This window comes from Setaria viridis, chromosome 5, assembly GCF_005286985.2.
Source record: "Setaria viridis chromosome 5, Setaria_viridis_v4.0, whole genome shotgun sequence".
Taxonomy (NCBI): Eukaryota; Viridiplantae; Streptophyta; class Magnoliopsida; order Poales; family Poaceae; genus Setaria; species Setaria viridis.
This window is the reverse complement of record NC_048267.2, coordinates 22,784,051-22,927,101: the sequence shown is the minus strand read 5'-3', so window position 1 is coordinate 22,927,101 and position 143,051 is coordinate 22,784,051. Positions and strand designations below refer to the sequence as shown.

Sequence of the window (143,051 nt, the reverse complement as noted above, 5' to 3'; positions counted from 1 at the left end):
TAGAATCCAATGAAAGCTCATCAACTCTAGAAATAAAGGGCTGCTAAAGCGCTAAGTAACACAGATCTGATATAAATGACATTTTGAGTAGGAAATAGTGTTGATTGTACACAAGAAACTGGAATGGTGTTTTACATCACCTTTTTTAGGTTAAAACTTAATGTCAGCTGAGAATTAGACATAGTAATATTCAGGGACAGACTTAGCATCAATTCATAAGATTTTCAGAATGACTAGTCATATTTTCAACATCCAAATCAATACGAGACTTTGGCACATAAGAAAATAACAACTAGAGGAAGGAACGCATGTTAAGCACTATTGCGAGAAATTAGCGAGCATTGCTAAGAACAGTTTATACCAAAATGCTGCAATTCTCATGCTAAGATACCCATATCAGCATATATTTTCACATTGGGGTATAATGAAATGGTACAAACTAGTACAACCAAATTAATCGACAAGAATCTATTATCTTTCGTCATAACGCCTGAACTAATCCAGGGGTAAACATAGCTATGAAAAAAAAACAGGAAACCAACTAATCTCGATTAGTTTCAAGAATTCAAAATACAGACACCTTCGAGAACTGATCCAGACCATTAGACAACCCCGTCCTCGATCTCTACTAAGAATTCAGAAACAGAAATGATGAATTAATCCTTCTATAGAACTGATTCTGACCTTCAGACAAGACGCACCAACCTACCAGTTCCAATGATGCAGAAACAAGAAAACCAAAGAATCCTTCAAAAACCTCTCCAAGAACTGATCCAGACCACCGCCTGACGAGACGCACCAACACCGTTTCATCCAAGCTCGATCAAGTATGCCTACTGCCACGGCTGCAGCAGTGGCTCCTCCGACACCGGCGACGACTGCGGCGGCGGTGGATCCTCCAAATCCGGCGGTGCTGTGTCCTCCATCCCCGACGACGACTCCGGCTGTTCCTGGTCCGCCGACGCCGGCAGCGCGGGCGCAGTTGCGGGCACTGGCAACGCCGGTGGCGGCGCCTTCCACGACAGCACGAGGTGAGGGGTCTTGTGGCAGACCAGGCAGGACATCGTCGGCTCATTACAAAGCCACTTGTCGATGTGGTCCTTGCACTTGTCGCTCTCGCCGCAGTGGAACACGTGGTTGCACGAGAGCGTGCGGACCACCTCGAGGGCGTCCATGCTGTCCATGCAGATGGTGCAGTTTTAGCTGAGCTTCCGCTCCAGGGTGGTGACGCTGCCGAGCGTCCTGACGCGCAGCCGCCGCCACGCTCTCTTCAGGCTGCTGTGGTAGGCGTACGCGCGCATGCTCCCGGCGATGACGCCGGGAACGGAGATCCCCACGGCCAGGCCGACGGCCATGGTGCCTGGCCTGCGCGCCCCCCTGGCTCTTCTCCTCTCGCTCTCTCTCGAGATGCTCTGCCTTTCTTGCTCGCGCTCTCGCGTCTCTCTTTGGGTTGTGCGTGTTGGGATGGCTAGGCATTGGTGCGGCGGCTGATTAGTTCGTTGGTCGGTTAGGTACCAAGTGGGCCCCGGGGCTCGAGTCCCCATGGCGACCGTACGGGGGCGGTTGGAATGGAGGGCAGGACGCTGGCGATCGGGTGCTTGGGTTTGGCTTGTGCGTGGTTACGCGTAACGATCATTTCGTCGAACAGCTCTCGGGCAGAAGCACCCAAACGCAATGTCGTCGTAGGCCGGCATGGCGAGTACGGGGCGGCGCCGACGGGCGCGGGCGGCGGCGGAGCCATGCGGATTGGACAGCAGATGATGGCGTTTAGTTTGCTGTATGGATCGGGAGTTGCCTCGTTTTCTCTTGTGTCAAAATCGAGCGCTTGTTTTTCTTAGTGTCTTTAAGCCTGACGAACTCTGAAGGTCTCAAAAGGTTTGGCTAGCAAAATCTATGGGAGTTCCACCCGTCATACATTGGTGAGGAAACCAGAAACAGGATTGCAGTGCGCATGAATTACTCTGGAAAAATATGGTAAGGTGAGACCTCTATCTACCACAAGATCTTAATCGCTTTGACAGTCTGACGAATCCTGAAAGTCTGAATCGAGTACTAGTAGCAACATTATTTAACATCAGCGAAGCAATTTAGCCTACAAACCCTGAAATTCTGAATCGCCTTGACATTCAGATCCTACAAACTCTGTCCGAGTCTCTGCACACACTACACAATGGAAGGGCTGACAGAAGCAAGAAACATCGCCATTTCATCAGTCGCTGTAAAACAGAGTGGCACTGAAAACTGAATTTCCGACGAAACGAACTGTTAATGAAGAGTTCAGCAAATGACGGGAATTTAGTTAAGAAACAAATGGGCAAGCAGAGAGAGCTGCTTAAGAAACATAGCCATAACAGAAGAGCTTTTCAGTAGCAAATCGTGCTGCTACTGGTACTAGTACTACTAGCTGAATGGGGAGAAACACAAAGTAAAGCTAAATCTTAGCACTGTTGCCAGATTAGGCGCTGCATACAGCAGAAGAATCGAGGATTAAGCAGCATTATAGCAATTCAGTTATCATATTTTCATAACAGTCACAGCTGCTGTACGCATCATTGAATCGAGATGCAAGAAAAACAATATGAAGCCAACAGAAATGCATTCAGACTTCAGAGTAAAAACAGGCAGACAAGGTCAAAAAATTTGCAGAACAACAGGTCATATGGTTAACAGCCCAATCTACGGAGCTTTGGCACTCGAGCAAATTACGAACAGGAGCAAGTGATGCCATGAACTACTGCAAGAAGTTACTAGCAAACATTTTGGTGAACAGTTTATACCAAAATCCTTCATTTTCATCCAACATGCCCACTCAGCAGTTTCAATTCCAGACTGGGGACAAAGAAATATTACAGACTAACAAATCAATCAACAAGAATCAGTATTAGCTGCTTTCGTCAGAACAATGGAACGAACATATCACCGTTTCTTGGCCAAATACAGGTGTTTAGTTCATCAGAGGCGAATACAGCTCTGAAAAATAGGAACCCAAGCTAAGCTCAATCAGCTACAAGAAAGCAAAAGACAGAAACAACGAAGGAATCCTTCAATTTCAAGAACTGACCCAGACCATCAGACTAGAGGCACTACCCTCGATCAATTCCAAGAATGCAGAAACAAAAATGACGAAAGAATCCTTCAAGCACCTCTCCAAGAACTGATCCAGACTTCTCGACAATACGCTAGACGCGCCAACACCGTTCCATCCAAGCCCGATCATCCGTGTCTACGACGGCGACGACTGTGGCCGCGACTACTCCTCCGACACCGGCGACGACAGCGGAGTCTCCTCCCCCGACGCCATCGTCGAGAGCGGCAGTGGCGGCTCCTGCGACCCCGAAGACGAAGCCGATGGTGACGGCGCCTGTCGCACCAGCGGATCCTCCAAATCCGACGACGTCGGCGCCGATGTCGGCGGCTCCTTCCACGGCAAGACGGGGAGAGCGACCTTGCGGCAGGCCGGGCACGCCATGCGGTTCTCAAGGAGCCAGTCGTCGATGGCGTTCTTGCACTTCTCGCTCCCGCAGCGGTGGAAGACGTGGTCGCAGGAGAGCGTGCGGACCTCCTCGCGGGCGTCCAAGCTCCCGCCGCACAGGGCGCAGGTGTAGCCCAGCGCCTCCTCCAGGGTCGTGGCGCCGCCGAGCGCCCAGACGCGCAGCCGCCGCCAACCCCTCGCCAGGCGGCCGGTGCGGTAGGCCTGGTAGCCCGCGAAGATGATCACGGGGGAGGAGACGCCGAGCAGGACGGCGAAGGCCTTCCCGAGGCTGAGGTCGTCGGTGGCCATGGCAGCTTCGCTCCCCTGCCCCCCTCTTCTTGCTTCTTGCCTCCTCTCCTCTCGCTCTCTCTTCACGCTCTGGCCTTCTTGCTCGCTCGCTAGCGTCGCTTTTGGATTGTGTCGTGCGGTGCGCGATTGAAAGCCTTGGGCATCGGCGCCGCGGATATTTGTAGGAGGTCGAAGGGGGTGGCCGGGTGGCGTCCGAGTTAGTTACTCGGCGGTTAGAATGTGGGCCCTGCATCTCGATTCCCGATGACGGCCGTGCATTGGACGCCGCCGGAAGCGCAGCAGAGGGGATGGAAGAAGGGAGTGCTGCAGGCGGCCATCAGATTTCACCGGACACGGTAGTGTGGCGGGCCTTCATTGCTGTTCTCGACTTGGGCCAAGCCCATTACATCCATTGGACCGGACAAAGGAAGGCTGCGCTTGAGCTGCCGCGCCTTCTTCCTTGGTGGAGCTGGGAAGACAAGAATTGGATGGGAGGAGGATTGGGGGAAGGAAACGTAGTGAGGATGATCCACAGCTGCGACTGTTTAACTCGTTTACGAATTTTCTAAGCCTGGTCATTAATTAACTGTTACGGATTTGCGATGCCTCTTCTTATGGTGATCCTTAACTCTAGGTTGTGCGAGCCTGGGCACAAACTGTTGTGCATGTAGCATCAAGGTGAACATACCTTGCATGTAGTATAAGTGGTACTTGGCTGCACAACCCAGAGTAAAAGTAATACAGTACCACGGGCACAAACTGTTGTGCAAAGGTATCAGAAAAATCCAGGAATTCCCTGCCTAAACTTTACTAAATGAAAAAGGGAACAAATTGTTCATGAACTGCTTGTTTACTCTTCCAACAACTATCTTAACCCTCTGATTGTTACACAATAAATATATCCTCAAGATGTTATACGCCCGCAACAAAGGAAGATGCCTAAGGACAGGGGTGGATCCAGGGGGGCTAGGGGGTTGCAGCCCCCCGAGAGCCTGATTTTACCTGTAAAATACTGTAGATAAAGTCTCAAATCACCGTTAACCTCTAGCTCTAGCCCTTAATCTCTATTATTTAGCCCCCCCCCCCCCCCAGGTGTTCATCCTGATTCCGCCCCTGCCTAAGGAGGGGGTTACTCGGTAAGTTTAACTCTAGCTGAAGTGCACAACAGACAGGAGATGCAACATGTTGTTTGATGGGCCCATAAGAAACCACATTAGAAGATGTTGCCAAGCTGATCTTCTCCGGGTTTCAAAATTTTCTAGAACAAACTCTTCAATTTGGATAGCTCAATCCACGAAACTCACCAAACATGTGACATCACGAATGCCTACATCAGATAATGTGTGTGCCGGTAATATCTGTTGATGTACTTTGACTGCAGAAAACAATAGATACAAAGTTAGATCCTGTCCAAAGCAGGTTCAGATGTTTTAACTACTGAAGACAGAACACCACTTCATACCTTTACACTGTCAACATCTGGTGTGTCCGGGGTTTTCATAGGATAAAATTTGTAAAATTCGATATTTTCAAATGCCTCTTTCTCTTTAGGATCCATATCATCAATAGCTTTATTCCTGGCTTCTTTAGCCTGCAGAAGTTTCATGAAACAGAGAATACTAATGTAAGTAGATCTCTTGTAAATATAGTAAATATATTTCGGGTGTTTGTGGACCTGCTTCAGTTCTCTCTTCCTTTCTCTATCCTTCTCCTTTAAAAATTCCTGTAAAATTGGGAAGGTTAAGGAACTATCATGAACAATGGTAAGTTTAGCTTATTAACCACAAAAATTAATGTTGTACCTTAATTTTTTGTTTCTCATCCTTCGGTAGGACCTCATCTTTAACTTTCTGATCAGAAAAGTCCTGCATTGCAACACAATGATTCAAGTCATTCAACACAGATGTACTTCTATGGTGACTAACACAGATGTACTTCTATGGGTGACTAGTGTATCGGAGCGGAGCAAAACAAACTCCAATACAAACCTCGTATTCATCCATTTTCCAGTCGAAGTCATCTACTATCTGCAGCAAGTAGAACAAGGTAAAGTAGTAAACACGGTGATACCTGGCGACAATCTACAACTAATGAAATTAAACTCATGCAAAAGTTAAAGGGCATTAAGTACACTGATGTTATTTGTAACATGAAGGATCAGCTAAAAGTGGAAAGTAGGGTGAGCAGATATAATTGTCACTCCCACATGAATAGAGAGAACAGCCCACCACTCCATTTATGCTGTCATTGATGCAACCACAAGGAGTGATGACACCCATATAAGATGGCATTATACATAAATACGAAAAACATAAATAGTACCAATAGTAACAAAACAATTGCCATCTAAAAAATGTACTTAGGAATAGCAGCAGTAGAAGTGCAACCACCGCTACAGCGGTACTCAGATCCATACGGAGCGGAAGCCTTATGGCATCTAGCATAGGACAAAAACCACCATGACTGAGCAGTGCTAATCCTCCCAACTATCACAGTACACAGAAAATTGGTAGCCTACAAGAGAAATAGATACACACTGTAATAAAATACTACGGCATACATCAATACTGAAACTACCCGGAAATAGAAACATTAAATTACCTCGACCTCCCAAGGACCTAAAGCTCGAAGTTCAGACACACTCCTCTGTGGCAATTGACCAGACCTATGGTGATCACCGCCTTGTTCAGCAATAATCCAATCTATTTTCGTGAAATTATCACCAAGCCTGACAAACACAAATAAAAATAAACACAACATCGATGGATAAGTGTAAAATTTAAAATATCTAAGGAAAAACAACGCAAGCAACACACACCTTTCAAAGAATTCATCTATTTCTGCTATATAGTACCATTTACAAGCGGACCCACCAGACAAAGTCTCCTCAGGCATGTGCTACCTTCGAGTTCTTGATCTCGGCGAGGCCCACTAACCAAAACGCTACCTCGGGCACCCCCTTGGTAGGTTGCCGGGTTTAAACCCTAATAGCTGGCGCGTCAGATAGAGGCTCTTGCCAAGAATCCACTAGCGAACTCGATGGCACAAGTCATCATCAAGCCAATCATCGCGTTCAAAGCAGGCGTGATGTTTGTCTTCGACTCCTAGGTTTGCATTGTAGACGGCGCTGGAAATTTCCAACACCACATTGCGTCGACCCTAGAGAAGCAGCAGCAAACTATGAAGCTCCAACACCAAGCTCTAGAGGATCTCGTCGAGAATTTCAACAAATTTTCAATTTTTGACCTAGTCAGAGGCTGGAGAGACAAGTCCAAGTTCAACTCAACTTTTTCTGCCAATCGGATTAACTTTCACGAGCCGGAACATATGCCATTGTGCGAGTCATACTACCACCTAAGTTGATTCCCGTTCAGATTTCGCAACACGACCACTAGTTATCACGCTACCCTATCCAGATCACAGTCTGATACGGATATGATTGAGGACATCGACTACTACTTGGACCCAGATGAGGAGACTCCTTTATCAGGTCTGCAGCAGTGCATTGTAATCACATCAACTTCCCAAGGCAAGTTCGTCTACTAGCCCAACATGAAGCCACCTGTTCTTGCCAAAAATGACAATTCACGCCTCATCGCCTACTTGCTCACCGGCGACGATGCGACCGCGGGGCCAGGAGGCCACAACGCGTCACGGTTCCCAGTCGATCACGACCTCATTTAAATGATTATTCATTAATGAGAGGCATCGATTGCCTAGCTTTCCAGGGAAGCCGGCGCAACTTCCCGTGGAAGGCGAGGAACTCCTTATTTAACCGCCATTTCCCCCACCATCAGCATCATCGCCAGTTCCCCTACCATCTCATCCCCAATGCGTGCGCCTCACCCCAGCAACATGACCGACGCCATGAAGCGTTCGCCTCCCTCTCGGCCCCTGCCTCCTCCGGCTCCCCATCGCTCCGCCTCTCCTCTACCAGCTCCCCCTCGCACATCGAGTGATCCTCTAACGCCGGCGACCTCAGGTGGCCATTGCACTCATCATCGGGATCGCGCTCCGATGCTGCCGACCTCAACCCACCGTCGCTCGCGAATGGTTGCCACGGAGCCGCTGGGGGCTCCCCGGAGCGTTTCCAGCCTCCTTCAGTGGTGGGGGCAGCTTCCTCCACCCCCGCACCCTCGTCGCCGCCTCAAAAGTTGACCTTGATGGTGACCCTTCCAGCTGATGCGTTCGACTCCAACTCCCAAACTGAGACGGACTCATCTGATGATCGTCGTCGCAGCTACCGCACGCCCTTCGCCCGAGGCAACACTCTGTGCGTCTTCTGCCGCGCTGACAACACCTTCGTGTGCCTCATATGCCCTGGCAAGAGGCATCGGTGGAGGATCCTTAATGAGGTCAAGGACCACATCCTTGGGATGGCAGAGTCCGCACCCTTGAGGGGCGAGAACAAGAAGTGGAGCCGCCACCGCGTCGTGGCCCGGAACGAGGGGTGGATAGAGTGAGCGAGCCACACTGGTAGAAGATCAATACTGTTATCTTTGTTATGCTATTAATTAGTAACTATAGATTTTGTTGGAACCCTAGCCATCTTTGCTATGCTGTTATCTTTTGTTTGTAAGATCAATGGAAAGATCGATCCCCAACTTGATGGAATCAAAAGTAGTTGCTCAGCGAACTTTACCCTATGATACTCCACATCCTGAGCCGTTGTCTTCGGTTGGTGCATCGACAAGAGCACAATTAGATGACAAGGAATTTCTTTCTCGGCACTCTTGGGAGAGGTCACCATCTTCAGAACCTCTTCCAAGAGGACATCCATCACGACGTCCAGCATTGGAAGTTTGTGTTCTCCGTAGAGCGCCACAGATTATTACAGAGTCACTACAAAATGCTCTTATTATCATTGCTATTGGAGACTGTTCATCATTTACAGTTGTGAAGTACATACACTTCTCTAGGAGAGGTATGCACTCAGACAGAATGACTAAACTCTGCATCTTTACTATGACCAAAATTTCTTGATTATATTTTCTGAGCGCCAGACATTAGAGCGTGAACTCCATGTACCACCTTTGGCAGTAGTAGACTTGGAATTAATCGAATAATAGGGTATGGAAGTTTATAAAATGGAATATATAATTAATAATATATATATTAATAATAATTAATAATAATATACTTGGAATTAATAATAATTCAGACTATCGTCTCCTTCAAAAGACGGCCGTCGTCCGAGGCTGCCACCGGAGCACACAGTTTTGCGAGAAGCCCCTCAGGTTCTTGGCTTATCGATTCTGGGTCCAAGGGGAGCTGCTCCGCCCGGAGGCGCTGGGATATGTGTCTTCGTCCCACTGGTTGGAAGCCTCAAGGATAAGGATGCACTTGATTGCTTTGTGTTTGTTTATGTTAGATACATAAAATTTATTGCAGGTGGCAGCGGTGGTGTATACGTGTGCATCAGTGCAGTGTTGACGAGTTCTTTGCTACGCTGACGTGTTCTTTTCTACGCACATGTGTCCGCCAACATGTTGATATGTAGTGCTTTTTTAGTTTCACGCAGTGGTTTCAAGCCAACTTCAGGCACATTATCAGAAGCTGACTTGACGATTTTTAGAGGTGTTACCTGGTGTGGTGATCCTGACAAATTGCCTAACGAGGTTGATATTTTTTATACCAGAGTCAAATGATCCGAATGCTGGTTCAGAGTTGTATTTGCAACCAGAGGACATTATACAACATGAACAGCGTGGGCTGCAAAATCAAATTGCTATTAAGGTTCTTGATGTTCATGATTGGCATGATTCATCATACTCGTCGAATGATGCCGATTACTTATCAGATCCAACTATGAGTGATTCTGATGACGAATACCCTGGATTTAAAGAAAGTGGTCACTCAACACCAAGGCCTAAAGTGACAATTTTTCTCACTTGGTGTACTTAATAGTGATGGTACTGTACTCCCTATGGATACTCCATTTCACGGTGGCACCACTAATGGTATGCAATGATTTAGCCTCCGATTTATCTTTTAGTTTGTTTATTGTACCATCAGTTTGGATCTAAATGCTTACATAGGTTCACATAGTTGTGTTTTGGGTTATGCACCTTTGAAGTATTATCATGAGTTGTTTGGTAGGTTATCATGAGTTGTGTGTGTTTTACTTACTCCAATTCACTTTACAGTGTTGCCATTACCGATCTACAATGATTCAGCTTTCGACTCTATTCTCTATTTTTTTACTGCACTAGCAGTTTCAGTTTAGATGCTTATATAGGTTTGCATAATTGTCCTCTAGCTTCTATGTCTTTTTAGTACAATCAAGAGTATTTCCTTTGAATTGTTTGACAAGTTACCATGAGCTACGTTTACTTTACTTGCTTGAATTTCATTTCTTTATTTAATTTTTACATTACTCGTATTAAGCAGTTTTTGGTGAAATTGAAGACGAGCAAAGTTTGGAATTGGATAATGAAAATCTGAAGAATAAGCGTTTTTATTTCAATCTATGGGAGACAGCATAGGAAAACTGCATCTTCGTATGCTTTTGCAAATGGCAGGGAGAAGGAATCATGTCCACATGAAGAAGAAAGTATTAGCCTGAGCGGAAAGGGAATGGAATCTATCCCTTCAGTGGATCTTAGTAATTATTTCATAGCTGATGTCTTTGTAAAATCCACGCTTTATCAGTGATGTATTTCTGAATTGATTCAGTTTTTCTTTGAAAATATAAGTTTCAACTTTAAGTTACTTGTACGAACAGTATGCCGTTCCCTGCCAATCCATATCCTATTTTCCTTATCTTTCGTTTGAGTACCTTATAAGGGTGTATTGACATATTATTTTGAATTAATAATTAACGTTCCAAGTTTGTGTTACCAAACTTTGACTTTCACACTCTGCGCATCCTTTGAACTTTTGTGTGCACACCTTTTTGTTACAGTTTTCTAATTTAATTATACTTACATCAACAATCTAAATTATAATCGTATTGCATTTAAATTGGTTGTGCTTATAATTCCAATCAATAAATAATAAAATCGCATAAAATCTGCACAGCTACAAGAATATGCAAACTAATTTATTGAAATTTTACAGTAGCATCTGATGTAGCAATACTAAGGTGTGCACACAACACACATTGTATAATATATAGACATAACAAATTAGCTACTCCACTGCGGAGTTTACGTTATTTAGAATACATAGACTCCTAAACTACAGAGTATTTGAGACAGGATGCAGTATACATGTAGATACAACGACAACGATTTAAATTGACTTCATGTTTATACGACAGAACTTCATAGAGTATGCATCTTCAGTGTATCCCTCCTCGTTTCCTTCCCATTACTGGATCCATATGCAATTATTTTAACGTATCATTACATTGAATTAATTAGTGTAGTATCGAAAGAAAATCTAAGTCATTCCTCTTTACAAACCCACTATTATTGTAGTCAGCTTCGAGATGACCATGTGCTTCAATTACAGGATTTGCACACTATTTAAGGGTGATTTTGATGTGATTTGGATCAATACCGCCATCCACAACATCATAGTGTAGTGGAGCATTCTCATCTGTTTCTTGATGCACAATGGAACCATTGGCACACAAATTAGCCACACCTTTCATCTCTTTGAGCGTAGTTTCCCATATGTTCCTTGCTGACCTTCCCTGCTCTATGAATTCAGTTGATGTTGCATCAAGCCTTGACATCTGAGTTTTGAAAACTTTCTGCCTTTCTTCAACAATTTCTTTTGCTTCATAGCTTAGGTCATCAAATGTTAAGCTCACACTTTATGTGCTTAATAGCTAGACCAGCTGCAGCTTCTAGCGCTTCTTCCTGGGTTTTTTCAGGCTACGAGGTCAATCTGCAAGATCGCATTCCATCCGGTCTTCCAGTCTTCCAAATGCAGATGACAACCGATCCAAAGTACATGCCACCAGAAGCTAATCCTAAATTGTATAAAGGTGAATAGATATTCAAACTGGTGAGTAAAATCCTTCAACTAATCCGCGTGACCTTCTTCGCTGGCCATGATCCTTCAAAAGCTTCTACCTATCACAATGAGCAATAGTACCATAGTACAATTCGAGATAAATGGCACACTTAGATTTCCGGAATTAGCATGTTCCTGATTTGATGTACGACTAGTACAATATAGACAATGTATATTAGAAAATCAAAGACACTGGAATGAACGAGCGCAATTTCAAGTGCTATTAGCTCTAAATTATTTGGGGTTTATGCTTAAATTCGGCTATAAGTCCAAGTTCTTGAGTATTTATATTAATGTGAATAGGTTAGATCTTAATGTGCGTACTTGCATGCTCAAGTCCCCGAATTATACTCAAATTCATGTTTAATTTTGCACTTAGGCCTTAGGCTTCATCACTGGAAAACAGAGCAATGTAGCAAACAATTGTATGACGATTCATTACTATGTAAAAAAAATGCTAGATAATGTTGCATATATACATATATATAATAGAAAAGGTATTAAAATTACAAACTGCTTCTTATTACTACTACTCTATTTTACACTGTTTCGCAAACGATCGAACCAAGATAGTGATTTGCATGTTTTACATATTGCAAGTACTTTTTACTAAGCAATTCACATTTGATTCACACACTACGTAATATAATACCGTTCTGACTCCACTACATAAAGTCAAGCACTGATCTTACAGGTTCTAGCTACTGCTAAAAGGAAAACATCAGGACGCCAAAGCACTCTATATAGACGCACTGCACGCGTGCATCTATGTTTCAAAAAAAATCCAAACGATGGATGCTTCTTCGCTGAGTTGCATTGCGTATGAAATATCTTTTCACCCACACCACCAAGTAGTAATGCTTGTATCTCCGTGACTCCTCCCACAGCAAGAGCAGGAAGCAAATCTCCACTTGATTGAGATAATTGATCCACTGGCATAGGCACGCTGGAGGACATGCAACTCACGAAGAGTCTCTGTCCACCCATGATGCCGCTTCTTTACATCTTCATTTATATTTACAATACCCTGAGTCGCAAACTCACCATCTTTCTGTAGGCACATCTGCATAAAAAGCAGAGACTGAAATCTTGGATAGTTAAAATCATCTACATCGATGCTCATTCTGCTCTTTAAACATTCAATTGCTTTTGCAGCGATAGCTTCCAGAGCAGCAAATGCATCCGGTTCTACCGAGCTAGTAACTTTGTAGTGCCATAATGCGGTTTCTTCATCAGACCTGCGATACGTAATCCAAACCCAACCAACAACACTAGTACCACTAGAGGATTCGGTTCCAAAACTCGAAGCATCCAGTTTCAGCTCCTTGCAAAGCTCACAAAGTAAAAGTTGATGACTAATCTTTACAACTCGAGTAGCCTACATGACGTGGAACATCTATTTAAACCTCATTTGTATAGATCCACGTATAAAAAAGCAGTAGATATGTGTTCCACCATTTGCATTCACCGACTCAAGCATAGATAACTCGATCAGCGTTGATAATGGAATTAAATAATCAACCACTCATCGATTCAATCATAGACAACTCAATCAGCATTGACTATTGAGTTAAATAGTCAACCAAAAAATAACGCTACTACCTGCACATGAATCTAAAGCAATAATGGATTCTAATTTTTCTCCTACTATTAACTAAAGAATTGGAAAATATTTTTGGCACGCATACACGTGATTGCTAATTAACAACGAGACACGACGAGCGTTGATACCTAGTGCGGTGGAGGCGCCATGCTGGATGCTACTCAGCAAAACCAACTTCGACTCTTCTTTCCTTGAACTCTCCGTTTTTCTGCCAAGTTTATCTTTTCCCTTGCACATGATTTGTTTCAGCGGTGCTAGATCAGGAACGCTATATATTTATTTGTTCGCAGTATAGGACGACACGCGTCTAGCCATGCACATCTAATTCAATTCTAAAAACAATGACACTTTTGTCACCACGCATTGCGTGTCACCTTAGAACGGCGTTTCACTCATATTACGACACGCGGTAAATAACAGGTGAGTCAGCCAAGTTCTGTTGTGGTAAATTAGATCTGGTGTTAAGAGTAATGTCGTGATATACAAAAAAAATTCATTTACTTGTATGATTGTGAAGCCATCTTGTACAATCCCATACGTAGGATATTTTAGTATTTTCATAAAACATAGTGCATTACATAGAAACAAAGAGATTAATAATGCTTAATAAAAATATGTACAAGAACAGATAGTTAGATTCTATGCGTATTTACTTCAGTGTAAATAATTAGGTAATTTTGAAATTTGTTACGAGTATATGTCTCTTGGATTGGATAGCTTCTTGGCTCGTTAAACTAAGTACCACCTCAATTGGGCCGAAGGAAAAGACGATTCTATTCACAGGTAGTTTTGCATCGTTAAGTAACATGGCATTGTATCTTATTGGGTACAGAATTGCGATTTTGTTGGATCCAGATCTAAACCACTTTAGTATTTAACTAGATAGCATCTAAAACAGGTTCAACAATTGTGTGGCCCGCCAGCTACCTAAGCTCAGAGAAAATTAGATCTTCTATGCTATAGCTAATCAGATTGCGACCTTGAATTTTACTATTGCATTCACATCTTATTTTATGATTTTGTAATATATGTAGCATCTTTGCAAAATAACCTACATTGTGGTACAACGCATATTAATAATTGACGAATCATAACTACTAATTAATTCATATACCACATGGAATTAATCAATATGAAACAATGTAAAATAAAATCGAACAACACACGATGCTCACATTTTTATTAATGATTGGGCTTAATTATACTCAGATTTATTACAATATACAAACTACGTATATAATTTGAAACCACGTATGATTGTAGAGAATGCTGCTTTCATCAGATACCGTCACTTGTCAAAATCGGATAGTTTCAATACGAGCATTTTCCATGACCATAGCAACCTTTGCTCTCGTGATTTCCTGATTTATCTCCAATACTGTTTTCGCCGTCTGAAACCACTGAGTACAGATACGACCAAATTCACTATGATTAACAAGCATGCTATTACTACATTCATTCATGCTAACTAGAGAACCTATCTAACAAAGATCCCCATCAACAACGTTGCAGGTACTAGCAATTAAGGTTAATATATTTTCCATATCCTTCACGCGACCAAACATCGTCAAATAATAGCTATAGTTCATGTCCTTTATGACCACATGGAACTCCGTTTCTAATAGAAGTAATGCATCGTAGATAGCATTGTATTAGGAATCTCTGCGTGAAGTACTTACCCCAATTCCTTTTAGCACTGCTTCATTTGCATCTTTTCTTTTTATGATCACGGTTGCCACGTAGTTATATGATTGATGGTTACCATCTACTATGATGATATGCTTATCAAATCCCATTACTTTCACAACTTCGTCCAAGATTGCTTTCAGAGCATGTTTAATCTCAGTTCTGTGAACCTGCACCGAAGAATACTTGCATTACACTAATAATCAAATGGTACATTGTAAAACAACTTCCTATTATATTACCACACCATTCATAATTATAAAAGGAATACCTAGTATAATGGATACCTGTTCGGCACCACTAATTGCACTGGATGATGAATTTTCTGCATCATGAGTTGGAAATGATAAATTTTCTGCATCGCAATTTAGGAACACGCACGTGTTGAGTCCATCCATATGCTTCATTTCAGTATCATGGATTCTTTGAAACTCTTCGAAACAAGATATGAGTGCATCTCCATATTTTTTATTTACTTCGGATTGATCCAAAATGCATGCTACAGTGTCGAACATATCGGACACTATTATACATTGTCCCATTACATTACATTCAAATAGTTATCCTTGATTTCCTGATATCTGGCCTTGCTTTTATCTACCTTATGAATGAAATCCTAGTACCTCAGCCTACATATGTTGCCTCGGATAGAACTGTAGTCCTCTACTATATATCCATATTCTTCGTACAATTTCATAAAAACATTTTGAACAGCGCTATCTTCAGCATTGTGTCTATTAAAGAATAGATTGCCACTAGCAGCAACTCTTACCAGTTCATTTGTTTCTGCAGAGGTTGGAAGATCAAATGAAATGGAATACTTGAATTTATCTGCGCATGTAGACGTGTAACGTGTTTGTAAATACAGGGTCAGATCCGTTGAATCCGTTGACTGCTTGGCATAAAATGACACGAGAATGAATGACTACCACTTTGCTTGTGTTGATCTGCAATGATCAGTATAAAGAATAAACTTCATCACTTCATTCGTAAATACTGTATGCACAATGAAACACTTGCACCATGCTAAAACTGCATAGAGAAAGTACAAAAACATATTTACTGCAAATTGTAATACTCATACTCGTTAGATGCTTACAGACATCTTGGAACTGATCATGGAAGATACAAGCATCGTTAAGTAACTTTTAGATGTGTCGTTCTGAGGCTCTGAGTAGTCAGGCTTGTTCGCGATGCCAAACTTGGGAAACAGTAGAGTCAGCCAAATTGGTGAACCAGGGCCATCTTATTCTGAAAGTAAAGAGCAGGGTCTTATTTATATCTGCATTTGCTCTTAAGAGTGCCTTGACACGATGTAGCTTCCCAGCTGATCAAATGAAGCCACGTATCACCAGGTGGCCTTGTTTTACGACTTTAGCTGTCCTCTATTTTCTTTCGGTTACTTCACATACCGACATACATCAAATTTGTGAAGGTTCCATCGCAAAGAGGCGATACATGCATAAATTCATAGATTGGTGTCGTTCCAAACATCACATCATGAGGCGAATAGTTGATTACCGTTAGTATATAATGCACTATAACTTATAAGTAAACATATATCTCGCAAATATAATTCAGTACAGCTAATTCTTTACCACAACAATATGAATGACGCTTAGATGAGCGTACAATTGCAAAACTTACACTTACACCAAGTACGCCTACAATGTTTTTATACATACAGATTCACTCTTACATTCTCCTCATATAGATGCTGCTTCAAATCTACGCATATTAGGTTCTAATCCATATGAGCTCCTTGTGAGTAGATCAGCAACATTGTTTACTATTTATGATGCCATTTCATGTTTACCTATGATGTTTCGATATTAGGCCACTTGATTATGAGCTTCACTCCAAACTATATGAATGTATTGTATTGCTACAACCATGGACTTCCACTTCGAAATCATCTTGGATCCAAATTCCACCATTTTGTTTTTCAATTTGTTTTCATTTATTTTGTCCTCCATAGCAATAGCTATTGATCGATAATTATGTCCAAAATAAACACCATTCCTCACATTTTCGACGGATGCAATGCCTTCTTTATACACATCTTCTTCTGCACTTGCAAAGTCGTATTTTGTTTTAGTTTCCAATGTTCTCTTGCATAGAACATCTTCTTTTCTATTGTCATATTCTACTACATGCAGTACCATCTCACTGACAAACGCATGATTTCCCATTTGTATTATCTCCACTTCTGCCTTTTCATTTCGAGATCCATCAATTATATTATTGAAGATGAATTTATTTGAAACTGAAACAATCCTTCTCCACTTCTGCATATATTAGCAACTGTAAGTACAATGACAAAATCTATCTTTAGATTGATCATGCTATGATCATTTTAAGAAGAACATGTAAGAAACGATTGTGGTTATAACTCATACCTTCATATATCTATGACCCCTTCAGTTCAAGTAATGGCGTTTCCTACTTAGTCAACTGCTTTTCCATTTCTTTACAGTGAATATTCGTGTCCATTTTTATAGAGTAAGCAAAACTATATAGATCTACTCCCATCTTTGTATGCATAGACTAAATACTGACGAACTAACCTGTGAATCACTTGGGTTCCAGCGATAATCCTACCACAGTACCAGCGAAAGTTTCACTTTACTGCGAGAATCGGAAGAGACCCACGTACCTTTCCTCCCCGTCCTCCTTACTCCGATATGTTCGAAATGAAACATGGATCAGTTAGTTGAATCAAATCCAACAAGCATCATTTGATAGCTTTTAACTATCCACTACATACCAACCAACTTCCTCTCTCTTATTGACCACCGCCGCGCACCTGCCCCTCGGGCGCTGTCCGGATCGACGCTCCCCTTCTAGACCTAGGTTTTGAGGATGTTGAGTGCCGTCAACGCTCGATTCCGCATGGAGTGAGTAGCTAAACACACGAAAGAAGACGCAGGAAGTCAGACGCCCGCAGTGGAAGCTACTGGTGACCTCATGTTTCTTTGCTACACCAACTGCTGGGCTTTTTGGAATGAATGGACCAATCCCGGCCCAATAAGTGGAAACCACGTTGTCGATTGAAGGATATCACACATATACAAGACATAGACACACAGATAAACAGAACTTTCATGCGCAGCACTTGCATGACACGACGAATACACGACAAGAAGATTAGCTGCCATGATATTTTCATACGTGTCCACCTTTGCCTACAGGTGTTTGTAACTAGGAATATCTTATATAAATAGCTATCCAAGATGCAACGTACTCTCATCTCTTCAAGCTATGAGCTTTCCACATGGTAACCACTTTAAGAATGAAGTAAACACGAAGGTGTTATCGCAACCAAAAGCGCAGGTATGAATTTTCCATTGTTCAAATCATTTCTTCCTTTGTACAACACATCAAATCCCTACTACTCCAACATGAAAGTTGAGGAACTACTTTAAATGTCGTAGAACTATGTTGTCTGTTCAGATACCAAAGAAGCTATTTTTCAATCAAATTGCGCAAGACCTAGGCCTTTATGTATCTAGAATAGATGTGAGAGAAATGAGTCATTCTATCTTTACTGCCTCCATTACTATTAAGTCAACGCAGCGAACACCTCCTCTGCATATAAGAAAGTAACTTACTACAGCAATTTCGTAGATACCGTAGGTGGAGCAATAGAATACAACCACGCCAACCTATTGAAGACTCAGAAAGAGAAGGAATCAGCTATGTCTTGGGTATGAATTTTTGAGGACACATGTGTCACTCAAATGAAACGCTTGAAAAAGATAGAAAATCAACATCGCAACTTCATCACTGAAATCGCAGAGCTATCCGCTGACTACAACAACGTACTTCCTCTTGCAATTTCTCCAAATACAGGCAATGTTACTGCTTCGAACGTCATCACACTTACATACACAGGAAATACTCCTCCACAATCTACTCTTGAGATGTTTACTGACCAATTTGTCCATTTAATCAACAAGCACTACTGTTAGAGGTGTTTGGTTATTTTAATACTCACCTTTTATCACTACTATGTAATTATGTACTATGTTACTATATCACTTATTTCAGTAACAGCTGATTTACTTTTCCATATGAGCAAAGGCAACGTGAATGTGATTATTATGCAGTTATCCTGCTCGACTCCCATTCCAATCTCTTACCTCCGCACTGATGAATATACGTAGAATTAATTACGCAACTCCTTACTTATACTATCGCATACAGACATTAATTGCATGCAGCTAAATATAAACGCATGCAACTGCCTGATTAGTACCACTAATTTTATTTTTTCCTAAGACATATCATACTTTGACGCTAATACATAAACATCAATCTTTTTAATAAAAATTTGGTCAAAAAATTGGCGTGCTGGAGGGGCACCCCAGGCTCTAGTCTTATTTTAGTCATCCATCTACTCTCAAACATCGAAAGCTATGTAATAAAAAATTTCTTATGAAAGTTATATAGTTTCCCGCGGTGGACCCGCCTGGGCGTCGGCGTCCCGGGCTCGCGGCCTCGGGGATGTGATAGTGTGTTGCAACTATTGGCCACCAGCTTAATAATGAAAGTAGCCCATGGGCTAGGTGAATTTCTAGATGGGCCTGAGTGTTAGACCCGCGCGCATCTTCCTGCAGGCCGGACCTGATGAAACGGATCGGGCCCTTCAACACACACGCGCGCCCAGACACCACCAAACCAACACCACAGCACGTTCGGTCTGCTGCGGTGCAGGCAGTTTTCTGATTAGCTCGCCTGATGTTGTTTGTTGTCTTAAAAAAAGCCCGCCTGATGTGTTACAGTAGGGTAGGCTGCTCGTCTTCTGTCTCATGTAGTAATAACCCGACCTACCGGGCGGCGGTGTGATCTATACAAGCTTTTTGGTAGAGCTGCGTGCATGACATCGACTAGATCCATATCCGGCCAGTAGGGGCTTGCCGGCTTGCACTGGACCATCTCCGTGGACGCATCCCTCGACTAGGAATAAAGCTAGGCCGCGCCGTGCCCCGCAACGTGCCTGCCCCCCAGCAACAAAGAAGCACAAAAGAGGGCTCCGATCCAAAGTTCCAGACCAATCAGTGACTGCCCGACCCTATCTACCAACAACTAAAAGAGCCATCAGACGGGTTTGTGGGCGCATGCATGGTGACACAGCACCTCGCCCTGTCCTCTACCTTCTTTTTTCCCCCCTTGTTCTTTTTATCTCGATACCAATAATACCAGGCCAGCTATAGGTAGTGCAAGCCTAGTTAGCTCGGCGCATTGGCCATGGCCGCCTCCTTGGTCGAATTGCAGCGCTGATCTGAGCATGGCGGATCGGAGGAGCCATTGAGTTGCCGGTCGAGCGATAGCTGCACGCCTGCATGCCGTGGCCTGCCAACCACGGCCGGGGCCGGCGCTGTGGTGCTTTTTGGTGGTCCTGTGTGCATGCGCGCGCGCACGTCGTCGTCTATCACGGCCCGCTCGGGCGGTCTGCTGCGCGCGTGGTCCGGGGGCGCCGCATATGACCGTAACCCAAGTACATACGACAGGTCCATCATCCCACACCATGAGGCCAATCCGCGCGACGCCGCCCGCGGCCTTGGTACTCGCGCGATGCCCGGGCGGCCTGCTGCCGCGGGCACGGGCTGACACGCGGTGGCCACACGGTGTCGACAGGCAACGCGCACAGCGGCACGCGCACACAGGGTACAGCTCCTATATATGCTTCCCAACAATCTCATATATAGTACTATAAATCTATTTTGAAAAACAGAATACCGCGCGACCACCGTTATCTGTCGCAGACATGCCCAGGCTAAGAATCCTCTTAACTAATTTACAGAGTGAATTAGGCTGTGTTTGATACGAGAGCTAAAGTTTAGCACCTTGAGATGTTTGGATAGAGTGCTAAACTTTAGCACTTTTAGTAACAAATGATAACAGTGCCCCTCCTTTCCCTCTTCCCTGGCTGGTGCACTACCCCCTCCTCCCGCGCTATTCCCTCTCCCGCTGCTTCTTTTTTTGGCGTCAACTTTCTGGCCGGTTGTAGCGCTACCCCTCCAACTTGTCTCTTTTTTTCTCATTTGGCCCGCATCATTTCCAAATATTGAATGAGAAATACATTCAAATAACACAACCATACACATTCAAATATTTCCATTGTCCAATAAACATGAAATAACACAAAAAATACAATGCATTGTCAATGTCCTTACAACACAACCATACACATTAGCTACGATCTATTGTACAAACCATTAGCTATTTCATCCGGTTGGAGGGGAGGACCAGTAGGAGGGGATGGCGCTGGGAGGGGAGGATCGGCAGGAGGGGTCGGTGGCGGGACGGGGAGGACTGGAGGGAGGGATTGGCGGCGGGACGGGGAGGACCGAAAGGGATGGCGCGTGCCGGCTTGAGGGGACGACCAGGGGACACGCCGGCGGGAGGGGACCGGTAGGAGGGATGGAGGTGGGAGGGGATCGGATGACCGGCAGGAGGAGATGGTGGCGGGAGGGGTGGATGCGGAAGGGGCGGCTGCGGGAGAAACACGCGCTGCGGCAAGGGGAAGAGGGCAACAGGGGAAATTTTGAACGGGGGACCACTTTTAGCAAGTTTAGTACCTTTTAGCACCCCTTGGAGGTGCTAAAGGAAATGGGGGCTAAACTTTAGCACCCTTCCTTTAGCATCCCTGTTTGGGACTAAAAATGGGATGCTAAGGTTTAGCACCCCTCTCCAAACATACCCTTAATTCAGTGGAAGCATGCACCTCCTTTAATATAGTTTATGCTACGCCAAATTCCAGCGTTGCATTGCATGGTGCAGCATCGTACCAGCACGTACCACAATAGAAATTGTCGTCGATCGGATTGGTTCGTCGCATGAGACGTAGTGGTCCACTGTCTGTCTGTCTCCCAGAGTCAGTGTACCTGTGGTCAAAATAAAATCTTTTCTTTGCGCAGGCCAGGACCAATGCCCATCATGCATGCGCCATGCAAGAGCAAAGGCTCTGCAAGTGCAACCATACGCATCGCGGCGTGGCGCTCCGCCGTTTTCCTTATCCAGGCGGAACCGCGCCAAGGCCAAGCCACGTACGCTGGTAGCGTTGTCACTGCAGTACCCGTCCGTACGCCGCATGCACTGCTAGTGCTAGCTCCAGCAGCAGCTAGCGTGTCATGTCGACACCGTGTCTACATGCATGTGCTCACGCACGGCGAGGACGTTCATGAGGGCACCGATACAGCGACGGCGTTTTCTCTCGATCATCGGTCGAGGTTGGCGCAACGCTAGAGCTGCGACGACGAGCGCGATATCGTCGTTGATCGATTTCGCTTTGATCTCTGCCTGGTTTGGAGACACGTACGCAGTGACGAGGCATATCCTCGGCAAAAATTACGACGCGGGTAGGGACGCGAAGTAGTGGATGTTGCCATCTTGCTCCGAAGCCTCTGGAACATGGGCACCTTGAAAAGCTGGGAATGAGCGAGACAGCGGCCCTACGGCTACAGGGTACAGGCATATGTGGTGTGTGGATGAAACAAACAAACCCCGTCCAATCCTCATATTGTGTGTTGTAAATTATCCTCCCTTAGATGAAAATATAAGCATATTTGTTTTACTAATGCATTGGAAACTTTAAATTAATTAGCTAGTGTAGTCAGAATGTAATTCTCTTTTAGTCTATAAAAAATTCTATAGTTAGTTTCACATTTCAAAATAGTTCCACGCTACGTTGATTCTATAGCTGGAGATGATATATTTTTAAAGCAAAAAAATAATCAAATTATGACTTTAGAAGGTTTGCAAACAACATTAAAGATCCTTGTATTTTGTGAAGAATGGAGTTTAAGAATAATCAATGTCTGTCTTTAAAAGATTTGCAATAAAATAAAATATCCTTGTATTTTTTGGATGGAGCAAATACAATTCTCTTGTCACCCAGCTATACTGTACTTGCTACATGCCAATAATCCTTTCGTTCTTTTTTTCTTAATTTGGGTTTTCTTTCAGCCTTCTCATAGTACAACTGTGATGAATCTAAGATGAACAAGCACAGCTTTGTATACGATCTTATGTTATAGTATAGTATATGTGTAACGTTCAGACAAAGATAAAGAATAAGATATAAGATATATATAGAGAGAGAATATGCTCAAAACAAAGTGACGAGACAAGAGATTGCATGTCGCGTCCTCGTGGATTAATTAGTTGGATCACGCGACGCGGCTACTGTGTTAGTAGCAAATTAAGTGAGGCTCGCATCACAAAAAGGATTGAGAGAACATGACAAGATTTGACAATATGCACAGGACGCAGGTGAAAAGGCCGGGCATTCACGTGCCCCGACGAGGCTGCTTCCGGTTGGAGCACGGATCTTGATGCCGGCGAGAGACAAAGCGAAGATCCCACCGTGTAGCATGGTCCAGGCTCTAGCTGATCGCCCCTTGACACTGCAATCGCACTGTACTGTACCGGCGCCTAGCCTCGAGCCTTGTGTGACGCTGCGCTGAGTGTGTACGGATATGAGAAGTAGGTACACGCCGAGCAACGTAAACAGTGCTTTGATATGAAAGACTATTTGGAAAAACTATGCCCAACCGAGACGTGACATGGCAGCGACAGGTACCTTTTGTGGTCGTGGCTGTTGGCATTGCCAACCGACTTTTTCCAAAGTTTGGGTACTCCCCTGGTCGTAAAGCCCTGAGAATGATTTTTAACCGGCTCTGGAACTGGAAATGTTTTCAAGCGTAATGTGCACAACATCCTTCTAACCTACGGATTGGAAATCTGTTTTAACCAACAAGTCACGACAAGTAATGAAGATGGGAAAAGTAATGAAACCATTTTCACGACCATTGCACTGTCTAGTAATGACCAACAAGTAATGAAATCAAGATGGGAAAAAGACAGCTCATATTTTATACAACATCCTTTTAAAACTAAGGACTAGATATCTCGAACCATTACGACTCACCTACACAACTTCAGGAGTTTCAGCTAAAAATTTCATGTAATCCAAAGTCAAGCAATTTCTTGAGCTTGAGTCTCCTTTTGCAGTAAGCAAGAGCTTATATATATCCCTTCCGCGTCATGGAGACGAATCAGGCGGTGCCTAAGAAAACAGATCCAAAAACCAAAATAGGCACTGAGCTTCTATGCCATAGTGTAAGGCATCTTCTTGCATTATTAACGGTCTCTCAGATAAAAATACCATTCAAGGATGATAAAAAGAGTGTTGGATCGATAAGTGGTTGTTCAAGAAGAAGTGATTTTTTTTTTCAGTTAGGCACTGCTCCTTGATTTTTTTGGCGTTGGCACCAATAGGCACGAATGATTACGAAATGATGGCACAACATTCTCTCCATATCTGATGTGGGCATTAATCGGAGCTCACACTTGAAAGCTTTACAATACCTATTGATTGGAAAGTATTCCCTCTATCCCAGATTGTAGGGAGTACCGTGTTTTCTAGTATTCCTTCTATCCCAAATTGTATGTTAGTTTTGTAAATTTATAATTTTTGCTATGTATCTAAACATAATGTATATCTAGATATATGATAAAAATTATGAATCTAGAAATAGCAAAACGACCTATAATTTAGGATAGAGGGAGTAATGACCAATAAGTATTGAAATCAAGATGAGAAAAGGAAGCTCATTTTTTCACTAGGTGAGGGGCCCATCGGTGCCACCGTGGTGGCTTGGGACGCAGCTGCAGAGGAGCAGCACCCCAGCACAGTCAAGTTCGAGCCCGTGCTGATGCTTGGGACGCAGCTGCAGAGGAGCAGCACCCCACCACAGCCGGGTTCGAGCCCGTGCTGGTGCGCTCCTCACCTGGGAGGCACACCAACCGAGCTAAGCCCGGTTTGCAAGACAGCTCATATTTTGTATAACATCCTTAAGGACTGGAATAGTAGATATCTCAAACCATTGCGGCACACCTAAACAACTTCAGGAGTTTCAGCTCAAAATCATGTAATCTGAAGTCAAGTAATTTCTTGAGCGGGAGTCCCCTTCTGCAGTGAGAGAGAGCTTATGCATTCCGTATCACGGAGGCAATGCCAAAGAAAACGGATCCTAAAAACCAAATAGGCACCTAGCTTCTATGACATAGTGTAAGGCATCTTGTAGCATTATTTGTGGCCTCTCAGATAAAAATATCATTCAAGGATGATAAAAATAGCACGTTGGATCGGTGGTTGTCCAAGAAAAAGTGATTTTTTTTTTCAGTTAGGCACGGCACTGCTCTTTTTTTGGCGCTGCCACCAGTAGGCACAAACGATTACGAAATATGGCACAACCTTCTCTCCGTATATCTGATGCATCGATCGGAGCTCACACTTGAAACAATACCTTGACATATAGGTGTATATGCATATAAAAAATAGAGTATTGAAAGTACTAGTGTGTTAAGAACCAAGTGATGAACCCATGGACAGGGAGTTGCGAACTCGACAAACCCCAGTATTTCAAACCTCATTTTCCACTTTCATTCCAACCAACAAAAAGTGGCTGCAATATCTTGTCAATGGCAAACCTAAGTACCAATAATCCTCTCAACACAAAAGGTTATGCAATTAGTATGCTGATTACAGTTTGAAGCTTGTAGAAGTTTCTAAGCTTCGGGAAGCTTGACGGCGCCGTGTACGAACCAAGCAAGTGAGCCGTCCTTGGATTTATGGGAAGATTTTAGATTATAATATAAGCATATTGGACCAGCGAACCAAAGCTTGTTACCTACACAGGGCCCACATATCAGTGCTGCAGTGGCTAATCCAGAACGAGGGGCTGAAGAGGACGACAAAACAGAGCAAGGAAGGAACGCACAGTCGCATTGTACCTATATAAAAGTGCTGCATCCTCAAAATCCAGCAAGGAATTCTGACAAAACGTTCATAGTAACCAGACATATGCTTGAAAATGCTCCATCACCCTCCACATGTAGCCGAGCAACAAACCCTTAGCAGTTGAACCCTATCGGCCTATCTTTAAGTGGAATCCACATGTAGACGATTATTGTGGTCTTCAAATTTCAAAAGCCACTATATGATCACATTTTATCCAGATCTTATCAGATTCTCTGTTTGTCCTCTTTTCTATTGCCGCCACTATCGGTGATGATCAAGAAAAACAGATAGTAACCATATACGTACTATGGATGCGGGGAGAAGATGATTTTGAAATTTTTAATTGTAATTTTCTCTTTTTGGCACAACATTTCATACTTGATCTTGTTTTTCTTAATACAAATTAGTTATAAGATGCCTAGGGCTTATTTCGAAGAAAACAAAAATGTATGTTGCTCACCAAAAGCATGTTACTCACACGGGCCTACTTATAAGTTCTGCGGTGGCGTGGCTAATCCAGAACAGGGAGCCGAAGAGAAGTACAGAACAGAGCAAGGAACCGTCGCATCATACACCTCTATAAAAAGTGCCGCGTCCTACTACCTCCACCGTCCCCCTCCTCGGCTCCTCTTCTCCACCGCCTCGCCTCCATCAAGCCCAGCCCGCAGCCCCGCATCACACGATCTCATCTTTCCTGAAACCCCCAGCAGCAAACCTCTCTTCTTCCTCGACGTTGCCCAATCCATCGCCGCGAGCCGATTCTGTTCGTGGTGAGCAAAACACATCTGTGCCCTGGATGTTGTTTTGTGAGTGTGAGAGCAGAGAGGTTTGTCATCGCAAGCTTAACCTCCATGCATGTTTTCATTTGAACAGATAAACAGGGTGATCGAAGTGAGGCTCGGCTACCTGCTGCCTCCTGGGTTACTTCTTCCTCCGAAGGATTGCAATACGAGCGTCGTTCACCAGCAGAAGAATGAGCTGAGAGCTGGCGACAGTGCGGTGAGTAAGATGAAACCGAGTTCGTTTGGTGTTCAGGCGTCCGCTTTGAATCTTTCGTGCGCCTGCTACTGGTGGCCATCCTCGTTTGTGGTTTAGTTTTTTTTTTCTTAGTTTTCACAGCATTTCTTGCTTCCTCTGTATTACGTTTCTTACTACACGCGCGCAAATATGTGATCCAGCATGCAGTTCTTTGTTAACCTATGTGCAAAGGCTAATATGATTGATGATGCAACAGTACATGTTGTAGTAGCAGTACATTTTAATTTGTCGAGTTAATGTAGTAGCAGTACATTTTTTATTTTTACCGTTAATATAGCTGGTAGATAAACCAATGGACAGTGAAGACGAGATTCACTTTAACTTGCAGCACGATTGCACCATGTGCAGCGTTTCAGGGAGTGAGCATGCATGTCTCATAAGTTGCAAAATACTGAAACATGGAGCTCAAAACCCTGCATCCCATCCACATTCCGTTTTGAGCTCTGTACGCACATGCGTTCCAGCTTCCAATCTCCAACCAAGGGCAGCAAGGACCGGGGGGCAGCAGAGTCTAGAGATAGGACACGAGAGGCGACACGTTACGTCCTTTGCTGGACAAACCAAGTCGTGTCCAATGACAACTTCACGAGACGTATGCGAGCTTAGATGTATCGCCTTCTTTTACCCAAACGACTGACGAGCGCACAGTGGTTATAATGGTACTGTGCAGCTACCTTTTATGAGAAATATGAAATTATAAAGCCAGGCCATCCCACTCATTTGAAACAACAAACGCAAATATTGGAGATGCAGCCCTAGGTAGACTAATTTAAACTTCAAAACGAGTGGCCAAAACATTTGAAATGTTGGAGGTATAGATAACTGTACTGAATCAACACAACTATGCTTTGAACTCATAATCCCTTGCCTTGTACCTCAGCCTCATCTATATCACACATCTTCGCATAACTTCAGCTAAAAAAAGAAGCGCAAGTGTTACTTGTCAGATCGTAATACTAAAAACTACACTGACAGCTGACGTGACCACCGGCCTAAATTTGGATGGCCCAATACTGACCCATGAGTGCAGATGTGCATGGTTAGGTATTGAGTAAGGGTGGAGCCAACTGATAAGCCTTTGTCCACCAACTATAGCACCTTCAGGTTAACTTTTTACACGAAGCGAGGGTGAAAGTGTAAGTAGGGTGCTACGTGTACGTGTGACCGTCCATCGGAAGAACTGGACGCTTTGGAGTATAGGGTGTTACGTGGTATCAGAGTCGACCCTCGCGGTTGCGTGTACGGATCAGTATGTGAGCATATGACGCATAGCGCGTATGGATCTCGAGAGAACACACGGAATGGCATATAGTACCGGCATTGGACGTACGGCTTTGGAGCACCAATAACCGATGGGGATGGAGGGCCATCTTTCAGTTTTCTAGTGATATCTGAATGTCTCGAGCTCACAAGATAAAAATTCAATCGTTGGGTAAATTTTCACCATGCAGTACCGACTACACAAAGGCCAACGGGCTCCTGTACCACATGCATGATATGCTATGCATAGATAGGGCTAGAGACGTTGCAAGTCGTGTGGCCAAGTCATTTCAAGAAAGGGGCAAAATATCATGTGGCCTCTTGCACGGCCACCGGGAGGTCGGTCAATCACTCCAGAGTTCTTGATCAGGTATAGCAACGACACTGGAGACAACGAGTACCTAAATCTGAGCTCTGTGCCCCTTGAAATGACATGAGTGTTGCTGAATCTTGATTTCCTCTAGTATGTTTACTTGTTCGGTCATGTTCATGCAAAAAAGAGGGAGCACATTATTAGGCATACATAAAGAAAAATCAGGCAAACAACAGGTTCAAACCGTTCAATGCCTCAGTACATTATGATATATTTCTACTCATATATGACGTGAATTCATTTAAATCATAAATGAAGTAGATCTGAATGTTGTATGCTTATCTGATACTTATGTCCTAGCCAGGTTCATCTGCACTGGTGCAGTTACATATCCTGGACATGGATAATAAAATGGTGGCAACTTGTTTTTATGCTAAAAGAGTGCCAGACAAATACTATCAAACAAACACAAACAAGATTCTTGGTTCAAACACTAACATTTTGCCCGCTCAACTCTTTGCTGTCGCAGATCTCATTTTAGGTGAGAAGTAACATGACGCATCACTTTTAGAAGACCAATGCACAGTATGTGTGTAAGCTGCAGGTCTGATTAAGAAAGTAGGTAGCCCCCAGCCCAGAGGTAGCATAGCGGTCATGCGCCCCCAGACTTGCATTTCGGTCTGCCCATACGATCTTCCCCTCTTGGCTTCTCTTTCACTAAATTTTTTTCTCTGTTTCTGATTCCATCTTGCTTCATTGTGACAGGGCAATTCTTTCCATACTGCTGTTCTGCTGCTCTTTGTCATATTCTGTTGATTTCCGCATTCGATGGAGATATCACTAGCACTGCTTTATGTGCGCATATCAGCATTTGCTATTTTGCTGGTTTGGATCCCTGCAAACTTTATCAAACTGAAGAAGAGACAACATGAGAGAAATAGTGCCATGGTTTCAGCAGAAAGGAAGGGGGTGGCCCTACTCCCATCCCATATAATTGCAGTCTGCAATGCTTCCATTACGTCAATAAATATCGGGTTTGCTGTTCTTGGAGTTTGGAAACACCGAACTGTCTCCTTGGGCTTGATCTTTGCATCACTGTCGTGGCTTTTGGTGACTCTCTTCTCACTCTACTGCAAACACAAAGGAGCAGGAGTTGTATTAAACTGGCCTGCAGTTCTTGGTTCTTGGTGGGTCTTCAGCTCCCTGTTAGAATCGCTCCTCACTTCATTGCATTTGCTACACCTAATCAACTCTGCAACTGTCGTTAATTTCACTTCACTACCCTTCTGTGCTATCATATGTCTGTGTCTGGTTGCAACAGCCATGAGAGCTAAAACAAGCCAAGAAGAACTGAACCAACCACTGCTCATCAGAGAAGATAGTGGTGACAGCAGCAGGGACAGGTTCTCCAGCTCTGGGTGGTGGAGTCATCTTACATTCCAGTGGTTGAACCCGGTCTTTGAGAAGGGACACAAGGTGCGGCTCGAGCTAGAACACCTCCCATCTCTTCCTCAGTCAGATACAGCAGAGCAGTCGTATGCATTGCTTCAAGAAACACTGCACAAGCAAAAACCTGAGCCGATGTCGCTAGAAAACGCTATCATTTGTTCTGTTTGGGCACCTTTGGTCATCAATGCAGTCTTTGCAGGTAATTGTCCCGACAAAATTTATCAGAAACAGAGCCACTCTTTTCTCCCCCACAGTTTACTAATACAGTGCATGGCTTTAATTACCAGGGCTTAACACTTTAGCTTCTTATATGGGGCCATTCTTGATCACTTACTTAGTGGCGCTGCTCTCCGACAAGAACCCTGACAGAGGCCATGGACATGGATACATACTTGTAAGCCTCTTCTTTATATCAAAGACAATAGAGTCACTGTCACAGCGTCTGTGGTACTTTGGCGCTCGTAGAATTGGATTTCGGGTGCGTGCAGCACTGATGGTGTCCATCTATAAGAAATCCCTGCTGTTAAAGAATTCAACCACAGGGACAGGAAAAATTGTGAACTTCCTCGATGTCGATATAGAGAAGATTGGTGAGTTCTTCTGGTACATCCATGGAATTTGGTTGCTTCCCTTGCAAGTCTCACTGGCACTTGTCATCCTGTACCATAGTCTTGGGATGGCGGCTTCGCTCTCTGCACTTTTTGCGACAGTTTTGGTGATGGTGAGCAACACACCACTGGCGAAGTCACAGAAAAACCTCAACGTGAAGATCATGGAGGCAAAGGACTCACGCATCAAGGCCACAGCTGAGGTGCTGAAAAGCATGAGAATTTTGAAGCTGCATGCATGGGAGACAGCCTACTTGGACAAGCTTCTGAAGCTCAGGGATATGGAGAGGGCGTGGCTCAGAAGGTATCTGTACACATGCTCAGCGATAGCCTTCCTCTTCTGGGCATCACCGACGCTAGTCTCAGTTGTCACCTTTGGCATCTGCATTCTTGTAGATGTTCCATTGTCGGCAGGAACTGTACTATCAGCCCTTGCTACTTTCAGAATCCTCCAAGATCCAATCCACAACCTTCCAGAGCTAGTGTCAATGGCCACACAAACCAAGGTGTCCCTAGATAGAATCGAAGAGTTCATCAAAGAAGACCACCATGGGAAGCCAAGTAGCTATGGAAATAGAAGTAGCATAGAGAAGCAGTCTGTGGCAGGCACTGTAGAGATTGAAGCAGGACAATACAGCTGGGAAGCCCCTGACAACATCTTGAAGAAGACAAAGTTCACACTGAAGATCGATAGAAAGGTGGACATCATTAAGGGTCAAAAGGTTGCAGTTTCTGGGTCAGTTGGCTCAGGAAAATCAAGTCTCCTTTGTGCCATCATGGGTGAGATTCCAAGGGTCAGCGGTGCAGAAACAACAGTTGTTGGATCAATGGCATATGTCCCGCAGAGTGCATGGATTCAAACCGGGACAATTCAGGACAATGTGCTTTTTGGGAAGGCCATGGACAAGGCCCTATATGATGAGGTGCTACAAGGGTGTGCTTTGGATAAAGATGTGGAACTATGGGCTAATGGAGACATGACTCTGGTAGGGGAAAGAGGCATGAACCTGAGTGGAGGCCAGAAGCAGAGGATTCAGCTCGCCAGAGCATTGTACAGTGATGCTGATGTTTACCTCTTGGATGATCCCTTTAGTGCTGTTGATGCACACACTGGAGCACACCTCTTCAAGGTATAGTGCAGATGAGTAATATGCAACAATGTATCTTTCTTCATGAGATTTATCTGTAATTTAAAGCAAATTTTGGTGCCGCAATCCAGGAAATTTTGTAGCACTAACATGCAAAGCAAGAATCATAACAAAACAAAAAATATGCATAATCTCTCTGTTGGGGAATCCCTGACTATATATATATAATAAATCAGGTCTTTGCAGCGATAAGCAATCAAGCACTTGCATCAATTATTGGAATCTCATCATTATTTGCAATTCCAGATTCTTTAGATGATTAGAATTAAACGTACTGGTTTTACGAACCAAACATAACCTTCAAAATATATTTTAATAACAATAAATTGAATAATAATATCATGTTATATATTCATGCAGGAATGCTTAATGCAGCAAATGTCCTCAAAGACAGTCATTTATGTAACTCACCAGCTAGAGTTTCTGCGAGATGCGGATCTTGTTTTGGTAAGACAGCTATCTTCTTAACCCTGAGAAAAAATATAGCAAAAACAAATTTCAGTGGAACTTTCATTTGCTAGTAATGAAATAGTATATTGCAAGTCTTTTGGTACTAAAAAGACAAAGAAACTGCCTATTGCTTAATTAAAACTGCTGTAAGTAATGATATCTACTATTACTAAGAGAATTGGTTATGTAATTTCACTTAACTTTTGTTTTGCTAAAGGTCTGTCTTTGGGCCTGAGGCCCTGTACTTGTACATATTCTTTTTTATATATATTTATAGAAAAATCTACCTACCTGCTGCTTCGGTCAAAAAAATTACTAAAAACGTGCATGTACAGAAAAAAACAATTCTATTGATGCTAATGACTCATTAGTTATAGGTCATGAAAGAAGGAAGAATTGTTCAATCCGGAAAATATGATGATTTAATAGCAGACAAAGATGGCGAGCTCTCAAAGCAAATGGACGCGCATAACAAGTCCCTTAGTCAAGTCACCCCTGCAAAAGTTCATGGCTTGACTAGGAACAAAAAACACAAGAAGAAGCAAATGGAGCTCACAGAGATAGAGCCAGACCACAATGTGCTAGGAAGGGAAAGTGAGGAAGAGCGTGAATCTGGACGGGTCAAATGGGGTATCTACCGCAAGTTTGTTACCTCAGCCTATAGGGGAGCTCTCGTTCCTGTTGTTCTTGCATGCCAAGTCCTTTTCCAGGCACTGCAGATATGTAGCAACTACTGGATCGCTTGGGCCTCAGAGAGTCAAGAACGAGTAAGCAGAGAGAAGATGATTGGTATTTTTGTGCTGTTATCTGCAGGAAGCTCCGCATTTATATTGGGAAGAGCTTTTGTCCTATCAGCAATTGCAATCGAAACTGCTCAGCAGCTGTTCTTAGGCATGATTAAAAATGTATTCAGAGCACCAATGAATTTCTTTGATTCTACTCCATCAAGTCGAATCCTAAACAGGGTGAGCACCAGCATACTACTTTCCTGGATGTAACATCATAGCAAATACTCTCCTTCCAATTAGTCCTTACAGTTCAGCTTTTCTGTTTTTCAGGTTTCAACAGATCAAAGCACAGTTGACATAGACATTCCTTACAGGGTAGCAGGGCTGATATTCGCACTAATTCAGCTCCTCAGTATCATTTTCATCATGTCCCAAATCGCTTGGCCCATATTCTTTTTATTCATAATAATAATTTCCTTATCCACTTGCTATCAGGTACATCTTCACATATTGTGAAAGACATTTTCTGATTTAACACATATAAAATGCATAATGAATTAATTGTTAAATTTATGTAGAGTTATTACATCAGTTCAGCGAGAGAGCTAGCAAGGTTGGTTGGCATTAAAAAGGCTCCAGTTCTCCACCATTTTTCTGAGACTGTATCAGGGGCTGCAACAATTAGATGCTTTAATCAGGGAGAAAATTTCTTGAGAAAGAGCCTTGCACTAGTAGATGACTACTCCTGCATCACTTTCCATAATGCAGCAGCAATCGAATGGTTGTGTCTCCGTATCAACTTCCTCTTCAACCTTGTATTCTTTGTGATGCTAGTCATCCTTGTCTCCCTGCCTCGTGATACTATTGACCCAAGTAAGTTTTCCCATAACTCATACATTGCTTCAAACTACTTCGATAGTTCCAATAGAAATGACAACTGTTTGGGTTTTCTCCTTCTTTAGGCCTTGCAGGGCTTGCAGCAACCTACGGTCTCAACCTTAATGTGTTACAAGCATGGGTTATATGGAACTTGTGCGATGTTGAGAACAAGATGATCTCAGTAGAGAGAATTCTGCAATTTTCAAACATACCAAGTGAGTCTCCTCTAGTTATTGAAGAGTACAGACCAATGGAAACATGGCCATGGTACGGAACCATTCAGATAGATGGTCTCCAAATCAAGTACAACCATGACATGCCGATGGTTCTCAAAGGTATAAGCTGCACATTTCCAGGAGAGAGAAAAATTGGGGTGGTAGGGCGAACCGGGAGTGGGAAGTCAACTCTCATCCAGGCTTTGTTTCGGATTGTTGAACCATCTGAGGGACGGATAATCATAGACGGAGTGGATATATCACTTTTGGGATTACATGATTTGCGGTCTAGACTAGGTATTATACCTCAAGAACCAACTCTCTTCCAAGGCACTGTCAGATCAAACCTAGATCCTCTACAACAACATACGGATGCTGAAATATGGGAGGTAAACAATGCGGTTGTGCTAATAGTAGGCATTTCTACACTAATATGACTTCAGTGTCTTTATGATGTTGTAGGCTATTTGGAAAGTAGTTCTAATTTCAGTTCTTTACCTTTGTTCGAAAATGCAGATTTAGGTTAGGTTTTTATTTGCCAGTTCTAACTTTTGAGTATTTACAGGTTGCGCGTAAATGCCGCTTGGAGGAGATTATTAAAGAAGATAGTAGACTGTTAGAAGCACCAGGTATCACAGCCTTCCTTGCCATTCATTTAACTACTCCATCTTCCCAAATTTATTATTAATATAACCTGATTTATAACTACAATGCATTTTTGTAGTTGTTGAAGATGGAGGGAACTGGAGTGGGGGTCAAAGGCAACTTGTCTGCTTGGCCAGAGTGCTGCTAATGAAAAGGAAAATACTCGTTTTAGATGAAGCTACAGCTTCAGTTGATACTGCAACTGACAATATAATCCAAAGGACTATAAGGCAAGAAACAAAAAGTTCCACAGTCATAACAATTGCACATAGGATTCCCACCGTGCTTGACAGTGACCTGGTTCTTGTACTAGGTGAAGGTAAAATAAATCGGAAAGAACTAACAACATTTGTTTACTAATTTTCTTCTGGGGTCTGAGATGAATCTAAACAAAACTATGTTTTCTACCACAGGTAGGATACTAGAGTATGATTCTCCGAACAACCTCCTGAGAGATGAATCATCCGCTTTTTCAAAGTTGGTGATGGAGTTTGTAGGAAGGACTGAAGACATTAACCAGAGATAACACGAAGACATCAAGCAATCATTAACCATTTGACGGCACATAGACCTGTGCAAGCACCATGACAGTGTAGAACACCAGGTAACAAGGAAATTTTGTTAAGTGCATGACGACTAGACCAGTGACCATAAAGATAGTTACTTGATAGCAGAAAGTGGCAGCCTCTGGTGGTGTTTGTTCATATCAAATTGGCAACCATGGCAATCTTAGAAATGGGGATTCTTCTGCTACCAACACTGCTGGTTGTAACCAAACAATTTGTGAATTTGTTAGCCATGATTGTTTCTACTCAAAGTCGTTGCAGATGGCACGATTGTACATAAATGCTCTACAATTTATGAAAAAGGACAGTAACATCATAACATTCTACAATTGGCTCGAACTAGCATGCAGTTGTAAAACATAAAATCTATAGAACTATTCGCACTCGTGAATAAACGCCAGAACCCATGCTTCACAATTGATGAGAGAGGGTTCTTACTCTGTGAAGCAAAAGAGCGAACAGTTGGTGGGCGCTACACAGACCCGGCGAGGCCTGCGCGCCCTGTCCTATGCTGGTCCTGAAGCCGTTGTTTCGCGCACCAGGACTCCAGGAGTAGCTCACCGGCTCGACGGCCACCACCTGAGGCCACCGCTTCGCCGTGCTTGCGAGCGGAACTGTCGGTGCTGGTGCGACGAGGGCTTCCACTCCACTCTTTTCCAGCGCTGACATGTGTACACAGTGTACGGAGGGAGGTGGCCGTTGTGGGTCAACGACGCCCCGAGGTGGGGAGAATGAGAGATTGTATTGGAACCATGGAAAAGCGGCGGAAGAAGGGCTTTCAGTACCTGCCACGACGGTCCCAACCCAATGATCAGGATGATGTCCATAGAATTAAACGAACCGTCAATTAGATAAAAGATGATGTGGTAAGGGAGTAAATAAATAAAGAGAAAGAAATCGAGTCTTGCATGAGATCTGGTTTCCATACACCATTCAAGATATAATGAGAAATGAATAGTACTAAATTTAAGTATGAAATAGCGGTGTTTGTATTGGAAGAGTAGTGTCTAGTATTAGTTTCTTGATGATGTAAAGCTTACGAAAACTATAACCAGTGTCTTAGGTTGGAACTGTCCTAAACCGTTTACACCGTAAAACTTTTTTAGTGGTCCATTTGTTATTTTAGTTCCGTCTATGAGAAATCCTTGCATGTGATATGCAAATTACACTAGAGTTACATAATTTTCCTTTCAGTATTTGATCATTTATCTTATTTAAAATTTATTGTAAATATAAAAAAAGATAAATCATGCTTCAAATACATTTGATGATGAAGTAAATTATAAACAAAATAAATGGTACTTACATAATTTTTAAATAAGGTAAATGGTCAAATGTCATGACCAACTGTGACAAATATTTTTTATCTGGATGTAGTATTACTGTACTAAAAAAACAATAAGGCTATTTGGTGCTTACCTGTGTATTTCTGTGCATGTTCACACTCATTTTTTCTGTGCATGTTCACACTCAATTTTTCCCACCGTCAGATTAAAATCTAACGACCGTTCATTATCTACTTTTTCCCGTACAACTTCTTTTCCTCTACCCACCGCTTGTAGCCCTGACGAGATGCTAGCGCGTGTGCCTATGTGCCAACCTCCATCATACTCTACCCTGCCCATTGTTGTCTCCGACCACCATCGTGAACTCGTGATGGCTGTTGTCGCTCTCCCTTCAGATCCCGTCAACCAAATATATCCTTCATCTTATCTTGCCATGCGACATCATCGCCAATTCGCCATCTTATCTTGCCACCCTCACACCCTCCCAACTCAGTTGAGCTGGCGTTATTCTTCTCGTTGGATAGTGGCGCTGGCTCCACTGGACCACTGCTTTCTCTCCTGAAAGCGCTAACACGGCCGCCCTGAAGGCTCAAGCCATGGTCTACTAGCCTACTACAGGCCCTCTCGCCACCGTAGCTAGACCAGAAGCCAGACGGCACCAGAATCCGAAACCCCGAAATCCTCCACATTAACCTCGTCGGCGCTGATATCGAACTGAAATTAGTAGTGTCTTCACCCTTCAGTCACCTGTGAAGTATATCAAGTGCGGATGAATTTGCTAGTGTGGCTTTAATTTTCCTTTGCATCTCTTATCCCGACATTTATATATAATTGGATGTCTACTCTTTTTTTTTAACGAGCCAGCAGGAGAGCTGCTGCTATATTGAAAAAGAGGAAGGTCCGACGGGCCAAGTACAAAAACTGTACACACTTTACATCCTCATGGAGGAAAAAAAACTCCACTAGGACTCTGTAAAAAAAAACTACAATTTCACGCCGCGTAAATGAAAGACTCTAAATGTTTTTCTCCTGCCGCGATCCACGTAGCCACCTTCTCTTTGATCTTATCGGATACGCGATGCACTGTTTGCTCCTTATGCTGAAAAATTCTGGCATTTCTCTCCATCCAAATTTCCCATTGGACCAGAATAATGAGGCTTCGCAAGCCTTTCTTATGGGTCACGTCAGTGGCCACCCGTTCTGTCCACCAACTATGCAGGGAGTCATGTCTGTCCCAGCTGCTCAGGGCTAAATTTCCACAGGTTAGCCATGCAGACATCTCCGCCCAAATTGTCCTCGCAAAGGTGCAATCCATAAAGAGGTGAAGGCCAGTCTCTTGTGTTGTGCTGCACAGCGCACAATGTGTATTGCTGGGCCATCCACGACGTTGCAGTCCATCCGCTATCTATACCCTATCCTGGATAGCAAGCCAGCAAAAGAACTTGCACTTCGGTGGTGCCCACGTCTTCCAGATGAGGTTCTTGAAATTAGTCGTCGTGGATCTTAGGAATTGCGCACGGTAGGCCGACTATGAACTATATTGTCCGTCTGTTGTGAGCTTCCATACGATGGTGTCCGGGAAACCCGAGCTTAACTGCACCCGGTTTACTTCTACCCATAAACGGTGGTACTCGATAAAATGTGATACTGAGAAACCACGATGCAGAAGGTTTAAATCCTGAATCCATCTGCCACTAGTCACCGCCTCATAGAGGGACTTGTTTTTTCTCCAGGAGATGCTATACAAATTGGGCGCCATATCCCTCGGTCTCTACCCATTGACCCAGCCGCTATGCCAGAATGATGTCTTTTTTCCATCTCTAATTGTAATCTTTGTGGCCGCAGCAAATAATTTGTGGTCAGTTTGGGAACAAGGGATATGACATCCCTCCCACTGCGGCCCTTCATTTGTCCATTCCTGCCATAGACATTGAAGACGTAAAGCTCGGGAGAATTTTCCGAAGTGGAGCACTCCGAGTCCACCCCCTTTCCGAGGTCTTGCCGATCGTGTCCAATTTACTTTGCACTTCCCTCCTATGATTTGGTATGATCCCGCCCATAGGAACTGTTTCCTTTTAGCATCGATGAGCTTCATGATTTCTTTAGGAGCTTGGAGGGCCATGAGCAGATAGACTGGTTGCGAAGTCAGTATTGATTTAACAAGCGTGAGTTGTCCAGCTATCGTCATGTTCCTGCCGCTCCAATTGCTAAGCTTGCCAATAGCCTTTTCCACTGGAGGTTGGAAGTCGACCATCTTTAGATGCGTAGTGGACAACGGTAGACCTAGATATTTGATAGGGAACATGCCTTGCTTTGCCGGAAGATTTTACAGTACCGCCCTCAGTTGAATGCCCTCACAGTAGATAGGTACGGCGGTAGACTTGTGGAAGTTTAATTTTAGTCCCGTCACTTCTCCAAACATGTCTAGCATGTGGACCAACACATCAATCTCGTCCTTTCTTGGTGTGATGAACATCGCCGCGTCGTCGGCATGCATCGATATGCGGCATGATGGTGCTCGTCCACGGATCTTGCTGAGAGCTCCCATTTCATTGCCAATTCGAGCAGCCTTTGCAGTGGGTCAATTGTTATGACAAAAAGCAGCGGAGATAGGGGATCGCCTTGTCGTAAGCCCCTGCCATGTTTAAGTGGCTGATTGGGTACCCTGTTTAGGAGTACTCGGGCAGAAGAAGTGGATAGTATCGCTAGCGATCCAGCCACGCCAACATGTCAGGAAGCCTAGGTGTTGTAGCAACGATATCAGGTAATCCCACCTGATGGAGTCGAAAGCTTTCGCAATATCCAACTTGAGGAAGATGGTCGGTATTTTATTTCTATGGTATCATCTAGCCGTATTGTGTACCGTCATGAAGTTGTCATGAATACTCCGCTTCTTGATGAATGCACTCTGACATTTAAAGACAATAGAGTTCATGTGCAGCTGCAGCCTAATTGCCAACGCCTTGGTGATGGTTTTGATGAATGAATGGATAAGGCTTATTGGCCTGAAGTCTTGCACGGTGTTAGCTCCTTCTTTCTTCGGCAGTAGGACAATAATGGCTGTGTTGATGAGTTGGAGATTATCGTAGGGAGTAGAACGCACTGCTTGCATGACGTCCTGCTTGATAATATCCCAGCACAATTTTAGCAACAGCCCCGTGTATCCATCCGATCCTGGTGCTCTATCACTTGGCATGTTATGTATGGCTTGCTTTATTTCTTCTTCGAAAAAGGTTGAGTCTAGCGAGGATAGATCGTGTTGGGTCATCCCTAGGAGGTCCCGGTTGAAATCTGCGCGGCAAGGTAGAGGTTCCTGCAGCATTGCTCTGAAGACATTTTGTATCTCATTTGATTTTTCTTCGTGTGTGCATGCCCATCCATTTCCTGTTTTTAGCTTTTGTATGAACTTTTTGCATTGCCTATGGTTGACTCGGCGGTGGAAAAAGCATGTGTTGGCATCTCCTAGCTTAAGGTTTGTTATTCTGATCGCCTGATTCTTTCTTGCACGTTCGATGACAGCTAGTCCCATGGCCCTTAATTTCAGCCGACGGCGCAGTAGCTGCTCTGCCTCTATAAGCTGTCGATGTTCTTGCACGATGTCGAGCCGTAATATTACTTCTAGCGCCATGTGCATGTGCAGCTTCGCATCTGGAATGAGACAACTATCCACTCCCTTAATGCTACGGCTATGGTATGAAGCTTGTGGTAGAGTCTCTGGAAAGGCTCTACATGTGATGATTGCTCGTTCCACGCTTGGGTTACTGTCTTCTTGAACTCCGGAAGCAAAGTCCAAAAGTTTTCAAATTTGAATCGGTCCACCTTGATTGGAGAGCAACAGTGGGCAATGATGGGATAACAAGGTTGAGAGGGTGTGCAGGACGTGATTACTAAAAGCAAGCTCCCATTCTTCATTAGCGAAAACTCTGTCAAGCCTAGCAAGGGTAGGATTTCATTGCTCCAAGTGAATCTTCTATTTTGGAGGTTGATTTCGCGTAGGTCACAGTCGTCTAGAGCTTGTTTGAACAAGTTCATTAGCCTCAAGTTTAATCTGTTGTTGTTTTTGTCATTTTCATTGTAGATGAGATTGAAGTCGCCTAGGACTGCCATTGAGCGCCTGCTTGCGGCTTTTGCGCTTGAACTTCTAATAGGAATTGTACCTTCCCGTTGGATTTGTTAGTGTAAAGTCATTTGGCATTTCTTTCATTTTAACCTTTGATGTTATGTGGTAGTTGCCTATCACAACATCATCGATTGCGACGTGGTTGCTGTTCCACAAGAGAAGCATACCGCCCCTCGTGCCGCTGAACCCCCTGCTGGTTTGTAGGCGTAGCTGTCGAGTCTATGTCCTCCTAAATATGCGGCTGTAAAATGATCTATCTCGCTTAATTTCGTTTATGTAGACAGGCAATGTGGCATAGCATGGCGGCTATTGTCTCTCTGACAGTGTCCCTCCTAGCTCTCTGGTTTAGCCCTCTCACATTCCAACACAGCAGTTCAAGATTCATATGCAATCTGGTTAAACTCCATGAACTTCTGATGCTGCTGTTTGACAGCAGCAGCGTATGCACGGCGTGGTAGTAGCTTTGGTTTGATGCCGCAACAAGATGAGCCACATGGACAGTTTGTCATAAGGAGTTTATGCAGCTCCAGGCGCACAAGCAGCGTGAGCATAGGTAGGAAGTGAACAAAAAACGTCGACGACGCAGTGTGTAGATGGCAGACAAATTTCCAAGCACACAAGCATAAACACAGGCAGCCGCACAACAAGCATAAGCACAGGCAGGCGTTGAGAAAATGTTGATGTAGCCGTATGGCACTGAACAATGCAGCAATAGGGAGATGGCAGTCAAAGCTCCAGGTGCACAACCAACATAAGCACAGGCAGGAGGTGAAAGAACAACGATGCAGAAGTAGAGTAATGAAATGTAGAGTGCTGAACGGTAGATGGCCATCAAAGTGTTCCGGCTTTAACATTACATTCCAAATGAAAGGTAGAGTGCTTGATAACAGAAGCTTGTAGCGCTTTCTTGTACTGCTAGATAACATGAAGAAAGAAACAACTCTGGGTAGATTGATAAACAGGCATCAGTTGGCCTCCTATAGAGGTTCCGCCTGGGGAGTTCCTGCTTGAAGATCTTTTGCATGGATGTCATCGATGGCTTCACCTACCACCGCAGCCATCACTTCATCAAGTGCCTCCGCCGCCGGGTCATCCAGGTTGAAAGCCGTTGTTAACGCCGCGATTATGTCTTGTGGAAGGGGTCCTGAAACATGGCCAAAAATTTCTGCAGTGCAGCCTCGATGGGCTGCATCTCCTCAGTCAAAATACCAAGTTTTCGGCACAAATTTTGCTGTGCCTTTTGAATTGCCGGCATTGGTCTTCTGTTGGATAGTCGCGCACTGCGGCATACTGTGGACATGTCGAAGACGCGTCGTGGATGGCAGCTTTTGGTCCTCTCCCAGTGCAGGTGCTGGTTCTACTCCGCCCCTTGGCCCTCTCTAGGAGGTTCCTGCAACACTTGTTGTGGCGTGATGAAGAGTGCCTTGACGATGGTGTTGCCGCTGAGGGTGCCTCCTTCCTGACTCCCATGGATATTGCTGTCGGTGGAAGCTCTATCACCTGTGCCGACAACGATGCTAGCCACGTCGTCAGTGCCGTTGGCCAGAACCTGAGCTGCTCCAAGAGGAACAGAGCAGCACTGATGGATCCGTGAGTTGTGGCCATTGGCCAAATCAGTGAGACTGGGAGGCTATCTAGTTCCTGGGGTTGCTGCACTGCCTGCACCTGAAAGTTCTGGCTGTTGTCGATAACATGAATCAGGTCCCCATCGTTGCCGTGTTCAGGCCCCGCCGTGCCCTGGACTTCATGGTTGGTGCTGGGCTGCATCTGTGCATGATGGATACAATCAGAGTAAGGTTGGTGAGGCGAGGAGTTACTAGCATAGCCAAGAGACTGATTCTGGACAGGAATACGATTCCTAGGCATGTGCATGCAGTTGAACCTGTAGTTGCTGCAGAGCCGCGTCCACCTCTTGGACAGTGACCTCCCTGTTGCCGGTGTCCTGAATGTCGTCCAGAATGCGCACGAACGCATTTGCAACCTTGACCATCGTCAGGTCGTTGTTGGCTTCGTTGATGTTGCGCTCCTCGGACAAGGCTTCATCTCCTCATGGGGTAAGCTAATCCTGTTTGCTAGCGCCACCGCCTTGCTGTCGTAGTCGAGGAAGATGTTGGTCAGGTCCACTCCCTCATTCCTGCACAAGTAATTTCTGGCTGCCTCCTTCAGAGTGGAGGCGCGGTTAGAAAATAGAAACTATAGCTCAATTGCTGTCTTGTCGCGGAGAGGGCGGAGGGACGGAGGCTACGGCGGCTTGTAATTTGTGGCCTTGGCGTTGCCATCGCTGTTGCCGTAGTTGGTGGAGTCGTGGTGTTGGCGCCGGTCGTTGTTGATGGTGTCATCATATTATCATCCCCCGCTCTGTCACGGAATTGACATGGATGGACTGGAATCAAGGATTGGAGAAGGGAAGAGATAGCGATTCGGCTGAATCCCAGAGAAGGATTGCAGCGAAGAATTCTTCAGAGAGGTAAAGGGTTTAGAGTTTAGCGATGTACATCATGTCTGCCCTCCCTCTCGCTCTCCTAGGTACATAAGCTCAGCTTACATGGGCCAAGCTCAGCATTACACACGTTTACAGATTCAGCTTCTTGGTGGGCTTCTTGGACCTCTTTCCGCAGCCCAGTTCCTCCTTGTCTTTCTCTGTTGATTCATAAGGTTCATCAGTCCTCTGGCTCGTGACATCCCCCCTCCATAAGCAATGACTTGTCCCCAAGTTAGGGTATCAGGAAACTTGTCATGCATGATAGAGAGATCTGCCCATGTGGCCAATGCTTTGGACAGTCCCTTCCATTTGACGAGCACCCGAACTGTGACCTTGTCACCTTGACGCACCAGCCGTCGCTCTAGAAATTCTTCAGGGAACATACTAGAATTGTTATCAGATGAGCAAGCATCAGGAATGTCAATACTTACTTGTGTATCTTGTGGAATAGCCTTCTTCAACATAGAGACATGTATCACAGGATGAATCCTGCTCCCAGCCGGTAACTGCAACTTGTAAGCTACTGCTCCAATCTTGTCAACAATTAAATAAGGTCCAAAATACTTGTAGGCCAGTTTCTGATTGGGTTTGTGAGCAACCGACATCTGAATGTATGGCTGTAGCTTGAGAAACACCCAATCACCCACCTGAAAACTCCTCTCTGACCTGCTTTTATCAGCTTGATGTTTCATGCGTTGTTGAGCACGCTGTAACTGTTGTTGGATCAGTTGTCATCAGAGCCCTTTGAGACAACCATTCCTCCAGATTGGATGTTATAGAAATGGTGACTGCCCTTATCCCCAATTGGCATGGCTCATGACCATACAACACAAAGAATGGTGTTTTACCTAATGCTGAATGGTAGGATGTGTTGTACCAAAGTTCTGCTAAGGGAAGCCATTGATGCCATTTTTGAGGACAAGAATGGATGAAACACCTTAAATAAGTTTCCAGGCATTGATTGAGTTGTTCAGTCTGACCGTCTGTTTGTGGATGGTAGGAAGAGCTCATGTTCAATGTTGTGTCACTTGAGGAGAACAATTCTTGCCAAAATGAGCTTGTGAATATTTTATCCCTGTTAGAAATAATGACATTGGGCATACCATGCAACTTGTAGACATGTGATAAGAACAACTGGGCCACTTGTGGGGCAGTGAAAGGGTGTGATAATGGAATAAAATGTCCATATTTGGAGAACTTGTCAATGACTACTAAAATGGTGTCATAACTCTGAGATTTGGGGAGCCCTTCAATGAAATCTAAATTAATGACAGACCATGCTTGATCAGGTACAGGAAGTGGTTGTAATAAACCAGGTAGCTTAGTGTGTTCTACTTTAGCTTGTTGACAGACTTGGCAATGATGAATAAATGTCTCAATTTGTTTCTTCATGTTTGGCCAAGCAAACAGGGATTTGATTCTATTGTAAGTAGCAGTGATGCCAGAATGCCCACCAATCCCACTACTATGCAAAGCTGAGAGTATGGAATTTTGTACCTGGGTGTTGTTGCCCACCCAAATTCATCCCTTGTATTTGATTAAACCATCCTGCAAAGTATAGTGAGGAACCCCAGTAGGTTGAACTGTTAGTTCAGTCAGCAACTTAGTGGCCTGAGCATCTGTGAAATATTCATCCACTACTGCAGACAACCATGTGGGTTTTGCCACTGAAACTGCCATTACTTGTTCTGGATCAGGGGTGTCAGTATATTGATATGGTAGTCGAGATAAAGCATCTGCCACCTTGTTTGCTGCTCCCTGTTTATATTGTATCCTGAATTGTAAACCTAGCAATTTGACAAAAGTCTTTTGCTGCATAGGTGCGTTAAGGTGTTGCTCTTCCAAGTGGATTAAAGCCTTCTGATCTGTTCTGATGACAAATTCAGCATGTTGAAGATATTGGCGCCATTTAGCCACTGCCATTAACACAGCCAAACACTCTTTCTCATATGTCGATAGTCCCTGGTTCTTAGGCCCCAATGCTTTACTGAGAAAAGCTAAAGGATGAGAGCCTTGCATGAGGACTGCTCCAATTCCTTGAGCCGAGGCATCAGTTTCAATAATGAATTCTTGTTGAAAATCTGGTAATTTGAGGACTGGAGCAGATGTAAGAGCAGCCTTAATAGCCTCAAAGGCCTCTTGGTTAGTTGCGGTCCATTGATATGGCATGTTTTTCTTTAACAGTTCAGTCAAGCTCTTGCTCATGACGCCATAGTTCTTGATGAACTTCCTATAGTAACCAGCCAATCCAAGAAATGCCCTCAAGTCTTTGCTATTCTTGGGAGTGGGCCAATTTTGGATCACTTGAACCTTGGAAGGTTCTGTGGTCACCCCCTCTGCACTGATAATATGACCCAAATACTCCAGCTGTTGTTGGGCAAATGAACACTTACTTGGTTTTAAGAAAAACTCATGCTTTGCTATAACATCAAATACTAACTGCAAATGTTGCAAGTGTTGTTCATATGATGTGCTGTAAATCAGAATGTCATCTACAAACACCAAGACAAACTTCCTGTTGAATTCAGCAAAGATCTTATTCATAGTATCTTGAAATGTTGCTGGGGCATTTGTTAGCCCAGAGGGCATCACCCTGAATTCATAATGGCCACTATGCGTCTTGAATGCAGTTTTGTGAATGTCAGAGGGTGCAAACCTGATTTGATGATAGCCCGACCTCAGATCGAATTTAGAAAACCAGTTAGAGCCGCTCAACTCATCTAACAATTCATCTACCACTGGCATGGGGTATTTGTTTTTCACAGTAATAGCATTCAGCCTTCTGTAATCCACACAAAACCTCCATGTCCCATCTTTTTTCTTTACCAGTAACACAGGAGAAGAGAATGGACTAGTGCTATGTTGTATGATACCTCGCCTGAGCATATCCTTGATTTGAGCTTCCATCTCATCTTTCAACCGCGGAGCATATCTGTATGGTTTGATGTTCACCGATTGGGATCCAGGTAGCAAAGGGATAGTATGATCAATGGGCCTTGCAGGTGGTAATGTTTGTGGTTCTTGAGAAATGGCAGCATTTTTCTGAAGCAACTGCTGAATCTCCACAGGTTGTTCTGATGAAGTTTTTGGCTCCACTACTCTGCATAACTGAACCACTTGTGCTAGTTGTTTCTTTTTGAGAAGGTGTTGAAGAATCTTTGCTGAAATCATATTGCAATGCTGAACTTTGTCCTTAATGCCCCTGATAGTAACCCTTTGCTTGTTGTGAGTGAACCTCATAAGTTTCTTCTTCCAATGGACCCACATGGGACTAAATTCAGATAACCAATCCATGCCCAGAATAATGTCATAGCAGTTGATATCTAACACTCTCATGTCAGTGGTGAAAGCCTGGCCTTGAATGTACCATTCCACCTGTGGCACCATCATATTTGTTTTCAGCCTTGTGCCATCTGCTATGACGACTTGAGTTGAAGCTACTGCTTGCATAGGACAATTCAGAGCTTGTACCATCTTCTTGCTAATGAAAGTATTGGAACTGCCAGAATCAACTAAGAGTAGCACTTGTTGATTTTGGATGGTACCAATTAATCTCATTGTCTTCTTATGAGTTGTCCCCTCTTGAGTAGCCTCAGATAATTGCATCAATATCTCATCAACATCAGAAGAAGTATCAGAGGTGACTGTCTCCTGTCCTTCCTGCTCAAGCTGGAAGGCTTCCCACATTTCCTCCACAATGTGTAGAGAGACATGTTCTGGACACTTATGGTTGGGTCCAAACTTCTCCCTGCACTTGAAACATAACCCTTTAGCTCGCAACATAGCCTTCATAGAGTCAAATTTGCCTTCAAACTTCTTGGGTAGTGGCTTGTTTGCAGAAAAACCAGGATCACCAGGAGCTTCACCCAATATCCCCTTGGCTGGATTGGGAAACTTGAAGTTTTTCTTATAAGATTCCTTGACTTCCTGCTTATAATAGGACTTCTTCTTGTACATATCTCGAGCTGTCATAATCTCCTTCTGTGTGATGGCCAAAGCTAAAGCAGTATCAACATTCTTAGGTTTATGCAGTCTAATGACAGAGCTAATGTCCTCTTTTAACCCTTGCATAAATCTAGTAACAAAGAAGGTGTCATCTAAATTCCCATTATGAACCAATACTCTATGTTGGAGTTCATCAAATTTTAGATGATAAGCTTCAACAGTACTCAGTTGCTTAATATTAAGTAGTTCATCCATCAATTTTTGATACTCATCTCTACCAAATTTGTCAAAAATAGCTATCACCAATTCAGGCCATGTCTCAACTCTATGCATAGCTTCATAGGTCTGAAACCAGTAAGCAGCCCCCTTCACAAAGTGCATAGTAGCAAATCCAACCCAAGCATGATAAGGAATATGGTACATGTCAAAATACTTCTCACACCTATCTTTCCACCACTTTGGGTTATCTCCATCAAAACTAGGAAAATCAGTTTTAGGCATTTGAAGGTGTGATTGGAATGAGTAGAATGGTATGATGCATATGGTCGGCCTATAGAGTCACCACATTCAAGTATATTGCGAGGATGGAATTGTGATTGCTCACCCTTGACCAGGGGATGCTTAGGGACAAGGGCCCTATCAGCAGACCCCTGGTAACTTTGTTCGACGCGGTGGCCGTTGGCCCGTCCCTCTTCCTCGCGCATCGGGACCTTGGGAGGTAAGAGCTGAGCACTGGGTTGCTCCAGTACCTCAACGCGCGATGTGAGCATGCCGACCACCTGGGACAGCTCGTCCACCGCGGTGTCGATGGTAGGACGCCACTTGTTGACGCCATCTATCATGTCAGGATGATGTCCAATTTCTTGCTGATGTCCTTGATCTCCGCTTCCGCCCCCGCCATCCTTGATGTTAGCGTCGGAGCTTTGTTTCCCTTCGCCAGATTGGAACAAATCACCGCCGCCGCACATTGCCAACACAGATCTGTTCACCGCCGCCACGCGCCACCGGAACACCCAAATCCGAACACAGGACCAAGGGATCGACCTAATCTGATACCAAATGTCACAGAATTGACATGGATGGACTGGAATCAAGGATTGGAGAAGGGAAGAGATAGCGATTCGGCTGAATCCCAGAGAAGGATTGCAGCGAAGGTTTCTTCAGAGAGGTAAAAGGTTTAGAGTTTAGCGATGTACATCATGTCTGCCCTCCCTCTCTCTCTCCCAGGTACATAAGCTCAGCTTACATGGACCAAGCCCAGCATTAGACACGTTTACAGATTCAGCTTCTTGGTGGGCTTCTTGGACCTCTTTCCGTGGTCCAGTTCTTCCTTGTCTTTCTCTGTTGATTCATCAGGTTCATCAGTCCTCTGGCTCGTGACACGCTCTTGCTCCCACCGCCCCCTATCCTACTCCTGGGCAAATGCTCCCGCTCGCGGTAGGAGTCTGCTCCTGTGTGCTTGTGCGCGTCGTGGCCGCGGCGAGAGTGGTCACCGCGCGCATGATGATCCTGGTCATCGTCGTCATCTTTGTGCTGGCCGCCAGACGTTCCACTTGGAGCTGTTGTGGTGTTGTTGTAGCTTCACCAGTGGCGATCGCGGTCCTCCCTGTCTTGGCACCGTTCGTCCTCCCCCGCCGTGCTGCTCGGGCCAAGTCACAGTTGGTCCGAGCGCAGGGGTGAGCGCTACCTTGCTTCGCCGGTCACCGCTCTACGTGGCGTTGTCTCCCCGTCGATGTAGCTGAGATGCTAGGGAGGTAGCCGGCACACCACGGGCGTGCACGACGTCCTGTCGTCAAGGTTGACCGAGGAGAGGGTGTAGTCTTGAATCTCCTCAAGGTGTATGATGATGCAGCGCTTGACGCCACGTTGCCAATGCCTGGGTGGCATCTTGGACACCATTATTGACTTGAGCCTAGCATCCCGCGCACGGCCAGTGAACATGAGCCACACACACTTGGGGATGGAGCTCGGATTTGCGGTCCAAGCCCACAAGTTGATGGTCTTTGTCTCCTCCGGCTGGTCGAGGTTGGTGTCGATGGCCTTAAGCGCGCATGAGTTGCTGATGATCCGCTCCGCGATGTCTGCCCTCCAGGCGTGCATAGGCACGCCATCTAGACATAGCTTGACCCTAAAGAGAAGAGCAGCGCCCTCTGCATCGTGCAGGCTCCGCAACTTGGTGAAGAAGACCTCGACGCTAGTGCCTGTAGCCTTGCCCTCTGCAACGCTTAAGTGCAATGGCTGCTGTGCTTGAACTTGATGAGAAAAGCTTCTGGAAAGTGTCGTGAAACAGTAACCTCACCGTGGTGCAGCTTGAAATCTTCTCTGATGGCCCTCTCGATGTCCCGCGGGTCCACTGGCTCTCGGCTACGCACCGCGCATGTGACGTTGCCGTGGAGTCCTAGTCTTTTAGATCGGCGTTGATGTCGCCGGTGGACTGGACGAGGCAGTCCGCTTGCTCCGGCCTGGTCGTGGGGTCACCCAGCCTGGACATGGCGCTCCTACGTGCTGGCGTCGGAGGTGGAGGAGGAAGTGGAGGTGTAGCTCGTGCTGCTTGGTGTCGAACAGGAGGACGGTTGCTGTCGCAGCGCACTGGTTGTTGGCGAACAGGAGGCAAGTTGAATTTGTTGTGGCGGTTGTAGTAGCAGGTTCTTGCGCAGTGGCTGGAGCGGTGGCTGGTGAAGCAGCGGATTGGATCCCGGCAAGTCGCAGCGCGGTGGTCGGAAGCCAGGCAGTTGAAGCAGCGTCCTTCTGTTCTGACCTGGAAGGCGCGCAGGCTTGCGGAGGTCTGGTGTTGCGGCCGGGTGTTGGTGTTGTGCTGTGAATGCGGGTCGCGTCCAGGCGTCGCTGGCCGGCGAACAGGCGATGAATGTGGCTCCCTCCTCCACCAGTACGGGCGCCTGACAGTCTCCCAACCATCCCGAGGTAGTGAATGCATCGTTCTTGCGCCGCGCACCAGTCAACTCAGGCTCGGCTTCACAGGCAGACGGACGACGGGTGGGTGAGGAGGAGGCGCTGTGGCGATTGGAGTTACTGCGCCGGGCGGCCTCAGTAAATATTCCTTGCGGGCCTTGAGCTTGCTGCGGATCTTGAACTTGGTGCGGCGGATCTTGGGCCTTGTTTAGTTCCCAAATTGGGAGTGACAAAGTTTGCATTTTGCCATAAATGCGCAAATGTAGCATTTCGTTTGTATTTGTGAATTATTGTCCAAACATTGACTAATTAGGCTCAAAAGATTCATCTCGCAAAGTACAACAAAACTGTGCAATTAGTTTTTGATTTCGTCTACATTTAGTACTCCATACATATACCGCAAGTTTGATATGATGGGAATCTTTTTTTGCATAGTACCAAAGTTTGCATTTTGGGAACTAAACAGGCCCTTGATCATCGTCTCCTCTGACAACTTGGGCGAAGGTGCGGCGGAGCGACGGAGAGGAGCCCTGCCGGGACTCCGGTGTTTCCTGCACAACGGAGCATACCTGGGAAGCATCACCGCTCCTGGATTTGGGGGGAAAGATCTGCGGGAGGTGGGGGGAGTGGATCTGCAGGTAGGGGCCCCCAGATCTCGCTGGGATTTGATTTTGGGGATTCTGACAAGCGTCAGCGTCGGCCAGGCGGCTGCAGAGGCCCTGGGCGCGGCATTGAAGCGGTGGAGCGTGGCTGGTGGATTGGGGTGGCGGAGGAGCGTCGGGTGGGGCGGGGTTGCCGTCGTCGGGAGCGAGACGCACAGAGGGGGCATGGCGTTTTTTCTTTTCAAGTTGTTGATCTGGTCCTGGAAAAAGTGAATGACATTTGGATGTCTACTCTAGGCTGCAATGTAGTAGTAGTAGATAGTAACTGAACAATGGGGATTGTACACATGAACAGAAAAGGGGCATCCTGCGTGTCAATACGCTGTCTTGTTGCCCCTGTATCTCCGGGAGCAGTGCACGAAGTGCAGCAGGTTCACCACGCTGAGGGCCGCCATCAACCAGAAGAAATAGTCCAGATGCCCCTCGTTCAGGTCGTCGGGGATCCACCCGGCCGCCCCGCCGCGCGCCGTCGCCCACGCGACGGCGCCCAGCACGGCCGAGTTCAGGTAGCTCCCGGCCGCGATCGCGATGTGCGCCAGGGAGGTGCCCAGGCTCTTCATGCCGCCGGGCGACTGGTCATAGAAGAACTCGAGCACGCCGGAGGTGGTGAACACCTCCGCGGCGCCGAGCACCGCGAAGGACGGCGCCTGCCACACGATGCTCATGGCCCCCTCGCTCGCGGCCGCCAGCCGCCTCGCCTCGACCAGCGCCGCGTACGCCATGGCGGCCACGGATAGCGCGAGGCCGACGCCGAGGCGCCGCAGCTGCGACAGGCCACGGTCGTTGCCGGTGACGCGCCGGGCCAGCGGCACCAGCGCGGCGTCGTAGATGGGGATGCCGACGATGATGCTGATGGTGTGGAAGGTGGCGAGGGAGGCCGCCGGCACGGTGAACGGGCCGACGCGGTTGTCCATGGCCATGCCCTGCTCGATGAACGTCGACGACGCCTGCGAGGTCACCGCGAAGAAGGGCACCATCGATGCCCACACGGGGAACATCCGGAGCAGCAACTTCAACTCCTCCACCTGGGGCACAGTGCAGAGCCTCCAGGGGCTGACCGTCGACGCCGCGCCTTTCTCGCCGGACGACGACGGCGCTACAATGGCAGCCTTGTCGAAGAATCTGGACAAGACATCATTCAATTTTTCAAAAGTTAAAACAAGTTCAACTTGCAAAATTTTTACGGTAATTTGGACGCACTCCAGTACCTGAACTGGCAGGTATGGGCAGTCTTGCGATTCGTCTCATTTGGCGAAGACATCTCATGCAGAGCTGAGCTGTCCTCAGGCAGCGTCAAACTGTAATTCCTCACCGCTGCAACAACCACCTGCAAGACTCTCGTGAGAGGACTCCCTTCCAGCTTCTTGTACCTGTACACCTTCCTGCCGGCAACAAACACAGCGAGTCCGAGCACGGTGAGCGCCATCGGGATCGCGAACCCGACCCCCCACCCAACGTTGTCCTGCACCCAGACAAGCACGGTCGACGACAGCAGGGAGCCCAGGTTGATGGAGAAGAAGAACCAGTTGAAGAACGAGCCCTTGTTCACCCGCTCCGCCGGGTCGGCGCCGTCGAACTGGTCGGCGCCAAGGGCCGAGGTGCAGGGCTTGATGCCACCGGACCCGACAGCGATGAGATAGAGCCCAACGTACACCGCAGCACGATGAATGCTGGTGCTGTTGAAGGATGAATCCATGAGCAGTGGAAGCCATGCTGAAACGGTGAGGGCGATCATCCCCTGACAGAACGAATTTATTCAGAGTTGCAGATGGAGCATCACAATAAAAATTGGCAAGTTACTACGACTTAGCTTGTTGCAACTTACAACGGCCTGGATCGAGATGAAAATCACCACTGTCCAGTATCTTCCCCAGTATGTGTCGGCCAGGAAAGCTCCGATAAGCGGCGTGAAGAAGCAGCTGCCGATCCAGGTGGACACATTCTTGGCAGCGTCGACATTGCTTTCGTGGAGCACGCTCGTGAGATAGGTCACCAAGTTCTTCTGTATCCCAGAGAAGGCCAGGCTTTCGTTGATTTCAGAACCTGATGCTCGATCAGGATTCAATAGCTAGCTAGATTATAAATTTGTATGTTGAAAGAGTAGAATATGCAAACTTTTCAGTAGTACCTAAAATCAAATAGCATGCTCTCCAATTCCCTGTACTCCGTTTCAGAGCCGGCTTTTTGTTAACATCAACTGTTCCGTCGCTAGTATATTGTGAACCCTCATCCTGGATGATAATACAAAGAGTAAAGCTGATTACGCTAATTCAAGTGTATACATTATTCTTGCCTATAGTTGCTAAAAGAATCAATTCTGTGTGTTTCCGATAGAAAGGTGTTTTTTTCTAATAGACCATAGTTCAACTATACTTTTGTTCAGAACCATAAAGTAGCAACATTTAGGCGACTACTTAACATGATTACCATATGGAAGCACGGTAATTAACAAGGCAAGAGAATTACCTGTGGAGGCAGGTAGTGAATCAATGGCGTCTCCTCATCAGCTGCTTCCATGGTAGGTCAGTACTCAGAAGGCTATAGCCTATGGGCAATGTCGATGAAGGAATCCAGAGGACGTTTAAACTTGCAACAAAAGAATCTACACATATATAATATGGTCAGTTGGTTACTCTGCTGCCGGCCTAACAGTGACATGAGAACAGGACAAGAAGATGAGTAAACACTCTATTCAAAATAATGTTTACATTGTAATTCGCTCTCTATTTTACTTCATGATTCTTGCAGCATATGCTTTTTTTTTTCATTTCGTCAAGACACCAGAATGCGATCGTCGCCTTGTAGATATAATAAGAATTGATCAAATGACACTTTTGCGAACATAAAATATTTTTCTTGCAAGCAACGCCATCTGGTCGGCTGAGCAATGGAGCGATGATTCCTCCCAAGTCCCAAAACAGAAATATAGCGAGAAAAGGCCGACTTTAATTATTCCTGCTTTAATTGTCTGGTAGGTAAGGCCGGCATTCACACAATCCCACCACATGAGATTGATGCGCAAATTATTCTAGCTGTCGGGTAAGAGCTCTCCCCAGTATATGCAAAGGTTCCTTTTATTTTGAATGATGCAATGGTTTCATTCCCTTTGCAATTGAGTATTCAAATCTACAGAAATTTCCAACAAAACCTGGAGTGTGTAAGGACTGTTTTGATCCACAGCCCAGCTGGAGGACACGGAGACCCTGCTGAACTAACAGCTTGAGAGAGAGAGAGAGAGAGAGAGAGAGAGAGAGAGAGAGAGAGTACCTGGGTTGGAACTTGAGCATGGTGGTGGGTGGAGCGGAGGAGAAGCAGAAACCTCTTCAGCAGCGCAAGAACTGAAGTGAGTGGCATTCAGTGGGAGTGGAGCCTCCAACGGAGCTACTAGTAATATACTTTTATGCCTAGATTTGTCGTCCACACCCACCAACAAACGGAGCCTATTAACAATGGCAGCGAATCTTTCTATCGCTTAATTGAGATGTACTCCCTCCGCATAGAAAAAGGAAGGCGTTCTGCTCGTTTGTAAAGGATGTCGCCAAGCACTTGCATGCGTGATTTGGGATGGCTTTGCCCCTACCGCTTCGCACACCGCGTCATCCGTTTATCGCTCATTTAATCACCGCTACTAATAATAGTGCAGCCTCGCTTCATGCCGCGTCGCCGGCTCGCCTCCCTTCGTCCTCAACCGCTCGTCTATCCTGGCCTAGTCGCTTCCTCGCCAACGCTTCCTTGCAGACGCTGCGCTCGTTGCTTCCTCGCCGACGCCGTGCTCACCGCTTCGTCACTCCATGGATGCAGCGGCGGATTCTGTGACGTCGGAGGAGTTAGCGCCGGCGGACTCCATGGAGATAATGACGGAGGATGACCTCGAGCAGGAACCCACGATCGTTGTTGGTGCCATGGAGATGACTTCGGAGTCCTTCGTGCCATACTCCTTGCTGCTGGAGTCCAAGCCTTCTCTCTATGTTCACTGCGGCACGATCCACGATGACAACGACGATGAAGGCTGCCACCTAGCTTGCCGCCCTCGCTAGCAGGTGTGCCCGTTGCAGTCTTGTTCACCGCGACTACGATCTCACAGCAAGGATAATGGATGACATGGAAAAATTTGATTGCGAGATCTATATTCCTAATATCAAGAAACTTCAAATGGATGGCTACACCATACTTGTGCCTGAGAACATTTTGAAGAAGTTGGAGGAGCATAGGAAGATGAAGAATCCAACCTAGAACCTCAAGTCTCAGGAGTTGCTGCACTAACCAATCAAGCTGCGTGAGGTTGTTATCTATGAAGGATCTACAACCGTATTTAATAGGGGTAGACAGGAAAAACTCTACCCCAATTAATCACTCCTTGGTATACTTAATGCTGTCCTAAATGATTTTCTTTAGTATGGAGGGAGTATGCATTTAAAAAACCAAAATGAACGGAGGAAGTAGAAAATAGTGAAAGTGGATTGATATGATGAGGGCGGAGTCAAGTCAATAATTATATGGAAAAGGCTTTTTTAGATGAAATATATCTTTATATCTGTATGATCATGTGGGATATTGACTTGCTGATGTACCACGTTGGATTTCCTTCCTGCGTGATCTATGATTTTGAACAATTATGATAAACAAGTTATTGGCAAGAAAAGTTATTTTCTATGTCCTCGTGTACTCTTGTCATCATGTGGTAAAACAAGAGAATACAAGTTCTCAGCACTACTAGCTGCAAGAGAGTGTAGCAAGTAAATAAGCATCCAGCAAACCAAGCTACATGGGCCATGGCTCAAAAGAGAAATTATCTTTCACTTAGACGGTCCCAAAATAAGTGCCTAGTGGTGCAATTGTGAAAATTATGCAAGCATCATGTGTTAGTTAACAACTAGCCAGGGACTTGAAAAGATGGAAGTCGAAAATTAACCATGAAAAATGTTGTAGTTTTAGATATGTACGCATGCACTTAATTATTCTCTATAAAAGAGCGTGCCTAATGCATCCTTAGTGCAGGAATTCCACGAGAACTTTGAAAGGTTTTCACAGGACCGTCGTTTCGTTTCCCGTATCATTAAGAAAACCGAATAATTCCTCGTTAAAGCATCTGCAGCAGATCCCTATTTCCCAATCCAAATATTATATTAGAAGAGTCGATCCCTTTATATTTCTCTTTTCCTAATAATTACTGGTTTGTAACTAATGATCTACCCAACTCACCCTAAATAGAGGGGGAGTTGTGACTCTACCAAGAGAACTGGAAAAACAACTCCCCTAATAACCTTTAAAGAGATATTAGGGTATTACTGTGAGCTAGTTGTTGAAAAATATTTATTAGAAAATCGTTGGATATACTCTTAGGTAACCTGAAGACCTACGAAGGGTACCCTTAAAACATTTTGCACATGGAACTCTGCATTTCATGTATGCAAAGGGGGAGTTGTGACTCTACCAAGGGAACCGGAAAAACAACTCCCCTAATAACTTTTAAAGAGATATTAGGGTATTACTGTGAGCTAGTTGTTGAAAAAGATTTATTAGAAAATCATTGGATATGCTCTTAGGTAACCTGAAGACCTACGAAGTGTACCCTTAAAACATTTTGCACATGGAACTCTGCATTTCATGTATGCAGTAGTAAACTCTGCTGTCTAAGTAACTCTTTTCAGGAGTTGTGTATGGAAGAAAATAAACTAATCTGTTCGGCACCTTTATTTTTTAACCATAAGTCCATAACCTCATACCAACCCCGGCCCCTTTCCAATTCTTTTCAAATTAACAAAGAAACGGCCGGGACACAGTTACACAGTGACGTCGAGGTGAAGACATCAAGAACAGCCAAAACCCCTTTCTCGTCCTGGGATGGGATGTGGTTGCTTGGCAGTTCGTTCCTAGGCCCCTAGCCACCACAGTTGTCTAGACCAGCTCCGGCTCCGCTGTTGGTTGCCTGTTCCATTCTGGACGAGAAAGCTCGATCTGGTGTGATTAGTTCATTGCAGTAGTTGGCATCTTTGGGAGCTCGGCATGAAGCACTGCGCAGTTTGCACACGCGGGGGATTCGATGGACGACCCAGTACTCCCAAGTGGTCGTAGTGTCGTACTTTTGAAAGGTCCATCTCTAATAGACGAATTTTGGTCAAGCCATCGAGCCTTTCTCGAACGCTCATCGTGCCACGTCGACTACTGAACCGCGTCGCCGGAACAGGCCCTTAGCAATAGCATTGTCCAGAGCCTTCCTCAGAGTTCCCAGTCCCTCGGGTCTAGAGCGGCGATGATTCTAAAAGAGCAAATCGCGACTAAAGCTTGTACATGACAGGGGAGAGTAAGTCGATAGATAAGGATTGAGGGTTTAGCAATAGCAAAATAAGGTGGGGTAAAGGATTAAGAGTCAAGGTTGATCAAAAATAAACAATCAAGATAGATAAAATGTACAAGGAGTGAGAATAGTCATCAAAGAGGTTAAGGATAAGGAAGAAATTATTTTTTATAGTAAAACAGACTTTAGAAAGAGACCAGTGCTATCTAGGCTTACGTCCTACAGTCGATACAACTCTAATACCACTTCTGTCACACCCGATTTTATAACAAAACCAGTGCTACTTATATGTATGTCAGGATCTAGTTTTAAACGTATAGTGATATCATTAGTGAATAACAGTAACAGTATCACGTAAGAAGATAAAAAAGACTTACAAGACTATCAGAGACACACAGCTTAAACCTTGGAAACGGAGGCTCCAAACTTCACAGGCAAACGACTGGAGGTTGCGTACGCCTAAAACTCAGCATCATCTTCATAGCAACTTTATAGCAGCTTCTTCTGAGCAACAGTAAGCAAGCGTGAGTACACTTATGGTTGGTACTCAGCAAGACCACAAGAACTAACCACAATAATGATTTAAGTCCATCTTCAAATTTAATTAATCATGTAAGGGTCCACGCCACTATTAACCATGAGCACGGCTGATATATCAGTTTACACTTTGCAGAGGTTGTACATCTCTACCCACAAGTCGCGTAAAAGTTCAAAGAACTTTGGACCCAACCATGCGGTGCTAGCTAGGCACCATACCACACTTCCGAGGGTGATTGTATAGGGACGCTACGAGGCCTTTACAAAGATTCCCTAGTAAGTGGTAACCCGCTAAGGTTTTCGGAGCAGTAGTAGAGCATAAGCCACCCTAGTGGGTGTAGTGTCTTAGCAAAGCACACTCCCCAAGAGGATGGAGTTATACCCCATCAATTGCCACCCCTTTTGCCCTTTCGGTAAGATTACCCCAGGCTAGAGTCTCTAATTAATTAGCCAAGACCAGAGCCATGATAGTTCTTGTGGTTGTACTATTTTCCTGGGTGGTTCTCCATATTTCAATTAACATTATCATGATATTGTGAATAAAGCATAGGTAGAAGGATGGTTAGGGACACTTACCTTTCTCCAATATAAAGTTACTCTTACTGCTCTTCAGATCTTATTTTCTTGAAACTCTTAACCTTCAAAGCTTCCGAGCAGCAATCCTTCTAATCGAAATAAACATCAGCAACAAACAAACAAACAAGTACAACTAAGAACAATACACCAAAATAAGAGAAAGGCTTTAAAAAAGTGTACTAAAGGAGGACAAAGCTTGATCTATGGTCACACAAACGCAGGAAATGCTGAGATCGGAACTATCGAGAAGTTTGATGTATCAAAGAAATAAAAAGACTATATGCTTGATCCATTTTAATTAAATAAAATATGGACATAGGTTATTTCAGAGAAATACCCTATTTGGAATTAAGCAAGTTATATTTAATCATTGAAAACGCGGTAAACTTAATCATATTTTATTTGTAAATATTAAAGTACGAGTTATGCCAATTTAACAATTAACTTTAGAAACTCAGAGTATGTATAAAACATGTAATCGAACTTTGTATTTTGGGTTCAACTAAACATGTTAATACTGAAAATGCATTTATAATATCATTAAGCATCTTAACTTTATTTAGGAAAATCAATGTATAACCTAGATATCTTTTATTTAGAAAAGCTAGTTATAATTAGGAATTAACCAATTAAATCTTAGTTTATGAAAATCGGGATAGAACCTATTCACTTTTATTTACAAAAATAATAATTACTCAAATTTAATTGATTATGAAGACCGGTGTAAATCCTACTTAAATTCTTACAATAAAAGGCATTCAAATAGGCATTAATCAAATTAACAGTAAATTTTTTTCAAAGATAGGAAATTATGTTCAACATCACTACTAACATGTACTTGTTGTGAAAAATCTAACGCAACTTAAAGATTAAAACGGAGCTAAAACATGGAATCTACAGACTAAACAAGGTTCTAATGACCTAAACAAGATTAACCATAGATCTCAGGGATTAGCGGAGAAAATTACCAAGACTCAGAGAACGGAACCCGTGAAAATCTGAAAACTTAGGGTTAGATCTGCAAAAAGTCAAGGCTTGGATTAGATTGAGAGACTGAAGAGTTTGAGGGTTTTTATGTGAATACTGCAAGACACAAAGAACAAGGTAAAGATTACTAAGGTCTTCAGGGGTTAAACTGCAAAACAGCCACCTTATCTTCTTCTTCCAGCTTCCTTCTTCCTGACTTCACCCGATTCATTCCGCCGGTGCCTGGGGGCTCTGGCCGGCGGTGGCGGCCGGGCCAACGGGCGGGGCTCGTGCTGCTGCGGCGGTGGCGGCGTGCCGACGCAGCAGGCGGCGTTGGGGGGTGGAGGCGGTGCTAGGGAAGCTGCGTGCGGCGATTGGAGCAAGGCGGAGCAACTTGGCACGCGGCGGCGCAACAGGGAGGCAAACGGCACGGCCGGGCAAGGCGAGCAGCAGCGACATCCGGGGCTTGGGCGCTCGATTTATAGGCGGAGGGAGGGAGCTGAGGCGGTGTTGGTGGGAGGGAAAGGAAGCGGCGGCGCCATTAATGACAATGATGGTGGAGCGGCCGTTTCTGGTGGGGAGAGGAAATGAGGGACCGGCGGCTCTCGTGCGCGAGGAGCTGAAGGGGCGCTGGGGAGTCGGAGCGGCGCAAGCAGCTGAGGGGCATCGGAAGGTGGAGGGACGTTAGGGAAGCTCGAGCGGCGCAGGTGAAGCGGCGTCCGTGGGGGAGTCTGGAGGTAGGAGACGACCTGCAGGTGGGGTCTGCCGGTCGGTGAAAGGAAGAGAGGGAGATGCAGATGGGCTAAGCTGGGCCGATGAGGAGACTTAGGCCGGCAGAGAAACTTGAGCTGGTGGGAAAAGAGGCCGAGTAGGCTGGTGGCTTGCTGAAAAGAAAAAGAAGAGGAAGGAGAGGTGGGCTGCGGAAGTTGGGCCGATGCAAAGGAGAGAAGATGGGCTGGCAAAAAAAAGAGAAGGAAGGGGAGATTGGGCCGATGCTGGAGATTTGTTTCGGACCAAAGTGAAGGAGGAGGAGAAAGGCCCGGGCTAAAGAGATAGACTGAGGGAGTGGTTTTTTTCTCTTTTTATTTTCAGAATTAATTTCTCATTTAAATAAAAATCCAGATAATCTAGATAATTTATTTAAGTCACGAAAAATACTCTGAAAATTTAGATAGTTTGACACACGAGGAATCCAAATAAAATATTTGGTACTCGTGAAAAGGATTCTAGAACCATCCAAAAATTGGATTTAGCTCTAGGAAAAGAAGAATAAATTTCAGAAAAAGTTGAAAATTTCTCAAAAGGATCTGGACAACGTCTAAACGCATTTTTGAAACTTTTTCACTCATAAAACACAAAGATGCATCGGTATGAATGCACAGACACAAAACCACATTATTTAATTTTGAAAAATAAACAATTATTTTTCCTATACTAAATTTCCTTGAAAGAAAAGTAAATGTTGGGAAAATTTTTGTAATATAAAAAATTATTGTTTAATTATTTCTTTTAATCATATCCTGAAATTTAAAAATTTCAAGGTATGACCCATATTAGGCATAGATGTCTTTTCAACAGTAAGTCACCTTTTGAGTGAGAATCACCGCATTAGCGAAAATGCAATATTGAACTGAAGAAAAAGGTCCATATATAATCTTAGAGGTCTTTTAAATCTCCACACGAAGCTACCAGGATTTTAGGTGGACACTCTAAAAACAGAGAGAAATCCTAAAAAATCTCTCAAAAAAGCAAAACATCTAGCCATCACTTCGTAGACACAAATCATCATAGCCATTGGATGTATAATTTCTAAAAAAGTACCCACTTTTGCCATTATGAAAATAAGTCTACAATAACTCCCTAAATCTATTTCTAAATTACTCACCTCTACCATTATAAAAAAATAAATTAAAGTAACCCCTAACCTTCATCTAAATTACTCACTTATGCCATTATAAAAAAATAATATAATGACTCTTAAAATTATTAGCCCGCACGGGTTGATAGACTAGCATACTAGAATTTCAATATGAGTCTGAATATGGAAATCTCAAAGCTCAATCTGCTACCAATTTTAGATACATGACAAAAGGAGGGATGCGGATTTGATTTTACATGTTGTGTAGTAGTGACTATGCAAAGATCCTGACTATAGAATTTAATTACGTACAAGTCAAACGAAGTATATAAACTTTTACATAGTTACGAACGAAATGATATCCTACAACTCATCGCTAACTGAATGTGTTTATTATTTTTATTCTCAAATGTATAATAAATTTGCATATTTTCCAACGTTTGGTGCTCTGTCTTAACTTAAGCACTTACACTTTACTCTTATATGCAATCAACGTGCCCCACAAATTTCAGTTTCCCATTTAAGAAATGTATATTACTCGGCTTGGCTTGTCATACAAACCCACCAGGTGAGCACAAATCACGAAAAAAGATATTACTCTCTCTCCGTTCTAAATTGTAGGTCATTTTGACATTTCTAAGTTTATGGTACACAATACCTAGAAAAACTATACACTTAGAAAAACTATGCACTTAGAAAAGCCAAAACGACCTACAATTTGGAATAAAATGAGTAATTACCGAGCTAGAGAATATTCTTCTGCCCCATCTAAGCAACAAGCTAACCGAATATAAGCTGGTGGCCTCAAAAGATGCGCGGTAAAACCGCGCCTATATTTCTAGTAACATCAGTAACGAACAATGACCGGTCTTAAAGAAATTAAATACCAGTACAGTACTAAAAGGAAATGCGAAGCCATCAATTGAGTGAGTGAAGCCTCAACGTGTCCTTTATGTATCCGAATGGAACCATATATGTTTTGACAACTGAAAGACCAACCACATATGGCCCCACCGTTTCTTGGCTGGAAGTGCTTCGCTGCAGAGGGCGGCGAGTTTGGCAACGATGACCAGAGAGCGACGAGTTTAGTTGTGGTCTGTCTTAGCTATGCTCAGCAACATCCAGATCCGGAGCAAGTTGTGGTTGGTTAGTGGTGATATGACGTTGAGTCGTGAATAGGTTTCCCGGTTTGTGTCCTTGCTAAACAATTGTAAAGCGAGTTGTTTCATTGAGTTGCTAGTTGAGGACAAAAGTTACAGAAAACCGAAAGCTGCTGCCGCAGCCACCCACCTCCACCACCGTTAGTCCCCCTCCCTTTCCACTTCCGACATCTCGTCGGAGGCCGGAGGAAGTGAGATCCATCCCTCTAATAGTTTTTAAGTAGATCGAGTCCAATTTAGAGTTTAGGTTAAGTTTCTCCATGCCGAGTTTCTTGGTATTGGAGATTTATTTCCCCTTCTCCTTTTCGGCAACGCCGAGGAGGTAGGATGGATTAGGTCTCTCTATGGCAACTCCGATGAAGATGATGGCAGCAACTACGGCGCCGGCAACTTCCTTGGCATGACAACATGGAGAATTAGGTTTCCGGATGGCGATATCGAGGCGGGGATGATGTTACCGTCATGGAATAATTTTCTCCAGCCTCTTCTCTGTTTGGTTGTGGTTAGACCTGGCCACGATGAAGGACTAGTGAGAATAAATCTGCCTCTTGAGCCGATTATATTTGGTTGCTTAATTTCACCTACAGGAATGTGGACCACCATTATTTAGCACCCGTTCTCAGCTTGTTTGCCGAGTGTTTGTCTGTGCGGTCATCCATATGAATCTTCATTTAGGTTTTGAATTGAGTTTTGGAGCTATACGTTGCATGAGTACCATGAAGATGAAGAACGATTTATAGGTACACTTGTAATTAACATGAGGTGTCCTCAGCTATACTTTAATATAATTTTTCTTTCACGTAAAAAAATTTAGGTTGCTAGTCGGATCGGGCTCAACCAAGTTGGCTTATTGTAACTTGGTGGGTAGCTGACAAGAGTTGTCGATTGGTCACTTTTGTACCATAGTTGTTGGGATGGTGTTCCACCCGCTAGTTGCGTGGTTTTCGAACCCGGTTGCGGAAAAGATTTATTAATGAACTATGCATAATATTACGTGTCAAGAAATCTTGAGTTCCATAATCGAATATATATGGTACAAACTCGTATCAGGTACGCGAAAGTGAACATACAAAAATGGAAAAAATCAAACTACTACATTGAAGTATCAAAGTCTGGATAACCTTTTAAAATACTTTTTTTCAATTTACCCCTAAACGGTGACATTCAGTCCAATTTACCCATAATATAATTTATCTTTTTTAATCTCGATACATAAGTTAAATTTTAATTTAAAATTTTACAGGCTGACCGTGGACATTGTCAAAAAATATATTTTAAATTTTTTATCATTATTATTCGTATAGTTTAGTATCCAAAAATTAATTTATTATTAAATGTCATGCTCTATCAAAATAATGATAAAAAATTATGATATATTTTTTAACATAATGTCCGCCATCATCTTTCAAAATTTGCAAAATTTTAATTTAAGATTCTGCTTGTGTGTGGAGAGAAAAAAGATAAATTTTAACTTCAATGAAGTTTATACAATAACATAACATCTAGACTTACCAATTATATGCACTATCAAAATATATTCTGTGGTGAATCCAATAAAACAAATTTGATACTGTACATGTTATATTTTATATAAACTTGATCAAATCTGCAGATTCAAACGTACAGGTTTACAGGCATGCCCCAGTGCTAAAATCCACGAACCTCCATTATGTCAACAAAATGCTCCTACTATCTTATAACACCCCTAAAATCTGGAAGCTATACCAAAGGATCCACACTATACCATTCGAAAAAGACCCGAAGACTGCTCTCCAGAGATTACAGCCGACATCCATTCACGACACAGTAACTACCAACCTACGGAGTACTAGGTTTCTTCACAAAACGGTTACCCTGCTGTGTACCCATCATATCAGGTTCCTTCACAAAGAGTTAGCCCTGCCACACAATGGTCAACCAAGATCACCTCAACAGAAGAACATGGAACTGCAGACATCAGCATGAAGCCGCGGCAATTCTGGGATTGCTGCTGATGACGACGAATTGACACCACTGCCTGATGAGGTATCAGCGAACTCTTCGAATTTCATGAACTGCCCCATCTGAGCTGCTGCTAGGTGGGCGTAACAGATAGGTGCCACTGAAGAAATTAAAACAGCAATAATCAAACAGCAAGTAATATCTTAAAAACAGAAAGAAGAAACAGTACAAAGGCAAACACACAACAAAGAGTTAATATCTTCAAATAGAGGAAGCAAACTGCAATAAAGTAGTTATCCATACCAACAGAAATTGCAGTGGTGCTCCTCTGATACCTGCACAAGCATAAATATGTTGGCATCCTCCCAGCTCTAGCACAAAAGAGTAAGAAATACGTAAACAGATGTGCTTACACATATGAAAGTGAAAGAACTAGCTTCTGGAGATTATCTGCTGAGAAGCCAATCTCATCGAGCAACACATGGTAGTGGGTGGGTCTTGAGGTACCCTGTAAGAGCAACACATGCAGTCAAGTTATTCAGGTTAATAAACTAACGACTGACAAGCATGGCCAACCAAAATCCAAAACTGTGCTAGGAGAACTTACAATTGGTCCAGCATGAGCACACATGTAAAAATCATACTGCCTTGGATGAACAATACCAGAGTCTACGACAGTCCCTGATGCAAAGCAAAAGTGCCAGTTGCTCAAGCTGTTTAAGTGGCAAGTATCTTTAGCAGTATTAAGTGGGACAGGGGAGCTTACCAGGTGGAACGTTGTCTGGCGAATCAGCTTGGAAGAGTTTTGAGTGGTGATTCTTTTGAGCAATGATCACTGTGAACTTCGGAAGATACCCCTGTCCCATACTCTGATAAGCCTGTATTGTCGAGCTCTTGTTAGAAAAGGATGCCAGAAAGTCAAGGAATTCCCAGGTAAACTGAATGTCACCTTTATGATTTGATTAAGCTCAATGTTCAGTACTTGGCTAAATTGAGACTCGCTCACACCATCCCTGCATACGTAGACCATAAGAATAAGAACTCATCAATACTGTGGACACAGAAAACTCATGGCAGAAACACTGGAAAATTCACAACACCACAGTGAGTGCCCAGTTCATCATCCAGGAAAAATAAAGTAAAGCAGTACAGGAAGGATGCTTTCTCTAGTACAGTTTCGCGGGGCTCTCCAACGTGTTCAAGACAGGAAAGGAAGGAACCGCAAAGGCACTCTTCCACAAAAAATAAAGACAAAGGAACATATATTATCTAATTAACCATCATTGTATGAAATTACTTAAAATGTAACATTGAGTTAAGCAAGCATAACAACTTCAATCCTCCCAAAAATCAAAGAACATCAACTGAGTATTCAGAAACCATTCTTACTGGCAAAAACAATATGGATACTTGTGATGCATTTCACGCAAAGTGAAGTCAATCCTGGACTATTCATCCTTTAACAAAGACAGAGGAGCTCACATTTAAATAAAAAATGCAGTCAATTTTAAGAAAATATGGTAAGAAACTACAGATTTTCTTATTAGAAAAAGGTACCAATGACAATATAGAAACATAATCAGCAGTATGAATATTTGAACTTTCCTAGTTTAAGACTGGTAAAGTTCTGTAGCACCAAACTTTCTCTTACAATACCAACATTCATTATTGTGAAGTAAAAAAATCAAATTAGCATGGAAAGACCATTTGCCAGTAAAAATAATGATAATTCTTAATTCAAGAAAGCAAATCACTAGAGTTGGATAAAACATTAGGCAGTACACATTCATTGCAGCTTTGCTTATTAAATGTATAAAAAATCATAGGCATAACTGAAAAGAACAATTAAATCAATACACACCTGAAGATAATTATCTGCTTAGGCTTTCTTTGTTGACTGGTCTGGTAGAAGTCCAGTAGAAGTTCCCTGCAATGCAATGCGGAAGTAGAAAAAGGTAATATAATAGGGCCCACCTATTGTTTTTTTTAACAGACCAAAGGCCACTTTGTGAGCACAATAACTTCATATAACATGCAGATACCATGAGGTACAACTAGAAGAACACATAGAAAACTGAGAAGATGTTAATTTAAATCACCTCATTATGCCGTCATCCTTCCCATCATACAGCGGCTTAAACAGAGAATCAATCATCTCTACCTTTGGAGATTGGGTCCGGACAGATGCTCTGTACCGTGATATCAGTGGCCAGCATCTAGATCCAACAACCTGCAGAGTAAACTTTATTATAAATATCACAGTGAAATAAATATCAAACCAGCATGCAACACTGCTTGTAGATTTCCAGAATAGAATGTGCAATAAATTCATTAATGTTCTCCTAAAAACGGTGCAACTTATTGAGCTTGCTATTCATTTGAACTATGGAACTGCATATAAGGTATATGAAAACATTGAAAAGTTAATGTGAAAATCAATCTTCACTCGCTGCAAGTAAAGCAAGAGAGAACAAGACACACCGCGGCAATTGATGGTATATCTGCTCGACCTGGAGAACCATGTGAAACATCCATCCAAGAATTAATGTGGGTATCTGAGTCACAACTGGTATCATCTGGCGATGTTCCAATGCCAATTTAGAATTCATTCCACCGAGCTAGTCAACAAGAAAAGTCATATTAGTCAAGAAAGTATGCACATCAATGAGAGGTGGTTTCTTCAAACAAGGCACAGCTGCAAAATCAGATAGAGCGATGAAATTTTACATTAGCATTAATTTTTAGAAGAACATTGGTGAAATATTGATCATTCATCTTATTACTGGAAGCAATGCATTGAGTGACAATACCCATTTCATGAAGATTTTTCTTCTTCCATGGCCCTTCAAAGCATATTAAGTTTAGCTACAAAAAGTTTACATGGTAGCATAGAAACAGTAACCGTGTATCATATATTACCATAAATATCACAATTCTTCCTCTCTGGTAAAACACACAACAGAAATTCAGGAGGACCAGGAAGGCTTGTTTTGACTTTTTCGAACATCCTTTCAACCCTTTCAACAGGTGAACATCTCCTGGATTGACTGTCCTCATCCACCAATGTGTGAGGACGTTCAATAAACTATGCAAAACAAGGGATAACTTTTATGGTCAAAGCACAGCATCACAAAATGTTAAATATTTTCAAACCTTTATGAGGTGTTTGGTTTGGGTGATCAGTAACTAGGAAGCTACAACCTTGTAATATGAGAAGAAATTCTCAAATCTGTACTTTGTTTTAACTGATATATAATATATGTGTTTCACCCAAAAAAAACCTATCTAGTATGGTGTGGTACGTCATGGGGTCATCCCATCGATTTTGGTTGGATCCCACCATTCCTCATGTTACACTAATCGTTGATTTGTGAGAGATGAGGTGGTCATGGAGCAACATATTCCATTCCTCAAAACAAAGGAAGGTGGTTAGGTTCAGATGATCCATGACCATCCCATCCCTCAAAACCAAACATGCCATAGTGGTAGAAAATAAACTACCACATAAGACTTACAATGCCTTTGCTTCGTCCACAGTTTATCAACTCTCTTGAGATTCTGCTCATGTCACAACAAGCAGAGAAATTAACGATAGCCCAACGCTCAATCTTGACAGGATCCAATAGCCTCTGCGATTGTTTAAAAAGAAAGAAAGTTCAGCACAAATGTTCCAGGTAAATGTGTTCTCTTGCAAGTAGCTCGGTAACAACCTTGTTATTGTAGTTCCACCTGCCCCTGTTCGGGATGCAGTCTTCACTGTTCCCCACAACCAGCTGAATAGCATATTCAAAAAATTATAAAACATTACTTATATATGAACATCATACAATGAAAAAAAAGGGAAAAAATAGGCTAACCGTTGGTGCAGAGAGAACACGACCATCAACACGAGTAAGATGTTTCTCAATTTCAGTACCACAAGAAGATAAGATTGGATCATCATCATACCTATTACTTTTTACAGCCTGTAAATTATAGCTGAGTTAAGTTCAAGGGGAAAAGGCTGGGAGAAGCAATAACATCGAACGAATTTAGTAACCCACATCTGTAACAACTCGCATTCTATCTTGAGGCTTCTGTCGTGACTTTTCAACCAAAGTTGCTCTTTGTTGAGAAGACAGTGCCTTCGTATAGCGTTGAAGTGATACCATGTGGCATAGCTGCATAAAGGAAATATAACATCACCGACTTGAATATCATGTGCAATCAGAACTATGATAACCAGACGACAGTAGAGACTTAAACAAAAACAGGGCTGCAACCTCAATTGGGAGATAATTAGGACGTTTTGGTTTTCCAACATCAAGGCATGGCAGATAAGGCAGCGTTAATTCAACCTGCTTGGACTTAAAATAATCCTGAACAGTAATATCCATAGTTTGAACTTCAATGCTTCCATTTCGAACTTTCATTGGGAATCTGTGCATAATATATTTCATAATCAGCAAATAAATGGAACAGTATAGAAAGCACATCACAAGAATAGAGACATACGTCTGTCTGGAGCATGGTTGATCGCTAAGGCCAATGATCTTGAACTCCATGTTATTGTGCTTAGCTTTAACTCTCAGGTTTTTAAGCATTTTCTTGGCCTGTGTCATTAATAGGTACAAGTTAATAAGACTACTTCAAGCTCTGTTCTTTAGAAAGGAAATAAGTTAGGATTCCAGGACAAGTTATTTTTATTCCAGGTACCCTGGGCCAGTCAATATCCCCGATGCCTCTGACATTTTGATTTGTGAGGAGAAAATCAATAACTGGTCCAGGAGTCACAATCATGGTGGTTGAAACATCTGTGTAACCAAAAAATAATGGTATCAACATTAACAATTTGAATAAAAAATCAAGTACATGTATCCAAATGCATACCCATGTTTAATGAAAGACCACCCATTCTAGTGCGGAAACTAGAGTGGAGTCCACGACAGCCACTAACTCCACCAGTTAAATCAACAAGGTTTCGACTGTCATCACTGAAAAATGACTGCCTAACAAGTAGACAACCTCTGTATACAAGAAACAACAGACACATGTGGTAACCAAACAGACAAATAAAAATAGCAAAATATGTTATTGTGATGACAAAAGAAATAGCATACCGCTTAGCCTGCTGTTGCCTTAAAACAATGTCAAGGACTCTCAGAGCATCCTGAGCATGTTCTGACTCACTTCCTTGAAGTGCCAAAGCAACTGACTTTAGAGGAATCTTTGCTGCATAACTTATGGTCACAATGAATTTTTTTTGCAAGATGTGATCGCTTTACTCGCTTTTTGTCAGCTTGACTAAGGCTTCCATGCCCTGGGCTTCCACCAACAGCCCTGAAGACAGATGAATTGAGTACATATTCATATAAGTTTGCCTATTGGGGTTTCTTCATCGCAGTACCTATAGACTACTTCAGCATATCAAAAGGTATTATATCTCTGTTGATGTTCAATTTCTTTTCCAGCATAATGACAGACCACACTATACTTTCTTCAACACAAGGAGTTCAATAGTCTCTTTATCTTTTGTACTACAAACAATTGAATTTACAAAACAGAGTTTTTTCTCGAACACGCAGGAGAACCGCGTACCATTGTATTAATAGTAGAAGAAGAGTCATACATAGACTCATAGACTCACCCCCACAGACGCGCTCACACACCCACCCACCCACCCCCACACACACACACTCACTCAAAAAGGTCACTGAAAACACCTAATTGCCTTAAAAAACTCAAGGACCTGACCACTAAACCAGGGAATTAACCTACTCCCCGGGCAGTGAGCAAGGTGATCCCTTTAGCTCCTGCCATACTCCACAAGTTGGCTTCATCCTTAGCCAACATCAGGGCTGTTGTGATGTTTGGGGTAGCGCTGTTGAAAACACAATCATTGCGGTGCTTCCAAATGGTCCAGGCCCCCAGAATGATCAGGGAGTTTAACCTTTTCTCATTTCACCACCCACCGCACTCTCCACCATTCTCCACCAATCATCGAAGGAGACCTCAGTGAGCTGTGGGGCAAGGATTTCTAGGCCAACATGCTGGACAAAACAGAGTTAGCAAGGAACCTAGTACTAAAATATCTCCTTTTTTTGCAATACCATTATTTCAGTGTACAAGACAGCGTGAATGAAAACCTAGTCCCACATGGTCACATAGATAAAAGTGTTAGGGAAGAATGACCAGAAGCTTATCCATTGCATTGACTAGGGTTACACATATACATTGTATGGACCAAATGGGCCATGAGGCCTACATGGGCCAAAAAGAGAAAAGGGAAAGAAAATGTATATCTCTCTCTATATATATTAACAAAAACAAGATGTCTATAGATGGTTCACTTTTACATAACTCTGAACTGAAATTCCAATTGAAAATATAAAAAATTGAAGTAAAATTTAGAATGATGGTAGCTAGTAGCAATGCAAGATATGCATATATGGAAAGTGTGTAAATAAACTAAGCAGGATAATCAAACAACACTCATACATTTTCACTTTATACCATATCAGTTTGCAAAGTTACTAGAACTAAAAGTGCAGGTACCTTGAAGATGTTTCTTCCAAGATAACAGTGAATTCAAAGTTATTCTGTGGAAGTAGCCCCACAGTAAATAAACATTTCTCTCCATCATATGCAAAATCCTTCCCATCAAGTTCAGAACTGTATGTTTGCAACAGTTTATCAATGACCTTTCGGCCAATACCCTTACCATCAACTACCTTATCATCCTCAGATGTGATGGAGACTTACAATGTAACCAAAAGCGATTTCAAAATAAAACATATGAGCAAGTAACACATGCAGAACAGCAGAAGAATTGTACCTACAATGTAACCAAAATTAATTTCAGAATAAAACAAATGAGCAAGAAACAGATTTTCAGAATTGTCCATTACACTATATTGGTAGAAAACAGCATCGACTCCTCTAAGCTTCACAGCGAAGTGGTTTGACAACAACCTAATCGGCTTTCCTTCATGACCAATGCTAGGTCGTGCCATCGGTGTGCGTTTAACAGTGTCATCCTTAAGCACTTGGACAGCTCCAGCCATTTTAGCAGCCATACTATCAGGCATCCAAAGAAAATCGTTATTCAAGTGTAAGAGATAAAAAAATGAAAAAAGGAAGAAGAAATAGCACATAGACACATAGATGAGTTTTCCTTGCGAGTATTGTGAAGAATGATATTAAACATGTAGGCAAACAAATCAGGCAAAATGATGCCATCAGAATTTAATTTTATGGAAAGATGAATTTAATTTTATGGAAAGATGAAGGAAATAGCATATGAAACATGAAGGTATGCAAATAATGCATGTGAATAAGGTAAGATGCTCGTGTTCCATATGACAAAGAAACAATAGATAACCATTGGAATAAATCTTTGCAAAAATAAACATTGTAATGTTCCATAAACACAATAAACTTTGTTAGGGGAGATCCTCGTCAAAACATGGAGCCTGGCTCTAAAAACAAAAGAAACACATGGTATTTACTAGAGAATACTTAAATGCTGCACAATTATCCATATAATTAAGACAATACAATCAACAATACAAATTAACATTTGAGTATTCTGCATCAATATGCATCCATTTCAACTAATTCCACCAAGACAATCTACAGTGACAACTAAATTAGCCATAGCTTGCATCACTTTGACTCTTGACCAATCCTCAATTGGTGCAAAAGACAACCAGAAAATGCGAGTTGTTACTAGAGACATCACACATACAAACCAATACACAGAATAAAACAAAGAGAGGAATGTAAATAAACATATGCTTATAACATCAATCAAGCATTTAGTGTATGTTTTTGTCTTTCTACAAAGAAGCTCAAGTGAAAGGAGCAGATATTACCAAAGTTTTCTTGCAAGAAGAATAAGTTGTTTGATGCATGAAACTGTAACCTTATGGCATTTTGTTTGAAAGCAAAAGGAAACAAAACAATAAATCAATAAACAAGAAGGGCGTACATATTTTAAAAAGGAAAACCGAAAAGGTAACCCAAATGCCTATTGATTCCTGCGGGATCATTAGCAAAGAAGCCCAAAGGCCAAGTGGCAATATACATTTGGGGACCATTTTGTGTAGAAATTTGGCTAAAACACTGTAAAAACTCAGAGGAATGTGCTTACACAGAGAACTAGATGGCACAAAAACTACAAATCTCCATCCAAATAAAATATGTCTACAACAGAGTCTAGCACACTGTTTTCAAACTCAGAAAAAGGGGAGCAAAGATGCATTTGGCTCTAGAGTATCAAAAGCAAATATACAAGTAAACAAAATATCCGTCCACCACAAAACCAGAAAGGCCAAGGCCCAAAGCAATAAAAGCACATCCCAAGATATCTCACAAAGTGCATAAGTAAATTTTGGGAAACACCACTAAATAAGAAAACTAAGTCTAACTCAATAGAAACAAGTTGTGTTTGGTAGAACACTGTTCTCAGTGGCCAAACAGATGTGGTATTACCTCCGCATCATCATAAATTGCAAAAACATTTGTAATTTCAGAAACAAAACATGACGAAGAGGAAAGGGAGATGAAAAAAAAAGAAATGAAACAACTGACGCCTCGACCTCAAAGCAGTGCTAGAGGGGAAATAGAGGAGGAATGAGCTTAATAAACACAGTGACTTCAAACCAATCAACGTATAAGCTGGAACAGAGGTAAAAAAAATTGTAAATCATAAACTAACACTACAAAACTATCACCAACTCCAACCCAAGAGTCCGAGACTCTGAGGTGCAAAACTGCAAGCTGATTTTCAGAAATCCAAAACACAACTTTGAAGTTTGGACCTAATAGATTACTGTTGCAATGTTGAGCTTCTATTTGGTTCAAAATTCTATTGGGGGATACCTGTGACGTGGGTAAATTGAGGTTGATAAAGAAAGTTTGCAGGCTTTAGTGAACATTGTTGGCCATCGATGGATGATGTGGTGGGTGTGAGAGTAAGCGTGGGCTATAGTTTAAGCATCAAAAACTTTGTGTAAGTTAATACTTCTTCTTCAATGTGTTAGGATCTGAACTGTAACTCTCATCGAGAGGATGGCACTAGGAAGAGTTGGGGCAATTTTCTAGGTTTTCTTTCCACAATGCCATGTCCAACCAAGGGTTGGGGATACATATTTATAGCTAGCCAAGTAGCCAACCAGCCAAGCATCAAGGCATATGCTAGTCTAAGATGCCTTTTTGATGCTGTCCTATCTAGTCTAAATGCCTAGGACTGTCCTACTCTAAAAGTAGTCAACAAAAGTGGTGCTGCAGCAAGCATATGCTGCAGCCCCAATGTCCTTAACTGCCAAGGACCAGCAGTACCCACTATCCTTAACTGCCAAGGACTAGCAGCAAGAGTACAGCAACCAGCAACCCTACAAGGACTGCAAGACTTATCCAGCATTCTCCCCCTAAGCCTTGTGCATCGTCTTGTGCGAACGTTGGACCATCCCGGTCCAGGAACAGAGCTCAAGGAACTTGATCCTCCCAAGGGGCTTGGTGAGTAGGTCCGCAAGCTGATCCTTGGTGCTGATGTAGCTCGCTTTGATACTTCCTTCCTCCAAGCAACCTCGAATGAAGTGGTACCTCACCCGGATGTGCTTGCTCCGCTCATGGAAAACGGGATTCTTTGCCAAGGCCAGAGCGGACTTGCTGTCCACCCTGAGCTCCACCGCTCTAGTGTCTCTACCAAGGAGATCACCGAGCAGTCGGGCAAGCCAAAGCGCCTGAGTTGAAGCAGCATCTGCAGATTGAGTGAGACTTTATGTGAGTAGGATTTGGGTTTTAGTGATCTTTAAGGTGGTTAATTCGTATTTTCGAAGAGACAGAATCCACCTCCTGTCGACAAACACACAGACTAACAAGCAACAAACACAAGCGATTTTATTTATTTTGCCAAGGGGGGGTACAACACTTCTGGGGGTAAGACCAGAACATGTACTACACGACCGGTTACAGCAACACAACTGAAGGGGGTACAACTCTAAACTGCGGACCATGACGGCTTCATTCCCTGGGCAACTTTGGGCTGGGCATACTACTCACGAGACGAGTCTTCTCCTTGGACTGAGTGGTCTTCTAACGGGATGAGGAGGGCCAGCACTTCATCCTTCAGAGTCCCGCCCGCTGGAGGGGTTTCTGGCACCTCTCCATCCGACACCTCGGAGTTCCTTTCCGAAGGCGGTGGCGCTGGGGTGGCATCCAGGCTCTTCCGTTTACTGGACCCTGGGGCGATGGGAATTTCTTCAAGGATAGGGGCCTCTTCGTCCTCGATGGCCACCATCCTCCTCCTGGCACGAATGGTGAGGTGGGCATCCTTCAGTTCCTTGGAGTGCCGATCCTCGGCCTCCTTGAGAGCCTCAACGGCAATGGCCTCATTGCTTCGGGCGGTTGCGGCTCGAGCTTTGGCGGCGGCTAACTTCACTTGAAGCCTCCTCACTATAACCTCTGCGTCCTCGACCCTACGAGTCTGCTACTTCAACTTAGCAGCCTGCTCGTCGTAGAGCTCGTCCAAGGTGAGAAGGTAGGCAGCCATGTGGAGTATAGTGGGGTCGTCCTCGCGCTGTCCACGTCCTTCCAAAGTTCTCACCCGAGCCAGCCATACCGGGCAGTTCTTCTTGACAGGCGGGTAGAACTTCATCGGAGTGCGGCCGATGTGCCTTTCGTAGATCTAGCACAGGAAACGGAGGGCCTTCCGAGCTGCCACTTGATAGGTATCCTTGTGCCGGAAGCCGGTGGCAGTCACATTCCAAGGCTGGATGTCGGGGTAGCGGCTACTCCGCCTGATGTAGATAATCATCTCACATCGAGGGGTTCCGCGGTCCTCGTACTCCCTGCTGGTGTACTCCGGACGCTCATAGATTCCAAGGCGGTCCATGCAAGCGAACAACAATCTGGGAAAACCGGGCTCCTCCAGGCAGTGGTTGTTAACCCATCCTTCTTTGGCCATCTGGAAAAGATTCGGGGAACAAATTAGTTTTGCAATAGAGCAGATGTAGGCAGAAATTTTATAAATCTTTTATTTTGGTCAAAAGGGCTAATCCGGTCCTAAGGTCGCGTCCTACAGCCAACGACGGCTCTGATACCACCTGAAGCATCCCCACATAAGTAGAGACTAAATGTGATATAATGATCAGTCCCAGGAGGCTGATAACACATTTATTCGATAGATAATTCAGTTACCGTACAACTCCCGGGGGAGTAGGCGTGAAAGCCACGCAGCGATAAGAAGTAAATAAACAACAGCGGCTAACCAAGCGACTGCCAAAAGACAGCACTCGGGACTACACGACAGCAGCAGCATCTTAGAAAGGCCAACACCACAGGCAGCGTTGGGTGTGGACACAACCTCTACTCAAGGTCTTCGGCAATGAAGTCCAGGTCTTCCTCTGTAGTTACAAAGCAAGGGTGAGTACGAATGTACTCAACAAGTCCAACCCCATCCACGGAGGGGGATACAAGCAATTATATGCACAGGATAGATCAAGGATAGGCTAGAGTTTATTTGCAATAAAGCTAGATTTTCAACACATGCATAGGCTCGTTTTCAAACAAATTTTTGTAAAGCTTTTCTTTGGTAACCGAACATGGAGTGGGGTTGATCCTACACAAAGGATCCAAGTTTTATTGCTATCGGACTCCCCGTCCGTCATAGCTCACGGCACAACTGCCGGACACTTCCAAAACCCAACACACACACACGCACCCGTGACCATCCATGCCCAAGTACTAGTTATGTGACCAAGCCGTAACTCGTCCAATGCCGTGGACACGGCTACCCGGATAGGTTTTAACTCTGCAGAGGCTGTACAGTTTTCCCACAAGTAGGGTACCGCAGCACGATCACCTTAGTGCCGGTGCGGATCCTAACAAAGCCATTACCCACCTTAGCTAAGACTGGCTAGCCCTCACGGAAGCACCCTAGGGGTTCACGGCTCATCCACGAGACCGAAACCGGGACCTAAGTCACCAAGATCTTACTCCTTTTCCATGGGCTCCCATTGCTCACCAGCACCCCTGAAGACTATCAGTTCAGCTAGTGGGATTTATGCTAAGCCGTTGCCCATACAATGGTCGAGTGGTTGCACGATGGTTGAATTAGGCAAGATGACACATCAACTCGGTCCTTAACCACGACAAGATGGATATCTCCCGACATTGCTCAACCACCAAGGTACGAGCACAACACCCTGGCATCCCACACCAGGAATACCCATCCATCCTGTCTACACATCCTTTTCCTTTGAACCCGGAAAGCCATTTTTCTCACTTGCACACACGCACACATTTATTTTCCGAATACACCATTGTAATAATGATTGTAATTAAGTAGCAATTTCCTAAGCATTCTAGCGGTGGTTATCGACCAAATAGAGCGAGTCATATTTAGAGACAACCGTAGGGTAACAAGGAATGTTCATAACAATCAAGGGGTGGCTATCCAACCATGTCTTGCAATGAAATAATATGCATTTTGTAAAACGGGCCCATAGGTTGTGTTTGAAAAACTAGGTATTAAATATGCATCAAAGGGTGAGATTGGACTTGCCGTCTTCAAAGCCTTCCGAAAGTTCCGGCTCGTGCTGTTGGTCCTCGGGCTCGGGCTCGCGGTCAAACTCCTCCTCGGGCAATCCGCGATCTACGGCACACACAAACGGGCACACAAATAAATAAAAAGGAAATCGGTTTTTATCCGTGAACTCCGAACAGAAAACGTGAACGGAAAATAGGTAGAAAGATTATTTTTAGGAAATTTGGATATGGATCGACGAAAGTATTCTGGAGGAGTACGTGGTAAAATTTGGGATCAATTGGAGGAAGTTTGGCGCATGAAATGATGGGTTAAACATGAATTAGGAGCTTAAAAGGAAGGTTTATGATTGATTTGCGCTAAACCAGGGACCTATTTGTGAATACTTTTGGACGTGGAGGGGCATATCTGCGAATAGGTTTATGAGAGTGGTGGAAGGGCCTGTTTGTAATTTGGGAAAATGTGGGGGTCAGATAAAAAATCCGGAGCATTCTTATTTTCCTTTCCAGGAACTTGGAGAGGGAGAGAGAGATGGGGTTGACCGGCGGCGGCCGGTCGGCCAGACCTCGCCGGCGGCGAGCCGTGGGCCGGGGGCGGCGGAGGGATGGAATGGGGTTCCATTTTGCATGTTACCGTGAGGGATTGGAGGCGGGGGAAGGGCGACCGACGGTGGTTAAGGTGGCGGCGGGCGCTCGGGTGGAGGCGGGAGGCGGCGGCGGACGGACGACGGCGCATGGGCGGCGGCGGGAGGCGGCAACGCACGGGCGGCGGTGGTGAGCTGGGGTGGTGGTGGTGTGGCAAGGGAGGCCGGGCGAGCGGCCCTTTTATAGGCCGGCGAGGGGCAGCCGGCGGTGTGCGGCATGGGGTGGGGGCCGGGCTGGCGGTAGGGGCTCGGGTGTCGGAGGAGGGCGTCGCGGGGGAAGGCGGCACGACAATGGTGGTGTGTGGCGGGCGGCACCGGAGGAGAGGTAGGGGCCGGCGGCGGCGCACCGGGTGCGCGGGGCCGGGCCGGTCGGGCGGCGCGGGCGTGCGCGCGGGGCCGGGCGGCTGAGGGGGGGTGTCGGGCGTCGGAGGGGCCAGCCGGAGTAATGGCGGGGGGGGGGGGCCGGTTCAGACGGAGTGGCGCCAGGAGCCGACGTACGGTGCGCCAGGAAGAAGAAGGAGGGAGGAGAGAGAAGAAGGAAGGAGGAAGGAGAAAGAAAAAGGAGGAAGAAAGGAAAAAGGAAAAAGAAAAAGAAAAGGGGAGGGGAAAAAGAGGAAGAAAAGGAGAGGGACCGACGGCGTTCGCGGCACGCGGTCGGAGCACCCGCACGGCGTCTGGCGACGGCACGCGGCGGAAATTACGGGCACGGATAAAATGATGGAGGGCGGCTTGGGTGCCGGGACGGCGAAATCGCCGGGAAGATTTCTGATTTCCGGGAGCTCAGCGGTAAAAAGATTTTAAAAGCGATTTTTAATGGGTGATTTTAGTTAGAGATGACATATCATACGGCAAAAGTAAGAATTATGGAGACGACACATCATTACCACGATGTTACTCAGTAGTACAGCAACGGTGATGACCTTGAAGCCGAAGGATGCGTGACATGATACCCTAAAGACAACAAGATCAGGATCATCAGTATCTCTGATTGATGGACTAGAAGCTATTATTGTCATCAATATTTTACACGATCTTAGAAGTAAACAACATAATGTTTTAGGATAGTTAGAAGTCCCATGAAATCTATGCTCCAATAAGCAAGACAATCGGAGATTCCTACATGCAGTTATGGTCAAATCATCAAATGTCGCACGTCCTAAAATAAGTTCTGGACATCACGTAATGCTAAAATAAATCGGGCATAACTCTCTCATTTGAACTCCATTTTTGATGATCCACCACTTATTGGAAAGGTAATTTTATAAACTTTTCAATAAGGCTATATTTCAGTATGTGTCCTGTTCAGGACGCAGGGGAAAACCTGTGAAGAAGAGGCTGCAACAAGACGATGACAACAAGATACATGAGATGAAGATGACGACAAAGAAAAGGAGCTTCGGCAATGCTTCCAATGAGCGTATATGATTAAATTTAGAAGATGACACTATGAAGCATTGGCACATGAAGACACAGTAGGCAACATTCAACACATGGAGATATTAGAAGCGAACCATGATAAACTAGAAAATATAGATCGAGCTGCATGGACACTTTGAATTCTCGCACAAAGGACCGTGGCTACTACATTAACATGAGAAAGGTGATGAGTCTAGCTACATGACTATAACTAAAACGCTTTTGGAGGCAACCCATTCTTTTTGTTAGTTTCTTTAGAGAGAAATATGAATCATATCACCACCTTTGATTCTAAACTTGTGGCTAATTTATTTAGGCTAACTTTTTTTTTATTATACCACCATCCTATCATATTATTTTCCACCTTACATTGCATTACATGTGTCATTTTATTTTATTCTTTTGTTAAAATTATTTTTTCACGTAAGCTTTCCTATCAAGCCGGAAAAAAGCGGACTAACATGTGTTGAATCGGCTTGCTGCACCAAGATCGGCCAAACGGGCCCAATTAACCCAGGCGAAGTTTGGCCCGGCCCATATCTTTTGCCCATTTCGCTCTCTGGCCTTCTCTCCTCCCAGCTCTCCCGTTCCCACCGGCCATCGCATCGGGCTTCGTCATCGCCGCCTGCGCCGCCGCCCGTAGCCGCCATGTGGAGGGGCGGCGCCACCGCGGCCTACGCCGCGAGGGCTCTACGCTCTCGCCTCCTCCCTGACCCCATCCACCACCCGGTCGCGTCGCTCGCTCTTATCGCCTCGACGCGTGCCTCCTCGTCCGCACCCTCCGCCGCAGCAGCGAACAACGTCGTTGAAGAAGCAGCGGCGGCGGCGGCTGTATCCGTTTCGCAGCAGGCCGGATCCGTCTCCGACGCGCTGCGGCACTACGGGAGGTGCTACTGGGAGCTCTCCAAAGCCCGCCTCAGGTGCGCGTTTTGCTCCCCCTCTTCACCATGGATCTATCGTATACTGTTTCTTAAATTGAAAAAAAAAACATGCCTTCGTTTCATGCAATTAGAGTTGTCGCTGGGCATAGGTGCCTTAAATAGGTTTTGTTTCCCTCGATGCAATTTTATTGTATAACCAGTCCTACAACTTCCATTTCTTGAGCCGACCTGGTCCAAGGCCATGATCCATTACCACCCCTCCACCACCCTATGCAACTGTAGGAGATCAAGAATCGCAAGTTCGGCTATGGGACTTTCGTTTTTGTTTCCTTGTGAACATTACCTTGGCGCTTCAAATTGAATCATACTAGTTCAAGGGTATATGCTTTGGTAATTATGTTGAATTCTTATAAAATGTAGAACTTTGAATTTTGTATGCACTTTTTTCGAAGAAACATTTATCTTTGGCACGTGTTGCACAGTTTGGTTTATTAGAATTGAGCAAAAACTTTTATATGTATTCGTGTATATGCCATGTAGAATCCATACTCAGTTTTACACAAACTGGTTGCTAAGTGAGAATTCTGCTTTGAGTGATGCTGGCTAGTGCCTATGTATGCAAACTTAACCATTGTGATGCCTTTTCCTGAGTATATCAGGCTTTAATTATTCTAAGTATGGTAGGAACTTTAGAGGAAAAAAAGACACTTCTTACTTTTGCTGTGAACATTGCTTTCATGTTTAATTCTACTCGAAATGTAATTTCTGCTGATTAGTGTGCATATTGCATTACCTAACTTCTGCTATGTCTGATTCTAGAAATGAAAAAAGAAACCTTTTGTAATGTTCTTTATCTGGATCTGCCCACTGCACCCTTAGAACACCAGAAGCTCCTCTCTGGTTAGAGTGTATAAATGGGATTGAGACAGGGGTTCAGAATTCAATCACAGAACACTTGTCATTGTCCTTGGTTTGAACCAGCTAGCTCAGCACATCAAACCAGAATAATATATCCTAGTTATCAGAAATAAGAAAATGGAATGTCATTTTACTAATTGAGATATTTGGCTGACAGGCAGGCAGGCAAGATGTTTGTGATTTCCCTGAAAAAGTTTTTTATAACCAAGGATTATTTGCTTCACCATTCTGGTTCCATGTGTTGAGTTTCTTTGTTTTGGCTATGTATCACACATGTGGTGTAGATCCTCCTTTTTTAATCAATATATGGCCTTGAATGGCAAATTGGCAATTGTAATCCGTGTACAGACCTTGCTAACATCAGCTATGTTCGTCCCTGTGCTCTATATTCCATGCACGTTGTTACTATCACCTTTTATGTTTGATATATAAGTTGGATTGAGACTGTAAATCAAAACTAAATGAAAGCACAACTGCGATTGTCCATGTTATGTCCAGACATTATGAGTAATTAGCCTCATCTTGCTAAGAAATATGGTTATTCATAATTTTTTCTTGGAAACTGAGGATTTTCCATTCATTGGGACATTTAGGTCCTTGGGAGCCATGGGATTTTCAGTTTTAACTTGCCATGAATGGGGGTGTCAAAATTTTTAGTTTACCACCTTTATACTTGTGCAAGAATTGTTGGTTCACCTAGGGCCGGTTTGGTAGGGCTCCAGCTCTGGCTTCTCCTGCGGCTCCAGCTGAAGCCCTACCAAACAGTTTGGTCAAAAACAGCTCCACCCTTGGAGCACTAGAGGAGCCGGAGCCATTTTATATGGAGAAGCCAGAGCCAAAAAAAGTGGCTCCTCCGGCTCCTTCTCATTTTAGGAGGAGCTGGAGCCCTACCAAACTGGCCCCTAATATCTGTAGATAGTGACCTAATATCTGTAGATAGTGTATCTTTATGTAGTAGTGTGTACCTCACTTAGAATAGGTTCAGATAATATTGTGATTCTGAATGCAATTTTGTCTCTTCATTTTGAGACCACTTATAGCTGATGACTGAAGTAGCAATTTCTCCTTTCCTTGCACTTCTTTATCTAATTATCCATCCAAACTTTTATGGTGTTTAGTGCTCTTGTTGTGGCAACTTCGGGGGCTGGCTATGTGCTTGGTAGTGGCAACATCGTGGACATCGCCGGACTTTGTTGCACATGTGCTGGTACAATGATGGTTGCAGCATCTGCAAATACCCTCAACCAGGTAAATCAATAATCATTGTATGTGCACGCATTCAAATCTTTATTTCTTCATGACTCTTCAGCAAATGTTTTCTTAATGTGCCCTCTTTCCCACACATTTATGCCATATCTGGATTTGTAGCTATATGGATAGCCCTGCTTAATATGGTTGTTGGTGTATGGATGTTAGAGTTAAGTCATGATGGTGATAGAATAATGTATTAGTAGTGCTTGTGTGCACTTAGTTCCTGTGAGCACTTGTACCCGTGGGTGGTTCGTGCCTACGTGCACCTTATCACCAATTACTGCTTTAGATGCTCTTATCTACTTAGATGCTCTTTGTGGGTGTGTGGAATGGAAAAGATCCTTTTGGGCCAACAATTGGTATTCAGAGCCTATCTTTCTCACCTACCCTCTCTTCCCTCTCCCGTACCCGGAGCCATCTCTCTCCTGTGCCCATCCATACCCCGGTGGGCCCACCTTCGGCGGCGGCAGTGGCGCACCTTCCCGGCCCAAATCCGGCGGCCAACGGGTCTCCTCCACCGCTTCCCGACTGGATCGAGCGTGGGCCGGTGCGGATTGAGCGGTGTGCGGACGGCGGTGCGGCGCGTGCGAGGACGCGGGCGGAGGCGCTATAGGGGCGGCAGTGTGCAGGCAGCGGGTGGCAGCGCGCGGCGGCTAGGATCAACGGCGCTCGCGGAGGAGGAGCATGCGGTAGGGCGGTGGCGCGTGCGGGTGAATGGGCGGCGACGTGCGGGCGCCGCCGCCGTTGGCTCCTCTTCTTCCTGACGGTTTCCTTCACCTCTCCTTCACCTTCCCCATGGTTGGCTCCAGGAGAGCATCGGTCGTGGGTGGTGCGGGCGGCACCGACGCGCAGGGTGTGGGCCCTGCGGACGCCGCGGCTCTGGTGGTCGGCGTGCCACCGCCAACCAGCGTGGTGCCGGCACTCCCGGCCAGCTCCAGGGGTTCCTCCTGTACCTCTTCCCACCACTCGGCCACAAGCAGTGTGTGGCGCCGTAGGGCGGCGGCCGAGGAGGAGGAGCGGCTGGAGGAGGCGGCGGCGGCGGGCGGAGGTCGGGAGGTAAGAGGACCGGTGGCGCGCGGCGATGTTGTGCGACGCCAAGTTGCGGGTGGCGGTTGATGCTCGGGCAGCGCGCACAGCGGCCATAGGGACCGCGGCGGCACGTGCAGCCGAGGTAGCCTGCCTCGCCGCAGAGGAGGCACAGGCGGCAGCATCGGCCGCTACCCAGCGGCGCCTGAAGGCAGACCGGCTGCACGAGGAGGCGGAGGCGACGTGCGAGATGGCGTGGCGTGACCGGGAGGAGCTGAGACGCGCGGTGCAGGGCGCCGGTGCCGAGGCGCAGGGCGACCGACTCAAGCTGGAGGAGGCGGACCGGCGGCGGAACGCTGTGGTGGACTAGTGGGTCTAGGACCTGCGTCGAGGTGCGGACAGCGGGTGTCCTCGGAGCAGGAGGAGCTCCGTCCACGAGTCCGGCCTCGACTCCGACTCCGACTGCAACCTTGACTCCAGGCACCGACCCCCGAGGGTCGTGAAGACCATTATCCGGGAGTCCGTCGGCAGCACGCAGTGGCTGATGTTGACGAAGACCAACTACATGGAGTGGTCCTCGGTGATAAAGGTGAAGCTCCAGGTGCGGGAGATGTGGGACGCGGTCCAGTACGGCGACGTCGACAGCCATGAGGACTGGCGAGTGCTCGAGGCGTTGCTCGCCGTGGTCCCGATGGAGATGGCGGCGAACATCTCGGCGAAGAGGACTGCCAAGGCCGCCTGGGATGCTATCGCTGCGGCCCGAGTTGGCAGCGCCCGCGCCCGCAAGTCCACTCTGCAGAAGCTTCGGCAGGAGTGGGATCATCTTGCTTTCAAGCTGGGCAAGGACGTCGACGACTTCGCCCTCCGCCTCTCCAGCCTGATGCAGCGGTTGGAGTGGTACGGTGACAACGAGATCAACAAGGAGAAAGCAGTTGCGAAGTTCCTGGTTGTTCCGAAGAAGTACTTGCAGCTCTCTATCTCCATCGAGACGCTGCTCGACCTCAGCACTGTTGATCGAGGAGCTGACGGGGCGACTCAAGGCGTTCGACGACCGCGACGAGCCTTCTTCTGGCGGGGAGATCATCATCGGTGGTCAGCTCGACCTCACCGAGAAGAGGTGGCTCACCCACCAGAAGGAGCAGAAACAGGGGGAGTCTTGTTTCTCGACAGGCGGCCGCAAGTGTGGCAAGCCGCGCAAGGCGCCCAAGGCGCGAGGAGGCACCATCGGCGAGTGCGAGGCCGCACGAGACGACACCTGCCACAACTGTCGTGGTAGGACTGGCCACTGGGCCAGGGAGTGCCGCCAGCCGAGGCGCGGTCAGGCCCACGTTGCACAGGTTGCGGAGGAGGAGGAGGAACTGGCTCTGTTCCTGGCTCACAGGACCATCAAGCTTCTTCACGTGGCACCGGCCGTGACAGCTCTCCTCCACCTCGATGAGCCGTGCGCACGTCTCCCTCTGTGACGATATGACCAGGCCTCGGGAGTACTCCGACTTGAACGTCGACATGCGCGGCTCCATCAAGTTCGGCGACTCTTTGGCTGTGGAGATCAAGGGCGTTGGCTCCGTTGTCCTCATCGCCAAGACTGGCGAGCACCGGCTCCTCACCGGTGTCTACTACATTTCCGCGCTAAGGAACTCGATCATTAGCCTTGGGCAACTGGATGAGAACGGTCGCGCGTGGAGATCGACAGTGGAGTGCTCTGCATCTGGGATCGACGCCGCTGCCTCCTCGCCAAGGTGGATAGGGGGAAGAACAACCTCTACGCGGAGGTGGCACAGCTCGGCACTAAGGAGATGGTGCGGGGCAAAATGGTGGATGGCGGCTCAACTTCGACGTACAGCGACTATGCCCATTTCCAGGGAGTTGGGGGAGTGGGCAACTCTTCTTCGCCGAGCGTGCCTACCCCAGTCCTCGGGTTTCCACCGACTATGGCGAGCTCTTCACTGGCACAGGTGAGTCCTCCACCGACTCCGGTGAGTACTCCGGGCGCGGCAAGCTCTCCATCGCTACCACCACAGCCAGCCACGCCACACACTCCAGCACCGACGGCCACTCCTCCGAGCACTGCTTCGTCAACACCGACTCACGATGAGCCCCGCTTGGTGGAGTTCGCCACTCCGCTCCCTCACGACGAGGATCACGTCGACACGTACTGCGATGGCGAGCCACTGTGGTACCGCACCATGTCGCACATTCTCGGCTACCAGCCGGTGCCGGGACGGGTGCCTCACGACCTCGAGGCCATGCTTCACCTAACGCGCGACGACAGTGAGTCTCGCTCCTTCGCTGAGGCTGAGGGACACGCGGCCTAGCGCGCTGCGATGCAGATGGATGCCGGATAGCAAGTTCGCTCAAGCCCTAGCGAAAAACCCTGTCTTCCATGAAGTGGCTGCTTGGAGGAAGGGAGTCTCAAGGCAACCACATCAACACTCAGGAAGAGTCAAGTTCCAAGAACTCCGAACCAGACTTGGGATGGTTCGTTTGCCATTCAGGACATAGGGGGAGAATGTTAGAGTTAAGTCCTGATGGTGATAGAATAATGTATTAGTAGTGCTTGTGAGCACTTGTACCCGTGGGTGATTTGTGCCTACGTGCACCTTATCACCAATTACTGCTTTAGATGCTCTTTAGATGCTTTGCTTAGCTTCTAAGCCACCTACCCATGGTTGGCCTATATGTACCCCAAATAACCCCTTTGTGGGTGTGTGGAATGGAAAAGATCATTTTGGGCCAATAATGGAGACAGTGAACTTTTGCTGTTGTTACTTTAACTGATCCAACACAACTCAGTATTCTCTCTGATCATTTCACACCTACTTTCAGGTGTTCGAGATAAAAAATGATGCTAAAATGAAAAGGACAATGCGGCGGCCCTTGCCATCAGGTCGCATTAGTCCTGCACATGCTGCTATGTGGGCTACGAGTGTTGGAGCTACAGGAACAGCTTTGTTGGCCTGGAAGGTTCGTACTTTCTCTTTGTATTTTATATATGTATATGTATACTTCCTTTTGAAATTGCAGCTACAGAAGTTGGTAGAAAGCTGAAACTGGAACTAAACATGCAAAATTTGGCAAGGTTTGTGCAGGCTAATGGCTTGGCAGCTGGGCTTGCAGCTTCTAATCTTGTTCTGTACGCATTTGTATATACTCCATTGAAGCAAATACACCCAGTTAATACATGGGTAGGAGCAGTTGTTGGTGCCATTCCACCACTTCTGGGGTATGTTACTTGCTGAACATAGTTTGCTGGTATTCTGAAGTGCAGTTTAAAGTAGCTATTTATATTAATTCAATTGAACATATTTTCTGCATCGAAGGGCAAATGCATTCACAGTAATTGGTCAAGGAAAGGTTCTCTCAGTAGCGGTCAAATTTTGATTTCAAACCAACTTGTAACTGGATGAAACACAACCCCTACTAGCTGAACTAGTTTCTCTTGGGTGCTTGGAGCCTACACAGGGGTAGAGTGAAGTAAGAGTTGCATTTGATATGCTCTCTTGAGAATCTATCTCTTACTTGGCAAGCTGCAAATCATGACTGCGTTAAATTTGATGTCCAGAATGTGAATGACTCCAAAAAAATCTGTACAAAACAGTGACCTTAATCACTCTTTGGACCAATCCTTGATCAATATCCACCCATCCACAACGCCCCACACTGTACATTAGTTCTTGCCAAAGTTTTGTGCAAAACTTGAGCATGTGTAACATTGGCCGCTGTAGAGTATTTTGTTGTTATATGTTGTTGTGCTCCTATTTTATCTGTTTGAATGTGTCAGTAGAACTATCTACATCTTTTACAAGATGCCATAATTTACTGTCTTCTTCTGCACAGGTGGGCAGCAGCTTGTACTGAATTGTCACTAAATGCTATGATTCTCCCTGCCGCATTGTACTATTGGCAAATACCCCATTTTATGGCGCTCGCATACTTATGTCGCAATGATTACCTTGCTGGAGGGTAGGTCACTTGTCTCAGTTCATTACTAGCAGATTTATTTGCAAAGGGTCTTGTTTAGATGAAAACTCTGGTAATGGTTTGTTTCATACATGTGACTGGCTGCTTGATGCAGGTACCGTATGTTTTCTTTTGCTGACCCTACTGGTAAAAGAACTGCGTGGGTATCGCTCAGAAATTGTCTGTACATGCTGCCTTTGGGATTGTTTGCATACAACTGTGAGGATTAATCATATTAAGCTTCTGGTTTTAATTTCGATTTGAGATCTTACTTATATGAAACTACCACATGCAGGGGGCCTCACATCTGAGTGGTTCGGTGTTGAAGCATCACTTCTAACGATGGGCCTTACCATTGGAGCTCTATCGTTTGTGCTGGAACCAAGTCCAAAAACTGCAAGGAGAATGTTCTATGGAAGCCTGCTGTATCTCCCTGCCTTCATGGCTGGACTTCTATTACATCGGCTGCCTAACAAACAAAATGCGCACAACCTGGCTGAGACAAGTGAGCTCGGTGGAGTTCTTTACAGGGCCGATCTGCAGGACAACGAAAGAGCGAGACAGAAACACGAAGACAGGAAACCTTCTCGTGTGCAATCACGCCCTCCAGTCGCCTATGCTTCTGTGGCTCCATTCCCTTTCTTACCAGTACCCATATACGAGTCATGAAAACCTTCTCTGGTTCTTCCTGCAGCACTGGACCTGTAGAAGCAATGTGTTCATGCATTTTTGGCTTCATACATGAATTTTCTGCCGCCAAGGGGGTCCTTGGTCTATCTGTTGTTGAAATTATAGAATAATTTTTATGGGGGTGAGCTCTTTGCGGCCCATCTGAATGTAAAAAAGTGCCGCTGATCCTCTTTCTGATGCCTCGAGTAACACGGTTACCCTGTGCTTTATTTTCTTCCAAATTTGGTTTAACACTAATGACGCGCATTCAAGTTTCATTTAAATGCTGGTGGTCTTCATGTTGACTGCACTTATTGATGGGGCAGAAATGTTACAAACTTATTCTCTTGAATTTTGGTTAGAGTTTCACAAAGGTGCATTCTTATTGTCTTTAGGGCAAGTTGATGGCGCTTATCGTGCTTCTGATTTTATGAAGGAGGTGATTCTTTTAGAGAAGCGATTTTTGTAATTTTATGAAGTGATTCTTTTAGAGAAATTGTTTTTGTAATTGAAAGTGATCCTCTACGGTTCTCTTGATTAAATTTTAAGGAGAGTGATTCTCTGCGATGAGTGAATGAGGTGAAGCTATTTTTTCTTCGGCTCTTGGCTCCTTAGTTTAGTTTAGAGAAAATCAAGTCTAGGATATGAGTCCTTAAACTTCTAAAATAGTTCACTTTAAGTGAGAATCTGGGTGCACAACTGAACCTAGAGCGTACAGAGTGAAGAAATTTAAAATTTTAATGTAAGGATCCAGATTCTTACTTCGAGACCATGCTTTCGGCGTCCCACTACTATTTATAGCTTTTTAAGAAAATGGGAAAAAATTAAATTTTAATTTGAGGGTCCATATTCTAACTTTAAGACCATACTTTCACGTCCCACTACTATTTATACCTTTTCTAAGGAAAATGATTTATTAATAAGTACATATTGGGGTTGAAATTTTAAACAATGAGTAGTTACCTTAGATGTCTAGATATACGAGGTTACAGAATTTTTTTCTTTCAATTAGCTTAAAAGATGGAGACAACTTAGATTAACCTAGGAGGAGCTAGGTAATTTTTCATTAAGAAGAAATAGGCACCTAAATTAAATTTGAGTTATTAAATTCGAGTTATAGGAGCCTCGAACCTGGGTGGTCAGAGTGTACGACCACATCTCCCACTCTAATCAGTTGAACTAGACTCACTTCCTAAAAGATGGAGACAATGCTTGATGTTTGTCCGCAAGGTTTAGATTGAGGTTAGAAGTTAGGGTTGCATGAGAATATGGAGAGTATCATTCGAGTGTATGGAGAGTATCGTTCGAGTGTATGTAAGCTCAATTTTAGTTAGATTTCAAATAGATTATTTTTTGTCACCAAATTTGCATCTCAAGTGAGCCAATTTTAAAAGCGATCAAAATTGCACGATGGGTTTAGGCATGAGTGTTTATGGTTGATCAATTCAATGGTATAACGATAAGAGAATTGGCCTCGGTTGTAGCGGGAATTTACAAGAGGAATGATTGTGATGTCACTGGGCTACAAGTAAAGGAAGACAACTAGCAGACAACAGAAGGTGCGACAAATAATCAGAGTAGTTAGTGTGGGAGTGAGGCAAGCGTGGGGTGTTTGATACATGGATAAAATTTTTGTTCGGCCCACATCGGATATTTGATACCAATTAGAACGACTAAGTGTGAACTAATTATAAAACTAATTGCATAAACCGTGACTAATTCGCAAGATGAATCTATTAAGCATAATTAATTCATGATTAGCACATATTTACTATAGCATCACGTGGTCAAATCATGAACTAATTAGGCTTAATAGATTCATCTCGCGAATTAATCTTCATTTATACAATTGGTTTTGTAATTAAACTATATTTAATATTTATCTAAATATTTGATATGACAGGCACTGAACTTTAATCCCGTGAATCAAACAAAGATGTTAATGAAGAGGTAGTCAGGTGGAGCCACGTGAGATGGCACATGGCAAAACAAAAGTCCTATAAAAATTAATGGAAAGGATCCGATCTAAACGTTTATGATTTGATCTTTGATTGTTAAAAAATAGAAATAATAAAAAGGTGGCTTTAACGTTAACACCTTCTTGTTAACTTTGCCTGCTCCAGGTTCACGACTACTGGTATCAAAGCCCACAGTGCAATCAACCTTTACCGCCTCTTTTTCTGCCACATGTATTTACTTCTTTGAGTAAAAACAATAAATGACTGAAAAAAAAGAGAGAAATTAAGGGTGTGTTTGGTAGCACTCCACTTCAAATTTTTTAGCTCCACTCCACCCGCTCCACTTCACCTCAGCTCCACTTGACCAACTCTAGAAAAATATTAGAGTTATCCACATGTTTGGTAAGAAGCACGGATCCAGCTCAAAAACAGGATGTCTTTTTGTGAAAAGTCTATTATATACTCCACTTCACCTCAGCTCCACTTGACCAACTTCAAAAAAATATTGGAGTTATCCACATGTTTGGCAAGAAGCACGGATCGAGCTCAAAAACAGGATGTTTTATTGTGAAAAATCTATTATACACTTGAAAATAGGACCTGCGTGTCAGTCTCCTTTTATTTGTCTCCTCTCTCCTTTACCAACATAGGCCAACTTTAGCGCCACCCTGCTATCCGCCCGTACACCGTGATGGGAAGGAGGTCAACAGGAGTTTGTGGACCTCAATCGGTGGCGGCGGGATGCGATTGGGGTGGTGGCCTCAACGATAGGTACTGCCGGAGCAGCCGCAGAAGCAGCTGGGGTCGCCGAGCTTGAACTCCGCGACGGCCAACGCCGCAGTAGACACGGCCGCACTCCCCCGATTCCACGCTGCCCGACCTCACCCCGTCTGTCGCGCCACCGGCACTCTTCCTTCCCTGCTCTCTCCCCCTCCCCTCCGGCGAGCCTCGAGCTGCGCTTTGCGGGATGAGGGCGGCGGTGCGGTGGGCCCCGAGCCGCAGGGCTGGGGCGGCCTGAGCGGCGCATCTCGCCTGAGTTCTAGGATCGCGCGTTAGCTCGTGGCAGCGTACCTCTTTCCGTCCCGTCCCGGAGCTTCCGGGCCGGGGACGCACCCCTTGGGGCCATCGCCGCCATCGCATCCCGGAGCTCCAAGGCGCGGCCGTGGGGGGCCACGGTGGCGGGTGGAGATGGTGGCACCCGGCCAGGCTAGGGGTGGCGTGGCCTGGCAGGAGCCGACGGTGCAGTCGTGGCAGCCAAAGCAGGTGGAGGCAGCACTCCCCGGCCAGGCGAAGGGCGAAGCGGCCGAGGTAGAGGAAGGAAACGGCGACAGGAATGGATAGAAAAATTAGAAACGAACCGGTATATTGTGTAATGAGCGATAAATGTGGTTAAATAATCCCTAACTTCACGAGAAAGTCTCAAACGATGTTGAGCACCCTGCAACTCCAGCGGCAATCTTCAATCTTCTCCAACGCCACCTATGTGACCGACCAACACGCGCTTCGCGTTTGCACCCACCCGTCTCGTCCCTCAAAACCCGTTAAACCCCTTCGAATTTCATTTGATCAGCACCAAATCAAGGCCCCAAAAAAACCCCAAAACAAATTGTTCCCCTCCGGCGCCCACCGAACCCGGCCGCGGCAACCGCCTTCCATGGGATCGCTGCGGGGCGCGGCCGCCCCGCCACCGGCGCCGCGCGCGGGCGACCTGGTGATCACGCAGGTCAGCCTGGGCGGCTTCGACGCCACCGTCACGGCGCGCGACCTCGCCGACTTCCTCGAATCCGAGGTGGGCCAGGTTTGGCGATGCCGCGTCAAGACCTCCTGGACTCCGCCGGACGCCTACCCCGACTTCCTCCTCCCCGCGGTCACCCCCGCCGCCGGCGCCGCCGGGCAGCCGCCGCAGTACGACCGCGTGCCCCCGCACGCCTTCGTTCACTTCGCGCGCCCGGAGGCCGCGCGCCGCGCCGCCGACGCCGCGGGGCGGTCGGAGCTCATCCTCGGCCGGAAGCCCCTCCGGGCCGCCTCCGCCCCGGACAGCTCCCTCCGCGCCTCCCGCCGCCGCAATGTCAAGCCATTCCGTTTCACCGACTCGCGGCTCGAGGTCGGGGATCTCCCGGCCCCCGACTCCTTCTTCGCCGCCTGGCGCGGGCCGGACGCCGGGCTCGAGTTCTCCGTCGACCCCTTCGACGGGACCTGCCGGTTCGTCTTTACCCGCGACACCGCCTTCGCGTATCAGGAGTACCGCCAGGCCGCCGTGGTTATGCGCTGCGACATCAAGCTCGAGTTCCCCGTCCGCGACGTCGCAGAGGTCAGGACGTTCCAGCTCGACAGCTCGCTGCTGCTCCGGTTGTCCTCCACGCCTCTCGTCTTCTACCGCACGGCGGATGATGACATCCACGAGTCCGTGCCGTTCGACCTTCTCGACGATGACGACCCGTGGATACGGACCACCGACATCACCCCCAGCGGCGCAATCGGGCGATGCGGGGTGTACAGGGTCACATTCCCGAGGCGGTTCTGGCCAAAGATGGAACACGCGCTGGCGTACATGAGGGAGAGGAGGGTGGAAATCGTGGAGTGTGGTGGCGGGTGGGGATCAAGGCGGGGGCTCTCGGTGCGTGATGAGCCTGAATTTGGGGAGCGAATGCAGGACTTATTCTTCTGCATGCAGCACGCGGAGGGGCTCAAATTTCCGGTGCTGTTCCTCGTGAATGCGCTGGTGCACAAGGGAGTGATAACTCAACACCACCTCACGCCTGAGTTCTTTGGTTTGCTCCAGAGAAGAGAGGATGAGGTGAACGTGGCTGCATTGAGAGAATTTTGGGGGGACAAATTTCCAGTGTTTGATGCATGTCGGAGGCTGAAGAATCTGCAGGATAGGGTTGCCAGGAACCCCAAACTTCTTCGCAACAAGATTGGGCATGAAAACTCAGAAGTGAGGAGGCTGGTGATCACACCCACCAGGGCTTATTGTCTGCCACCAGAAGTGGAGCGCTCTAACCGTGTTATCAGGCATTATCGTGAAGTGGCTGACAGGTTCTTGAGGGTAACTTTTATGGATGAGGGGATGCAGCAACTGAATAGTAATGTGCTGAATTTCTCTGCAGCGCAAATCGTCAAGGATTTGATGTCAAACTCATTCCAGCATAAGACAACAGTGTACAAGCGTGTTAAAACGTTTTTGACAGAGGGTTTTCACATGTGCGGCAGGAAGTACTCATTTCTTGCATTTTCATCGAACCAGCTGAGGGATAGGTCGGCTTGGTTCTTCGCAGAGGACAGAACAAGAACAGTAGAAAGCATAAGGAAATGGATGGGGCGGTTCACAAGTAAGAATGTAGCAAAGCATGCTGCTCGGATGGGGCAGTGCTTCTCATCTACATATGCAACGGTAGTGATGCAGCCAGATGAGGTCAATGAGTGTCTTGAGGATGTTGAACGCAATGGGTATGTTTTCTCTGATGGAATTGGCAAGATTACGCCAGACCTTGCAATGGAAGTTGCTAAGACGCTGCAACTGACAGATAATCCCCCATCCGCTTACCAGATTAGGTATGCAGGGTTCAAGGGCGTTATAGCTGTCTGGCAAGGAGAAAATGATGGTATACGACTTTCCCTGAGGCCAAGCATGCACAAGTTTGAGTCTACCCACACTGTGTTAGAGGTGGTCTCATGGACAAAGTTTCAGCCAGGATTCTTAAACCGCCAGATTATTACATTACTGTCCTCCTTGAATGTCCCGGATGCTATCTTTTCACAAATGCAGGAAGCCATGCTATCTAATCTCAACAATATTTTGTCGGACACTGATGTCGCTTTTGATGTTGTAACCACCTCTTGTGCTGAGCAAGGAAACACCGCGGCACTGATGTTGAGTGCTGGCTTTTCACCTGGAACTGAACCGCACCTGAAAGCAATGCTCTTGGCTATAAGGTCTTCACAGCTATTGGGTCTTTTGGAGAAAACAAGGATTTTTGTGCCAAAGGGAAGGTGGTTGATGGGCTGCCTTGATGAACTTGGGATCCTTGAACAGGGGCAATGCTTTATTCAGGCCTCCTCTCCAATGCTCAATAATTTTCTGGTGAAGCACGGACCAAAATGTTCCTCAGCAAACAAAAATGCAGAGACCATTGTTGGTACTGTTGTAATGGCAAAGAACCCGTGCCTTCATCCAGGGGATGTCCGGATCCTTGAAGCTGTTGATGTGCCTGAACTGCATCACCTTGTTGATTGCTTGGTCTTCCCAAAGAAAGGTGAGAGGCCACACGCCAATGAAGCATCTGGGAGTGATCTTGATGGGGATCTCTACTTTGTGACATGGGATGAAAAGCTTATACCGCCAGGCAAAAAGAGCTGGAACCCTATGGACTACACCCCAGCTGAAGCAAAACAGCTGCCACGCCAAGTATCTCAACATGTAAGCTAAACTATTATTGACATTTAGGCATTTCTTCCCTTAAATATTTGTTCAATGTTTGGATGTCTTCCCTTAAATAATTTCTGATTGACATGTTAGCGTTCATACTGAAACAGTCCCTACCGTACTTGAGCATAAACAGTCATCAAAATTGTACCTTAGTTTCCACCCTGAATCAGGGATTTTATTCTTTCCTACTAATTCCATGCTTGTCTTGACTGGCATGGGAAACCCTAAAGCTCTTGACCTATATGTCTTTATTTGGTTATATTGTCTGCCATTTGATTATGAATCTATCAGATGACATTAGATTTATCTACATTTGTTTAGGGACAACCCAGTCAGCTGCCATCACTTATATATCAGCTTTTCACTGACTGACTCTCATGTACTGGGCAATAGATAGTTGCATGAGTTTGTTTGTATGCTCTGTAATTATTGTCTCGTCTTAGTATGCATCATGCAAGATCAAACTTGTTATTCTTACTATAACAATTGTTGTAGTTAATGTGCTTTACATGTAGCTTTAACCTTTCTTTTTAATGTAGCACAGAATACACGTGTAATCTGCAGGAACTTCATAAATATCAACGATATTATTGATCCAAGTTAAAAATAGTTTGGTTCCAAAAGGTCACTTGTTTTTGACTGGAAGGAGTGCTTACTGTTCTGTGTGTATTAGGTAGGGGCTAAAGGCTTGACAAATTCTGATGGTCCAGATTATGGAGCTTGCAAGCCTAAGATGTTGAGCTGGATTTCAGTGTTATTTTCTTTGATTCTTGGATGATTATAGCTATAGGGCGCAATCAAACATTTAGCTGGATTTGATCCAGACCATGGATCCTGCAAGCCTAATATGTTCAGCTGGATTTCAGTATTATTTTATTTGATTCTTGGATGAGTATAGCTATATATTACAATCAAACATTTTAGCTTACCAAATTTCCGGTATAGCAGCTGTAGATCGATACTTTGTTTGCTTCATTTGGTGTAATCCCTGATGCCAGCAACCAGGTTGTTTTCATCAGTTAAAATTAAAGTCAAGAACTCCTAATCATTAGTTCGTGGCTTATATTTGCTTATAGAATGGCCTAACAGGCACAAATTACTTTTCAGTTCATCATCAATTAGCTGTTCTTTTCTTTTGAAAATTAACCTTGGTGAATGCTTACATTTGATTCGATGCATGTAGCTAATATACACAAATTATGAAGTGCATCTTTATTTCACCTGGTATTTGCAAATAGCTTCTACCTTGGCTTGTATATGAATATTACTTGTTTTACTACAATTTATTAATAAGCTCTTGTAATTTTAACAGGATATTGTTGATTTCTTCTTGAAGAACATGGTAAATGAGAAACTTGGTCCAATAAGCAATGCTCATGTTGTTCATGCTGACACAAGTGAGTATGGAGCAATGGACGAGAAGTGCATTCAGTTGGCAGAGCTAGCAGCAACTGCTGTGGACTTCCCCAAGACAGGCAAAATTGTGTCAATGCCGCCATCCCTTCGACCAAAATTATATCCCGACTTTATGCAAAAGGATGAGGCGATCACCTATAAATCAGATAAGATCCTTGGAAGGCTTTATCGGTCAATCCAAGAAGCCTCCAGCAGTGATCTGGTTCCAGAAGAAACTTGCACTTTAAATGATCTTCCATATGACACAGATATGGAAGTTCCTGGTGCGACAGATTTTCTCTCAAGTGCTTGGCTGTGCAAGTGCTCATATGAAGCGCAGCTGAATGCACTGCTCAATCAATACGGTGTCCGTACTGAAGCAGAGCTTGTGACGGAGCACATATGGTCGCTTCCCAAATACAGTAGCAGGAAGCAGGGGGATATAAAGGAGAGGTTGAAGAACTCATACTCTGCTCTCCGGAAGGAGCTCCGTAGTACTTTTGAAAGCATTGAGACAGACGAAACTGAGATATCTGAGGATGAGAAAAATCGGGTGTATGAGATGAAGGCCTCCGCATGGTACCAGGTTACCTACCACCCCAAATGGGTCCAGAAGTCAAGGGAAATGCTTGGGCCAGACTGCGAGGAAATGCCGGCGCGGCTCAGCTTTGCATGGATCGCAGTGGATTACCTGGCGCGGATAAAGATAAGGTGCCAAGGAGAAGTGAGGTCCAACAGCCAAAGACCTGTCGAGAGACTTGCTGCCTACATTTCTGAGAGCATGTAGACTGCAAAGCTGTTCGCGTGAAGCTCCCTGCAGCGCTAAAGCAAGACCACTCTGCCTTTTTTGCCATGCCATTAAAGCATGCGTCCGTTATAGTCGGTTATCTGGGTTTCATAATGTATCTGTTGGATTTCTTCAAACTCTCTTAGTACCAGGAATGTTTGTGTAGCCCTGTTAAATTCCTCCTTGCCCCTGCTGAAGTGTACACTTGTAGTGGAGTACTATCCTTCGTGATTCTAGCGTGTATCTTCTGCCAGCAGCCGAAGACTACTTGCTAGGTGAATTACTGGCAGATTAGCTGTCGTTGGTTTCATGTGATCAGTTATGGCTTTATGGGCCCCTGAACGTGGTTCTAGTATGGTTTCTGATTTGAATTATGGTTGTCCAAAAGCCATCATATGTGAAATTATTCCCGTCTGAATTCAGGGTTAGCGCAGCTGTATTTGCAGTTTGCAGCCGAATCTTTTGGTACGGCTATGCACCTCTCGTATATTAGCCTGCCTAGCCGTTGGAGCCTAGGCCAATCTCTTAACGTTGTAAAATGCCTTGGCTTGACACAGCCCATAGCTGCATGTAGTCGCAGATATCATGGTCACCTGGCTAAAAGGGCATACAAAGAGACTCGATATCGACAGACGACAGAATTGAAAATGCCCAATAGCAAGAACTCGATATACCCTCCTCAAAAAGACTCGATATACCCTCCTCAAGAATACTGCCAGATGTTAAATTCATTCTGCGGCTCGAGTAGGCTAGCTTGCTAAGAAATAATCCCTCCATTTTAAAACTGAAGGCATAATTTGACATGTTATGGTCTGCAAGACTTATATATGGCACAATTTATGACCATACAGATATGACATGAAAGTACTTTCAAATATGAATCCTATTGTACTAATATTTATATCTCACAATCCAAAAACTTTTAGCCTAGTCAAAGATGATGTAGTTTGAATATCGAAATACGTGTGTCATATAAAAAGAAATTGAGTGTGCGCGCTATTCGTTTCGTGGAGAAGTCCTTATTACCCTCTCAAGTTAGTTGATGCCAGTCTTTTTTTGCCCGTGAAACTTATATATTCCCAGCATGTGTCATGATGTCGAGGTGCGGGTTCATGTGGCATGCTTACGTTCAGAGGACATGAGAAAAATTGTGAAAGCAATGCAACGATTACTTCACGACTGAGGACATTGTCGGTAGTACGGTTAAGAGTAGATTTGTGCTAATGTAAATGGGAGACACAAATGACAAGAGTGAAACATCTGTGTATTGCATTGATCTGTTTGTACATATATATATATATACAGGATGAATGGTCATGGTGAAAGGATGTGTGGCCCTTTCGGTGAGTAACCACCAATGATAGTTACTGGTGTTGATCACCAATAAATGGTTCACAACACTCCCCCTTGTTCAACTCCATCAATGAGATCAATGTATTGGTTAATTCCTCCAAAAATCATGTGGGAAGATATGAGGAATATACATATGGATATGCCACTAAAACTCCTTCAAAACCTAGTGGGAAAAATAAGAAGAAAATGATATGGCATATGTGGTTATTGCTCAATCACAAACCCATAAAAGTTAACAGAGCAATGCATGTCTTTGATATCCTCTCAAAACCCTTTTCAAGGGAGAAGAGATATGACATGATATATCTTGGATACCTCCTATAAAAATTTCGGTGGGGAAAATAGAAGATATGACATATATTCTTGTATTGATATTGCCTCATTAAAAGCTTTTATACGAGAAACCTTGAGAGGAAAACTCATAAAAAGAAAAGACTACAATATGATGCATGAATAGGTTATAATTCATGAAGAGACTCCCCCTAAATCTTGCAAACCTCAAAGTCATCACATACCAACTCTACAAACACTTTTGAAGTGTGAGAGTTGGTAGAGACTTCGTGAATAAACTTGCAAAGTACTTGCATGTTTAATTTGCAATCTGGTTATTCCTCAAATGTATTACAACAATACATGAGGATAAACCATTTTGTGCACAATATAGTGATATTGTTCACACATAACCTGTTTGCATCCAAGCAATACAAGCACCATTATCTTGATAGATAATGGCTATGATTCAATGGAATCATAATTGATCACTCAACGAAGTCATATGTTTTTATATGATGCTTCGGAATGATGTGTGGAAGTAACCATTAGAGTCTATGATGACTCCCATGAGAACTCTACCACAAAGGTATCAGTCTATGATCTGGCATACATTATGGGGGATTAATTGCCCAGTATCTTCATATCTGACTATGATCATATCTCAACTTATCTAACAACAAGTCAATGTCCTTTAGTACCATATAAATATCAATGGATATCCTTCTCCAGCCAAATGGTGTTATTGGAGATGCGCTATTTTAAGGCTAGCAAGTAAGCTGACAAAGTGGATTGGTGAGGGCAGTAAAATTGACTTTTCCAAAAAATTACACAGTATTAGCAACACAACTACGTACCTTTACTATATATTTTAAAGTGAATTTAACATATAACACAGCTATAAATTTTCAAAAGGAAACAGCTGTAAACCACCTTCGTTGTTGCATGAATATCGACACAACTAGTCTGCAAAATCTTGGGATGACATGAAATACAAATATATACTAATGGGGTGTTTCATTTTTTTAAGAATAAGATGAGATATCATCATCATACCTCTCATTTTTTTTATTTCATGGGAAAATAGAACTATTTGATTTGACAACACCTGACTCGTTATATGAAAATTGTTGACATATAATTATGGAAGTACTGAAGTACATAATCTGTTTTGATTATTGACCGTTCCATCTACTCCCTCCGTTCCAAATTGTAAGTCATTCCAAGAATCTTGGAGAGTCAAAATATCTCAAGTTTGACCAAATTTATATGATAATATAATAACATTTATGATGTTACCTATATCATTAGATTCTTTATTAATTATATTTTCATAGTATATCTATTTGATGTCATAAATCTTTATATTTTTCTCTATAATTTTGGTCAAACTTGAGATGCTTTGACTCTTCAAGATTCTTGGAATGACTTACAATTTGGGACGGAGGGAGTAGATGAGTTGATTACTCAAACCAAGCACCTCAAATCTAGTTCCACGGTTTGCAAACATAATTTGTAAAGGATTTAAATATTACCATAATTAATACAGGATAATATATTTTAGCACATGAGCGATGATAGTTCTAATCTAATGTTTAATAAGGTTATATTTTTATTTCTCATGAAAAAGGTTATATTTTGATTCAAATCTGGCATCGTTGTACTGCTAATATTTTTTTACGGAGCTGCTAGCGCCCGGACGTCCGATCCGGACGCTAGCATCGGATGCTGCTATGTCTGTTAAATAATAGGCGCAGTGACCGTTGGATTGAGACCCACCAATAACTCATGTCGCACGCAACAGCATCATCGAAACCCCCCACCCCTTTTTTGCGCGCATGTGAGTCAAATCGTGCCCCTGTCCAGCAGCAAAATCAGTTGGTACATGTCACATGTCCTTCATGATTCTCACTACTAGAAGTCATCTCTTGTTGCTGCAGAAAATTAGGAGACTAACAATGCAACATCCAGATTGACCGACCACAACATCCAGATTGACCGACTGCAACATGAAACTAAAGTAATCCCAACATGAAAATCACTTGCTGCAACATGAAAAAAACCAACATCCAAACTCACCGACTGCAACATTACAGAAAGGCAATCCCAAGATCTGAATTCTCTTGGCGCAACACTGAAAAAATTGATACAACCTTCAAACTCATAGGCTGCAACACCCAAAATAAGTAACATCAACATCAAAACTCACTTTCTGCAACATGAGAATCATCAATTACAACATCCAAAAATCTCAAATATTGTAACATCCAAACATCTCATGTTGCAACATGGAGAAACAATAAGCACAACATCATGATTTAGTTACTGCAACATCACTAATGACGCCTTACCCGGTCATGGGGAACTGGACATGCAACATGTGGAAGATGGAATTTGCCCGGCGCTAACTTCGGCTCCCCCGCGAGTTGTTCCTAATGAAGAAGGATGGAGGGAGGAAGCACATGGGAGGTCCCTGTGTCGGGGAAAGGGGAGCGCGGCATCGCACCAATAGCGATCTTCTTCGCAACCGCTGCCGAGCACGGATGTCGGCATCTCCGTCCCCGCCACCGCCGAGCACAGCCATGAGCATCTCCATCCCCGCCGCCGTCGAGCACGGGCACCGACATCTCCGTCCAAGCTTCCGCCCTCCGCTACCTCATCCCCTTCCACCACCTCGTTGCCCTCCGTCTCATCCATCACGCACTGGTCACTTGATTTGGGGGAGGAATCTCAGTGGAGACACCAGACGCACGCACGGAAGAGAGACAGGCGGAGAGAAGAATGAACGGTGATGTGGGAGTAGATGGGTGAGAGGATAAGTTGGATTTCTTTTTTTTTATAATCAAGAGGTGGGACCACGTCTGATATTTCCTGAAGCGTCTGGACGTCTTCAGCTTAGCGTTACCGTATTTTTTTTTATTAGCTATAGCTTACTGCTTACGTGGCTCACAGATAAGTTGTCGTCAACCTTTTCTTCTCATTCTCGTGGTGGGACCCACTTCCTAGTCCTATCTCTTTCGCACGGACCATCTCGTTTCCATTTCTTCTTCCTTTCTCTCTCTTTACGCCGTTGTTCTTCTTCGTCAGTAGTCACATCCCAGGAGCTCGCATCGCTCACCGCTGCTCCGCCAGGGGAGGTGGCTCGGGGCACGGCCATCGCACGCCGCCGATGAGGTACACCATGGGCGGAGACCCGACAGTGGGCAGCGGATCCGTGGGTACATATGTTCATGCAGCCCGTGGCCCGTTAGCCGAACACGAAGTCCTTTTTTTGCCCGAACGTAGCTCGGCCCGGCATGAAGATCTTTAGACCCGTGCTAGCCCAGCCTGGTAGCTCGTGCCTGGCAGGGGCGGAGCCAGGATTTGAGGTAGGGGGGGCAATGGACAAAGTAATGTAGAACCGATAGCCATGTGAGCTGATTTTAGTCACATATAATGATATAATAATAGCATGTTTCATAAGTCTTAACCAAAATAAAATTACATATCTATCAATTTAAATTTAGCTCTTCGACTAGCAGCAAGATCGTATGCTATAATAATATCATCGGTACTGATTGATGCAGCCAATTCCTTCTCAATATAAATTACCAAACAATCTCGCAGAAATCCATCTCCCATTGTACATCTGAGACGTGTCTTCGCAAGTTTCATAGCTGAAAAGCATCTTTCGGTGGTTGCAGTTGATACTGGAAGAGTTAATACTAATCTTAATAACCTGTCCACCATAGGATAAGATGACTATTTTCATGTTTTAAATAGTCCACTTGTTAGATCAGCAAGTGTTGATAATTCCTTTAGTTCTGGACTGTTGCATACATCAATTTGAAAATGTGGCAACTGACACTCTAACTGAGCTCTTTCTTGACTTGAGAAATCAGCAGGATAATATTTTTCCACCAGAGTGCATATATTGTCTATGTTGAATGTGTCCAGCCTAGGATCCAAAGAAGCACAAAGGGACAAAAGCTCTGTCGCTTGAGAACTGAATCGATCTTCTAACTCTACTAGTTGTTGATCAATTGCAACATTAAACACATCTACTTTGTAATGGTGAAAGGTTGTGGTGTTGTCGTTCTTGTTTCGAGATTTAGTCACATCAACATACCTGCAAATGGGAAGATATGGATTGATTGATGAACAAGTACAATTTAACAAAAGAATAAATAATTTGGGGGGAAAACATACTTCTTACTCAGATCCAGAATATCAATCTTGTGCTTTCCACAAAATAATTTGACCTCCTCAAGAAGAGGTTCCCAACCATTATCTCGCAACTCACCAAGCAACACTTTTTTGGTAGAAACAGAATCCACCGCATTTAAGATATCAATGCTCTTCTTTTGGAATGTCTGGCACAATACATCAGTGATATTCATAATCTTTTCCATTAGGAGTAGAATAAATACAAAATCAAATGTGACAATGATTCGTAAGGCACCACTGGCATCTCCCCGAGAATACTTTGAAACTGAACGATCATTAGCAATGTTGCGTAGGACTGAAACTGTGGCACCAGACATCTTCTTTAACCTTAGAATAGACCTATAGTGGGAACTCCATCTAGTGTCCCCTGGCCTTTGTAGGGAGGAAATCTGATTTGCCCCTCGCCTTGTGTCAAGCTCTCCCAATTCAATTTCATGGGCAATTTTCTCTGCTTGTTTTGCTAGCAACTCATCGTTGCGCTTAGGAGAAGCACTAACAACATTTATGATGAAATTTGCATGCTGAAAAAAATTGTGTACCTCATGTACCTCCCTTGGTGCTGCTACAAGGGCCAACTGAAGCTGATGAGCCATGCAATGAATATAATATGCATATGGGCACTTATTGAGAATTAGAGCTTTCAATCCGTTCCACTCCCCTCTCATGTTACTGGTCCCATCGTAACCTTGACCTCTTATATCTTGTATGCTTAGGCCATTAGCTGAGAGGATAGCACAAATTGACTCTTTAAGTGTCCAAGCTTTAGTATCACTAACATGGATCAGATCAAGGAAACGCTCCTTTATAAGGCCTTCCTTGTTGACAAATCGGAGGAATATCGCCATTTGCTCTTTTTTGGACTCATCTCGAGCTTCATCAACCATTATGCAAAATTTGCTATTGCCAATTTCTTCTCTAATTGATTTCTGCACTTTTCGAGCAAGTATGCTTAGAATTTCCTTTTGGACATCAGGTGAAGTGTATTTTGCATTTTTAGGAGCATTTTCCAAAACAACCTTATTAACCTCCGTGTTATAGGAAGCCAAAAGCTTGACCATTTCAATAAAGTTACCCCTATTTATTGAATCTGGAGATTCATCATGACCTCTAAAGGGACAACCTTGAAATGTAAGATATGAGAATTTGATCTTATTACCTAATGCAATCAATCGTAGTTGCAAGCCTTCGTCTTCCTTTTGCAACCATTATCTCTTTTTGCTTAACAATCACATTGTCAATTTGAGCCATTGTGTTCTTAAGATTATTAAAACACCGAACAGAATAATTGTGGGCTGAGCCGGCATCTCCCATATTTATATTAGAAAAGAACATTCATTTCCGCAATTAAGTTTCTTCCAATTCTGAAACCCCTTTACTATGCATGTATCTACTCCAACTTTCCCAATTGGCTTCTTGGAAAATAAAAAACATGGTAGACAGTAAGCACGATTTGTATGAGGTGAATATTCTAGCCAAGTAAATTGCTTGAACCAGTTACTCTGAAATCGACGACGATGAGCTAATTCACTGAGTGGGTACTCTACCAACACAGGCTGATATGGACCCTCTGAAATATAAAATCTTCGAGCTTCATCTTGTTGACCCGCTGACAATTCCAATATTTGAACACGTTTACCAGGGTCTCTCTAAAATCTAGTAGCAATAACTGGTGGATGCTCGGCAACCTCGGCTTCGATTGGTTCAGCGGTAGCAGCAACATTACTCTGATTATTAGGATTTTGTACATGATCATTATGAGTTTCCCCTTCTAGATCAGGAGCACTTGAGCCAATCGGCTTAAAAAAACTATTGATAGTCTTTCTCTTCTTCATATTAATCATCTGTACGACTGTACATGCATCATGAAACACATAAATAAAAAATCCCTAAGATTTATAGCCTAGAAAAATAAAAGTAAGAGAAAACAAGCTGCGCAAACGAACCACAAGTCCAGGAGACACTGCTGCCTGCTACGCATCAGCGCATGGCTGGCCTCATCCTTGAATCCTTTGATTGATTCCTCGTCTTTTTTTAACTAGCGGCAGCGGCGGCAGGAAAACGAACAGAAGTCACGAACGGAGGGGGCGACTGGACGAGGGGCGACTCGGTATTGGCATTCGGCGGCAGGAATAAAGACCTATTTTTTAATTGGGCCAGTGCCCAGCCAGGCCTAAAAATCTCCAGCAGCAGCTTCCAACTCCAACCGTCCCTCAGGCCACCATGACAGACTGATAGTCTAATATTAGGTGCAGGAGGCTAGGCGGCCAGGCCACAAGGGGTGCCACAGCCACTGCTGATGGGTGGTGCCCGACAGGGTCAGGGGGTGCCAAGCCCCCCTGCCCCCCTCCCTCCGCCACTGGTGCCTGGTGTGGACCATCACCCTAGCACGACAGACGGCCCGGCCCAGCATGATTTTAGGATGCAGACTCGTATTGGCTCATTACCTTCACCCCATATAAAACTAAATCTAAATCCTAGCCACTACTACCCCTCCTCCCTCCCCCGTCGCCACCTGCCTTTTAGCTGTTGCGCATCTCTCCCAGACTAACGTTGCCCCTCCGCTCCACTACCTGCCCCTTCGCCACCCCACCTTTCCTCCACGACGCCACCGCCGTCCCCCTTCTCCTCCCCTCCCGCACCGCCGCCGCCCCGCCTCTCCTCCCCTTCGGCGCCAGCGCCGCTACCCCCTCCTATCCACTCCTCCCCTCCAGCGCCGGCGCCGCTACCCCCTCCTCTCCACTGCCGGCACCACTCCACCTCCTCCCCTCTACCGCCGGCGCCACTACCTCCTTCCCTCCGCAGCCACCTCCTCCCCTTCCTCTCCTCCACCGCCGCCACCTCCTTCCCTCCGCTGCCACCTCCTTCCCTTCCTCTCCGACCTCCACCTCTCCTCTGACCTCTAGCCCTCCGCCTCCCCTCCCTGTGGCCTCATCGCCCCCTAGCCCCTACCCCCGCCGCACGCCGCCACGTCCTTCTCCTTCGTGGCAGTGTGGGGTTGGCCGCGGGGAGTAGCGGCGGGAGCGCACGGGTGGCCAGCAACGGGGAGTAGTGGTGGCAGCGGCGAGGGGGTGCAGGGAGCGGCGGCGGTGGGGGAGCCTGCCGTGCCACGCGGTGGCCCGAAGCCGGCCGTGCTTACGGGTCGGCCTGGCATGGAAAAGCCATTGCGGATCCGTGCTTGGACCGTCGGTGCAGCCCGTGAGCCGGCATGGCACGACATTGGCGTCGTGACGGGCCAGGCTCAGCATGAAAACCAACGGGCCTTGCCGGGCGAGGCCGGGCAGCCCGAGTGGACATCTATATCCGTGGGCGCGGGCTGCCAATGGGGGACGTTGCAGCATGGCCGGACGGAAAGACAAGGTGCGGCCCGCCCGGGCAAAGTGGTTCAGCGCCGTCTAGCGGGCAAAGCGGTGCGGTGCGGCAATCCTGTGGAAACACCCCGCACTACTCGGCCGGAGGAGCGGCAAACCCAAATGGACCCGCACTGTGCTGCTTAGGTAGCAGAGCAGCGCGTGCTATCAAAGTATCAACAGGCCGGGGCTGCTCGGCCGGGCGGAGTGAAACGGCATGGGCGAAGCGGTTGATGCGGCACGCGGCACAGGAGGGGCCAGCCGCACATGGCTTGAGGCTGAGGGTGTCCAGGAGCTTTATAATATAGAAGAATAGATGCGGGACTGGTGCGCATTTATTATGACGGACGACCTCCAGCATCAAGGTTCAAGCGACGACGGCCTTTAAATTCTCCCACCATGAAACCTTGCCACTCTCGCCAGTGGTAAGCAGCACAGATTTGACGTGACTGGATCGACATCAACCGGCGGACGCGCGCCATGGGATCTTCGGCGCACCTCAGCTGCCTGATTGAAGCCACCAGCTGGGTTACCATTGGCAGCCTGCCCGCCATCGTTGTCACGTTCCTCCTAGAGGCCGGAGCTTGCCCCATGCACTTGTTCTTGTTGCTGGCCGCGGTGGCGACCCTGTACATGTACATCGTGCGCCGTCCTCGTCGCGTGGTGTACCTCGTGGAGTACGCCTGCTTCCGCACCGTGCCCTCCTGCCGTGCCCCCTCGGCCATGTTCCTTGAGCACACGCACCTCCTGCACGGTGCACTTGACGAAGACCGCACTGCTGCCGTCGACTCCTTCACGGCGGGCATGCTGGAGCGGTCAGGCCTCGGGGAGGAGACCTCCGTGCCCCCCTCCCTCCGCTACGTCCCGCCCGACAAGAGCCTTCATGCGGCACGCAAGGAGGCCGAGCTCGTCGTCTTCTCCGCCGTGGACGCCCTGCTCGCCAAGACGGCAACAAGGCCCGGGGACGTCGACGCGGTGATCATCTGCTGCAGCATGTGTGCACCAGAGCTGGCGCTCTCGAACATGATCGTTAACAGGTATGCCATACGCAGCGACGTGCGGAGCACCAACCTCTCCGGGATGGGTGTAATGCGGGGCTCATCGCGGTAGGGCTCGCGGAGAGCCTCCTCCGCGCCATGCCGCGTGGCGCGTGCGCTGGTCATGTCAACGGAGATCCTCTCCTCGAACCACTAGTCCACTACGTGGGCGCCGACCGCTCGATGCTGGCCGCGAACTGCACGTTCCGCATGAGTGGCGGCGATGCTCATGTCCACCTCCGCGACCGGCGCGCGGTTCCGGCTCCGTTGCGTCGTTCGTACCTGCTCGGCCGCTGAGAACGCAGCGTGTTCCAGGAGGACGACGACGAGGGCAACATCAGGGTAAAGGTCGACAGAGACTTCTTTGCCGTCGCCGGTGAGAAGATCAGGGCAAACATCGTGGCATTCGTGCCCCGCTGTTGAATAATTCTTGTGCATGGCTGTTTTGTTGGGTTGTGCGCGTATTTGAGCTCTGAGTTGCGCTCTGTTCGCGAGGGAGCACGTCGTGCGACACGAACCAGGCGTCTGGGATGGCATGCACCGACGGGCGTGCCACGCATGTTGGGGTCCATGACTCCACTTAGTTGTAACCGTTTTGCCTATATACATGAATGAAGAGTCCTGGAGACAAGAAGAAGGAAGACCAGCAGGACAACCCGGGCGGGAGCGGAGCCAAGGACGGTGGCGCCACGATCCAGCGAATCGTTTGTGAGGTGGGGGCCGGGACCATCTACCCCGTCCTCACCAAGACAAACTACTCCGATTGGGCACGTCTCATGAAAGTGAAGCTCAAAGCCAGGGCGCTGTGGTGGGCGATCGACGTTGGCAACGTCGAGCTGCAGGAAGATATGATGGCCCTCGACACGCTTTGTTTCGCCATGCCACCAGAGATGGCGACGGCGATGGCTGACAAGGATACGGCGAAGCAGGCGTGGGGCACCATCGCCACCATGCGCATTGGCGACGAGTGCATCAAACACCGTGCGGCAGCTACAGCGCGAGTTCGACCTTGCGACGTTCAAGGATGGCGAAACAGTGGAGGACTACGCGTTGCGCCTGACGGGCATGCAGGCCACCCTCGTAACTCTTGGCGAGGAGGTGGAGGAGACCCGGGTGGTGGAAAAGATGCTGCGAAATGTGCCGTCACGGTTCAAGCAGATCGTGCTCGTGATCCGCACGCTCCTAGACACCTCCACTCTCATAGTGGCGGACCTCACCGGGCGGCTCAAGGCAGCGGAGGAGTCATTCGAGGGGCCGCCACCAACGCTGCAACACAACGGCAAACTGTATCTCACAGAGGAGGCTTGGGATGCCCGTCGGAGGTAGCGGGAAGGTGAGCGTCAGCCCAGCGGCGGCACGGGCGGGAGCTCAGCGCGCCGAGGCTCCAGGCGTGGACGTGGAAGAGGGCGAGGTAGCGACTGCGGATCATCTTCGTCAACTGGGTGGGCCAACTCCGTTAGCAAGATCGGTAAGGATCAATGCAGGAGATGTGGGAAGACAGGCCATTGGGCCCGGGAGTGTCCTACGAGGCCCAAGAGGCAGGAGGCCCACGTTGTGCAACAAGAAGAAGAGGAGGCCTCCCTGCTGCTCGTGAAGTCAATGGAGGTTACCATTTCTGTCGTGGGGGCACCGTCGCCGGGAGCTCTGTCCGCATAGCAGCGGGGGGCTGCTCTCGCCGGGGCCTGGAGCGCGCCCCCGGTGCGGAGGCCGGCCTCATCGACGGCTCGCTGCAGCACCGACGAGCTGACGCGGCTGGGAATCTCAGATCCCACACAAGGGAGATCTGGATCGGGAGGAGCTGATTCGAAGGTCGCCGTCCACCTGCGGGACCAGAAGGCCCTCGTGCACCTAGAGGCCGAAGAGGAGGAGCGGGGGGTAGAGTCGTGGGTCCTCGACATGGGGACCACGAACCATATGTCGAGTTCTCGCGTGGCATTCGCAGAGCTTGACACGGCGGTCTGCGGCACGGTCCGTTTCGGTGACGACTCAGTGGCGTGGATCGAAGGCTGCGGCACGGTCATCTTCTAGTGCAAGAACGGCGAGCAGCGTTCATTCCGCGGTGTCTGCTTCATTCCCCAGCTCACGACGAACATCATGAGCGTCGGGCAACTCGACGAGGTGGGCTACAAGATCAACATCAACGATGGCGTGATGAGGATCCGCGAGCCAGGAAGCAAGCTGCTTGCTAAGGTCGCGCGCGCAGCAAATCGGCTCTATGTGCTCAACATCGACATTGCACAGCCGGTCTGCCTGGTGACGTGCAGCAAGGAGGAGGCGTGGCGGTGGCATGTGTGGCTCGGCCACGTGAACATGGCTGCGCTGCGTAAGATGGCCCAAGAGGAGCTCATACGAGGATTGCCGTCAATCGATGAGGTGGATCGCCTGTGTGAAGCGTGCCTCGCCGGAAAGCAGAAGCGCACCCCGTTCCTAGAGCAGACCAAGTACCGCGCGCAGCCACCTCTGGAGCTGGTGCACGGTGATTTATGTGGGCCCATCACGCCGGCTACACCAAGTAGGAACAACTATTTCCTGCTGCTGGTGGATGATCGCAGCTATTTTATGTGGCTGACGATGCTGCCATCGAAGGATTGGGCGGCGGAAGCAATCAAAGAGTTCTAGGCACGGGCTGAAGGCGAGTCCAGGTTGAAGCTGGGAGCGCTGAGGACCGATCGGGGTGGCGAATTCACCTCGATTGAGTTTGCAGAGTACTGTGCAGCAGGGGGGGTTCGACGGCAGCTCACTGCCCCCCTACAGTCCTCAGCAAAACGGCATCGTCAAGCGCCGGAACGGCACAATGGTGGCAGCGGCGCGGAGCATGCTCAAGGCGAAGGGCTTGCCGGGCTGGTTCTGGGGTGAGGCGGTGAACGCTGCCGTATACATCCTGAACCGCTACCGACGAAGAGCGTGGAAGGAATGGCTCCGTTCGAAGCCTGGTATAGGAAGAAGCCGGCGGTCCATCACCTGAAGACCCACACGGCGCCACACCTCAAGAAGCTGGAGGATCACGGCCACAAGATGATCTTCATCGGCAGCGTCGCGTCCACATCACGAGGGACATGATCTTCGATGAGGAGGATCAGTGGGATTGGTCCCAAGGCACGGAGGCTGGGAACGTCGACGATAGCGTCACCATCGAGTTCACCATCGGCCGTGTACCTGACGATCAGGAGGTGACGTCGAGTGAGGAAGCTGGAACGCCGGGAACGCCCCCTGTCGCAACACCAACATGGCAGGGTGGCCCGGGCACGCCGGCTGCGACAACCCCCACCGCGACACCAGCCTGGCAGAGCAGCCCGAGCACGCTGGCCGCGACGCCTGTTGGAGTTCAGTTCGTCACGCCTCCACATTTCTTGGGTGCGCTGCGATTCCGTGCGGTGGATGACGTCGTGGGACCTGGATCACCTCCAGGTTATGCTATCCGTGATCTTGGGGACGAGCGCTTGTATGCCATGAGCGCAGAGGAGCTGGCATCTCTGGCACAGGCGAAAAAGGAGGCGTGTTAGAGGCGGGCGATGGAGGAGGAGCTACGATCCATCGAAGAGAACCACACTTGGACACTCACTGATCTACCCCAAGGCCGGCGCACCATTGGCCTCAAGTGGGTGTTCAAGGTCAAGAAGGACAAGCACGGCGCGGTGGTGAGGCACAAGGTGTGACTCGTCGTCAAGGGATACGCGTAGCGTCGAGGCATCGACTATGATGAGGTATTTGCTCCAGTGGCGCGTATGGAGGCTGTGAGGCTACTGTTGGCATTGGCGGCACAGGAAGGGTGGGAAGTCCACCATATGGATGTCAAGATGGCGTTCTTGAACGGCAACCTTTAGGAGGAAGTGTTCGTGGAGCAAGCGCCGGGGTTTGCTCAAGCAGGCCAAGAACACAAGGTATATAAACTGCACAAAGCTCTGTATGGTTTACATCAAGCTCCTCGTGCCTGGAATCAAAAGTTAGATGATAAGCTGGGTGTTCTGGGGTTTAAGAAATGTCCATTTGATCATGCTATTTACTGTCGGGGTGCTGGTACTGGGAGACTGGTAGTTGGGGTCTATGCGGATGATCTGATTATCACAACGGTCAGTGACAACAGCATCAAGAAGTTCAAGGCACAAATGACAGAGATTTTCAAGATGAGTGATCTAGGATTACTCACCTATTATCTGGGCATTGAAGTGAAGCAGGGCGTGGAGGGAATCACTCTGTCTCAAGGGAGTTATGCAAAGAAAATTCTTGAGAAGGCTGGCATGGAGGAGTGCAATACATGTGAAATTCCTATGCAAGCAAAACTCAAGTTGAGCAGGAAAAGTGACAGTCCTCGAGTTGATGCTACTGAGTACAGAAGCTTAGTTGGAAGCCTGAGATATTTGGTGAATACTCAACCTGATTTAGCATTTTCAGTCGAGTATGCAAGCAGGTTTATGGAGGAGCCACATGAAGACCATCTGGCAGCAATAAAACACATTCTGAGATACATTGCTGGGACTAGAGATTGGGGGCTCATGTATAGAAGGAAGAAGGGAGATCAACTTGTACTTTTGGGCTTTAGTGACAGTGATCTAGCTGGAGATGTTGATAGCCGAAAGAGCACTACTGGAGTCATCTTCTTCCTTGGTGAAAGTCCTATCAGTTGGCAGTCAGCAAAGCAAAAGGTTGTAGCATTGTTAAGTTGTGAAGCTGAGTATATTGCTGCTGCAACAGCTTCCTGTCAGGGTGTTTGGTTAGCACGGCTGTTAGCTGAGATCTTGGATTCAGTGGTGAGCAGGCCGGTGCTCAGGGTGGACAACAAATCCACAATTTCTTTAGTCAAGAATCCTGTGCATCATGATCGGAGCAAACATATCGATACAAGGTTTCATAAGATCGAGAGTATGCACACAATGGGCAGATTGAGGTGAGTTTCATTAGAACTGATGAGCAACTGGGTGATGTTCTGACAAAGCCACTTTGCAAGAGTAAGTTTCTGGAGCTCAGTACCAAGATCGGCCTTCATGACTGCAAGTAGATTATTGCACAAGACTTAGGAGGAGATTTGTTGAATAATTCTTGTGCTTAGCCAGTGTCTTCTGTTGGTTCAGTTATCTGCGCATGGTTGTTTTGTTGAGCTGTGCGCGTATTTGAGCTCGGACTCGCGCTCTGTTCGCGAGGGAGCGCGTCGTGCGGCACGAACCAGGCGTCTGGGATGGCACGGGCGTGCCGCGCATGTCGGGGTCAATGACTCTACTTAGTTGTAACCGTTTTGCCTATATACATGAATGAAGAGTCCTGAAAAAGCTGCGCAGTTTGAGCAGCACAAATGAGATCGAGTTCTTGAGTTCATAGTGCTCCAGTTCGCGTGAGTTTGTGTGCGTTTGTGAGCTCGCCGGCGTTGTGGTCGACAACGTCTCACCGGCGATCTCTGACACCCGCGTCCTCCCGGCATCGGAGCTGCTCCTGCTCGCACTGTCCGCCGCCGCTCGGAGGATCCTGGGCCGGCGTGTGGGAGGCACTTACCAACTAAACTTCCGCAGGGCGATCGAGCACTTTTGCGTCCACGCCGCCGCGCTGGGGGTGGTGGACGCGGTGCAGCGCGGTATCGGACTCTCGGACGGGGACGTGGAGGCGTCACGGATGACGCTGCACCGGTTCGGGTACACGTCGAGCAGCTCGGTGATGTACGAGCTGGTGTACATCGAGGCCAAGGACCGGATGAGGAAGCGCGACCGGGTGTGGATGATCTCCTTCGGCGGCGGATTCGAGTGCACCAGCGTCGCGTGGGAGTGTGTCGAGCCGCGCCGAGCGAGGCCGACGGCTCATGGGCGGACTGCATCCACCGCTACCCGGTGCGTCTTGTTGGTCGCACTCGATGATACTGCAGCTGGTGGGAAGTCAGATCGCAGCTATCTCTGGATTTTGAGTGCATAGTAGCTTCAAAGTTTGGAAGAGGTTGCAGATGGTATGTCTCAGTGACGAGGGTGGCAAGTTTATTTCGCGATGGTCGGTCCGCCTGATCACAAGAACTGTGCATGGTATACTGGTATGCATGCAAGGCTTTCTTCATTGTTCAATTCCACTCAAAATCCTGTGATGGACTGCGGACCGCCTCCGTAGGCACAACCTGTAGGACCATGATAACTGTGCGCTATGCGGTCAGGAAGTTGAAACTATCGATGGTTTTTGATCGAAGGCTGCTCGTTCAGCAGGCATGTTTGGTGCAGATTTTGCATCCTTGGTGAGTTGTGGTCTGCACTCTGCTGGATATCGCTCCTCAAGTCCTCAACCAAATGCTTCCAGCTTTGCGGATTGGCGGTTCAATTCTATGCGTCTTGCTAAGGCTTTCGATTCCTTTACTATCCTCACCTTGTGGATGATCTACAAGGAACAGAATGCCAGGGTGAGGATAGTCAAAGTTTAAATGTACTCTATTCATGTACTGTAGCGGATCCTGTCAAACTTTCTAAAATTTAACCATATATCTTGGAACTATCATAATTATCTCTATCCATATTGTCTTGATTTTTCTCTCTACGAAGATTATGCCTAGATTCTTTTTAAACGTTTAGAAAGTGTTCTGTCGTGGTATAATATGCTCATAGGCCTCATGTCGAGATTTTATCCCCAAAATGGGCCCAAAAGACTCGAGGGGCCTCTCCACTAAGTTAATACTATATCCAAAAAAATAATAAAATTGAGAGGCATTGAACTACTTGTCTTTGTGCATTTCTAAATTCTTGTTTGTGATTTTGTAAATTCTTTTTTGGCGCAGTTGCTTGATTTCAGGACACATAGTTGTATTTTGATCACTAAAGTAGCGCTCAAATATGCATCTTGGAGACTCCGAAAAGCTAAAATATTTCAACTAGTAAATGCAACAGGTGGCCTCAAAATAGACTGAAAAGAGGTGGTAGCCATCAAGCTATGCATCACAGCAGACAGTATCAGAGGCGACCACTACCGGGCGAAGATACCAACTGTAAACTCCAACCAGTAAACCGGAGTTGGTGGCATGTTAAGAAACGGAGACAAAGCAATCCTACATCTTTTATGTACAAATCTATGTCCCTGAATCCCGTGCTTCCTAACGCCAAAGACCGATCCACAGATGCATACAGTTCTATTCCTGATTTGGTACAGGGGAGGGTTCCTCCGTCTTGGGCTTAGCGAACGACTTCTGCTTCTCCAGTGTTGGCATGTAGGCCGCAGTGCTCTTTTGGAGGGCGCCGGCAGCAGGCTTGTCAGGCTGGCCCCGTGGGCTCGCTAGCTTCTCCAGGACGTCGAACTTTGCTGTTGCCCAGGGGGCCGTGCCCACATTCCCAGCAGTGCTTGGGGCGTCCTCAGTCAGTGTTGTGATCGCATCTCTTGATGAAAACCATGTGTGGCCGCAAGAAGTACACTCAAGCTGGAAACCAAAGGAAAATACTTAGGTCAGTTCCCTATGTGAAATTCATCCTTCTAAATCAATCAAGTAATATTATCCAAGTTGGCAGGACGTCAGGTAAACAGTACATCTGTTAAGCAGTACCAGTAGAACTGTTTAAATCTCTCTATACACACTGAACGTCCACTCAAAGAAGTTTGCTGACAGAACTAGTTGCCTTTTCTAAAAAAAAAAGAACAACTAATTCGCCATAGTTTTATACCCTCGAAATTGGGAGTGGCACGGTAGCATGGGTTCAGAAATAAACAACCTGTTATCTCCTCAAAATTGGTTATAGAATGAACCTAAGGTCCATTTTATTAAGGCTGCCACCAGCATTTGCTTCGTTTCAAGGATCAAGAGTTACCATGCCAGTTCTAACCTAAGGTCTATCTTGGCTGAAAGCATAAAGTTCATTAATTTTGACTGAATCATTGTTGGTTCTAACCACAGCTGATACTGAATGCAGCAAGTCCGATTTACTCTGAAGAACCTTGAAAACGTATATTAAACTCCTAAGACTGCAGAATGGGATTTCTAACATCATAATCTTATAAAACCAAGCTAATTTACACCCTAAGGGGTCTACAACTGAGTTAAACTTTTTGCAGTACATGCTAAAGAAAAAATAAACTGACACATTGAGATTTTCCCTGCAACGTAAACACTATCATTTGCTATTTGCCCTACAAAAGAGAATGAGATAAGCAGACAGTATGAATGGTATGTAACTACTTAAGAAAAACCAATGTTACAGTTAGCAACAAAATAAAGCAATCTCATTCCATCTTGTGTCAGAAAACTGGTATGAAAGATAAAGAGAACACGACATGAACAAAATTTCGGACCTGATAGCGATCTCCATGACCTGCATGGATAATATTATATATGCCAACTTTCTTTTCGTTGCATCTTTCACATCTTGTATCAGTCATCTAAGTAAAACAAATGACAAACTTAGAGAATCATAGTGTAAAAGAGTTGCATGTGAAAAAATCAGTTATAGTAATGAATATTCCTCTTTGTTCTCTTCACTGATTACTTAGTTTAGAGAATATATGCACCATACCTGCAACTGTCTTGACTCTTCTGGTTCAGATGTTTTTTCTGCTGAAGTCAAACCAACCTGAAATGTTGTAAATACTCTATATAAGGAATTTGTGGCAAGGGTTTCGTGCAGTGTGATATACAGCTGGAAAACGTTAACAGATTCAGAAATTATATAAAAAAAACTCCTCAGAACATAAGAATAATTTCAGTAAAACATGGGTCCAACAGTAAATGTACACTACTAGTACTTCAGTATACTCAATACAGCAATAATAAATAACATGTTCTTGCATGTTCAACATGACAAGACACAAACAGCACAATAGTGCTAAGAGTCAAAATTCACAGACCAACAAACACAGATGGTCACCAAGTAATTTACACAACCACTGCCTAGAAGAAGAGTATTCTCAACCATGTACTATCATCCAGGGTGGAGCAAGGAGGATGTTGACTAGAAGAGGGAACCGTGCCCGTTATACATAAGACTACTGTTATTTGGTCTTAAAAGGCTCAGGCAAACACACCCTCAAAATGCCGACTTAAATGTAAACTGAAGGATATAGGGCATATATCATTTATGGGCTTATGGGATATAAACAGTAAAAAACAAAACTCAAAAGTCTACAGTAACTGCACAAAGTTTAAGCACTGGGCCCTTCTTACACAATAATACATTACAATGGTGCCATATTGCACTGTTTCAAGCTGCAACAGCAGTCACCCATGTTGCCACAAGATGCTAAATTGACCTATCAAATTTGTCAATGAAAATGAAGTTGTCCTATCAACTTAAAATAACTAGAGTGTGAAGCTATTCGCACATGGATGAAATCGATTTCAGTCAACAAGGTAATGAAGATAGGATATCTGGCTCATATAATGACAAAAATATAAATAAAATATTTAAAACGACAATTAGACCTTTAATTCATCAGGGGACATGGTTAAAAGAACTGGAGGATCAAGCTCCTTGTCCATCAGTCGGCTACGTAGTTTAGAGCTATTCTGTATGATAACCAAAATAACCATGGTAAGTCCAATATTCAAATAACAACAATAGAAACACATTCAAAGAACATCTATTGAAACATAGACAACAATAGAAACAAAGAGAAGTGCAATCCAGCATGAGTTATAATCCTTGATATAGAAAGGGGACCACATATGAAATAGTTAGGGTGCATATAATTGCCATCATCCTGATAATCAGACAAAGTGTGATAGTTACTATAGCAATAGCAATACAAATATTCCTCCAGAAATATGATTTATAATTTCAGATTAGTAGATGTTATTGGTTTATGGCCTCATATTCTGAACACTGGAAGATGGCTGGATGCAGAATTTGCTTTTTAATAACATGAAATAATAACATAGTCTCATCCTGATACAGAGTTGGATTATAGAAAAGGTCTATTATTCACAGCATTATATTTGGGATGACAAAATTTCAGCTCAAACCATGATATGTGAAGCTTGTTTTTTTTTTCTATTGTACTTTGGTGAACATGTGGATCTGATACATCTTATGAAGAAGATGACCTAGACTGTTTTCGCTTTTTATCAAGTTTATCAAATGGCAGTACTGCTATAACGCAGAAGGCCATCAGGCTATTGTGTTTGCATGTTACCTAGGAAGCTATGTCAAGATGATAATGCTTTACAATTACATTCAAGTGGATAGCAGTTTAGATGTGCAAGTTCTAATTTAGTTGTACTTGTACAGCATGCACAAGCTCTGTGTGAGCAGACAGTAAATGGTGATTGGATCATTGAAATGATGGTAACCATAGGATCAACATAAAACTTATTTGTGGTAGTACAAATTTCAGTAACATATTATTGCTAGAATCACTGCAAGTTATGGACTCTTAAAAATGTGCAACAGAGCAGATTTGAACCAAGCTAACATAACTATACAGGTGAGGTTGCTTGCCAATAACTTTGCAGTATACACAAGCTCTGCATGCGGAGGTTCTCAAATTGGACAGTTTTAAAACTGAAAATTTAGGTTGGTCAAAACATAATAAACAATCTGAACTGAAATATTCTATGTTGTCAAGGTATAAACTATGTTGGAAAAGAAGAATATATGTTAGCACATAATGAATGCATGCTCGAGTACAAACACACATTCTCTGCAGTAATGCACCATCAAGATTGATGGTATGATAACAGGTAATTATCTAAAGTTATCAAGTGGCCCATGATAAAAACATGCGTACCTTGATGTTGAACATTAGCTGTCTCAGTTTCTGGTTATACTTCAGAAAATCATTGCCTAGAGCTTCAAATGCAGATCTTTCTAATGCAACCATTATTGGAACAACAACATCATGTGTGTATGATTTTTCATTGTCCTGATTGAAAACATAGAGAATCATCATTATAAGAGGGAAATGAAGGATCAACAGATGTACAGAAACATGGAACGAGGGAAGCAAAGAATCAAAGAGAAGGCTAAAGGCATTTGCAAATATATAAGTTCCTTCTTTTCATAAATATAAACAGTTAAAAGGAGTAAACTTACAAATATAAAAAGAAAAATTAGACATGAGACATGCTCTTTATTTAAAGAAACTGAATGGATTGTACATGTATGCACATACAGACAGAGGATAGAGATGGAGCTAATCAGAGCAAGAAACATTATGCTGAAAATTCATATGGGGGACAAATTTATCCAAGTTCTGCCCAAACCATGAGATTTCTTAATTCATTCAATAAAAATCATTAATCTGTGCTCTCAATCTAAGTGCATTTCAAAGAACACATTTGTGAACGCCAAGCTCAAAGGAGCCACACAAGCAATGTCAATATTTTCGACCGTCATTCTTCCAGTTATCCAAAATTTACCAACTCAAGCAAAGCTTATATTATAAGCACTAACAAGATGGCCATAATTAGTGCTCGCTGAAGAAATCATACTGACCAGTGACAGATGAGAGAGAAAATTTAGCAGACTAACAGTAAACACCAGATGCCTCAAATTCAACATTATTCAAGCATCTAAGTGTATCTCTTTTCCCTTCAATCTATAAGCCTTGAACATGGAACAAAATAAGAGACTATGTCACAACACAGAGAGTGCAACTTCTGCCATACTAGCAAGCCACAGCATAAACACAACCATCTACTTGACTGTGAGACAGGCTTTGAAGCCTCACATCCCAGATCACTCATTTTAGCAATGCATGTTAATATATGAAGGTAATATGTAGCCTCAGAAATCCATTGAAAATGCCATGGCATTCATAACATAAATGGTTCTGGAGCATTTAAAAATTCTATTTCATAAACAAATGGAGAATCAGTTTAGCAGCCATCAAATTTGGTTATGTTTGCCAATTATTAGTGTCCCTGAGCGACAGATGCTTCATTTGGTAAGTTGTACAATGGCCTAGGAATCATTTGGCAGCACTTGCAATAATTTGCGATGGAGTTAGGGGAGCTAATAATCCAACAACATGATTAATGGCATCAACATCTTTACTGACGAACTAGAAATACAATACATTGAAGACAGATACAGTATGCAAGAGTTTAGAACATTTGGATGATAATAAACAAGCAACTTACAGCAGAACCAACATCCTTTGCAGATGAACCATTAGTTGAACTTCTAGCAGCAGCATCAGGATCAGCATGAGATGCTCTGGCACTCTCCTTTGATGCTAGTGGAATACAATCTACCAATTTGTCAACCCACTTATCACGAGACTCTTCACCAGAAAGTGCTTTATATCTGACAAGGATGTCATAGTTCCTTAGCTTATCACTTCCAGGTGTCTCTGCTTTTGCAAACTGCTCAGATTTGCCAACTGGAGGTTCTCTTGTTACATCTATAGGGTTAACAGGTCTTTTACGTAGGCCTCGTTTATTTGATAAATGATCGCTGTTGTCAATAGGCATTTCTTCAGGTTCGAGATCAGGAAGCTGCCCAATATGGTCTATTGTTTTCTTAACAAGGAGGTCAATCTCTTGTTGCTTGTTATCCTCATAGTCCTTGTCTGTTAGGTTCCACAGCTTCTTCTCAACTGCATCGTAGACCTTCTGGACAATAAATCCAGGGTGTTGTTTTCGACTGGGAATCTGCTTGTGTTGAGGAATGAAATGAACCACACATTTGTGCATAACTGACTCTGCAGGCACATCATCGATATGAAAACTGTAAAATAGCTCTCTCGTGTCACGTGCTACCCAGCTTCCACCACCCTTTTTGTCAGCCTCTTCTGGTCTATAAAACCATTGGCCAGTCACATTTAAGCTACCCTCAGTTTCAGTTATATCCTGTTCCAAGATAAGTATGCAAATGTGTTACAAAAAATGGAAGTTGGGAATATCAAATATCGTAGAGAACCAAGCAAGTAGGTGTCTGTATCAAAAACTAAGGATGACTATATTAAAACATATCATTCTGGTTGTAAAGTGATAAGGAGCTTTGGCCTCAGCACTAGCAAGAATAGGTAATCATTCCAGCCATAGAATACAAGGTAAGGCTGACATTAAACTGCTCAACACAAAGGCTGGCCTCAGCTTGGGGTCCATTTGCATCCATGGCAACATAAGAAAAAAAAATCAAACCCAAAATGATACCTAGCAGCAAGCACTTAGTTAATGTTCATGAAAAATGTCAACTATGGCGTCCATTTCTCAACAATTCAAAGCAATAGTTTGAAGTTACTACTAACAACCAGATGAAGGGGACAACATAAGCAATCCAAAAGAACTAGGGATTATTACATTTAAAGGAAGCATTTATGCGAAAACTGTGAGGTCACATAAACAAACACCTTGATGCTGAGTTACAGTCTAGGCAAAATGCCAACTTGAAAATAGCACAAGCTAGAACCTAGCCTAATACGATGTTCCTAGTCAATTACTCCCTCCATTTCAAATTGTAGGTCATTTTGGCTTTTCTAGATACATAGGTTTTGCTATATATCTAGACATAACCTATTATGTAGATGCATAGCAAAAGATATGTATCTACGAAAGCCAAAACAACCTACAATTTGGGACGGAGGGAGTAGCATTCATAGTAAAAAAATGTCTTACTGGTATAAAGACTCTGGTCACTCGATTATCACAGAACAGAAGCATCAATGGCTGCAAACACATCAAGTTTTGTGAACTAGCCTATGGAACCCGACAAACAAACGAGTAGAAATTAATGAAACAACATTTAAAATTGCCAAGTCCCTGATCCGATCACAGACCTTGATGATGGCGACATAAGGCTTCTGAGTGCGGTCCTCAGGCGTGAGCAGCACGGGATCCTCCTGCACAATTAAGCCCACAGCAATCACCCACCGGAAAGCAAACAATCCGCACCTCCCGAAACCCTAAAACACACCAACAGAGCAGAAATCGGGAAGCGGGAGAGGAAGGAAGCAGCGGCTTACCAGCTCGTAGGTGTTGCCTTCGTACTCGAAGGAGTTGTAGTGCTTCTTCTGTTTCTTCCCCTTGCCGGTGACCCTGACCGGGTCCCCGACGGGCACCGGGTCCATGTTCTCCTCCTCGCGCGGCTCCTCCTCCTGCGGCTCTTCCTCCTCGTGCTCCTCGTCCTCGCTCTCCGGCTCGCGGCGTCGCTTGGGCCGTCCACGGCGGCGGCGGGTCTGCGTCTCCGCTTCCTGCTCACGGCGCTCCTCCTCCTCGGCCCGCCGCATCGCCTCCAGGTCCTTCTCGTCCTCCTCCTCCTCCTCGAGCTCCTCGTCGTCGTCCTCGTCGTCGTCCGCGGGGACGCGGCGGCGCTGCTGCTGCTGCTGCGGCGGCGGCTGCGGCTTCCTGGAGTTGGCGCCCGAGGAGGGGGCGCCGCCGGAGGGCTTGGACTTGACGGGCACCACGTCGTCGTCGTCGTCGTCGTCGTCCAGCTGCGTGAATCGGCGCCGCCGCCCCATTTCACCGCGGTGCCGATTCTGGGGGTTTGCGTCGGAGTGGGAGGTGGCACGGGGTGGAAGAAATGGGGATCGGAGGTTTGGGCTTCGGGCTGGGGCTTCGGATTTGGGTTTAGCCGTTTAACAACGGGGAAGGAGCACCTGACGCGAGAGTCGAGACGTGGTCGTCGGGTCGAGTCCCACGCGTCACAACCTGATTGGTTTGATGCCAAAATTTTGGTACGCCAGAATTTTGGCAAGTTAAAAGTTGAAAAAAACTTGCTCAAATTTTGGTAGGATAAATAGAAGGTACGGGCAAAATTTGGTACTAACCAAATAGTGGCCAAAATTTTGGCATGCCAATATTTTGGCATGAAACCAATCAAACTCTTTGTGTCAAAATTAAAAATAAAAAACGAACAAATCAAGCTCGTTCAATTAAAAAGGAAAAAATAAATATTTTATACTTGTCTAAACACATTTTCGTCGTGCCTTTGCAACTCTATTCCACGGCAACGAAGAAAGATATTACAATCTCCTTTGTATGTATGTTTCATTCCACCCGTCACAAATGGACACTTTTTAGAAATTGAAAACAATGCATCTGCTTAGACATAGAAAACAAATCCATCCTAAGTGATGATTAACGAGCGACCTCAAATTCAAATATAAGCTGCTGCTCATTTTGATAGTTGATACTAACGCACGTGGTTTTATCGAAGGGAGACCTCTGCTCTAAGTCTAAAACTCAACCCCGATCTATAAAACTGTCTAATTGATACCCTCGATCTCCTCAAACCAGACATCGAACACCCACAACCTGAACCAGTCTGGTTTTCTGCCTTGCTAGCATTCCCATCAGCTAGTCATCCTAGTCAGCAAAGGGGAATCAAAACAGATGTGTTGCCGCTTGCCGGAGTAGTAGAGGAAGAGCATGCGTGGAGAAGAGGAATCCGAAGGAGTCGTCGAGCGCGCCGGCACCGGCAAACTTGTTACGAGGCGGGTGATTCCGTGACTAGGACTGCTTCAGAAGATGAGCTGCAAAAATAGGAGAGGTGGGCAGAGCGGACTTTTGTGAGGTGCTTGGATGGATGCAGCACAGCAGCTTCCTCCATGGATTGGAAGGCAAGCAGGCATGCACATATAAGACGTCAAAGTAAGAAGAACGGAGATGAGGATGAAAGAAATCCTAAAGGATTCTACCTGAGCGTGAGAGAGAAAGAAATCAGGAGATCCTGACACCCGTGTGTGGGGGAGCTGGAGGCAACCCTCTGCCACGCAACCATTGGGGAAGGATAATGCTCGTCGACGGCACCTTTTACGGCGAGGAGGCTGGACTTGATCTGCTCTAGCTTGGTACTGCCGAAGCAGAAGCACCACACCGAGGCGTCGCCCAAGACCTCCATTCGGCCACGCTCCCTTCCCTTCTACGAAAACCAGACTGGTATGGGTCGAGGAGGGTTGGTTTGAGGAGATCGAAGATGTCAATTGATGGTTTCATAGATCAGGGTCGAGTTTTAGACTTAGGGTAGAGGTTAGGAGTAACGTGGACTTCTTCCTTTATCGAAAAAAAAAACACCTCACGATTCCTTGACCACCCTTGCAAACGCGCATTGCTTTGCCTTCTGATTCTAGACTGACGTGGACTGCCGGTGCTAGATTTTAATTAGCGGAATAGCTATCTCCATCCTATCAAAGTGACCATTTTAGTCCTCAATTTTTTATTTTAGACTGAATCTCACTCCGCATCTTACATGGAACGCCTGCCCAGCACCACCTACAAGCGAAGGTGGACGGTCGGCTTTGCTGCCTCTCCTTGCACCAAGGATTCACCACCATCGCCGTGGTTGAGGGATGCTTAAGCTATCAAATTAGCTCATTTGTTTGATCTTTATTTTTCACAAAGGTATCTACGGGGTGCTGAAAACACTCGCTTTTGAAAAGTTAGAAAAGTGTGGTCTTCGTGAGATTGGCTCTTGAACTAATAAACATGTAATAATACCTTCCAAAACAACATCCCTAACAAAAGCGTTTCTAATACAAATACGTCTTTTACTTCTAGAAAGTCAATTTAAAAGTTGATTGTGTTTTAACTTTTGGATTTTGACGAGAAGCTAAAAGTAAAAAATGTTTCGGCTTTCACAACTCCATCACACTGTAAGTTGAATAGAGACCAGCTAGGTGCCCCTTACCATTCTCCTTTGACTCTGTCCCGGCCCCACAAGTTAAGGCACACCCTCTGCCGTGGCGATCATTGCTGGCCACTGTCCGTACGCCACTCCAGACCATCCTCAGACGCTAGCTATATTTGACATTCACTCGTGAATTTGATACCCCGAGAAAATGAAAGCCAAGCCCTTGTTTACTTCGCGAATTTGGGAGGTGCCAAAATACTGTAGCAACACTGTAGCGTTTCGTTTGTATTTGTGAATTATTGTCCAAATATTGACTAATTAGGCTCAAAAGATTCGTCTCGCAAAGTACAACAAAACTGTGCAAATAGTTTTTGATTTCATCTACATTTAGTACTCCATGCATGTACCGCAAGTTTGATGTGATGGGGAATCTTCTTTTTGCATAGTGTCAAAGTTGGGAGTTTGGAGGTAAGAGAACAAGGGCCAAATGGAAGCAGGGGAGGTAGTAATTAAAGTCTGGAACCCTAGCATAGTAGCATCTTTAGGCGGTATTTTAACTAAACCAGTGATGTTTCTGCCTTTCTGGGGTATAGAACGAATTTACCCTTTTTATAATTGCTCTCTCTTTTCCATCTGACTAATCTCTGCAACTCTTGTTGTTTTTGTTCTCGATGAGGATCGGACATGGGGCTTGTCTTATCAGCGAGTAGGAATATCTACTAATCAAGGTCTCTGTACAGAAAAACTCAAATCATCCATCGCCCATTCATGTAGAAATTCTAAGGCTTCTAAGGAATGCAAATCTTGAAGAACAAGGATGCACCTTCTGCTCAGACAACTCCTTGATCGTTGCATGCTTCAGAACCAATAAAGGTGCCTCATCGAATTATATAGTAAAGCCGATCGCCCAAGATTGTTTGTCTGAACCATAATGTTCAAGATAATTTTAGAGAAGATAATAGCATAGCGCTCATTATGATCAACCAAACATTCATTGATCTCATCTTGTTCTAGCATTTTGCACCATTTAGGTCAATATCTTGAGCAAGGCTTTTGCTTTTCTTTTTCATTGAGTATTTTTATTAAGAGAAATTTTAGAGTGCTTGAAAAAAATGAGAGCCGTCCATCCAGCAAAATTGAACGGTGGAAACAAAGGAAGTACCATGAAATACCTAAAGACAAGTACCAAGAAGTACCAATTTGGTGGGACCAAGTACAAAAATAGTGAGAAATTACTATGATGCCTTTTTAATTATGTGTAAATCTATTTAATTCTTTTTTGGTAAGAAGGATGAGAAAGGAAAGTATCTGCAATTGCAGTACCACTGGTACTTCAAAAGCATAGTCACAAAGCTCTTCTATTAATCCTACGTGACATGCCAATTAATGAGAATGAAATCCAATAAAAAAACCCTTACGTGACATGCCAATTAATGAGAATGAAATCCAATAAAAAACCCCTCACTGCTGGAGTAGCCTTAGACATCAAGTATTGGAGTACTATTTACAATATCTCCAAATTGTCATGTGAAAATGATATTACCAAACTTGTGCCCTAGGCTATGCCAATGTCCCTAGAGCACTTTTGTCCCTTTTAGTGTTTCCATTTTTTTTAATCCCAAGGAAATGATCTATCTTCGGTTAATGAGGTATAACAAAGCGACGAGATGCCTTTGGTTGAAAGGTACGAAACAATTTACAAGAATAGGTCCTCTTACAAACTTCAATGCATCAAATTGTTATGAGGAAGATAGTAACCTGTAAAACGGGAAGACAAAGAACCTGCTACAGACTTCAGTGCAAGTATATTTTCCGTCTATTTTAAATAGTTTTTTCAGAAGAGATTGTTGGGTTTTTATGTGGCTTTCAACATTATTTTATATTGTGCTTATTGTTCAACTCAATGTGGAATTATTCGGATGCATGTGATGGGGAATTATTGATGCGGAATCTAACTAGACGAATTTGTACTCGAGGTGCCGAGGACGTTTGTGCTGGAATACAGGAGAGGAACAAGTTGAGATCGACTCTACTGAAATGTTTATTATGTACGTACATGTTTGATCCGGGTACAACACGACGGAAGAGCTGGGTTTGTTTTGCAGGATCGGCTCTGCAGGCTATTAATCCACATGATCAGATTAGAATTGATCTCATATATACAATTGATCATGGCACACGACTCACACATGTGTGCTAGGAACTAATATATTTTAGACTCATTAAACTAACTTTTCTTATCGTGGTTGGTGACATGGTTTAGGAGTCACACGGATTTTTCCGAAACACAGATGGAATAAGTGTGTAAATAGGTCCCTACCCTCTAATCTCATTATATATTGTAAGCGGCATCACGAATAAAGTAGAAGAATAGAGAGTAGATCGTCTAGATCCATAAAACCCTACATTGATATCAGAGCCGGTGAGACGTTGAGATCACCGGCGGCGCAATCTGATCGTCGCTGACCATCTTCCCTAATCCGCTGCGAACTCTGCCTTACGGTCACCTCCTGTCGCCGCCCGCAATTTTGCAGGTGAACGACTCCGCGTTCCTGAGGAACTGCACGGCCGTATCCGTGTGGATCTCGATCATGTGGGGTCCTCAGCAGTGTCGCTCCTGGGATCCTAGTCCCGAAACTTGGAATCTCTTCTTCGGTTGATGCAAGACACGTGCAAGAATTGAAGGAGCCCTAGCGCGGCGGATCGGGGTTCTCACCGCTCCCTTGCCGCCTGAAATTTTATCTAGGGCTGCAGGCTAAAGACGCTTTGGATGTGGCGGATTGTGTGCTTATCGATCGCTCGTCGGATCGTGACCTCACCGCACCCGCCACCCGACTTTTTTGTATTTTGGCCCTTTTCGCGAAAAAATCTCACAAATAGGCTCCTGGCGAAACCAATTCCGAAAATGGACCCTCAGCTTGGCGCCAGGCTGGCTGGCGCCAAGGTATAACGTCTTGGCGCCAGCCGTCCTGGCGCCAAGGTCCCTCCGTCGCGCCTCCACCGTGGCGCCCGCCCGCTGATGTGGCGCGGAGGCTTGGCGCCAAGATCTGTGGCGCCAAGATCCATGGCGCCAAGCCTCGGCGCCAAGATCTGTGGCGCCAAGGCTCGGCGCCACCGTCGCTGGCGCCAAGCCTTGGCGCCATAGATCTTGGCGCCGAGGCTCGGCGCCAGCCTCCCTGGCGCCAAGCCTTCAACCATATATACCGCCCCTTCTTCCTGCCCGAGAGTTCCTCCTCATTATTCTCCACTCTCTCGGGTTTTTACTCTCCCTACTTTGCCCTAGACTACGAATCGACATTGTAGCTTAGGAAACTTTCATTTGATCCGTGGATCCTGAAGAGCAAGGTATCCTCTCTCCGTCATACCTTTTTTTTCACATCGATTCTCTATATATTTCTTGCATTTTTGAACTTAGGGTTTCATGCAAATGTAGGATGCCGAGGCGTGGAAAAGCTAAGAAACTAAGGTAATCTCAACGCCCGTAGTTATGTTATATACTCATTGTTGTGGATCAAATGAAAAAACCTTAATTGTAGGTTTATTCTTAAGTGCGTTTGATTCATAGAACGAAATAAACAAAATTGTAGTTATGGCGCAAAGAAGATCGGAAATGCGTTCGATCCATTGCCTCTGCCTAGTGGTGTTCCAGTGCCGATGTGCTTTTGCGGCGATCCTTGCAAGGTAGCCAAGTCCGAAGAACATGCCACGTATAGGCAGAGGTATTGGATGTGTTCCAACTTTGCGTTTGAACCTACACTTCGTCAGCGCCGCATTAACATGTTGGTAAGGAAATGTTGTTGTCTTATAATTATTGTCCATAATTTTTTTCTTTTATAACAATTGCATTTGTTGTAGACCCTTCCACCGCTATGTGATTTTGAGCAGTGGATCGACACTGAGATCAATCCTGAAGACAAGGAGTTTTTGGAGTATATGATGCGCTGGGATGCAGAGAGGAAGGAGGTGTACGAGAAGAGGCTCATAGAGGAGGTTGCGGAAAAGAAGCACAAGGAAGAGGAGGAAAGGAGGCGGGTTGCTGCGAACAGGGAGGAGAGAGAGAAGAAGCTTGAGCGGGCACACCGAGCGAAAGCAGCGGTTGAGGAGAATCCCGATGCCTTAAGGAAGGGAAAGTGGCCTCGTTGCACTCAGTAGCCATATTTAGGTTCTAGTTCTATGGTTTATTTATGAACAATATTTTCTACTGTGAGACTTTTATTATGTTGTCATGTAATAATGCACTTTAAGTATGGACACGCAATTTGTAGACGACATATGTTCATTTTGCGATGTAATGCATTTCGAACTCGTAGTCTACTGAAATATCCGTAGAAAATAAAAATGGTACTTGTTAGCGAAATTTCTGCAGAATTTCCCCTACTTGTTGATGCAATCCATACAAAATTACGAGATGAATAGTAAATATAAATACAAGCATAGAAGCATAGAAGCATATGACACAAGCATATGACACATTCAGAATAGAATCCACAATAGTTCAGAATGAAAGTCCATATATATACAAATAGTCCATATGATACAAAGTTCGCAATCAGAATCGTCACTGCCTCCTAGTCTTACCCTTACCCTTGTGACCAAGGGCGTCGGTGCCTGGAGTGTAAGGAGAACGTGGACGACGTAGTCTAGTGCCCCCTACAACCTGTGTAGGCTGAGTCAAGGGAGCCTCCTGGAGCTGAGACGGGCCAATCTCCTCGGCCCTCTGCTCATCGTCGTCGTCATCGTCGTCGTCATCGTCGTCGTCGTCGACTTCCTCGGATGCAATTGATTTCGAACCTGAGGGGCCTTGGCTGGACGTACCGACGCCTCCTTCACGCAAGGATGGAACGTGCACGTCTCGCGTCGTGGCAGTCCTGCAACCACAACGAGCAGCGGCACGGTGAAGCCGAGTTGACAATCGCTGCAGTAGTAAAAACAAGTTACACAAATGAAGAATGTAACGTATTAATAAAGTATTAGAAAGAATAATTTGAGACTTACCTCTAGGAAGCTCCGTATCTCGGGGTCCCTAACTCGTGGACGGATATGCTCTATATCTCTAACCGAGCTTTGTAGGGTACGCCCCTGCAACAAATGACTAAGTCACTAAAGCAATAAATGACTAAGTCACTAAATGACTAAATGATTAAGTCAGATGATCACTAAGTCCTTATCTAACTAACTAAATCTCTAAGTAACTTAACATAGAACATAGAAAAGTGAAGCAATTGTCTTACCATCCTATCCAGGATTGGTCCTGCCTCCACCTGCCTTCTCGCATGAGTACTCTGATCGTACACCGTGTCTTCATCGTCGGATGAGTGGATATCGGCATAGTCATCTTCCGTCCACGCTGCCCTCAGCCTGTGCCGCGTCGCACCTTGGTACCAGCTCTGGTATTGCCTGTACGCACTGTTTGTGTGCGGCTCGTTGTTCTCGTCCACGTTCTCCTCGAACTGGTCCCATTCCTGAATGTACGCGTGGTGGAACGCGGCCCACTCAGAGACCTTCCGTTTCTTCTTTCGATCCACGCTGCACGTCACGTTACACGTTACTGTTAGCCAAAATTTAGTTAATAGTATTGAAATATATGAAATAGGAAAAGACTTACTTGTGTAACTCCATACTAGTCGAGGTCGCCCGTGGTGGCCAAATCTGCCTCATCCCAAATTGACGTGCTACTCGATGTGGCAGGTGGTACTCGATAGCATAGAAGCAAATAAGAGGGCACACCATCTTATAAATATCATCATCCGTCGCACACATGAAGCTAAGGGGAAAAGGAAGTGGATCGTCTCCGTCGTAAGGCTGCCAATTTACCTGCAAAATTTGAATAAAAAACGTTAGTTGTTATACTAAAAGATTACAAAGCATGTTTAAAAAAAATTCACTTACACTATGAGCAGTGAGTGCGTCTATCCCGAGATCAAAATATTGCACCTCATGTGTGGAAGCCCTTTCATTTGCAATGATGAGATGTCTCTTTGGTTTTTCAGCCCATCTCTCCCCAGCAATCTGCAATGCTTCTGCTTTTGCGTGTCTTTCATTGAACCACGCAACAAGCCTGTAGAAGGTGAATTCAACGACTGCGTTCACAGGTATACCACGTATCCCCAATAACAACTTATTGAATGACTCGGCCATGTTACTGCACTGAAACTCGTACCTCAAACCACCGGCGTCGTGAGATCTAGTCCACTTATCTAAATCTCTCATCAAACCAGCAAGCCATTGTCTACCTTCTGCATTTGTTGCGGTCCTTACCTGCTCCAATTTGCGCTGAAAATAATAGTCCTCAAGCTGACATGCTGCAACTTGAAACAGATCAAAATTATCCTTCACACCATCCTTCCGAAGAAGGTTCTCCGCAAGGTGCCGAGTGCACCAACGATGATGCAAAGGTGCATAACCCTCTATCTGTTCTTGCACAGCATGAAGTATGCCCTGATGCCTATTGGATATGACGCCAACCTCCCTACCAGGACCAACCACATGTATCCGGACTAGTCTTAAGAACCACCCCAACTGTCATTGTTCTCCCTCTCAACCAATGCAAATGCCAAAGGAACCAACATATTGTTCGCGTCACAAGATATGGCTATAAGAAGTGTGCCTCTATATTTGCCAATCAAAAACGTACCATCAATAGAGAAAACAGGACGACAGTGCCTAAAGGCTTCCACAGATTGAGGGAAGCACCAGAACGCACGCCCGAATATCTGTCTCCCGTCCTTCCAAGCATTTGGCTTTGGGATGTACTCATAATGCATGCCTGGATTCACCGCTTTAGTTGCATTAAAAAGCACTGGCAGCTGCTTGTACCCAGACTCCCAATCCCCATAAATCATCCTCCACGCTCGCTGCTTAGCCCTCCAAGCTTTACCATAAGTTATCACATATCCTCCATAAATCTCCTCAACAGTTCTTATAATTGTTCTCACTTTCATGTTGGGTTGTTCCTTCAATATTCCCATCAACCGCTTCGCAATGAGGGTAGATGTTAGCTGCGGATGTCTCACTGTAAGCTCATGGTCAGCACAATTGTGTGGACCGACCACTTTTGTGATCTTCCACTTCCCGGTGATATTTTGCTTTCTTGCACAAACCCTCCATGGACACCGTTCCTTGTCACACACAACTGTGTAACGGCGCTCCGCATATGAATGCAACACTTTGTACGGTCTCTTCCGTATCACCGCAAAAGTTTGCAACCATCTCTTCAATGCGGGAAGGTCCTTAAATACCCTACCCTCCTCAATAACCATACTAGGACCAGCTTCGGGAGCTTCTAGGAGCTCATCATCACGTCCTTCTGCAAACGCCTGATCAGAAAGAGTCAGGTCGCTAAACTCGTGAACTATCGGATCACGACATCCAGGGAATATACGCCTGAACATCTCAATATCACTCTCTGTCATCTCTCCAACAGGACGATCATCATCAGAATCAAGATCCACTCCCATCTCGTATGCATCTTCATCATTCAAAATTTCAACACTATTAGAGCCACGCAATCCATCTCCACATTGCACTTGCGCATCAACTAGAGGCACATCCACATTTTCTGGAATATCTCCTGCGCCATCAAGTACAAATATGAGTAAAGAATAAGTGGATGGAACGAATGGGTTATCTCTCATCAATAGAAACCGGTGAGACACTTACTCGGATCATTCTGAGTGAAAAGGAACTCATTAGGAGAGTCCGCCACATCATCAACAATCCGACAACCATGTCCAACTACTTCATTAGGGGCAGATTCAGCATCGGGAATAGTAGGTGCAACATCCACGTCCATAACAGGTTCTGGGATGGGAGGATCCAAATGTGCCCGTTGACCCATTGGTCGGGAAAACCGACGAGGATTTCGATCAACTCCCACCGGACGAACAACCACTTCAACACTTGGGGAATGACCATTCATAACCGTCCTCACATATTTCTCCCACTGACCTGCACACCGAATTGGGACCATCTTCCTTTGAATGTTGAGAGGGGAACCTAGGTGAAGTATGCCCTCGACTGTGATTTCATCATTTTCATGACAATGTAACTCCTCCCGAGCCCTTACAACCAACTCACTAAACGATGGTTTCTCATCGAATATGACAACCTCGCACTGCATGCCAACAAACTTAACACATCCATATTCATCCCTTTCCACAGTGCCTCCGTAATATATGCTCACTACGTTCTCCATCTAGTATATCAATATAACGACGCACAATTCATTTAGTCCATAATAAATTAAACATTCTAAGTCTACTAAATACAACTAACTAACTATGTCACATATACTAACTAACTATGTCACCTAATATGTACATACATACTTACCTATACAACTACTTAACTAAATATCGTAATAACTAGTTTACTATGCTATTAGTTATCATATCTAACAATTATATCTATCTGTCAACTTATCTATCTACCTATTTTATCTAACAATTCTACCTATCTATCTAAATTTTACCTAACTATTCTAATTTATCAATATTACTATTTTATCTAAACCTATCTAAACCTATCGATCGGTCGGGAGCGGGCACAGGACGGGGAGCGGCCGGCCTCAGGCCACGGCGGGCGTAGCCCGGCCGGAGGGCACCGGCGAGCAGGGAGGTGCGGCTCGGGCCGGGCGCCTCCGGGCGGCGCGTGCCAGGGCGGCCCGGGGCGGTGCGCGGCGGGCCGCTCCGGGCGCCGGGCGGGCGCGCGGCGGGGCGGGCCGGGGCGGCGCGCGGCGGGCCGCCGGGAAGCCGGCCGGGGGCGCCGGGCGAGCGCCGGCGGGGCGGCGCGTGGGCGCGGGGCGCCGGGCGAGCGGCGGCGGGGCGGCGCGTGGGCGCGGGCCGCCGGGCGGGCGGCGGCGGGGCGTCGGCCGGGCGGGGCCGGGGGCGGGCGGCGACGGCGCGTACGGCGGGGCCGGGGGCGGGCGGCGACGGCGCGTACGGCGGGGGCGGCGGCGGCGGACTAGGAGCGCGGGGCTTTGGTTGACCGAGATGCAAAAACAAACTGCGCAGAAGGAAGGGGCGCCGTTATGGTAAAAGGCTTGGCGCCACAGATCTTGGCGCCGAGGCTTGGCGCCGTGGATCTTGGCGCCAAGCCTCCGCGCCACGTCAGCGGGCCGGCGCCACGGTGGAGGCGCGGCGGAGGGACCTTGGCGCCAGGACGGCTGGCGCCAAGACGTTATACCTGACGCCAAGCTGAGGGTCCATTTTCGGAATTGGTTTCGCCAGAAGCCTATTTGTGAGATTTTTTCGCGAAAAGAGCCAAAATACAAAAAAGTCGGACCCGCCACATGGAAGGACGCACACACTGCTGCCTGCGGTGGAAATCTCTCTGCTGCTGTACGTGCACGCGCCGACAGAGCGTGGAAGTGCCAAGAAGCTGTGTACTCGCATGAAGATTGTACACGGGATCGAACTTCGAAGAAGAAAAAACTGACGCGCGTTGTGTCAGCATGCAGGAAGATAGGCCGCGTTGGTTTGACGAGCTCTAAAATTCCGGTTACGTGGAATGTTTTTATACTGATTAGAAGTATTAAATATAGATTAATTATAAAATCAATTGCACGGATAGAGGTTAGTTTGCGAGACAAATCTATTAAACCTATTAGTCCATAATTTGACAATGTGGTGCTACAGTAAATATGTGCTAATGATGGATTAATTAGGCTTAATAGATTAGCCTCTATCTGTGTAATTAGTTTTATAATTAGCTCATGTTCAATCCTTCTAATTAGCCTCGGAATATTCGATGTGACATGAATTTTAGTCCGGACTAAAGATCCAAACACCCCAGAGTTAGGAAGCTGGAAGCGATCATCTGCTGCTTGGAATCGATCATCTGCAGGTGGAAGCAGGCTACTATAAAGAACCTTGTTCTCTAATCTATGCGTCAGGAACAGAGGAGAGCATTTGTCCTGAGGCTCAGTACTGGTTGCATTTTGACCCGATACTAATGTGAGCATTAGTACCGGGTCTAAAGGATAGGTCCCCATGAACCCCTTTAGTACCTGGTGGGGGCTCCACCCAGTACTAATAAAGGTCATCAGTACCGGGTGGTGCCTGAGGACCTTTAGTACCGGGTGAAACCTACACTCAGTACTAAAGGTTTCGTCCGCCTCCCACTGTCCGTGCGATCTTATTCATCCTCTGCTCCCCAGCTCGTGCAAGCCTTAATTTATCCATCTGCTCCACTCCGCACCCTCCCTCCGCCTCCCTCTCCATCGATCCGGACCAGACCTCCTTCCCCCTCCCTCCAGGAGGCAGATGCCGACCTGGCCCCTCCCTCCCCCTCCACCGACCCCCTCCCTTCCTCCCTGGCCTCCCCTATCCTCCCCCTTCCGCTCGCCCCTCACCTCGTGCCTGAGGCGAGGAGCGGCGACGGCGGCCATCGGGGCACGGAGCGGCTGGCAGGATGCGAGGCCGGGGACGGTGGGATGCGGCGATGAGACCCCGCGGATGCGAGGGTGGCGGCGGTGGCGGGATGCGGGGCCGGGGGCTGTGGGATGCGGGGCTGGGGGCGACGGGCGATGGCGGGCTGTGGGCGGCGGCGGGGAGCTCGGGCTCAGGAGGGGGGGGGGGGTGGCTGGGGTGCTGGTTGGACTCAGACTCGGGCCGGCGGGATGCGGCTCAGGCGGGGTGGAATTTTTATTTATTTTTTAATACCCCTTTTCCCAACCGGCAGAGAAGGCCATTTCCTAGTAGTGGGATTTGGGATCTCAGCTGCTACTACTACAGATATTTTGCAGGCCTATCGAGCAAGGAAGGCCAGCTGTTGTTCAAGGGATTTGTCTACGCATCAAGTGTACTCGGCTAATTCTCTTCGGTAGCACATATTAACACTTGCAATGGCATTTTTTTCCTGAAAGCTCAGACATACAATTGGATGGCTCAATATTGCACGGTTTGGAAAAAGGAAATTTATTGTTTTCTCTTGGCTGAAGAACATTGATTATGCTATTGATACAACAAACCGGAAAAAGCTGTAAGAAATAGCCAATGTGAGGAAAAGGGAACTGATAATTAAATTAGTATCAACCGATTCTTTTGCTGCTGAATATGAGTGAACATATTGGTGGAAAATTATACGCAACTGGAACAAGTGTTTGATGAAGTTCCTCTCATAAGTAGTTAGCCTTGTTTATGGCTTTATTTATTCTAAGATGAATACATGTACTTGAATACACGAGCATCTAACTCTGTGTTCGAGCAGATGAATTACGGAATGCACGTTATTACTAACGGAAGTGCAGGTTATAGTTATTTTGAACTCTTTGCCAAAGTTATTGATATAATTCAAGATATCACAATTTTTACCATTTCTTCAATATGTGATCTTGAATATTACTCTTGTGTGGCGGAAGTTTGAAAACTCTCCAAGGGAAGGATCTAGTCAAGAATATCGTTAATTGCACCTTGGAGAGGAAAAATATAATACCTATCAAAGGAATTGGCAAAGAGGCTTCGTATGTCTATAATTTTGTATGCGTGGAATACTTATTTACCATTACTTTTCCAAATAGTCCAGCTATATATTTTTGTTCTATATCACATATTACTGGAAATTGTGATGTTTTCCACTTCCATGCAAACAATTCCAAGGAAATATATATTTATTATGTACCCACTTGAGGAGTATTGCTTAAGCTATGATACTTGGAATTGGAAGTAATGGCTTAACTCCCTTATGGAGGAAAATTGACACTTTATACTCACTTAGCATGTGAAGGAATTATATGTGTTGCTTAATTGGAGTCCATTGGTTTTGGTACTATTTGGAAAAGGGAAATTTTAAACATTACCCATTGGAAACTAGTGCATATTGGAATTCATCATTTTTTATGGTATTCTGGATGGTGAAAACATTGATTCTTTAATTTGTGAACTCCATAGTGAGGAATACTATTGATAGGAACACATGCTCGAAATACAATTATATTATTTGAGACTTGGTCACATATCTAGAACAGAATTATGTTCTTTAGTTCTGGAACTAACTTTAAGTGGGAGGAATTTGATAATAGTGAAACATATACAAGGCCTTTCTGAAGGTGGAAAGATCTAATTAGTGTTTGACTTTTATCACATTTATGGATTACTAATTCTAGATATGGTTCCATTTATCTTCTTAAAATACAAGTCGGAAGTTTGAAGAAATTTAAACTGAAGTGGAAAATCAGTTGAATATAAGATTTATTCACTGACTGGGGGGGGGGGGGATACACTTCAGGAATGTTGAATGATTTAATTATATAATGAGCATGGAATTATTTTAATGTATATCTATACACTTGCCAATATATGGTATATGCAAAGGACTCAAATATTTATGAATTATTATTATTCATTGGATCAATCACCATATAATTTATCACAGCCACTGCGTTTGAGTTGTGCACTGGAAGAAACCCCTTGCTTTATTGTTTAACAATTTTTGGAAGTACACACCAGGATTTTCATTTTCTATTGGTTATTCTATGACAAACTGGTGGAACATATATATACAATATTATCAACACTCATCTTGCTCTGAGTTGATAATGGTGGAATTATTAAGAATATGATAGCAAGCACGTATGGATAGATCTAGTATAACGCTTGGAATTAATACTCATTGAGGAAGAGGTATCCCCTGGAAAGTAATATATGTCATACTCCCATCACTAACATGCTTAGGAAAAGTGGGAGGAATACTTGAACCATCATATATGGATGATCATTATGTATTGCATGGGAACACACTCTAAATTTTTGGTTTAGAGGAAGAACCTAGTTTTTTGTTTGGAGGAAATAAATCTTAATGAAAAACTATGGTTGGAAATAATGTATAAATAATTATACTCGATGAGGAATACTAGTGATTGAGAGTTTGTTACTTTATGAGACAACTACGAGTCTCTAGGATGGAAACTGGATGTAAAGCTTAGTGGAATTTTAAGGCTAAGCTCTTTACTAATGGATTTACACAAAGGAAAGGTTTACTTTGTGGAAAAATTTGGATTCACACAAATGGAAGGTTTAATTTGTGGAAATATTTGGCTTCACACAAAGGGAAGGTTTACTTTGTGGAAATATTATGATTCACGCAAGGGAAGGTTTACTTTGTGGAAACGTTGAACGGAAGGTATGTACTTTATGGAGTATTTTTTAGCTTTGCACAAAGGAAACATATTACTTTGTGGAAACTTTTTCTCCTATTAAAATAATAATCAATTGCATATTATTGATATTATGGCTTATTAACCTTGAACTCCAACGAATGGAAGTTTAACTTGGTTTTCATCTTAATGAACATTCGTGGGAGGAAATATGGTACAGTTTAATAGTTGTGGAGAAAAGCAAAATCCAAACAAAGTTTGCAGCTGTATATATTAATTTCTTATTTTTAACTAGCTTCACGTCAATGGTATTTATTTATTTATTTTAAAGGCTATCACATTATATGGTTTTGCCGCAAGGTGAGGAAGCCTCTGGTGCAGACTCGACGCGCTCCCAGGCCCTCTATCACGCGTTTGAGCTCGCCGGAGCTACCACCGAGCTGCATCTCCGAGCCTCGCGCCACCGCTGCCGTGTAACCCTCCACGACGACACCCTAGACGTGTTTGTCGTGCCTCTAGCTTTCTCCTGGTCTAGTTCCTATCCCAATCCGTGGCCGGAAGCTCGATTTCAAGTCGAGTCCAACGAGTCTTCGCAGCCGCGCATCGCCGGTTTAGTTGCAGTCGACCACGGCCGCTCGATCGATCCGATGGCTCGGATCAGATCTGACCGGAGTCAACGGTCAACCACCGGTCAGCCGCATCATTTTGCTTAAGAGCCCCCGAGTTTTCTAGTTTTTGCACCCGAGGTCCAGCGCAGTTCAAAAGTAATGAGATCTAGGTCCCTTTTCTTCCGTTTTAGCCCCTGAGCTTTTGCAAAATAGTGCCCGTCATCCTAGCCTTGCTCTTTTGCACATTAAACCTTCAGCTTATATGCGTATTTATGTTTTAGCCCTTAATTTCTTCAAGTTTAGCCTCTGGAAGTCTTAAAACCTTGCCAACAAGCCCCTGCACCTTGTTTAGTGTCGGCTAGGCACCCCTGGGCCTGCTAGAAGACTTATGGACCCACTCAAGGGGACATACCTGAAATCTACTCGGACATGAAGACTACTCTGCAGGGCGCGTAGGCTTCATGGTTTCCCCGAAGACTAGTCGGATAGGAAAGAGATTACTCTACCGAGTTAGAGTAGGACTCTGTAACGTACTCGACTAGGACTTGTACACAATCCATCCTGTAACCCAGCTCCCCCAACTATATAAGGGCGGGCAGGGACCCCCTCCGAACAACAAGAGAGAACACATCTCAATCAATACAATCAACAACAAGACGTAGGGTATTACACGATCTAGCGGTCCGAACCTATCTAAATCGTGTTCCTTACGTCACCATTGACTCATTGATTCTCGACGACACCCACCGCACAAAAGACCACCTAGGGTACTCCCTAGGTGGGTTGTCGGTCTAAAACATCAACAGCTGGTGCGCTAGGTAGGGAAAGTCACCAAGTTTCTCCGCGCGAGACCGATGGCACCAGTCATCATCAAGCCCATTTTCTCCTTTGAGGCAGGCGCAACCTTCATTTTCGGATCCTAGCTTTGCGTCACTGATAGCACTGGATCCTTTACACGTTGCATGATCGGCGACCAAGAGAAGAAATGCCTCGACAAGAATTCTCATCAAGAAATAGAGAATCCCACCATGAAAATCCAAAATTCCAATGTTAACGACACCGAGTTCGACTATGGTTCGGACTTGACCCCGACTCGGACTAGCCCGTACAGGCTAACGCCCAAGTTACCGCCCAAGTCAACTTCAAGTCGAAGTCGATTCCCGCACGGACTCCGTAACGCAGTCGTAGTCCACCAGGGTTTCATTATTCAAATTCAATCCAAACTCGAGTCAGTCGAGGACTACGACTACAGCTCGGACTACGTCCAAGAGTTTCCTTTATCAGGCACAGCTTAAGGCTTGGTAATTACTTCAACTCCATAGGGAAGGTTTGTTTATTGGCCTGGAATGAAGCCATCTCTCTTAGCTCAAGATCACGAGTCGTGCCTTGTCGCTCACATAGACAACCTCTCATATCAAGAGGGCACTCGCTCACTTCAACCTACAAGGAAGGAAGCACCACAGAGATTGCAACGTCAAGCTCTGGAAGCTACTACCCGAACAGGGAAATCTTTGTCATCACATCACAAAATAATGATGCGGATGCTAGCCTCCAGAGAACTCCTCGATGGATTACACAACCTGATGATATTTTAGAAGACGAGTCATCAGCTAACGCCCCACAAGACGAAACTTCTGAACAAAGAAATCAAAGAAGAGCACGCAATGCTGTGCGAGCGGATCATCGCCGACTACTAGCTACAAACATCCCTATCGTGAACCTTGAAAGAGCATTTGACGCAGTGCAAGCTCGAGAGCACAATATCTTTAGCGTCTTAGGTCCATTTTAAGTGTTTTTTGCATCTATGAGCTTGTCTTAACGTGTGATTAGTTTTATGATCTTGTTTTTCTCTATTGTTACTGTTTGATGTATTGTTTCTTATTTTATTCCTTTGCTTGCTTGTATGTGATCGTGTGATCTGTTAGAAGGACCGTAGCTCGAGGAATTCAGAGGTCAAGACTTTGAAGACTACGAGCAGCCAGAGCAAGTCCAAGAAGGCAAGTCGTGCCCTTGAACATAGCTTACTTTCATGTTCAATAACACATATGCTACGCACATTAGGTTTATAAACATGATGGGTCCTATTTAAGGTGTGCCTAGTTTTATTCCCTATGCAGATGAACCTGGGTTACTTTAATGTTGGGTAGTTCTTGCTTAGTTGCTCAACTTGGATATGGTTGTATTAATGAACCAATGCTTAAACTTGTTTTATTTATGCTATACCTTTCATTAATATAAGATTACCATGCTTAATTGGAACATGGAAAACCACTCGGGAAAACAGTACAACCATAAGAACTACATGGCTCTGGTCTTGGCTAATTAATTAGAGGCTTTAGTTTGGGGTAACCTTACCGAAAGGGCAAGAGGGGAGGCGTTGATGGGGTACAGCCTCGGCCCTCAGGCTGATCTGCTCTATGGTAGCTTCGCAGTCTTGAGAGAGGTTTATGCTCTGCTTCGATCTGAAACCTTAGCGGGTTACCACATACTAGGGAATCTTTGTAAAGGCCTCGTAGCATTCCTATGCAATCACACCTCGGAAGTGTAGTGTTGTGCTTGGGCCACACAGCATGGTTGGGTCTAAAGTTCTTTTGAACTTTTACACGACTTGTGGGTAAAAATATGCAACCTCTACAGAGTGTAAAACCGATCGATCAGCCATGCTCACGGTCAAAAGCGGCCTGGACCCTCACACGATTAAATTATTGAAAGTCAAATTAAATTTTTGTTATTTATTTCTGATATTTTTATTTATGTTCATGTTTGGGTGGTATAAACTTACATTTAGTAAATGCTAATAAAACTTGACCAACCAATTAAACCTTAGCCTATCCTTGAACGGCCTTACACTACACATTGCACACGCTTGCTGAGTACCAATCATAAGTGTAATAATTATATACTCTCTCTACGTTATGACATTGTCTTTGTTATTCACTGAAGTTGTCGTATTTGTGTAATTTGATCCTAGCACACATGTGATTCATGCATCTGGTTTTGCCTTTAAAACCGGGTGTGACATATTCTTAGGAAATTCTGCTATTGAAACAATAAGGTTAATTGGTCGTACATAACTAGAACCGATTCGAATTCACAAAACTTACCTTTGAATCTAAGCCAGATTTTTGCGACATTCCTCTATATGAGCTATATAAGGAAGATGTAGATATAAGACCACATTAAAAATGATAAAGCTGAGTAAGTTTAATTTAACTTTCTGCGAACTCCATAGTCGCATATTAGGATTTGGAGATATCTAGGTTTAAGCTACCAAAGACAAGCAGTGTTACAGATAAGCTATATAGTTAGTTCAGTTGATGGTGTTGAATTCTAGCAAGACAAGTTAGTTTCCATATCACATTGGAATAAGTTCCTCAAATCTTTCACCTCCTAACCTATGCAATGGTCGACCCAGTGATATTTGACTTTCATGTTTAAAATTCAGCAATGAACTCAGTAAAACGTAGGTGCCATTGCCTAGGAAACTTGCAATTTAGACACAAAGCTCTATCGGTATTTAGAACTTTAGATAAGACTTACCATATTATAATATGCAACATGTGAAGTCTAGAAACACATGTTGCATCTGCAGTTATCATGCTTACATGCTATTCAAGGTCTTAAATCATCACCAATTCACACCAAGTAAGAAACCAGAATAGTTGCATTACACCAACAATAGAACCAGTAAGAAATCATCAACATTTTTTTTTACGAATCACACGGTACAGACGCAAATGCTCACATACACGCACGCATGCTCAACCCTACGAACACACGCACGCAACCCTACCCGTATGACCACCTCCGAACGACTGAGCCGGCAAATCCTCAAGATTGACAAAGTCACCACTGGCGTCTCGCTATCGACGGGCACGTCGCCTACCACTGAAAGAATAGTATCGGTTAAATCCTGAAATAAATTCAGGAAAATGCGAGCACCAGTGCCGAGTCGAGGACTCGAATCCTGGTGGGCAGGTTCCACCACAAGGAACCTTACCAGCTGAGCTACGCTTAGTTCGCAAATCATCACCAATTCAGAGAATACTTTACAAGCATGAGGACATTAGAGTTCGCAAATACCTTTCACAGGAATTTCAACAACAATGCTTATCCTTATGCCGTTCTCAATCACTCAGACCTTAGATGATTGAGACTATGATTTCTCACCTGACAACACATTTACACTGTCAAATGTATGATTCAACTAAAATGCTTAGGGGAAAAAAATCCAAATTACTCCCTCAAGTATAACTAAAGTCTAAATAACCCCCTAAACTATTTCTTGGTTCAGTTTACCCCTAAACTATGCCATTTGGTTCAATTTATACCTTAACACAATTTTTCTTTTTTGTTTCTCCATGCACAAGGTGAGTTTTATGTTCAAATTTTGCAAGATGATAGCAGACATCATAAGGCATGTTAACAAAATGTATCATAAATTTTTTATCATTATTTTGATAGGGTAGGATATTTAATAATAAAATCTATCCTTGAGATACAAAATTATATAAAACTAATGATAAAAAATTCATAATTTTTTTAATATAGATTATAATGTCCACTGCCACCCTGCAAAGTCTCAAATTAAAATTCAGCTTGTAATTTTTTTAATATAGATTATAATGTCCACTGCCACCCTGCAAAGTCTCAAATTAAAATTCAGCTTGTGTATGGAGAAACAAAAATAGTGTACGGGATATGCAAAAAGGTACATATAACAGTGTAGCGTAAAATACAATAAAGAACTAAAAGGGAAAAGAAATGGGCAAATCTAGTTTAGTATCGATTAGTAACACTAAACGGTACTAAAAGGGTCCCCTGCACATCGCTGCATGGCAACCTTAAAGGGAACTTTTAGTATTAGTCCCCTGACTTAGTACTAAAGATCGAGGGTTTTACTGTTGGTTTGGGAGTACCGGTTAGGGGTCCAGTATTATAAGCGATTTCCCAACCAGTACTAAAGGTGAGTTCCCTAGTAATGTGAGCCTAAAAGTATAATTTTAAAGATAAGCCGCCAACTTGGCTGTCATCAATTCCTACTAAGGAAGGTCAATTTCCTTTCTATATATAAACTACCATTCCATTTTATCCAAATACATGTTAATGTTAATTGGATTGCTTACACATAAACATAGAAGTAATTAATTTCAAAGATAAGCCGCCAGCCTGGTCTTCATCACTTCCTACTAAGAAAACTTAATTTGCCTTCCTATATATAAACCAAGGAGCAAGTAAGTGGTATGAGACAGTAGTAAAATAACTACCAGTTTTGAGAAGCATACAATGGAGAGAACCAAGGAGGTCCTGCTTCTGATGCTCATTCTAGGATGTTTCAGGATTCTTTCACACTGTAAGTGAACAAAAACAATCATCTTAATTTTCACAAAACCAATGGGATGTTTCAATCCTAGCTAAAGGAGACAATGAGTTCTTGAAAACTTTGCATTATTTTACACTAATATGATGCTGTTTGTTTTATTTCCACGGAACCTTCACTAAACAATCAACTAACTGCACATATTTGATTTCAGGTCAAACAATTGATGATCCAATGGATAGCAACAAGATCCTGATATGCCAATGTCTGGTGTTAACCTGCAAAAATGGGACATGCTTCTGTTGTGCTGATAAAATAAATAAGTCTTAACAGATGGTCCTGAAGATGGCTGCTATCCAACAATTGACGAATGCAAAAAGTCCTGTTGTCCACAGTGACTCTGTTTTCTCTTCTCCTTAACTATTGAACATGTTCCAATAAAAGTATGTGAGCAATAACACATTTTTTATGTTTGTTTACATGCTTTTCTATGAGAATTTCATATTTATTTGGTTAAAAATATTAGAAGTACTTTGATTACCCGGTGGTACCAAGTTAATCACTACTAGAAAAATGGTTACTATTGATGGGATATGTGGCCCTTAAAAGTACAAATATGGTCATTAAAATATATTATAAACAAGGCACCAACTAAGTTAATCACTACTAGAAAAATGGTTATTAATGATGGGATATGTGGTTGCTAAAGATAAAATATGGTCACTAGAAAAAAAGAAGAAAGAAAAAAAAATAGGAGATGACGCATACTAAATAGGAGATGACCCATACTTCCTCCAAAAATATCAAACAAGGAGTCCAAAGTAAAGACCACATTTCCAGCGCATGAGTTCATTTTCTCCCTCTTCCCTGAACATTGCATATTCCATAAGATCGGGATTTGATCAAGCACACTCCTTCTATGAACCACTCTTCGGCTCAGTAACTGTTGGTATTTTTAACGATTACAGATAAATCAGCAAGCATACAGAGCTTTCACGCGTGAGTGTTCCAAGGTTATCGAATCCACAGGGAATGTGTGTATACTAATCTTCTAGACTAACTCATCCAAGGACAACTAGAATAATGTTGGAGAGGGTAGAGAGGATTCCTATAGAAAGAGGTCCTAGGATAAGATAGTTCTGCTGCTAACTGCTTTCTTAGGGCACCGGCTTACTCCTGGTCTGCCAGCTGACTCCGGCCTACATCTGTACGACGAACTCAAACATGGAGGATTACAAAAGGGAAGATAGGGCTGTCACTGCTATTGTCTACCTCTTCAACCCGTGGGGCATGGCAAACAAGGTTAACCTCTAGCCTAGACACCACGTCTACACTATCCATTACTACTCTAATCTCGACCAAGGACATCCGTCTTTATCAGGAGTCTTAGACTAAAGCATCCACTTAATGAAAGAAAACAATGATCCCGTAAGCAAATAGAAAACAAAACTTACTTTACCAAGGAATTCACCACCATAAGAGATTACAAACACTTACTTAGAAGAAGGCAAGCATCCATCGAGGTAAAAGCTTGGAGAAGAATGCTAATAGAACTGGCACTTCTCCAGACTACCCCTCACTCTCTCCCTATTTATAAGCACTAGTAGGCAGCGCTTAGCCATGGAGTGGTGGCTTTAACT

At 45.0% G+C, this 143,051-nt stretch overlaps 8 protein-coding genes, 1 long non-coding RNA gene and 2 pseudogenes across 12 annotated transcripts; 4 read left to right on the top strand and 7 right to left on the bottom strand.

Annotated features, from left to right (window-relative positions):
- Positions 1–4,880: 4,880 nt before the first annotated feature.
- On the bottom strand, positions 4,881–5,763 carry LOC117854735 (uncharacterized). The gene is made up of 5 exons (XM_034736961.2): positions 5,749–5,763; positions 5,563–5,625; positions 5,436–5,483; positions 5,223–5,351; positions 4,881–5,135 (listed from the first exon to the last, which is right to left on the bottom strand). Exons 1-5 carry the CDS (start codon positions 5,761–5,763, stop codon positions 5,088–5,090), a joined length of 303 nt encoding a protein of 100 aa, XP_034592852.1. The 3' UTR covers positions 4,881–5,087.
- A 22,470-nt stretch (positions 5,764–28,233) lies between these two features.
- LOC117857813 (uncharacterized) lies at positions 28,234–35,881 on the bottom strand. 2 transcript variants are annotated; one of them, XR_004640870.2, is made up of 3 exons: positions 35,562–35,880; positions 32,052–32,110; positions 28,234–28,594 (listed from the first exon to the last, which is right to left on the bottom strand). It is a non-coding gene; the product is annotated as an uncharacterized lncRNA (long non-coding RNA). The 2 variants fall into 2 exon arrangements; XR_011898113.1 differs by lacking the exon at positions 28,234–28,594 and adding an exon at positions 28,723–31,675 and having other exon boundaries at positions 35,562–35,881.
- LOC117857812 (putative ABC transporter C family member 15) lies at positions 29,264–35,452 on the top strand. The gene is made up of 10 exons (XM_034740684.2): positions 29,264–30,083; positions 30,172–31,622; positions 32,001–32,087; positions 32,468–33,055; positions 33,149–33,313; positions 33,397–33,691; positions 33,781–34,301; positions 34,478–34,541; positions 34,637–34,876; positions 34,971–35,452. The coding sequence occupies exons 1-10, from the start codon at positions 29,264–29,266 to the stop codon at positions 35,081–35,083; spliced, it is 4,344 nt and encodes a 1,447-aa protein (XP_034596575.1). The 3' UTR covers positions 35,084–35,452.
- An 8,651-nt stretch (positions 35,882–44,532) lies between the features above and the next one.
- On the bottom strand, positions 44,533–49,056 carry LOC117856319 (uncharacterized). The gene is made up of 3 exons (XM_034738711.1): positions 48,724–49,056; positions 47,561–48,005; positions 44,533–47,423 (listed from the first exon to the last, which is right to left on the bottom strand). Exons 1-3 carry the CDS (start codon positions 49,054–49,056, stop codon positions 44,533–44,535), a joined length of 3,669 nt encoding a protein of 1,222 aa, XP_034594602.1.
- Positions 49,057–50,175: 1,119 nt separating this feature from the next.
- On the bottom strand, positions 50,176–59,787 carry LOC117854966 (protein NRT1/ PTR FAMILY 8.3). 3 transcript variants are annotated; one of them, XM_034737234.2, is made up of 9 exons: positions 59,090–59,787; positions 58,908–58,957; positions 57,940–58,028; positions 57,204–57,330; positions 52,995–53,130; positions 52,657–52,759; positions 52,354–52,571; positions 51,737–52,266; positions 50,176–51,650 (listed from the first exon to the last, which is right to left on the bottom strand). In XM_034737234.2, the coding sequence occupies exons 5-9, from the start codon at positions 53,043–53,045 to the stop codon at positions 50,843–50,845; spliced, it is 1,710 nt and encodes a 569-aa protein (XP_034593125.1). In that variant the 5' UTR covers positions 53,046–53,130; positions 57,204–57,330; positions 57,940–58,028; positions 58,908–58,957; positions 59,090–59,787; the 3' UTR covers positions 50,176–50,842. The 3 variants fall into 3 exon arrangements, with proteins under 3 accessions (XP_034593125.1, XP_072149629.1, XP_034593122.1); XM_072293528.1 differs by having other exon boundaries at positions 57,940–58,025; XM_034737231.2 differs by lacking the exons at positions 57,204–57,330; positions 57,940–58,028; positions 58,908–58,957; positions 59,090–59,787 and adding an exon at positions 53,796–57,146.
- Positions 59,788–63,834: 4,047 nt separating this feature from the next.
- On the bottom strand, positions 63,835–70,931 carry LOC117858346 (protein argonaute 16-like; annotated as a pseudogene).
- Positions 70,932–79,024: 8,093 nt separating this feature from the next.
- Positions 79,025–87,355, top strand: LOC117858393 (protoheme IX farnesyltransferase, mitochondrial). The gene is made up of 7 exons (XM_034741451.2): positions 79,025–79,372; positions 81,370–81,499; positions 85,355–85,492; positions 85,618–85,751; positions 86,366–86,491; positions 86,604–86,707; positions 86,784–87,355. The coding sequence occupies exons 1-7, from the start codon at positions 79,101–79,103 to the stop codon at positions 87,155–87,157; spliced, it is 1,278 nt and encodes a 425-aa protein (XP_034597342.1). The 5' UTR covers positions 79,025–79,100; the 3' UTR covers positions 87,158–87,355.
- A 3,317-nt stretch (positions 87,356–90,672) lies between these two features.
- On the top strand, positions 90,673–96,097 carry LOC117857969 (probable RNA-dependent RNA polymerase SHL2). Its single transcript, XM_034740913.2, has 2 exons — positions 90,673–93,535; positions 94,857–96,097. Exons 1-2 carry the CDS (start codon positions 90,770–90,772, stop codon positions 95,724–95,726), a joined length of 3,636 nt encoding a protein of 1,211 aa, XP_034596804.1. The 5' UTR covers positions 90,673–90,769; the 3' UTR covers positions 95,727–96,097.
- Positions 96,098–105,382: 9,285 nt separating this feature from the next.
- On the top strand, positions 105,383–112,558 carry LOC117856318 (3-ketoacyl-CoA synthase 6-like; annotated as a pseudogene).
- A 238-nt stretch (positions 112,559–112,796) lies between these two features.
- Positions 112,797–121,779, bottom strand: LOC117857368 (protein REPRESSOR OF VERNALIZATION 1). Its single transcript, XM_034740004.2, has 9 exons — positions 121,459–121,779; positions 119,785–121,293; positions 119,599–119,661; positions 117,959–118,669; positions 116,605–116,739; positions 115,301–115,384; positions 114,396–114,452; positions 114,175–114,261; positions 112,797–113,308 (listed from the first exon to the last, which is right to left on the bottom strand). Exons 2-9 carry the CDS (start codon positions 120,277–120,279, stop codon positions 113,024–113,026), a joined length of 1,917 nt encoding a protein of 638 aa, XP_034595895.1. The 5' UTR covers positions 120,280–121,293; positions 121,459–121,779; the 3' UTR covers positions 112,797–113,023.
- A 7,114-nt stretch (positions 121,780–128,893) lies between these two features.
- LOC140222834 (uncharacterized) lies at positions 128,894–130,631 on the bottom strand. Its single transcript, XM_072293960.1, has 2 exons — positions 130,050–130,631; positions 128,894–129,960 (listed from the first exon to the last, which is right to left on the bottom strand). The coding sequence occupies exons 1-2, from the start codon at positions 130,582–130,584 to the stop codon at positions 128,894–128,896; spliced, it is 1,602 nt and encodes a 533-aa protein (XP_072150061.1). The 5' UTR covers positions 130,585–130,631.
- Between the last annotated feature and the right edge of the window lie 12,420 nt (positions 130,632–143,051).

Excerpts from the sequence above, each read along its gene's own strand:
- LOC117854966 (XM_034737234.2), bottom strand. The coding sequence starts at position 53,045 with ATGGAAGCAGCTGATGAGGAGACGCCATTGATTCACTACCTGCCTCCA. Across the intron at positions 52,572-52,656 it reads AGCATGCTATTTGATTTTAG|GTTCTGAAATCAACGAAAGC; the intron begins GTACTACTGAAA and ends ATCGAGCATCAG. Across the intron at positions 51,651-51,736 it reads GCCCATACCTGCCAGTTCAG|ATTCTTCGACAAGGCTGCCA; the intron begins GTACTGGAGTGC and ends TGTCTTGTCCAG.
- LOC117856319 (XM_034738711.1), bottom strand. The coding sequence starts at position 49,056 with ATGCACGCCTGGAGGGCAGACATCGCGGAGCGGATCATCAGCAACTCA. Across the intron at positions 48,006-48,723 it reads GGACGTCGTGCACGCCCGTG|ATTAGGTCGATCCCTTGGTC; the intron begins GTGTGCCGGCTA and ends ATTTGGTATCAG. Across the intron at positions 47,424-47,560 it reads TAAGCATCCCCTGGTCAAGG|ATAACCCAAAGTGGTGGAAA; the intron begins GTGAGCAATCAC and ends GTTTTGATGGAG.
- LOC117857969 (XM_034740913.2), top strand. The coding sequence starts at position 90,770 with ATGGGATCGCTGCGGGGCGCGGCCGCCCCGCCACCGGCGCCGCGCGCG. Across the intron at positions 93,536-94,856 it reads CACGCCAAGTATCTCAACAT|GATATTGTTGATTTCTTCTT; the intron begins GTAAGCTAAACT and ends TAATTTTAACAG.
- LOC140222834 (XM_072293960.1), bottom strand. The coding sequence starts at position 130,584 with ATGGAGAACGTAGTGAGCATATATTACGGAGGCACTGTGGAAAGGGAT. Across the intron at positions 129,961-130,049 it reads TTTCACTCAGAATGATCCGA|GAGATATTCCAGAAAATGTG; the intron begins GTAAGTGTCTCA and ends TTGATGGCGCAG.
- LOC117857812 (XM_034740684.2), top strand. The coding sequence starts at position 29,264 with ATGGAGATATCACTAGCACTGCTTTATGTGCGCATATCAGCATTTGCT. Across the intron at positions 32,088-32,467 it reads GAGATGCGGATCTTGTTTTG|GTCATGAAAGAAGGAAGAAT; the intron begins GTAAGACAGCTA and ends CATTAGTTATAG. Across the intron at positions 33,314-33,396 it reads CCTTATCCACTTGCTATCAG|AGTTATTACATCAGTTCAGC; the intron begins GTACATCTTCAC and ends AAATTTATGTAG.
- LOC117858393 (XM_034741451.2), top strand. The coding sequence starts at position 79,101 with ATGTGGAGGGGCGGCGCCACCGCGGCCTACGCCGCGAGGGCTCTACGC. Across the intron at positions 79,373-81,369 it reads CTCTCCAAAGCCCGCCTCAG|TGCTCTTGTTGTGGCAACTT; the intron begins GTGCGCGTTTTG and ends TATGGTGTTTAG. Across the intron at positions 81,500-85,354 it reads CTGCAAATACCCTCAACCAG|GTGTTCGAGATAAAAAATGA; the intron begins GTAAATCAATAA and ends ACCTACTTTCAG.
- LOC117857368 (XM_034740004.2), bottom strand. The coding sequence starts at position 120,279 with ATGGGGCGGCGGCGCCGATTCACGCAGCTGGACGACGACGACGACGAC. Across the intron at positions 114,453-115,300 it reads TGTCCCCTGATGAATTAAAG|GTTGGTTTGACTTCAGCAGA; the intron begins GTCTAATTGTCG and ends ACAACATTTCAG. Across the intron at positions 113,309-114,174 it reads GTCATGGAGATCGCTATCAG|CTTGAGTGTACTTCTTGCGG; the intron begins GTCCGAAATTTT and ends TTTGGTTTCCAG.
- LOC117854735 (XM_034736961.2), bottom strand. Across the intron at positions 5,484-5,562 it reads ATGAGAAACAAAAAATTAAG|GAATTTTTAAAGGAGAAGGA; the intron begins GTACAACATTAA and ends CCAATTTTACAG. Across the intron at positions 5,136-5,222 it reads CAGATGTTGACAGTGTAAAG|TCAAAGTACATCAACAGATA; the intron begins GTATGAAGTGGT and ends TGTTTTCTGCAG.